The sequence below is a fragment of the Schistocerca cancellata genome, chromosome 1 (genome assembly GCF_023864275.1).
Source record: "Schistocerca cancellata isolate TAMUIC-IGC-003103 chromosome 1, iqSchCanc2.1, whole genome shotgun sequence".
Taxonomy (NCBI): Eukaryota; Metazoa; Arthropoda; class Insecta; order Orthoptera; family Acrididae; genus Schistocerca; species Schistocerca cancellata.
The window spans coordinates 1,168,604,224-1,168,748,402 of record NC_064626.1 but is presented as its reverse complement, the minus strand read 5'-3'; the positions used below and the strand labels follow the sequence as shown (position 1 = coordinate 1,168,748,402).

At 39.7% G+C, this 144,179-nt stretch overlaps 1 protein-coding gene across 1 annotated transcript; it reads right to left on the bottom strand.

Moving 5' to 3' along the window:
• Positions 1 to 37,445: 37,445 nt before the first annotated feature.
• Positions 37,446 to 117,864, bottom strand: LOC126093887 (core histone macro-H2A.1-like). The gene is made up of 8 exons (XM_049908755.1): positions 117,586 to 117,864; positions 115,539 to 115,645; positions 105,748 to 105,982; positions 105,329 to 105,441; positions 90,351 to 90,482; positions 89,688 to 89,736; positions 88,754 to 88,928; positions 37,446 to 48,316 (listed from the first exon to the last, which is right to left on the bottom strand). The coding sequence occupies exons 1-8, from the start codon at positions 117,755 to 117,757 to the stop codon at positions 48,154 to 48,156; spliced, it is 1,146 nt and encodes a 381-aa protein (XP_049764712.1). The 5' UTR covers positions 117,758 to 117,864; the 3' UTR covers positions 37,446 to 48,153.
• Between the last annotated feature and the right edge of the window lie 26,315 nt (positions 117,865 to 144,179).

Genomic DNA, 144,179 nt, shown 5'->3' with positions numbered 1-144,179 from the left:
GAAAGTGCTAACTTAGACAAAGTAGTAGACAATCAATCGCGTAAATCAGCTGATAAAAGATTACAATACATCAGGAATAAACCCAACATTTGAAATAACAATTTTGTGTTGGTAAAAGAAGAACATCATAGTTCTAATCTTAAAAAGGATATGCCAGAAATTTTTTCTGAAATATGCAGGATGATTTAAGGTCATGGACAGTCCACACCCAAAAGCATACTATTTAATTGACCCACATTCTGGTCAGGAGAAAGGTGTGTGTGTGTGTGTGTGTGTGTGTGTGTAGTCACATCATAAATTAGGTGGGGAGAGAGGACAAATAACCAAGTACGGTACTGAATAATATTTGGTGTGACTATAAAAATAGGATGACAAATAGGAAGATATGGTACAGAAAATGGATTGATAGAAGAGAGCAGTAGAAACAGTAATCTTTTGAATTGGTACTCTAGCTACAGACATGGAAGTCAAAGGGAACCTCAAAGTAATATGGGAGAGAATAGATGGAAAAGTAATGGGAGACATAAATATATCTGAAATATGTAGTGTATTCTCTAATTATGAATGATGAATAAAAGGCAAATAGGTAGACCTAAGGAAGGCTGACCTAGCAGGGGCACCAAGAAAGGGATTGACCTGTATCTTAGTAGAACTGGAATTAATATGGGGCACTGCCACACTGAAGGAAATAGAAATATTTTACTGTACTAAGCCGCAGAAGTGGTCTTTTGTGGAAATGAGGATAAGTTTTGTTAAATGGATAATCCATAGATTATCCTTAAAATTGGTTATAAATAACAAGAGGATTTTCCCAATGGGTTATAGTAAAGAGGTGAAAGGATTTGAGTGCAGTGGTGGAGACAATTTACAAATCCACATTACTGCACACAAAGGCTTTGCAATACAAATCCATAATCTTGGAAAGTGGAATATTAAAGAAGTTAAGTTCTCTAAAAAGAGAAGACCTAGATGGCAATATAATGGAAACTCATAAAGTTCGTAATCAGTATGATAATGAAAGGTGAGCTACCTATGTAAAGATGGTTAATATTGCATTACCTATTTAAAGACGAATAATATTTTGATGTCTAAGTATATCAGAATAAATGTCTCACAAGTATCCTGTAGATAGATAGTAAAATTGTCTTAAATCAAAAACAAAAATGATTAATTGGCTACGAGGTCAAGAGGATCACAAATTAAAAGGAACTTAAGAACAACATTAATGACAAGTAATATATTTGTATTTCTATGCAAATTCCCCAGATACTTCTGGTGACCTAGAAAAGCTAGCCATAGTATTAAAGAAAGTAATAAGATATGAGAAATAATATTACAAGTATGAAGAAAATGAATGAATCCTGCTAAACAGGAACAAAGTAGTTAAGTAATTAAGTGAACATAGTCATGAGTGACAATTATAAAAAGTTATGCTGGAGAGATTATGTAAGAGTAGGATGATGATAACAATAGAATTGTTAATAAAAATGTATATGTAACTAGAAACTTAAGCACAAGATCTCTTGCCTGAGTGGCGGGATATGTAGTGTTTCGGGATATTTGTAAACATCCCAACACACCATTGGAAAGCTCTCGACAAGAGATGCTCATGAGTAAGTTGAACAAGCATGAATGTAGTGGGAAAGGGAAACTGTGTTTTCCTTTCTTGTATGCGGTGAATGTGGAGCAGTGGTGGAGCCGGTGAGAAGGGGACTAGTAAAAATGGTATTATAACCATTGGTCGTCCAGGAATCATTTATGCTGTGGTGCAGCAAGTACTGAACCAGAGAGCCATGGAGTAAACGACGCAACAAGGGTGTAATGAACAAGTGAATAGTGATAGTTGTTTAGCTGTGTTTTTTTTCTCTCAGATCCTACAGTATGCATGTACAGCTGTTTTGAATGTACCCAAGAGAGTGGTATTACCGTAGCAATTGTTAGTTGTGTTGTTAAAAGTAATAGTGAAAATGTGGGCAAAATATACCCTTGTTTGTGGGAAATGTGGTTACTTATTTAATAGCGCGGTAGAGAGAACTTGCGGAAGCATTCCAGGAATCTTCACCGCAGTTGGATCGACAGGGAGGTGGCACGGAAGAATCCAGACCACCAAAAAACTACTCTGAGAAGAGAATATAAGGGTAGTACTACTTTCATCTGGAGGTGTATTGAGGTTGGCAAAATACTGCCCTGTTATATTGGCCAGGGATGCAACTTCTCGCTAGTGCTGGTGCAAGACCCACCACAAATCTTACAAAATAAACAACAACAGGAAAAGAAGGAAAAAATACACCCCACTGGGTACTGGGTGTCTGCATGGCAAACAGTTCTTCTATATCCCCTCAGCTCATTTAATGGGGGACCATTCATATACAGGGTGGAGAAAATCTTAACCCTGGATAGCTGATACCAGTAGGAACCAAAATTACTAATGTTGGGAAGGTCGACAACACACCATTTTTAAACTACGGAAACTTGGCGTCACACGTTTAGATTGTCCACAGGATTGCCCTGCTGCCAGGTGCTCTGGCCAATGCATGAGCTTGAATGCTTTGCCTGCTGGAGATTGTGATGTATCCACTTGGTGGTAGCGCACCAGCCTTCCACTCTGGGAGCAATTCGCCAGGGTCCCGACACATCCGCTGTAGTTACATGATAAGACACATCGGGAACAAACCTGTCAACAGGTGTTAGTTCACATACAGAAAGTCTTTTACAAATTGTGCTCGAACTGGTGACCCTCTGACATGACACAAGCTTGTTAACGTCGAGCGGTGCTTTGCCGAACTCTTTCAAAGATTCCTGATGTGATTGGTGGCATGTTGAATGTGATCCATTACTTCCTCTTCCTTTTTAGGTGGTTCACATCTGGTCTGCTGATCACGGGGGGACATGTCCTACGAGCACGTCTGCCAATTACCCGGCCGTCAACACCCCTGCGGGTTCGGGGGTAAGAATAGGCCCGCGATATTCCTGCCTGTCGTAAGAGGCGACTAAAAGGAGTCTCAAACTTTTCAGCCATATTTGATGGTCCCCTGTTGGGTTTGACCTCCATGTCTCAAATTTTTCCGAAGAGCAAGCCGATTGGGGAAGGGCGCCTTACTTGGTGCATTGTGTCCATCTTCCGATCAGATCTTTCGCCAGCTTCTTTGTCGTTACATTGCAGTCCTACCCGCTCTCCATCTCTTGGGCATGGATATGTTCCTGCGTGCACTTTCCACCTTGCGCTGTGCAGTGCCACTTTCTGCGCTGACGGCGACCATGGACCACATTCACCTAACATCCAGCACGGTAGCCAGTCCGTTGTGTTGGGGCCGCCATGTACCCTGTTGGTTGTAGCCCCCTGACAACACAGGGATCGCTCTACTGATGCCTGCGCCGTTAACTTCCCACGTATGCCAAGGAGTAGATGCCCATCTCCCTGGGGCATCAGGACTCCCGGCAATGGCCATCCTGCCAGGTGGCTATTGCTGCGTCTGGGTGGCGCACGTGGGGAGGGCCCTTGGTCAGAGTAGGTGGCATCAGGGCGGATGACTCACAATGAAGCGTGGTACATCATCTCTCGCTGGCGGCCAGCCGCCAGCAGTCTCTAAGCGTTCTTGGGCTCAATTTAATGCTCAGAAGTATGATCCGAAAACGTTCCCCTCCCTGGCCACGCCGTGGGAGGAGCGTAAGTCTCAGGATGGAGGTCACAGTTATTCGCCCCAATTCTTAGTTTGCACGAGAGCTGATGGGGAGTCTTTTCTATCCACAAAGCCTCAGTTTTTCATCGAGCATTTAGAGGACAAGTTTGGGGAGGTGGAGGGCTTGTCCAAAATGCGCTCTGGGTCAGTACTGATACAAACGGCATCTTCCGCCCAGTCACACAGGTTACTTGCTTGTGACAAGTTGGGGGATGTTAACGTTACCATTACACCACGTAAGAGTTTAAATATGGTCCAGGGTGTTATTTTCCATAGGGACCTCCTTTTGCAGTCTGATGACGAGCTGCGCACCAACTTAGAGCGTAGAGGTGTTCATTTCGTCCGGCGTGTTCATCGGGGTCCGAGGGACAATCAAGTTGCTACTGGTGCCTTCATCTTGAACTTCGAGGGTAATACATTACCGGAGAAGGTCAAGGTGATGGTCTACCGTTGTGACATCAAGCCCTATATCCCTCCCCTGATGCGGTGCTTTAAGTGCTGGAAGTTCGGTCATATGTCGTCTCGCTGCAGTTCCAGCCTCACATGTCGAGATTGCGGACGCCCATCACATCTCAGTACTGCATGTGCCCCGCCTCCCATCTGTGTCAACTGCGGAGAGCATCATTCACCTTGCTCGCCAGACTGCAAAGTCTTTCAGAAAGAGCAAAAAATCATGGAATATAAGACCCTGGACCGACTGACCTATACTGAGGCCAAAAGGACATATGACAGACTCCATCCCGTGAGAATGACGTCTTCTTACACAGCTGCTACAACCACTGTGCTAGCCCCATCAGTTTCGAGAATTCCAGCCAGCTCGATGAGCAGTACAACTCCTCCTGCGCCCTTGCCTGTGAGGGGTTCTACCCAACCGGTTGCTCCTGCACTACCCACCTCAGGAGCAACATCCTCCCACCCATTGGGGACGTTCGTCCCCGCTTCTCAGCCGGAGAAGCGTCTACCTTCTTCGGCTGCTCTCACCCGTAAGGGTTCCCTTGGGACCCTCCCTTCCCAGGCTTCCACCAGCGGGAAGGATGACGCCTGACACTGGCATAAGTCCCCACCAGCGGCTGGCCGTAGGGCTTCGCGATCCTCCTCCATCCCGGAGACTGATTCGGTGAAGCTTTCCCAGCCGGTGAAACCCAAGGTTCAGCATGAGAAGTCCAGGCGCAAAACCTCTAAGGCCAAAGTCCTTGCGGTGGCACTGACCGCACTGCACCCTTCGAGCTCTGCGTCTGAGGATGAGGTCGAGATTCTGGCGTCCGCTGAGGATCTTGATCTCGCTGGTCCCTCAGACACCATGGATGTCACTCGCACGGGTACTGCATCGGTGGCAGTGAGTGAACAAGCGGCGTAAATTGCCTTCCCTGTCCCTTCACGCCTTTCTCAGCCATGGACAACACCATCCTCCAGTGGAACTGCAGCGGTTTCTTCCACCATCTAGCTGAGCTCCGCCAACTTATCAGCCTTCATCCTTTCCTCTGCAGGAAACTTGGTTTCCAGCAATGTGAACCCCCACCCTCCGTAGCTATCGGGGTTATTATAAGAACCGAGCAGCTTATGAAAGGGTGTCTGGTGGCGTCTGCATCTATGTCCTTAACTCTCTTCACAGTGAGTCTGTCCCTCTACAAACAGCTTTAGAGGCTGTCGCTGTTAGGGTGTGGACGCCGCAGGCTATTACCGTCTGCAGTCTTTACCTTCCACCAGATGGTGATGTCGCGCTGCATGTCCTGGCTGCACTGATAGCCCAATTGCCGCCACCTTTCTTGTTACTGGGCGATTTCAATGCCCACAACCCTCTATGGGGTGGGACTGTCTCCGATGACCGCAGTCGTGCCATGGAGCATTTGTTGGCTCAGCTCGACCTTAGCCTCTTGAACACCGGTGCTCCCACACATTTCAGTGTGGCCCATGGCTCATTCTCGGCCATCGATCTCTCTCTTTGCAGCCCCGGACTTGTCCCATCCCTCCACTGGAGAGTGCATCCTGACCTGTGTGGTAGTGACCATTTTCCCATCTATTTGTCACTGCTCCAGTGTCATTCTTCTGGGTGCCTGCCCCGCTGAGCTCTCAACAGGGCTGACTGGCTGGTTCTTACTTCCGCTGCAACCATTGAGTCTCCCCCACAGGGTGACATTGACGAGTTGGTCCATGTCTTAACCACGTCAATCATTTTGGCAGCCGAGGCTGCCATCCCCCGCTCTTCTGGACTCCCTCGGAGGAAGGCTGTACCCTTGTGGTCGCAGGAGATTGCTGAGGCTATTCGCGACTGTAGGCGGGCTCTCCAGCATCATAGGCGGCACCTGTCTCTAGAGACCCTCATTGCCTTTAAGGGGCTTCGTGCCTTGGCCCGTCGTCTTATTGCACGGCATAAGCAGGAGTGCTGGGAGAGGTATGTCTCATCCTTGGGCTCCCGTGTCTCCCCCTCGCTCGTGTGGTCCCGGATCCAGCGGATTTATGGATACCAGACCCCTATGGGTGTCCCTGGGATCTCCTTGGATGGCACTGTCTGCACGGACACTGCCGCCATTGCTGAACACCTTGCCGCGCACTTTGCTAAGAGCTCTGCGACTGCAACTTACCCCCCCGCCTTTCACTCTCTAAAGGAGCGAGCCGAGCAGACGCCGTTATCATTCCACCCGCGTCGTTCTGAAAAATACAATGCTCCTTTCAGCGAGAGGGAATTCCTCGCTGCCCTCGCCGATTGCCCTGATACAGCACCAGGACCAGACTGCATCCACGCGCAGATGCTGAAGCATCTCTCCACGGACTGCCGGAGACACATCCTCACCATCTTTAACCGCATTTGGAGCGAAGGCGTGTTTCCGTCGCAATGGCGAGAGGGTGTTATTGTCCCCATCTTGAAGCCCGCTGCGGACCCACTGGCGGTGAACAGCTATCATCCCATTACCCTCACCAACGTTTTGTGCAAATTGCTCGAACGTATGGTGGGGCGGCGTTTGTGTTGGGTCCTTGAGTCGCGCGGTCTTCTCGCTTCATCCCAGGGTGGCTTCCGTCGGGGCCGATCTGCTGTGGACAATTTGGTGCGGCTGGAATCTGCTATCCGTACGGCCTTTGCCTGACGTCAGCATCTCGTTGCTGTATTTTTTGATCTACAGAAGGCGTATGAAACCACATGGAGGCATCACATCCTTGCTACGTTGCATGAGTGGGGTCTTTATGGTCGGCTCCCGGCTTTTCTTCAAACCTTTTTATTGCGCCGCTCTTTCCGGGTGCAAGTCGGTGCCGCCTCTAGTTCATCTTATACACAGGAAAACGGGGCCCCGCAGGGCTCGGTGTTGAGCGTCTCCTTATTTCTAGTGGCCATTAATGGTCTGGCTGCAGCCGTGGGGTCGTCGGTGTCTCCTTCTTTGTATGCTGACGACTTCTGCATCTCCTTTAGCTCCACGACTACGGGAGTCACCGAACGCAGGCTACAAGTAGCCGTTCGCAAGGCAGCATCATGGGCTCTGACTCATGGTTTTCAGTTCTCTGCAGCCAAGACTCGAGTTATGCACTTCTGCAGGCGTCGGACGGTCCACCCTCATCCTGAACTTTACCCCGACGGCCACCTGCTTGAACTGGTGGACACTTGCCGCTTCTTAGGGCTCATCTTTGATGCCCGGCTCACATGGGTTCCTCATATTACCCAGCTGAAGCGAAAGTGCTGGCGGCACCTCAACGCCCTCCACTGCCTGAGCCACATGTCTCGGGGTGCAGATCGCTGCACGCTGTTGCGATTGTACAGAGCCCTTGTGCAGTCCAGGCTTGATTATGGGAGCCTGGCCTATGGGTCTGCATCGCCCTCAGTGTTGACGTTGTTAGACCCCATACACCACTGAGGGGTTCGGCTTGCAACTGGCGCTTTTCGTATGAGCCCCGTGGATAGTCTACTGGTAGAGGCCGGGGTTCCCCCACTGTGGATTCGCCGCCATCGACTGCTCGCCGACTATGCTGTCCACGTGCATTGCTCGCCGGGCCATCCCAATCGTCGCCTGCTTTTCCCTGCCATGGTCCTCCATCTGCCCGAACAGCGACCTCGGTCTGGGCTTTCCATAGCTGTCTGCGTCCAGTCCCTGCTGTCAGAACTGGAGTCATTCCCTCTTCTGCCTCCCTTCCGGGTCCGTGCACCTACACCTCCCTGGTGTTTGCCCCGGCTGTCCATCCGTCTGGACTTGGCACAGGGACCCAAGGACTCGGTTCCGCCTGTGGCCCTCCGTCGCTGTTTTCTTGCGCTCCTTGCCTCATTTTCGGGCTGTGAGACTGTCTACACTGATGGTTCTCTGGTTGATGGTCGTACTGCCTACGCTTTTGCTCACGCTGCCCATGTTGAACAGCGCTCCTTGCCGGCTGGCTGCAGTATTTTTACTGCAGAGCTGGTGGCCATATTGCGCGCTCTTGAGCATATGCGTTCCTGCTCAGGTACGTCCATCGTCATCTGCAGTGACTCCCTGAGCAGCCTCCAGGCCATCGACCGCTGCTATACCTCTTCTCCTCTGGTCTCCTCTATTCAGGAGTCTCTTTCCGCCATTACCTGCTCTGGTCGTTCGGTGGTCTTTGTTTGGAAACCAGGTCACGTTGGCATCCCGGGGAACAAACGTGTCGACAGGCTGGCCAAAGGGGCGATCGACGCCCCAGCTTTGGAGATCGGCCTCCTGGCTCATGATCAGCAGTTGGTGTTGCGCCGTAAGGTGCTTGGGATGTGGGCTGATGAGTGGCGTGGCCTGACATCCCCGAATAAACTGCGGGCTGTTAAGGGGACGACCGATGTGTGGCGGTCCTCCCTGCGGGCTTCTTGCAGGGACTCTGTCGTCCTGTGTCGGCTCCGCATCGGCCGTACCTACCTGGCGCACAGCCATCTTTTGCGGCAGGAGGATCCCCCCCTGTGTCGGTGTGGGTCCCGGCTGACGGTCGCCCACATTTTGTTGGAGTGTCCCCGACTGCGCACCCTCCGGCAGTCTTTTAATCTCCTGGGCACTTTGCCTTTGGTTTTATGTGACAATGCCTCCATGGCTGACGACGTTTTAAATTTTATCCGTGGTAGTCCTTTTTATGGTTCCATTTAGGGAGGTCCTGCACCTTTCCCTTTCTGTGTCTCTTGTCCTCGACTCTTTCATATTTGGTTGCAGATTTTAATGTGTAGTCGGATGGTTGACTCTTTCCCTTTTTTTTCTCGTGGTCAGTCAACCAGTCTCCGGCCATCTTCTTTTCTTCTGTCTGGTGTTCATCTGTCCTCTTCTTGCCTGTAGTGTTCGTTGCCGCATTTGTGTTCTTTCAGTGCCTGGGGGGGGGGTGTCTCCTTCCCCTTGGGGTTTTACCTGCTCCACAAATTTACGTCTCGCCTGTTTTTTTGGAATGACCTTCGCTGTTTAGTCCCCCCTTAAACATCCCAACAACAACCACCACCACCACCCGGCCGTCGAAAAGTTCATTTAAATACCTGTGCACAGCATGACTGTTATTTGCGGGTGCTCCATCATGCTGGAACCATATACATAGCTGCAAAAAGTGAAGGTAATTTGCCCCAGTAAGTCGAGGAGGTAGACAGCCTGGCCAATCAGATGGTCACCCACAATGCCTGCCCAAATGTTAAGCGAAAATCATTCCTGGTGTCCATGAACATATGTGATGCAAGGATTTCTCCTTGCCCAGTAACGAATGTTGTGATTGTTGTAAAGGCCATCCCCATGGAAGGTGCACTCATTGGTAAACAACACAATGGCAGGGAAGCCGGGATCTCATGAAACATGTCACAGAAACCACCAGCAAAACCCTAGGCTGCACTCATAGTCCGCCACAGGATTTAGGTCTTGGACAGGGTGAAAACTAAATGGATGCTGACCGTCATCGCTCAAAACCTCATAGACTAATTGATGAGTGACCCCAATGTCGTGTCCAACCGCTCGAGTACTTGTTGTAGGTGCTTCCTCGAAGCACTTGAGAACAGTCTCTTCAAATGCAGCATCCTGTCGTGTTCAAGGTCTTCCAGCATCACCAAGATATCGCACTAATGAGCCTGTTTCACCAAGTTGCCAGTGAATTGCTGTAAATGTTTGCTGGTGTGGGTGGCGTCTTGCTGAGTACCGTTCCTCATACAACCGTCGAGCTACATGTGCATTACTGTCAGCTAGTCCATAAACAAAAACCATATCTTGTTGTTCATCAAATGAATACTGTGCCTCCATGCTTACTGTATGACTAAATTGCAGGTGATGCGTGTGTGCTCTGAAGCGAAGCTTGTGTGTGAATGCCTCCAACATGAGGTGGAGACAAACAGAAGACCTATTCGATACGCATGCATATCATGTTGGTGCAGTTACGGGGTGAGGGACGTTTATATGTGTGAACTGACAACCATAGCACTGTCTGTCAACCGATGAACAGCAACAGGGGATCCCACGGCCAACCGGAGCGCGTAGGGTCAAGTTTCCGTAGTTTAAAAATGGTTCATTGTTGACATACCCAACATTAGTAATTTAGGTTCCTACTGGCATCAGCTATCTAGGGTTAAAATTTCATGACACAGTTTTTTTCCTCCCTGTATATGTAGGAATGTGCAGTGGACACATTTTAGTTGGTAAACATCATATGTGGTTTCGCATTATGATCCACCTTTGATATAGTACGACTTACCAGTGGTGGACCTGGTGTAGGTGGTAATGCTTGGGAGCTGGGAGCAACTGCAGAGATAATATCCTTGGGTAGGGATAATGGTCTGGGAATGTCATATGGTTTGGGAAGGATGTATTGTTCTAGTCAGTACTTCACAAATATGAGATTCGTACTGACTTACTGACAGTTTTCACATTATCTCCAGTGCAATTCTTCCGTAGCCTGAAAGTAATGTTTTTGATGAAAATTTGATGTTACAGATTCTGGACACCAAATAAAACCATCTTGTAATTCTCACATCTGAGACCAATTTCTTTAATCTCAATCTAAGTGTTGTCGGTTCCTGCTGTCTTGTTTTAGTTCAGAACATTCAGTGCTCAATCTCTGCCCATATTAAATGGATTACCTATTTTTTCCATATCACTCTCATACTCTGCCACCATGCTGTAGAACAGTTCTTGTACATATACTCCTACCATGTTCCCTTTTGCCTGCACTTAACTGAGGCTTTTGCTTCACACATAAACCTTTCTATTTTGCCAAAATTTCCATTCATCTCCCTGTATGCAGCATTACTTTTGTTTGTATGACAAGATCTACAAAATTTCTCTCTCTCTGTCATATATTCTGATTTGGTTTCAATGTAAATCTGTTTACTTCATTTGTTAGTGCCCTGTATTCTTCACTTCATATCTTATCCAATGTATTCTCGTGTTCTGTTCTTTCATTACTATTTTAAGAACATTACCAGGCTTTGCTGTGTCCATAGTGGCAATTACAGCCCTAATTCTGGTTCCTCTATTATAGTGCTTATGTTTTCAACTGCACCAGCTGCAACACTTATTTACTTTAATGGCCATTGCTTCAGCTGTGGAGTCTCTGTTCCCATTATTCATATGAAATGGATAGAACAGGCAGCAACTCTCGCCATGCCACATATCTCATAATAAAATCCTCCTCCTTGTAATCCCACTGGAAGTACGGATGGATCAGTCGAAATTATTATGCTCATGTCTGGCAGGATTGCTACATATGCCATGGAAGGATACATCTGCCAATGCCATGTCACATGGCCACCTCTAAATATGTTGTGAATCACCACAGCTTCACTTGTCACAACCAGCCAATGTTTACAGAGCCACTGTGGTGTACCTGTAGATGATAACCCAGCCCTACATGGTTTTTTCCTGGACTGCTATGTGAACTTTATTGTTATCTACCATGTGTCCGCCACTGGTAGCTGAGTGGTCAGCATGACAGAATGTCAACCCTCAGGGCCCGGGTTCGATTCCCGGCTGGGTTGGAGATTTTCTCCGCTCAGGGACTGGGTGTTGTGTTGTCCTAATCATCATCATCATTTCATCCTCATCGACGCATGAGTCACTGAAGTGGTGTCAAATCGAAAGACGTGCACCCGGCAAACAGTCTACCAGGCGGGAGGCCCTAGTCACACAACATTTATTTCTACCTACCATAGATGTTTGGCTAGCACACTTACTTGTCTGCTCAATGTGGTACTGTCTTCACTCAAAGTTCAACTGAAAGTTGTGTTTTCAGTGAACAAACTGATGACATGTGGGTGGATCATATTCAAGTGCCTCCTGGTTGAACCTACAAACAGCGTTCTCCTGCACTAATGTGTGAGTTAAAAAAAAACTTTCAAAGTACAGTATTGGCTAAGAGCATCCACTTACAGAAGTTTGCCATTTTGTTTATTTCCAGAAGAGTCAGGAACTATTATTTTCTGTGACTTATTTATACATAATTTGTGCTTAGTAAAATCTATGTTCTTGAAGAAGCAGAATTGCATGACTTCTCATGGAGATGTCTACTTCCAGTGAAGTATGCAACCTGATTGAAAGCAAGGAGTGTTAAAGAACACCTGATTGCACATGATTTGCACAATACATTAAGAATGGCAAATGTTGTAACATAAATAACACATGGAAATGGACGTTGCGAAAGTAGATGTGCATAAAGGAGAAGATTAGTGTGTCTGCAATTTATAAAACGTAATGAACTTGCTATACCGGAGATACGAGAAGATTCTAGTTACATTACATCATGGTCAGGCAAACATTCCAAATTCAGATATTGGATTGTAAGGGGTACCCAGGGACAGATACAGACTCCTATCACAATTTAGTAGTGATGAAGAATAGGGTGAAGTTTAACACACTAGTCAGGAAGAATAAAAGCACAACAAAGTCCGATATGTAAGTGCTAAGGAATGAAGAGATATGGTTGAAGTTCTCTGAAGCTATAGATACTGTGATAATGAATAGCTCAGTAGGCAGTCCAGTTGAAGAGGGATGGACATCTGTAAAAATGGCAATCAAGAAGTTGGAATGAAAAACACAGATAGAAGGAACATAGCTGTGAAGAAAACCTGGGAAACAGAAGAAAAGATTAGATTGGATTTACTTTCATTCCAATTGATCCGTAGTGAGGAGGTCCTCCAGGATGTAGAACATGTCAGAAAAACAATAATACATGACAAATATTAACAACTGAAACAAATAAGCTAATGTACCTTCCACAGGTCCCAAGTGGAATGATTGTCATTTTTTTATTGAACACTGTATGAAAGAATCATTTTACACACACACACACACACACACACACACACACACACACAAATCAGTTGGTTCCGTTGAGAAATTCATCAATGGAGTAGAAGGAGTTGGCTACCAATAAATTCTTTAGGCTTCTCTTAAACTGAATTTCATTGGTTGTTAAGCTTTTTGTGGCTGCTGGCAAGTTATTGAAAATGTGTGTTTCGAATGCACACCTTTTTGTACAAGAGTAAGTGATTTTAAATCCTTGTGAAGATTATTCTTATTTCTAGTATTGATTCCATGAATTGAGCTGTTGGTTTGAAAAAGTGATATATTTTTAATGACAAATTTCATTACGGAATAAATATATTGGGAAGCAGTAGTTAGTATCCCTAGTTCCCTAAACAGGCTTCTGCAGGATGTTATGAGTTGCACCACATATAAATCTTATTGCACTTTTTTGTGCTTGGCAAACTTTACCTTGGCTTAATGAATTACCCCAAAAAATAATCCAATATGACATTATGGAATGAAAGTAAGCATAGTATGCCAGCTTTTTTTATTTTTATATCCCATATGTCCTCCCCAGAACCATGGACCTTGCCATTGGTGGGGAGGCTTGCGTGCCTCAGCGATACAGATAGCCGTACCGTAGGTGCAACCAAAACGGTGGGTTATCTGTTGAGAGGCCAGACAAACATATGGTTCCTGAAGAGGGGCAGCAGCCTTTTCAGTAGTTGCAGGGGCAATAGTCTGGATGATTGACTGATCTGGCCTTGTAACACTAACCAAAACGGCCTTTCTGTGCTGGTACTGCGAACGGCAGAAAGCAAGGGGAAACTACAGCCGTAATTTTTCCCGAGGGCATGCAGCTTTACTGTATGGTTAAATAATGATGGGGAGGTAAAATAGTCCCCCATTCAGATCTCCGGGCAGGGACTACTCAAGAGGACGTCGTTATCAGGAGAAAAAAAACCTGGCGTTCTATGGATCGGAGCATGGAATGTCAGATCCCTTAATCGAGCAGGTAGGTTAGAAAATTTAAAAAGGGAAATGGATAGGTTAAAGTTAGATATAGTGGGAATTAGTGAACTTCGGTGGCAGGAGGAACAAGACTTTTGGTCAGGCGAATACAGGGCTATAAATACAAAATCAAATAGGGGTAATGCAGGAGTTGGTTTAATAATGAATAAAAAAATAGGAGTGCAGGTAAGCTACTACAAACAGCATAGTGAATGCATTATTGTGGCCAAGATAGACATGAAGCCTATGCCTACTACAGTAGTACAAGTTTATATGCCAACTAGCTCTGCAGATGACGAAGAAATAGAAGAAATGTATGACGAGATAAAAGAAATTATTTAGATAGTGAAGGGAGATGAAAATTTAATAGTCATGGGTGATTGGAATTCGGTAGTAGGAAAAGGGAGAGAAGGAAACGTAGTAGGTGAATGTGGATTGGGGCTAAGAAATGAAAGAGGAAGCCGCCTGATAGAATTTTGCACAGAGCACAACTTAATCATAGCTAAAACTTGGTTCAAGAATCATAAAAGAAGGTTGTATACATGGAAAAAGCCTGGAGACACTGACAGATTTCAGATGGATTATATAATGGTAAGACAGAGATTTAGGAACCAGGTTTTAAATTGTAAGACATTTCCAGGGGCAGATGTGGACTCTGACCACAATCTATTGGTTATGAACTGTAGATTAAAACTGAAGAAGCTGCAAAAAGGTGGGAATTAAGGAGATGGGACCTGGATAAACTGACTAAACCAGAGGTGATACAGAGTTTCAGGGAGAGCATAAGGGAACAATTGACAGGAATGGGGAAAGAAATACAGTAGAGGAAGAATGGGTAGCTCTGAGGGATGAAGTAGTGAAGGCAACAGAGGATCTAGTAGGTAAAAAGACGAGGGCTAGTAGAAATCCTTGGGTAACAGAAGAAATATTGAATTTCATTGATGAAAGGAGAAAATATAAAAATGCAGTAAATGAAGCAGGCAAAAAGTAATACAAACGTCTCAAAAATGAGATTGACAGGAAGTGCAAAATGGCTAAGCAGGGATGGCTAGAGGACAAATGTAAGGATGCAGAGGCTTATCTCACTAGGGGTATGATAGATACTGCCTACAGGAAAATTAAAGAGACCTTTGGAGAAAAGAGAACCACTTGTATGAATATCAAGAGCTCAGATGGAAACCCAGTTCTAAGCAAAGAAGGGAAAGCAGAAAGGTGGAAGGAGTATACAGGGTGTTACAAAAAGGTACGGCCAAACTTTCAGGAAACATTCCTCACACAAAAATAAAGAAAAGATGTTATGTGGACATGTGTCCGGAAACGCTTAATTTCCATGTTAGAGCTCATTTTAGTTTCGTCAGTATGTACTGTACTTCCTCGATTCACCGCCATGATTTCATACGGGATACTCTACCTGTGCTGCTAGAACATGTGCCTTTACAAGTACGACACAACATGTGGTTCATGCACGATGGAGCTCCTGCACATTTCAGTCGAAGTGTTCGTATGCTTATCAACAACAGATTCGGTGACTGATGGCTTGGTAGAGGTGGACCAATTCCATGGCCTCCATGCTCTTCTGACCTCAACCCTCTTGACTTTCATTTATGGGGGCATTTGAAAGCTCTTGTCTACGCAACCCTGGTACCAAATGTAGAGACTCTTCGTGCTCATATTGTGGACGGCTGTGATATAATACGCCATTCTCCAGGGCTGCATGAGCGCATCAGGGATTTCATGCGACAGAGGGTGGATGCACATATCCTCGCTAAAGGAGGGCATTTTGAACATTTCCTGTAACGAAGTGTTTGAAGTCACGCTGGTACGTTTTGTTGCTGTGTGTTTCCATTCCACAATTAATGTGATTTGAAGAGAAGTAATAAAATGAGCTCTAGCATGGAAAGTAAGCGTTTCCGGACACATGTCGACATAACATATTTTCTTTCTTTGTGTGTGAGGAATGTTTCCTGAAAGTTTGGCCGTACCTTTTTGTAACACCCTGTATAGAGGGTCTATACAAGGGCAGTGTACTTGAGGACAATATTATGGAAATGGAAGAGGATGTAGATGAAGAGGAAATGGGAGATACAATACTGCGTGAAGAGTTTGACAGAGCACTGAAAGACCTGAGTCGAAACAAGGCCCCGGGAGTAGACAACATTCCATTAGAACTACTGACGGCCTTGGGAGAGCCAGTCCTGACAAAACTCTACCATATGGTGAGCAAGGTGTATGAGACAGGCGAAATACCCTCAGACTTCAAGAAGAATATAATAATTCCAATCCCAAAGAAAGCAGGTGCTGACAGATGTGAAAATTACTGAACAATCAGTTTAATAAGTCACAGCTGCAAAATACTAGTGCGAATTCTTTACAGACGAATGGAAAAACTGGTAGAAGCCGACCTCGTGGAAGATCAGTTTGGATTCTGTATAAATATTGGAACATGTGAGGCAATACTGACCTTACGACTTACCTTAGAAGCTAGATTAAGGAAAGGCAAATCTACGTTTCTAGCATTTGTAGACTTAGAGAAAGCTTTTGACACTGTTGACTGCAATACTCTCTTTCAAATTCTGAAGGTGGCAGGGGTAAAATACAGGGAGCGAAAGGCTATTTACAATTTGTACAGAAACCAGATGGCAGTTATAAGAGTCGAGGGGCATGAAAGGGAAGCAGTGGTTGGGAAGGGAGTGAGACGGGGTTGTAGCCTATCCCCGATGTTATTAAATTTGTATATTGAGCACGCAGTGAAGGAAACAAAAGAAAAATTCGGAGTAGGTATTAAAATCCATGGAGAAGAAATAAAAACTTTGAGGTTCGCCGATGACATTGTAGTTCTGTCAGAGACAGCAAAGGACTTGGAAGAGCAGTTGAACAGAATAGACAGTGTCATGAAAGGAGGGTATAAGATGAACATCATGGAATGTAGTCGAATTAAGTCGGGTGATGCTGAGGGAATTAGATTAGGAAATGAGACACTTAAAGTATAAAGGAGTTTTGCTATTTGGGGAGCAAAATAACTGATGATGGTCGAAGTAGAGAGGATATCAAATGTAGACTGGCAATGGCAAGGAAATCGTTTCTGAAGAAGAGAAATTTGTTAACATCGAGTATAGATGTGTCGTTTCTGAAAGTATTTATATGGAGCGTAGCCATGTGTGGAAGTGAAACATGGACGATAACTAGTTTGGACAAGAAGAGAATAGAAGTTTTTGAAATGTGGTGCTACAGAAGAATGCTGAAGATTAGTTGGGTAGATCACATAACTAATGAGGAGGTACTGAATACAATTGGGGAGAAGAGGAGTTTGTGGCACAACTTGACTAGAAGAAGGGATCGGTTAGAAGGACATGTTCTGAGGCATCAAGGGATCACCAATTTAGTATTGGAGGGCAGCGTGGAGGGTAAAAATCATAGAGGGAGACCAAGAGATGAATACACTAAACAGATTCAGAAGGATGTAGGTTGCAGTAGGTACTGGGAGATGAAGAAGCTTGCACAGGATAGAGTAGCATGAAGAGCTGCATCAAACCAGTCTCAGGACTGAAGACCACAACAAGAACATCCCCCTATGTCTGACATAATTCGCACTGCAAATAGAGATTTGTTAAGACGCTTCAGCAGTTCCATGGTGTGCTCCTCCCAGTTGAATTTATTATCAAGCTGTAATCCCAAGAATTTAACACTGTCCACTTCTTCTACCTGCTTGTCATCGTATGTTAGGCATATACTCATGGGAAACCCCTTACAAGTTCTGAACTGCACATAGTGTGTTTTTCCAAAGTATAGTGACATGTTTGTATCACTGGCAAACAAAACAAACTTGGCATCTGGAAATGTTACTGATGAAAGGTCATTGATATACACAAGAAGAAGTAAGGGCCCTAAGATGGGACCTTGTGGGACCCCACATGTAATTAGTTCCCAGTTGGATAATGCCTGATATCTTAATACATGTCTCTTTCCTAATAACACCCTTTGTTTCCTGCCAGAGATGTAATATTTGAGCCATTTTGCAGCTTTTCCCGTTGCACCATAATATTCTAATTCACTTAAAAGGATATTGTGATTTGCACAGTCAAATGCCTTTGACAGATCACAAAATATACCAGTTGCCTGCAATTTTCTGTCTAATGATTTAAGTACATTTTCACTGTAAGTGTACATAGCCTTCTCAGTATCAGAACCCTTCAGAAATCCGAACTGTGACTTTGACAGTATGTTATTTGTGATAAGATGGTTATAAAGCTGATTGTACATTACCTTTTCTAAAATTTTTGAGAATGCTGGCGAAAGTGAAATTGTATGTAAATTTGATGCTATTTCTTTATCTCCCTTCTTAAACAGTGGCTTAACTTCAGCATATTTCAACCATTCAAGAAATAGTTCACTGATAAACAAGTGGTTACACAGATAGCTTAATATGTTACTTAACTGAGAATCACATTCTTTAATTAACTTTGTTGATATTTCATCATACCTACTAGATGTTTTTGATTTTAAATATTTTATGATGGACATTACTTCTGCTGGTGTAGCGAGGGAGTTACTTGGAAGTTACTTGAAATTCTGGTCTGAGGTATTCCATAGCAGCATCTACATAACCTGACATCATCATCTTTTCAATAACAGCTATAAAATGTTTGTTAAAATGTTCTGCAACACTATACACATCTGTCAACAATGTATCATTTACTCTTAATGCTATTTGTCCCTCTTCATTTCTGGTTCTACCGGTCTCATCCTTCACTATATCTTGTCTTTATTTTGTTATCTGATTATGACTATCTTTTCCTTGTAATATATTTGCTTTGATGTCCATATTACAGTCTTTAGTATTTTGCAGTATTTCTTGTAATGTGCTAAGCATCAGCATCAGAACCGTTTCGGATTGACAGATACAGTTTTCTTTTTGTTTTACAAGATAGCTCTATTCCTTGAGTAATCCATGACTTCTTTGTAGACTTTGCTCTAACCATGATTAGTTTTGGGGGGGAAAACAGTGTTCAGATAAGGTAAGCACTTTATGGGCAAAAGTGTTATTTTTTCATTCATGTCATGAGCATTGTAAACATCACTCCAGTGAAAGTCTCTAAGGAGTGCCCTAAAATAATCAAATTTGGCTTATTGATTTTGCTCTTGAGCTCAGATTTAACAGATTTTATATTCTGTTCAGTATTAACATTTAACAGAAGGAACTGTATGTCATGGTCTGAGAGACCATTGACTATTGGTTTTGTAATATAATTCTGTTCATTGGACTTTTCTATGAAGATATTATCAATGGCTTTTTGCGAGCAATTGGCTACCCTAGTGGGGAACTTTACAGTGGAAATTAAGTTGAATGATAGTGTTACTAACTCAAATAAGTTCTTATTGGGAGAGTCTTTAAGGAAATCTGCACTGAAGTCACCAGCAACCACTATTTCTTTGTTTGTGGTTGGTAAATTGGCCAGTACAGCTTCAAGGTGGTTTATGAACAGATTAAAGTTACCTGCAGATGCTTGATATACACTTAATATTATGAAGGATTTTTTGTTAAATTCTACTTCTGTTGCACATGCTTCCATATGGTGTTCTAGGCAAAATTTATGAATGTCTATGTTCTTAAATTTATGACAGTTCCTGATGAATGTGGCAACTCCTCCGTTCTCCATTTCTGCTCTACAAAAGTGAGATGCTAACCTAAATCCTGTAACACTTAAAAGTTTTATACCAGTGGTCACATGATGTTCAGAGAGGCAGATTATGTCAGTTGTTTTTGAGGACTCTAATTCATCTAGGTAGATAATTAATTCATTAATTTTATTTCTCAGTCCTCAAATATTTTGATGCAATAAAGGTAGCTGACATTTCACATTGACTGAGTTAACATTGGGTAGAGTTGAAATTTCTGCTGATTGTTGAAAATGCTTAACCAATAGCTGTTTATGCTGATGTAATAAGCTAGAATTAATCCTAACCTCTCTTAAAACTTGGTTTCTTTCTTTCCTCCCTACCCTAAAAAAGGGTCTTTTCTGAACCCTATAACCACTGGTATTTTATCACTCATGACAGTGCCTCCCCCTTTCCTGTTATTTTCCCAGCCAGTTTACCCCTATTTTCCCAGCCAGTTTACCCTTCCCTTTCCTGTTGAGGTGAATGCTATGCCTAGTATAATCCTACCTATTGACAGAATCAACAGGAACCACACCAATGTGTGAACCTGCACCTGACATAAGCAGCTGTTCCAACTCCAAATTAACTCTCTTGACAGATGAGTTCAAATTAGGCCCGTCATGGTGCTTGGGAACAGATACAAACTCAACACTAGTATGTTTCGATGCTGATGCAATCTTTGGGGGTTGGGTTGGGTTGTTTGGGGGAAGAGACTAAACAGCAAGGTCATCAGTCCTATTGGATTAGGGAAGGATGGGGAAGGAAGTCGGCCGTGCCCTTGCAAAGGAACCATCCCGGCATTTGCCTGGAGCTATTTAGGGAAATCACAGGAAACGTAAACCAGGATGGCCGGACGCGGGATTGAACCTTCGTCCTACCGAATGTGAGTCCAGTGTGCTAACCACTGCGCCACTTCGCTCGGTGCAATCTTTGCCAGGTCACACTCTACAGGGTGTTACAAAAAGGTATGGCCAAACTTTCAGGAAACATTCCTCACACACAAAGAAAGAAAATATGTTATGTGGACATGTGTCCAGAAACGCTTACTTTCCATGTTAGAGCTCATTTTATTACTTCTCTTCAAATCACATTAATTATGGAATGGAAACATTCAGCAACAGAACGTACCAGCATGACTCCAAACACTTTGTTACAGGAAATGTTCAAAATGTCCTCCGTTAGCGAGGATACATGCATCCACCCTCCGTCGCATGGAATCCCTGATGCAGCCCTGGAGAATGGCGTATTGTATCACAGCCGTCCACAATACGAGCACCAAGAGTCTCTGCATTTGGTACCGGGGCTGCATAGACAAGAGCTTTCAAATGCCTCCATAAATGAAAGTCAAGAGGGTTGAGGTCAGAAGAGCGTGGAGACCATGGAATTGGTCCGCCTCTACCAATCCATCGATCACCGAATCTGTTGTTGAGAAGCGTACGAACACTTTGACTGAAATGTGCAGGAGCTCCATCGTGCATGAACCACATGTTGTGTTGTACTTGTAAAGGCACATGTTCTAGCAGCACAGGTAGAGTATCCCGTATGAAATCATGATAATGTGCTCCATTGAGCGTAGGTGGACGACGAAACAAAAATGAGCTCTAACATGGAAATTAAGCGTTTCCAGACACATGTCCACATAACATCTTTTCTTTATTTGTGTGTGAGGAATGTTTCCTGAAAGTTTGGCCATACCTTTTTGTAACACCCTGTATACTGTACCTAGGATCTCTGTCAATACTATTACCTGGCCCACCCACTATAACCACGGTGTCTTCCTTAGTGAAATCTTTACAAAGTGATCCTATATCCTCTGTCACCTGCTCCAGGCAGCAGTATGTTTAAAAAAATTGGTGACCTGGTATTCTGATCCTAGTTCCTGCAAAAGTTGGCCAATACCTCTTCCATGGGAACTACCTAACAACAACACTTTCTCTTTACTGATTTCCCTATATTATTACTTTTCAATTTGCTGCTGAAAGTTTGTTGTGCCCTGTCTATACCTGCAACTGCTTGAGGCTCACCAGCTTCTAGCTGAAGCAACAGGTCAAATCTATTTTCCACATTCACCACGAAGTTGTCAGACAAAGTTCTAGGCCTGTTCCTCCTGTTGCCTGTTGCCACTTCCCTACTTAACCTGTCAAGATCTCCCCTTGCCTTGTCTAACTCAGCCTGAAGGGTGGCAATTTTCCCATCCTGTTCTAGTATATTCCTATCTCTACTACATATCCTACAAAACCACTGATGAGTCTCCTTTACTTCCCCTATTCCCACGCCACTACAGTCACCCACATGGAAAAAACTAGAGCACCCATCACACCAAAGTCCCGACCTAACAATTTTATGGCAAGTCAAGCACTCTTCACTGATGATAAATGTAATAGTTTATTAAGAATAAGTCAGTTAAATTACAGATAAACATGAAAATATGATTCCACAAATTTGGCCTACATGCAACTGTATGTAAATAAAAACAACAGTTCACTCGATTGACGAAAGAAGGAAGTACAAAAATGTTAACAGAAATTCAAGAATACAGAATTACAAGTCACTTAGGAATGAAATAAATATGGAGATTAAGGAAGCTACATGAAAAATGTGAAGAAATCGAAAAAGAAATGATTGTTGGAAGGTCCGACTCAGCATACAGAAAAGTCAAAACAACCTTCAGTGAAATTTAAAGCAAAGGCAGAAAAATTGAGCAGTTACACGAGCATCGAGGGTCGACGGAGCTCATCTAGCAGTGTCTGTCCACCACTCCGGAGTCTGAAAATGACTCTTTCATAGAGTCGAAACCGGTCACTCACTCCAATAAAAAATATTTTAACAAGACTGCAATCAAGGCAGTTTTAAATTTTAATTTTAAAATTGAGTGCAATGGGAATTCCACGGTTAAATGCAGAGAAGGTGAGTGGATAGGTGGAAAGAGTATATTAAAGACCTCTATGAGGGGAAGAACTTCTTTGATGATGTGATGGATGAAGAAACAGGAGTTGACAGGGAAGAGACAAAGCATCCAGAATTAGAATTTGAAAGAGCTTTTGATGTCTTAAGATCAAGTGAAGAGAGACACGAAGGTCATGGACTACCACAGTAGTGCAAGTTTGTATGCCAGCTAGTTCTGCAGATGATGAAGAGATTGAAGAAATGTATGATGAACTAAAAGAAATTATTCAGTTAGTTAAGGGAGACGAAAATTTAATAGTCATTGGGGACTGGAATTCGATAATAGGAAAAGGAAGAAAAGGAAATGTAGTAGTTGAATATGGACTGGGGCAAGGAATGAAACTGGAAGCCACTTGGTAGAATTTTGCACAGAGCATAACTTACTCATCGCAAACATTTGGCTTACAAATTGTGAAAGAAAGTTGTATATGTGGAAGGGACTTGAAGACACCGGAAGGTTTCAGATTGATTATATAATGGTAAAACAGAGATTTAGGAACCAGGTTTTAAATTGTAAGACATGCCCACGGCAGATGTGGACTCTGATCACAATTTATTGGTTGTGAATTGTAGATTAAAACTCAAGACACTACAAAAAGGTAGGAATTTAACGAGATGGGACCAGGAAAAATTGAAAGAACTAGAGGTTGTTGAGAGTTTCAGAGGGAGCATTAGGGAACGATTGACAAGAATAGAGGAAAGGAATACAGTAGAAGAGGAATAGGTAGCTTTGAGAGATTAAATAGTAAAGGCAGCAGAGGATCAAGTAGCTAAAAAAATGAGGGCTAGTAGAAATCCTCAGGTAACACAAGAGATGTTGAATTTAATTGGTGAAAGGAGAAAATATAAAACTGTAATAAAGGAAGCAAGTGAAAAGGAATACAAACATCTCAAAAATGAGTTCAATAGGAAGTGCATTATGGAAAAGTGGGACTGGCTAGAGGACAAATGTAAGGATGTAGAAGCATATATCACTAGGGATAAGACAGATACTGCCTACAGGAAAATTAAAGAGACCTTTGGAGAAAAGAGAAACTCTTTTATGAATATCAAGAGATCAGATGGAAACCAGCCCTAAGCAAAGAACGGAAAGCATAAAGGTGGAAGGAGTATATAGAAGGCCTATACAAGGGTGATGTACTCGAAGGCAATATTATGGAAATGGAAGAGGACGTAAATGAGATGGGAGATATGATACTGTGTGAAGAATTTGACAGAGAACTGAAAGACCCAAGTCAAAACAAGACCATTGAAACAAGACCCTAGCAGTAGACAACATTCCGTTAGAACTGCTGATGGCCTTGGGAGGGTCAGCCATGCCAAAACTCTTCCATATGGTGAGCAAGATGTATGAGACAGGTAAAATACTCTCAGACTTCAAGAATAATATAATAATTCCAGTTCCAAGGAAAGCAGGTGCTGACAGATGTGAAAATTACAAAATTATCTGTTTAATAAGTCATGGTTGCACAATACTAACACGAATTCTTTACAGACAAATGGAAAAACTGGTAAAAGCCGACCTCAGGGAAGATCAGTTTGGATTCCATAGAAATGTTGGAGCATGTGAGACAATACTTAGCCTACGGCCTATCTTAGAACATAGGTTAAGGAAAGGGAAACCTACGTTCCTAGCATTTGTAGACTTAGAGAAAGCTTTTGACAATCCTGACTAAAATTCTTTCAAATTCTGAAGGTGGCAGGGGTAAAATACAGGAGGGCGAAAGGCTACTTAAAATTAGTATAGAAACCAGACGGCAGTTATAAGAGTCGAGGGGCACAAAAGGGAAGCAGTGATTGAGAAGGGAATGAGACAGGATTGTAGCCTATCCCGAATGTTATTTGATCCGTGTATAGAGCAAGCAGTGAAGGAAACAAAAGCAAAATTTGGCAAAGGAACTAATTCACGGAGAAGAAATAAAAATCTTGACATCTGCTGATGACATTGTAATTCTGTCAGAGACAGCAAAGGACGTGAAGGAACAATTGAATGGAATGAACACTGTCTTGAAAGGAAAATATAAGATGAACTTTACCCACCCTTTCTACAAATTTACATGTACATCTACATGGATACTCTGCAAATCACATTCGAGTGCCTGGCAGAGGGTTCATCAACCACCTTCACAATTCTCTATTATTCCAATTTCGTATAGCGCGTGGAAAGAATGAACACCAATATCTTTCTGTACGAGCTCTGACTTCCCTTATTTTATCGTGGTGATCATTCCTCCCTATGTAGCTCGGTGTCAACAAAATATTTTCGCATTCGGAGAAGAAGATTGGTGATTGGAATACCGTGAGAAGATTCGATCACCACGAAAAACACCTTTCTTTTAATGATTTCCAGCCCCCATCCCGTATCATTTCTGTGACACTCTCTCCCATATTTCGCGATAATACAAAAAATGCTGCATTTCTTTGAACATTTTCGATGTACTCCATCAGTCCTACCTGGTAAGGATCCCACACTGCGCAGCAGTATTCTAAAAGAGGACGGACAAGCGTAGTGTAGGCAGTCTCCTTAGTAGGTCTGTTACATTTTCTAAGTGTCCTGCCAATAAAACGCAGCCTTTGATTAGCCTTTCCCACAACATTTTCTATGTGTCCTTTCCAATTTATGTTGTTCGTAATTCCAATTTATGTTGTTCGTAATTGTAATACCTAGGTATTTAGTTAAATTTACTGATTTTAGATTAGACTGATTTATTGTGTAACCGAAGTTTAACGAATTCCTTTTAGCACTCATCTGGATGACCTCACACTTCTCGTTATTTAGGGTCAATTGCCGCTTTTCACACCATTCAGATATCTTTTCTAAATCGTTTTGCAGTTTGTTTTGATCTTCTGATGATTTTATTAGTCGATAAATGACAGCGCCATCTGCAAACAACCAAAAACGGCTGCTTAGATTGTCTCCAAAATCGTTTATATAGTTAAGGAACAGAAAAGGGCCTATAACACTACCTTGGGGAACACCTGAAATCACTTCTGTTTTACTCGATGACTTTCCGTCAATTACTATGAACTGTGACCTCTCTGACAGGAAATCGTAAATCCAGTCACATAACTGAGACGATATTCCATAAGCATGCAATTTCACTACGAGCTGCTTGTGTGGTACAGTGTCAAAAGCCTTCCCGAAATCCAGAAATACGGAATTGATCTGAAATACCTTGTCAATAGCATTCAACAAGTCATGTGAATAAAGAGCTAGTTGTGTTTCACAGGAATGATGCTTTCTAAACCCATGTTGACTGTGTGTCAATAGACCGTTTTCTTTGAGGTAATTCATAATTTTCGAACACAATATATGTTCTAGAATCCTGCAACATATCAACGTTAACGATATGGACCTGTAATTTAGTGGATTACTCCTACCATCTTTCTTGAGTAGTGTTTTCGCAACCGTTTACTATTCGCGTGGGCTCCTGAACTAACTGCTCGAAATAATTTTCAGAGAATGCGTTTAGCACAATTTCGGATGATATTTTATGCATACCTCCGGAATTAAACATGTATTTTCATGAACATATCGAGGGTAAATTAAAGTCACCACCAAGTATTATCATATGAGTCGGGTATAGGTTTTAAATCAAACTCAAGTTTTCTTTGAACATTTCAGCAACTGTATCATTTGAATTGAGAGGTGGTAAAAGGATCCAATTATTATTTTATTCTGGTTGCCAACAATGACCTCTGCTGATACTAATTAACAGGAAGTTTCTACTTCAATTTGGTGACAAGATAAACTACTTCTGACAGCAACAAACATACCACCACCAACCTTGTTTAGCCTATCCTTTTGGAACACCGTTAGGTTCTTCGCAAAAATTTCAGCTGAGCTTATATCCAGCTTTAGTGCCTATACCAATTTGAGCATCAGTGCTTTCTATTAGCGCTTGGAGCTCTGATACTTTCCCAACACAGCTTCGACAATTTACAACTGTTATACCAATGGTTCCTGTATCTACGTTCTTCCTATGTTCAGCCTGCACCCTTTTTCACACACAGCCCCTGCTACCCGTGTAGCCACCTCCTGCGTCTAGTGGACAGCGGAACCCGAAACCCAACCACCCTTTGGCGCAAGTCGAGAAATCTGCAGCCTACACGGTCACAGAACAGTCTGAACCTCTGATTCAGACCCTCCACTCGGCTCTGTACCAGAGGTCCGCAATCAGTGCTGTCGACTATGCTGCAAATGATCAGCTCTGCTTTCATCTTGCAAGCAAGACTGGCAGCCTTTACCACTTCTGTTAGCCGCTCGAAACCAGAGAGAATCTCTTCTGATCCAAAGTGACACACATCACTGGTACTGACGTGAGCAACCACCTGCAGTTGGCTGCACCCTGTGCTCCTCATGACATCCGGGAGGACCCTTTCCACATCTGGAATGACTCCACCCAGTTTTCTTACCCTTCTTGTCAGCCAAGTCCCTAAGGGGCCCCATAACGCACCTAACATTGGAGCTCCCAACTACCAGTAATCCCACCCTCTGCGATTGCCTGGATCGTGCAGGCCGAGTGGCTTCCTCTGAAACAGGACAGGCAACAGCATCTGGCTCAGCGACAGTGTCAACCACAAACAGCACCTGGAACCTGTTTGTCACACAAAGCCGGGGAGGCCTTACATGTGGCCACCTGAGAAGTCTTTCGCCACCTGCTTCGCCCCGGGGTGACCTCCCACTCTACCACAGGTGAAGGGTTAGCCTTAGCGCAAGCAGTAATTGGGTTGGCCACTGATGAGGACTGATCACAGGACTCTTGACGTGCTGGATGTCCTTTGGATCCCCATGGCCGGCCCACAAAAGTGGCGCCGATCCACTGCAGCCTCAAGCTGTGTAACCGAGGCCATCACAGCCTGAAGCTGAGAGTGAAGTGTCACCAACTCGGCTCGCATCCGCACACAACAGTCGCAGTCCCTGTCCATACTAAAGACCGTGGAAAACTAAACTATGCAGATAAACAGACTATCGGCACATGCTGCGCAACTCTACTCTAGACCCTGATGGAAATGCAACTGTGTCTAGTAATACACAGATATTCTCAAACCTAACTACCAAAGCACTCAGGTGAAACTAAATAATTTGCCCCTGATTGGGAACTTGTACTATATCACAAAATCGGTTTACTTTCTGATGCAGATGAAAACGCGACAACTGTGGCTATTGGCTATTAAATTTACATGCAGAAACTCAAGAAACTACACTATTAAAGCACACAGATGATACAATAAAATTAGCTCCTGTTTAGGAACTCGTAAATGACACAATTTCGGTTACTTCCCTGTTGCTGCGCCTGTCTCGGTCAGCTAAGGCTGCCTGGCTGATCTTGATATCTATATTCAAGGACTGAGAAGTTCTGTTAGCTACAAGTACCCGTGTTTGTTATAAAGCTCTTTTTTCACCTTGAATCAACAAAAGCAAAACGAGGATAAGGGATCACCAATTTAGTACTGGAGTGCAGAATATGAACTGAGAGTAAATCAAAGAAAGACAAGAGAATGGGATGTAGAAGAAATGGGAATACCAAGAAACATTAGAATTGGGGATGATGAAGGAGACGAAGTTTAAGAATTGCTACCTAGGCAACAAAATAACCCATGATGGATGGAGGAAGGATGAAATAGAAAGCACACTACCACTGGTAAAAATGGCATTCCTGACCAATAGAAGTGTACTAGATTGAAACATAGACCTTAATTTGTGGAATGATCCTGATGCCCAAGCAATTTGGCCCTCCTCCTAGCTTTTTCAATTTAAACTGCCCTTTGAGTTTGTTTTTGAAGCTTTCCTTCTGGTCCTCCGTTTTGGCGATGTGATTTCTGCCTTTAACCATTTCCAGGTACACAAAAACTTGCCATCCAGCAGCAGCTCCTCCTGGTGTGAAATGCAAGCTATGTCCTTTTTATCCCCCATGGAAAGATTTATCTGAACATCCCATTAGCTCATTATGGTCCAGGTCAAGATAGAGTTTGCAAAACAAGGTATGCATCAAAGCAATATTATCACTCATTATTAGAGCAGATTACCAGGAAACCAGTATACTGTTCTGCTTAACACACCACAGAAAACGTATTCTCCAGAACATACTTTGAGTGTGTACTTGGCATATTTCTTGACTGGAATACACTCTTTGAGATTCTGAAGTTATCAGGGATAAAACACGGGGGGATGGGGGGGGGGGGGGGGGGGCGGAGTGAAGGATTAACTACAAATTGTACAGAAAAATGTCTGCAGTTGGAATAAAATATGGAGGCAGCAGTTTAGAATTAATTAATTAAATCTAGGTTTATCCGTAGATTCTATCATGAAGAAATGATAAATTATACTGCTAAATGCTATTCATGCTTATTGCATCTGAATTTAATCCCTATCTCCTGTCTTATGATATAGCTAGCTGCTATTTATCTGCTATTAGTAGCTTAATGTTTTCTTGATTACATTGGTATTTTTCAAAGAAAATATTTCTGTAAATACTGAATCTTTCTTATAGCAAATTACTTCTTGTAATACAGCTTTATCACAAACACAGGTACTTGTAGCTAACAGAACTTCTCAGTCCTTGAATCCAAATATTAAAATAATTTGTAGAAAGAGTGGACAATGAGATTTTTAAATTTTCTTTTGAATTGGAAGGAATTCCAAATTTCTCACTTTAAGTCAATTGGAGTTTGTTGAACATCTTACCACCAATGTGTAACATAGTTGGATAGACAAAAAAATCTACTCACAACACGGTAGCATGAGAACACACATATAACGGTATTGAAATTTGCAAGCTTTCAGAGCCAGTGGCTCCTTCTGGCAGAAGAGTTGAAAGGGAAGGAAGATGGATGAAGAGAAAGAGCTTCACCTTCAACCCTCCTGCCAGAAGACTGCAAATTTCAATACCTCTAAATATGGGTTCTTATGCTACCACTTCATGAGTAAGATTTTTATGTATCCAATTAAATTATATTTTCAAAAATAGGTTATTTCTAAAGATATATGTACTACCTGAGTGTATAATTTCATTCTGAACTATGCACATCTACATTATTTGTTGCGTCTTGTGTTGTGACAGTGTAGATACAGTTAAGCTGAAACTGATTTTTATCATCAACAGCAAATGAGTTTCATTTAATCTGCACATAGAGCAGGCAGTAAAGAAAACCAATGAGAAACTTGGAAAAGAAATTAAAGATAAGGGAGAAGAAATAAAAACTTTTAGGTTTGTGAAATGCATTGTAATTATATCAGAGATGGCAAAGAACTTGGAAGATAGCTGAACCAAATCAGCAGTGTCTTGAAATGAAGTTTTAATGTCAACGTATACAAAATGAAAACAAAGGTAATTTAATGCAGTTGAATTAGGTGATGCTGAGTGAATTGTGTTAGAAAATGAAACATTAAAAGTAATAGAAGAGTTCCACTATTTAGGTTGATGGCAACTGAAGTAATGGGATATAAATTTCAGACTGATTACAGTGAGGAAACTTTCCCTGAAATAGAGGAATATGCTGACAGCTATCTATCTAACTGCAAATCAAAGTCCCTACTGCCGTTTGGTGAAAAAAATACAAGCTTACTGAGTATCATACCAGATTTGTGACTGGCTTCAGGATTTCCTTGCACATAGAACTCAACACGCCACTGTTAATGGAACAGAATCAACAGATGTAAAGGTAATTTCTGGGTTACGGTTAGGGAGTGTTATAGGACAATTACTGTTTACAATGTACATAAATGATATAACAGAAAGTGTCAGAAGCTCTTTAAGACTGTTCAGAGATGATGTGGTTTTCTATAAGAAAATAGCAATGTCAGACTACAGTATAGATTTGCAAAATGACCTACAGAGGATTAATAAATGGTGCAGGGATTGGCAGTTGACTCTGAACATAAATAAATATTACATATTGCACATAAAGTGAAAAGAAATCGACTGCTCTACAACTACACTACAGAAGACAAATTTCTTGAAACAGTATATACTGTAAAATATCTAAGAGCAACTTAACCTTAACTGCAATGGCCACATAAAACACTTAGTAGGAAAATCAAATGCCAAGAATCTTCAGGAAATGTAACTCATCCATGAAAGAAATGGCTTACAAAGCACTTGTTCGAATAATTCTTGGGTATTGTTCATCAGTTTGAGACACCAGCTACAACAGAGAGAAGACGTAGAGAAGATCCAATGAGGAGCTGCGAGTTTCGTCATTTAGTCGGCACGAGAGCATTGCAGAGATGCTCAACAAACTCCAATGGAAGATGCTACAAGACAAGCATTGGGCATCACAGAGAGATTCACTATTGAACTTTTGACACAGCACTTCCCGGGAAGAGTCCGACAACATATTATTTCATCCCACACACATCTTGTGAAATGACCACAACCACAATGAGAACATTAGAGAAATTATAGCAAATACAGAGGCTTACTGACAGTCAGTCTTCCCATGCTCCATTCACAGATGAAACAGGGAAGGTGGGATCAATTAGTAGTACCAGAAGTATACTCTGCCACACACTGTCAGGTGACTTGTGTAGTAATGGTATAGATAGTTTCTGTCTGTAGGTTTGGCTAATCTCAGGATTTACTGTAGGGATTTTGATTCAGTTTTTACTAATAGATAAAACAATTCATAAGGAAGATTAGTGGGCACAGGAGACAGGTGTAAGGTCACCCAACTGCAGTGCAAAGTGCGACATATTAAAACTGGTAAGAACAGATTTGTTGGTATGTATTTAATGTTTGAAGTGAGTATAGGGAAATGCTGGAAACAGTAACACAGAAAATGTAGCTTGTGCCGAACTGGCACTGGAGTTGGGCAGTTGATGAGAAATTTTAGCTTGTGTAGAACTTCGTTGCAGTTGGAAAGGACATGCTGTAGCAGCACAGCAGCTGCGTGGGTCGGATGGCAAAGTAACTTGCAGCTCCCATTGTTCCCATGAGACGTTACTCCGAATGCCAATTAAATGTGCAACAGATAACATATGTGCCTCCTGAGAACTTTCCTGGTGTGCAGTGCTTAAATTGTTTAAGTTATATGGAAGTAATGAAATTCAGTTACCTAATGTTGTTCTCTGAATTTTTGTTATAACTCTAATGCAGTGGCGCGTAAACAAAATTACTGCTTTGCCAGACAAGTCATCTGGTTGTAGATGCTTAGTGCTACCTGTGTGAAGTCAGGGTGGCTCTCTAGTCTAGTATAAATTTAAGTGAGAGGAAATTTCTTCTCAAACAATTTATCTAGACTGTAGCGTTATAAGGAATTAAATCAGGGATGATGAACAGTACAGGCAAGAAGAGAACAGAAGCTTTTGTAATGTAATACCATAGAATAATACTGAAGATAACTAATGAAGAGAGACAGGGGCTTGACTACAGTATACTGTTCCACGTATATGTCAATTGCAGGAGCTACGCAGAGATGAAGAGACTTTCAACAGGTAGACCAGCATGGAGAGCTGAATCAAAAGGGTCTTTGGACCAAGAACTACAATAACAAGAAGTATGATTCACTATAAAACATAGTACCACGAACTATTACACCTGAGACTGTGATTTCTTTAGGCAGAGTGGTGAAATATATATATATTCGGTCAAATTCTACTTCCGATTTGATTTTTATTGGTCCCAGAAATCCTTTCGTGTGTTCTTGCAAATGGATATGTAACAAATCACAAGAATAATTTGTATAAATGTAATTAACTCATAATACGATAAAACGTCAGTTACATCTGTAGAAAGAACTAAATCAGCTATAAACTTATGAAAGATAATTCAATATTAACTTTATTTAGATCAATATTCATAAATTCCTCAATTATATAGAAGCAGTTTTTCTGAAGTAAAATGTTTACTTTTGCTCTTAATCGTTCTCTATTTGATTTCAAGCTTTAAGGTAACTTTTTGTACAGAACAGCTCTAATGTGCCTTACAATGCTGTGTCCTTATATGGTAGTTGACTAACTATAGATATGTAATTGGAATGATGAATCTGGCAATTTTTTTTAAATGTGTGAATTTTCGTGTAAAACACTCTTCTTCATGAACATAAATTCAAGGGAGTGGCAGGATACTGTGTTCCAGTGTATCGACAAGTGCCAGCACGCAGACGGAGATTGCAGGAGCAAAAACGGCGGTGAGAGGACGTCAACCAGTAGCCCGCTGACAAGGACCACACCGTGACAGGAGCGCCCTCTAGCTGAAGAGAATATAAGCACTGCTCCTGCCAGCCTCAGCCGAACAGTATTAGACGCGGCCTAGCAGAGAGCAATACGATAGCAGTGACGTGTGATCCATACCAATTGCTTAGATGGACCTCGCATACAGCAAAGGACTCTTGATTGTTTGCAACACCATTGTAAATTCAGAGTTAAATATCTGCCATCTGCGTTACTGAAATAAAACTATTAAAGTTATTTGCTCGAATTGTACAGCATTCCGAGAATGCAGCATCCTTTAGGCAACCTATGAGCGATGAGGAGACAGGACCCAAACATACTGAGCTCCAGAAATGGATCTTTGTGGCAGAGGAGAGAGAAACTCTTCTTATTATTCTGACTAATCCCTGCTGCATAACAAATATCTACCTGTGCAAGACACCTCAGAATGCAATGCAATGTGAGTACTTAGTGTACAAGGGAAATCTATGTGGAGTTTAGTGTTTCAATGTCACAGACTTTACTCAGGACTCAGTCTGTTTACAAACTTTTTTTGATGTTTGTCCCACCACAGAGAGTCATCTATACAAACTCCCAAGGATTCCATGACTACTTCTTGGTTTATACACACATTTCAAATTTGACATCATCTATCCTTGATGAAACTGTTGGTGATTGGCGAAAATTTATATACACAGCTTTGTCCTTATTCAGCAAGTTTGTTTGTTTAATCAATTTACCTACTTGGTGTCTGTATCAGAGAGCATGTCATGGAATTTATTAGCACAGTGATTTGAGTATATTGGTATCATCAGCAAACATTACTGTTAGACCTTTCTGAGAGACACTGATAACTATAATAACCAGAAGCAGAACCTTGAGGAATGCCCTGTCTTACTACTTGCTCCAATGGCTGTATGCTTCCAACATATTTTGAAGTGATTAAAACTCATTGTACTCTGTCTGAGAGATATGATCTAATCCAGTCATTGCATTTTCTCCTAATTCCATACTGTAGCAGTTTCTTTATGAGTAATTCTCAGTTGATGAGACTGAAGACCTTTGTGAGGTCAAGGAATACTTCTGCTGTATGCTTCTCATCATTGTGTGCATTATAAATGTCATTTAGAAATCAATATAGGGCACTGTTTATTGATCTCCCTTTTCTAAAGCCAAACTGATGAGTGCTCTAGAAATAGTTGTTTCCAGAGACTTGATAACACGATCATACACTGATTTGTCAAGAACCTGGGATATTCTTGATAGGACCAAGATAGGTCCGTAGTTATTAACTTCACTCTTTTCATCTCTTTTAAAGGGAGGAACCAGTTCCACTACTTCAAAAATTTTAGGGAATTGGCCCAACAGTAAGGAGAAATTTATTACGTCTGACAAGGGAACATGCTGGAGATTTGTTTGAAAAGGTAATACAATATGCAATCAAAATCACATGAGTAAGAGTTTGAACGATGTGAACTGAGTTGGCCATCGATGAGATCTGTCCACCAGCCAGCACCCACAAGAATAACATATACCCTTTACCATGACACTCTGTGCAGGTTATTACTACTAATACTATAAAATCAGAGTGGGGATTGTAAAAACTACCAATGTAAAATGATATTGCCAAAAATGTTAGGGGTTATCTGCCATAGGGAATGTAAAGTTGTTTTGAGTATAACAATACTTTACGAGGGGCGTTTGAAAAGTCCGTGCAAAAATAAAAACTACTTACGCGTTTGGGGTAAACCTTTTTTATTTTTTGACATTTTTTTTTTTTTTTGGACTTATACACTTCGTCCAGTGCTGTTCTAATTTGTTGATCCCTTCAAAATAATAGGAATTGTCCAGCTCTGCAAAATAGCTATTAGTTGCTGCAATCACCTCCTCGTTTGAATAAAATATTTCTCCCGCCAGCCATTTCTTCAGACTGGGGAACAAATAGTAGTCAGAGGGAGCCAAGTCTGGAAAATGAGTCTGAATCCTATTTCCATTAATTTTGCGACCACAACTGCTGAGGTGTGTGGGGCTGGTGCACTGTCGTGATGGAAAAGGACTTTTTTGCTGTCCAATCGCCGGCGTTTTTCTTGCAATCTGTTTTCAAATGGTCCAATAATGATGAATAATATGCACCTGTAATAGTTTTACCCTTTTCCAAATAGTTGATGAGGATTATCCCTTGCGAATCCCAAAAGACCGTTGCCATAACCTTTCTGGCCGACGGACTGGTCTTTGTTTTTTTGGTGCACATTCTCTCTTGGTAACACATTGTTTAGATTGTTGTTTGGTCTCAGGAGTATAGTAATGTATCCTGCGGATTCTTCCTTAACAGCTGCAAACCATCCTTGCAACACTTCACACGATTCCGGTTTAGGTCAAGCATCAGCAATTGTGGAACCCATCTTGTGGATAGCTTTCTCACGTCCAAATGTTTATGCAAAATATTATGTACCCGTTCATTCGAGATGCTCACAGCACTAGCAATCTCACGCACCTTAACTCTTCCGTCATCCACCACCATATCATGGATTTTATCAATGATTTCTGGAGTCGTAACCTCCACAGGGCGTCCAGAATGTTCAGCATCACTTGTGCCCACATGGCCACTCCGAAAATTTTGAAACCACTTATAAACTGTTCTAATCGAAGGTGTAGAGTCACTGTAATGTTTATCAAGCTTCTCTTTAGTCTACTGAGGCATTTTGCCATTTATAAAGTAATGTTTAATCACCACACGAAGTTCTTCTTCGTCCATTTTTTGACTATCGCTTCACTTTCTTGATTCACACGAACGCCAAACAAAATAAATAGACCCATATGGCTGAAACTTGGTGTATGTTCTTTTCAAAGATGCTGCTAACTAAACATGACACAGATACCATCTCTCGGACTTTGCACGGACTTTTCAAATGCCCCTCATATATGCAATGGGTATGCAAACAGCTTGTATTAATGTTCAGTACAGTGCCAGCTAAAGTGTGTTGCACCTGTCGGCAATGCAGCATGTCATCTTTGCGATGAGTAGCAGTCTGTCCTTTTCATAACATTGTTAGAATTTTTAATAATATTGTTCTGAGAACTGAATGTGCATTACCATTTCTTCATGAAAATATTACAAAGAATAGTCAGTGTGGCAGTTGAAAAAAATCAGGGCAGTCCAAAGTACATTTTGTGATGCAATATGAAAAGAAATGGTCAATAAATGTATGAACAACAATAATTTAAAATTATGATGAAGATAACAAGGCAAAAATTGTAACACCAGAGTGCTTACACAATTTTGGGCCTAAGTAGTAGGAGGTGAGTCCCTCAGCTGCTCAATCATTTGCCCTGGCCGTTTCTTCACAATCCTCGGAGTGGCTGGTTCATTTTGATTCCTTTTACAGTAATTTCTTTCTTTCTCTCTCTCTCTCTTTTTAGCAAGCTGGTGTGTGAAACTTTTCATATATTTTTGATTTCGTTTTCACATCTAATTTTAAATATTTTAATCACACTTGTCTTGATTTATAAATGCATGGTCAAAAATAGCTGTACATGCAGTCAGGTGATCTACACGAAATAACCATCAAAGCCACCACGTGTGCAAAGTAGATAGTAGAGTTTATCTGATTTATAAATTTTTTATGTGGGGAACATTGACATTAAATATCAGGGTACCCAAATGCACAGTGCTAATAATATACTGAAACACATGCAACTAACTTGTTACAGCAGAACACCCTACACACACAAATAACACGGTAATTTGCAAGTGACTTTTATATGTTTATCACAATACACCGACTAGCAAACCAACCATACACTTGATAAATTAAAATAAAATGAGAGAGAGAAAAAGAGGCCAGTCTCAGCCCACAACCAGCATGGCAAATTTGAATTAGAATTTAAGATGGATGCATTGTATATTGTTATCAAATATCTTTTTACAAATTTAGTCTAGGAAACAAATAGCTCTCATCTTCCTGGGAGTCAGAGCCTCTGAGAGGAAAAACCTTCGTACAAATGTTTTATTGAAACTATGAATTTAATGGTGTCTTCTCCCACCAATTTTGTTACATGGATTAAGTGTAACTTCTATTTAAAATTATTGTTTACAATCAAAACATGACTAAAATCTAAGTAATTCTGTTTACACATAAGTGCAATTGTCAGAAATTAAAGAGGTCATTTCATAATAAAAGTCATGTGTCACCCATTTTGGTACTTCCTGTGTTATAGAGAATGCCAATGATGCCATAGAAAAACTTTTTATATCTCTGTGTTCCAAGGCAGAGCCAAAGAAGGAAACCATTAATGCAATGGAAAACCCAGTATGGAATAATGACAGTATTATAAAAAGGATAGATTGCTACTCATCGTGTAGTGGAGATGTTGAACTGCTGACAGCCACGACAAAAAGACTGCTAAACAAGTGAGTTTTCAGCCAAAAGGCCTTCTTCTAAAGTAGACAACACACACACACATTCACGCAAGCGCAACTCACACACATGACTACTGTTTCTGACTGCCGAGGCCACAGTGTGTGAATGTGTGTGTGGTGTTACTTTAAAAGAAGGCCTTTGCCAGAAAGATAACTTGTTTTAGTAATCTGCAACTCAACGTCTCCACTATATGGTGAGTAGCAATCTATCCTTGTCATAATATTGTCAAAACCATGAATGCATAATTCATAAATACCTGTTGATTACAGTTATGAGTAAAAGGAAAAATGGTATGAGTATTATAAATAGCTTCTTCCTATTCACAATACAAGATGACAGCCATGGAAGACGTGTTTTACTCTGAAAAACATGGGCAAAAATTAGAGAACATAGATACAGTTGAAACTTGTATATTTCAGTATGACACGAACACATGTAGCATCCAGAACAACATTCAAGGAGCTATGTCTTTTCATCACAATGGATTTTTTTTTTGCACAGTGTAGAGTTTTGCTATGTTCACACTGCAAAATCTGAAAACAATTTACAAAAAGTTTACAATACCATTTTTGTAACACAGTGAGGCAAATTGCATTATAACAGCTACTGACCGAAGAAAATACAGAATAAACTGACAAAACAGTTGATGGATTATTACACAATTAAAAACAATAGATTAAGGGAAATCTCTTGGAAGAAACAGCTGTATTTAAAATTTTTATGATATGGTTGCATTAATAAAATTATGTCCTCAAAACACTACTTATTCAGCCAGTCACACTAAAATATATAACGCGACATTACTATAGCTGATATTTGTGTATCTTCCACAAATAGTCTGTTGAACACCAAACACAGAGACAAAATTCACGCTTTACAGAAGCACAGCACAAGCAACATACAGTACATGACTAGTTGACATCTACTTTGAAGTCTGTAAAACTCATTGTTCAAATTTCACATTTTACCACGATTTTTTGTCTTATTTTCCCACATTAAAACTGAACTGAAATTTTACAAATACTAAAATAGCACGAACCATAAACTTGAAAATAACAATACTCATGAAAGCATGTTGTAGCAAATTCAGATAGTTACATCTACCACTATCCCGGAAAACCTTGTATCAATTGAAATCACTTTCCTAGAAGAAAAAGAATTATTGATTATTGTTTGTTAACATAGTTATTAACAAAAATGACCAAAATTCTCATATTAGTGGTCACTTTAGTAATATCGTGACTACTCTCTTGGTTGATCTGTCCAGCTATGAAACTGACTCAACATGAAAAAAGAAAGAAAGATGTATCTTGCTTTCAGAATAAAAGTCTAGTTGATATGTAGTATTGACCATAGTATCTATATGAAAATACTGACGTAAGTAATGAAAGAGTTTTGCCTTTACTACTATTTGCACCAAAACTCGTGGTGAATCAATGGCAGTGTTTGTGTTTCTGAACTATTTGCCAATTCTGAAGTATTAAAGCTTCTTGACTAAACAGCAATTATAGTCTTCATCAGGGATTTCATTTTTACTGCCACAGCATACAGTCAGTTCTGAATCCTGGATATAATTATTCATGTGGGTGCATAAAACATATCTGACACACACACACACACACACACACACACACAGAGAGAGAGAGAGAGAGAGAGAGAGAGAGAGAGAGAGAGAGAGAGAGTGGGGAGGGGGAAGAAACAGACAACTATCATGTGCAAATAGGTGCTCCATGTCTTAACTCCTCCTTCACTGAAATTGTTACCAAGTAAAGACAGAGACGGCAGAGTGGATATTATTTGCATAAAAAATTACTATTAGGCATTGATAGACGTGAGATCACTCAGGAAAACCAATTCTTTATCTGAAATACAAAGCAGTCCTATCACAAGTCAGGAGCAACAACATTATGTGATATGGGCAGTGATAATGGGGATCTCTTATTGGGGCACCCCATGACAAGCTTGTCAGTGCTATTGCATTGTGTTTGCCTTCAACGTAAACATTTTAGTACAAAGAGAATGTGAAAATGTATGATATTTGGAATGAAACTAAGGGAGGGGATTTAACTTCATATTGTCCAAAAGTACAACAAAAAAGAAGGAATATGAATATCAAGCTTTAACTTCCCATCTATGATGACATCATTAGAAACAGAACATAAGCTTACATTTCGGAAGAAAACTGGCTGTGTCCTTTTCAGATGAATCATCCTGACACTTGCCTTAAACCATTTAGGAAAACAATAGAAAAGCTAAATCTGGATAACTGGACAAGAATCTTACACCCTCCCAAATATGAGTCCAGGATCTTCACCAGGACTTCACTTCACCAAGCTTGCTGTAGAGCAATCATAGGTATCTGTTACCTCTGTTAGATCAGGAAGACAAGTGATATTTATAGTTTCTGAAAATCCAATGAAATTTAGAAATAATCATAAATGGATGAACTACTTTGCAAAGAATAATGCTTTCAGTTGATTATATTTTCTGGTTTATGTAATATGAAAAAAAAAATTTTTTTTTTATTATCTTGGAATGACAACTCATTTCCTAACATTGAATAATTTAATAATTCATTGTATACACAAATGCAGTAACTGATACAAAATTATACTTATCTAGCTGACAGAAAAACACTGTATCACAAGTGATACTCAAGAGTGCTACAGGTACCAGCTGTTGGTTTACAATTATAACACCTGAACAGATTTAGAATTAATTTTCTGGACTGGCAATGCAACACTAAATACATGCAGCTTCACTTCCTTGTATCTAAAGAGAAAATATTTACAAAGTAACTGTGATGAGAACTGAATACAACAACAGAGAACGAATACAAGAAGTGGTATAATGAAGTAACTTTTGGGTTTGTATGTGTCTGTTTTCAAACGAAATAACAAAATAGCTGAATGAAGGATGAAACCAATGAGAAGTATGAATGATGTGGTCAGTAAAAATAGAGGAATCATAAGAAACAAAAAGCGATACAGAGATAAGGTAGACATTTGAAAAAATGATGGTTGATCGGAAATATACACTTTCTCTCTCTCTCTCTCTCTCTCTCTCACCCCCCCCCCCCCCCTCCACCCCACGCCCCCTCTGGCCTTTCCTTCTCAGTATTTCTTAATTTCAGATTTCCTTTGATTCCACATGCATTATGTGATGCAGTTGTTTATTGTTTATAAGCATTCTCCTCCACTTCAGCAGTGCCTTGTGAACTGTAGCTGATTCTCTTCCTGAGTTTCTTTCTTGCACTGCAACTACAAGCAAGAATTATAGATATCTGTTGCTCTCAGACAACAGCAGCACATACAATATTGTAGTGCCTGTGTTATTCAGAATTATGTTACAATGTTCCACCAGACATGGATACACGTGTGTGTGAGTATTAGCAGAGTCTCCAATTTAATTCTTGTGTAGGTAAAGATTCAATTACTAGGAAATCCAACACTTACTCTTTCCTGCATTGTGCTCATCACTCACTCCATCTCCTGTCGCTGTAATGATGCGTCCATGTAGTTAAATTTTTTCCAAATTTGGCAGCTCTTGACTCTGATTCACATGTGTGCTGTCTTTAAATTTTCATGCCATTTCACTCTGATGCAGCATTTGTGAGCATTGTTCCAATAATGAGAATATAACATCATAATGCTGTGAAGTTAAAGGATGAGTAAGAACCGTGTTATTTGTTCCTTACTTTGAAAAATGCTGTTGTGTATTTACCAGACAGTATGGACAGACACTGACTACATTACACATTAAATGAAAGTAGCATTCCAGGAATTACTTAGCTGGATTTGCAAAACATATTTTCTTGAAAATTGTGGTCATAAAATAGAAGGATACAATATGCTGTGATCTGACCTGATATATTGGATGTTAGCGCCTGGCTCCCATTTTACATAAATCAAGGGTTGCAGAACACTTTCAAAATCAGAAACTAACATGTTCATTGATGACAAAAATCGTCAGCTACATTTATTTTACAGCCTACAGTCATAATTTATTCAGATGGAGCAGTACAGAAAATTATTTTTAAATTTAACACATGGCCTCAGGAAAAAAAAGGGCAAAGCATTAGCAAGGATTTTGATTACTTTATTATCATTTAATTCCATAACTTCCCTCCCCCACACATCAAATATTTTTTTATTATTCAGAGTAACATCTATTTATCCCACTTCCCCTTCCTTTATCTAGCACCTTTTCTAGAGTACAACTAATTCTTTATTTTCTTTACTCACTCTCTCCTCCAGCTAAGAAGGCCAATTTTATTCCCACACTGCAAAACTTTACTATCTTTATCAAGATACTAGTAACATTGCATCCACTTACATTGAAATATTATTTACAGACAGTATGCAGTTATTTTTACATTATCGCCGCACTGATTACAATTCCCTCAGCAATGATAAAATAGTGTTTTTACAAGAATAATTATTTAACTGTATTTTTACAGTCATGGTTGTCCTCCAAAGCAGAATCAAAAATTTAATAATTACAGTACTAAATAAATTCATAAAAGCATAATCCAATGATAATGTCAGACATTTCCTCATGAAGGCAATGTAATGAACTCAGCTGAAGTAATGATGAAGATTAAAAAGAAGAAAGAAATTAACACAAGGTTCATAGCTACTGCCTAAAATCAAATGTATATAATCAAACACTTAACAATACACCACTCGTTCCTTGGAATAGTACCTCCTTATGCTGGCAGTCATTTAAAAGATTCTCAGGAAATGAAGGTTATCCAAATCACTGATAGCAAATATTCATATAAAAAACTGAAAAATTGTAATAATAGTAGCACCTAAGCCACTAAAAAGCCAGAACTCTGAATAATGCAAAAACATTTAGCACTAATAAAAGCCAGTTACATTTTGTTACTCAATTGTTTATGAGTGATATGAATTATCTCAATTATATGGTTCACTGTATGCGAAGGCAATAAGCTACAAAAGCAGAACATATTAATTCAAAAGCAATTTCAATGTCTGGTAACAGTTATGCAGTATTTCCTAGTTCATTTCCAACGATTCATTATAAAAACCTTTCCAATATTTTGCAGCAAACGAGGTTTTTTTTTTTAGTCTCTGTCTATTAATTATTCATTTGCTTTATACGGTTGCATGTCCAGCTATAAAACTAAGAATTTATTTGTGTCTGAGTGTGAAATATGAGCACACACTATGGCTACGCATGCTTATGTTGAGTGAGTAAACTCATACTGCTTACAAATTGTTGATGTTTTACTTTACCATAAACATTAATGCTGGAAAAGTGTACCACAGAATAAAAGGTTTACAAAACTTTGTTATTACAAGAAAACTGATTACAAAAACATCTACTGTTTGTTCACAACATCCTGTTCTAGATCGGCTGAAACCAGCAGAATTTGGTTGACTTCAGGATACAAGTGTTTTGTGTCTGGTTGCTGTCAACATTGGTGATCTAACAATACAGTACCTGTGTGTACTGTTGCTGTTACAAAGTGATTGTCATGCTGTGCCATCGAAACTAGTGAATATACATGCAGTGCTGGTGCTGCTTGATAAAAGCAGAGCTTATTCCCCCGGCACTATCTCTCCTGCTCGGCTGCCAACGTGCTGTGGAGCTGGTGTGCAGAGCTTGCTCCATTGTCTTCCACAACCCCTGAGAATTTGTTCAGCATGTTGAGAACAAACTACACCACTACAATGTAGATGCATCATTAAACAGTCAAAACATAAGAAAGTTACACTTTACAATACATCACTAAAAAGACAATTGTGGCATCCTATCTAATACAAGTTATGTTTCTATGGAATTTTTATGATGTATATTTCATTGATCTCAATTCTTATGTACATAAAGAAGAAGGCAAATGTATTTGCATCAAATCATAGATCTCATGTATGCCTGCACAAGTTACTGTAGAGCTACATTACACACTAAAGATCAGCAGCTTTTTTTCTAGCTTAATTCAACACATAAAGAAAGATCCAGGTTACATAAAATCTGAACATCTCAACAGTCTTATAAAAATTTAAAGCATTTTTAACACACAAAAATCATAAAATTAAAATTAACTAGTGTTTAAATGACCAGTAAATTTGTCACTTATGGCAGACAAAGATACATTCTCTCATAGAATGGCAGCAATGATAAAAAAAAAAGAATAAGCACTAAATAGCTCTGTGGCTCACTAATCAAGTAGAATGTAATAAAATCTTTCAAAATATGACTAGCTTATTCGACTTACATGAAACTGAACACCAAACAACAATAGAAGTCATATGGTAAGAGAAAGAGGCGCGTATTTACTGAGTTTAATTGTATGCACAAGTCAGCACTAAAACTAGTGACAGAATTACTTAAAATCATTTTGTACACTAAATACCTCACTGTCAAAGTGCAACATAACAACAAATGCGATGCAAAAGAAATGTCATTTCAATGGACCAACAGTAGAATAATGACAAGAGAAGGGTTGAAAGATGCCAGACCAGAGGAAGTTTCAAAGATAATGACAAGTGCATTTTTTAGAACTATGTAACCCAACATTCTTTGCCAAACAAGGGCTAAATCAACATCAGGAATGAAAGACAAGACAGAGAAACACACCACAGTTAAAGAGTTACAAACAGTTCACAAAACAATTTGGTAGATGCCAATATGTATGCCTGGTGACAGAACAACTAAGTTCAGCAAGATTTTAGTAGCTGAGTCAGTGTACGAGTTATCTTAAACTAAAGATGCAACAAAACACATGGAACAAACTATAGAAACTCCAGGCTAGAATATCAACAATGTAAGGAACAGATACATTGCTACTTACCATTAAGATGACACGTTAAATTGCAGACAAGCACAATTAAAACACTTACACATTAGTTTTCGGTCACAGCCTTCATTAGAAAAAGAAAGAGAAACATACACCATTCAATCACACAAGCAACCACACCTCATGCACATATGACCACAGACTCCAGCAGCTCGAACCGGAATGCCTTTCTGATCCAAGCTGCCTGAGGTTGGCGGTTGTGTGTGCATGAGGTGTGCTCGCTTGTGTGAATGAATGGCGTGGTGTTTCTTTTATATATATATGATGAAGGCTCTGGCTGAAAGATCTTGTGTAAGTGTCTTTTAATTGTGCCTCTCTGCAACTTAACATGTTTTATCTTTACAGTAAGTAGCAATCTATCTTTTCCTTACACTGATAAAATACATGTATGATATTTATACTGGACAATACATTTTTGCATTTCTCTAAGCAGCAAGTGAAGCTAATTATTTTACAGATTCAGATATGAGAAATGTATATAGCAATTTGTTGAATAATGGACAGTCCAGGTGAACATTTTGTGGAGGGAAATACTGATGAGATTTAAAGCACTTTTATTCAAAAATTGTATTATCCAACATAACAACAAATCTTATTACAGTGCATTGGGTGGTCACAACAGTGAAAAGAAATTTAATGCCACTTTCATTTCTGATTTCACTACCACAATCATAAGGCAAGCAGCCAGTTCACTTCACTGTATTAAACTTCTTTCAAAATGCAAGTACACAACATTCTTACACGTATTTACATCTTTGCTATACTAAGCTCACAATCGTTTATTATTCCCACTCCCATACATCAGTGAGTGGGTGGAGGAGGGAGGTGGAAAAATATATAGAGTGGGCTTTTCTCTGTGGGGTCATGGGGCGAGGGGGAGGGGCACGCCAAACAAAAATTTGTCAGTCTAAAGTGATATTGAGGACAACAGCTGACTTTTCTTCTCCATTCAAACATGGTTTTCAATGAATAACAAATACAAAGCAAGAGCAAAGGAAATTTTTTACATTATTTTTGGCTGCAGAATATAAGAATTATACTTATTAACAGATCGAAAATCTTTTAATCCAATTCTTTAAAAGGTCTGCATTATCAACAATGCTGTTTTTAATGCGAGGGGTGGGACTGTACCAATTGTCACATAAGTTGTGGATGAAGTTGTTAGTAGAAGACTAATATGGTTTGTGTAATTGCCAAAGTTGACTTCGTGACTGCTCACTGAAACTTGCAATGGCATGCGTTGAAGATAAGTGTATTTCTCTTCGTTGTACAGCCAGTAACATTATAATAAGGCCTTCAAAGTGTTCTTAATTCCACCATATTTCTATAACTGGAATAGTCTTATGAAGCTACTCTCCCATTTTATTAAACTAAACTCCAGTGATATTTTTCTATGAGATCAGTGCTGTTTACTAAAAAACTCTGTGGAATTAAAACCACTTTTTCTTGGCACCTAATTTTTTTCTTCTGATTTTACGTATTTACCTTTGTAGACAAGAAATTTTAACATTTTTTGACAAACTACTTCCATTATAGAGAATAGATAAATATGAATAATTGATTTACTCTATCAGGAGCAGTTAATTTCAATATTAAATTAATAATCAATTTATTACAAGAATTGGGAATCCAGTGACAGTCTCATTCTTAAGGATACACTGGACCCGTATGCGTCACTTTCACTTGCCAGATTTTGCATTCCTAAAAAGACCAAAGAGTATCAGAGTTTAAAATTGACATTATCTTCATGAGTTTGTATGACATATGTTTATAACATAAGCAAACAACTATGTATTACGTATTGACACTGTCAACTCCCTCAATGGTGCAAAATTTAATGAAATGTATACACCAAATATAGAATTCCATTTCAATACTAGCAAAATAGGCAATGCTAATAGTGCACTACAGAAAAAAAGTTGCTATGATGCTTGAATTTACTCGCAGATTACTGAAACACAGTTCTAAAATATTTATTAAATATATTCATTTTTTCTTTGTATGTCTTAAAATTTTACTAACTAGATACATGCAGCTTTGCAACAGATAAAACTGTATACTGGACTAACACTCAAACCTGTACTATTAGTTTTCACTGTCAAGTTATCTAAAGATATGCCATGCACACAGAGTAAGGAGTGTCTTTTGCAAATTACACTAAGTTGTTGAGAGTAACAGTGAACAATAAATATCTGGATTTAAGCTCACTCAAATTTATATTTATTACAAAGATGCATTTTGAAGCACACTCCAGTACAGAGTGCATAAAAAAAAGAATGCTTTGAAAATAAGAACAAATATACAAGTAACAAATAGAGAACACAATAACACAGTCCATGTCAACCCAAAACAAATACAGATTACCATTCCTTGGGACCTGTAAGTGTCTTAAAGGTACTTGACATGAAACCAGATATAGAACATAAAATGAACAAGAGTATATATAAATTAATCTCTATGAGACACTGGCTTTTCTTTTGATATTTTGGATATGACTTGCACAAGTGGGAAAAGTTACTGGATGAGGTTCTCAACAGAACAAAATAATCACAAGAACCATAAGCTAATGAGCCCTACAGTCAAAAAATAAAATAATGGATTGCAAACTTTTATAACAAACAACTCACTCTTAAAGTAGAAAAAAAAACTACATGAAAAATAATTTGAACACTTAATTCACGTGTGTGTGTGTGTGTGTGTGTGTGTGTGTGTGTAAGTGTATGTGAGTAGGGAGGGGGGGGGGTAATTATCAATCATGACTTACTGATAGCAAATTACATCGTGTGTCTATAGTGGTAAAGTGGGGATAGAAACTGTCTCATAGGTTCTACAAATGAATGGAATATACTATGAGCACTCAAAAATAAATACATTAATGGTTGTTAATTGCTTTAAGGCTTCAATTTTGAACTGAAAATAATTTTCAAATTTAACGGAAATAGTTCTTTTCTGTAGCTCGCCATTCTTTCTTGTGCAATTAATCATCCTTTCTTCCCGTTTAATCAAATTATAAGGATGGAAAAAACTAAAAACCTGAAGACTAGGGATTGTAAAATTTATCAATGACATAAATTGATTTCAAGTGGTCATGCATGGAACTGTTTGGAATAGCTGTCTCCTCTTCAATGATTTCAGGAATGCAAGGACTTCCAAGTTACCCTAAAATTGCGTAACACACAAACTAAATGCAGTAACTTCAATTATACTGTAACAAAACAATAAAATTTATTACACCTAATAACGAGATACTATGCAATAGCCATAGTGCTAACTATGACTTTTTATATTAATCTTGATAAATTTTGTAATCCGAACTTCACATTTATAGACAAAATATAAAACAAACACCTCATTGTTCTGAAAATTTTGTACACTTTTATATTAAAAAATCTGTTCGCATAAAACAGAAGTAATAAATTACTCTCAAAAAGTTGTCACCCAGAATACAAATACTTCACATATTTTGCCATTATGAAATTACTCTGTATAAGAATACTGAGAAGTCCAGAATTATATGACATGCTGATTAGCATGTATTATTTTTTTTTCTTTTACAAATGGATGACTTGTCAAAAACAGTTGCTATAACAATGCAAACTGTGCTACCACTAAAAATGCTATAACACAAAAAATCTGGCTAAACAAAATCTGCAAAATACAAATACAAAATTCATAATATCCTGTAGTGTGTTTATTGCCTGTACCTAAAAGTAAGGCACTTCAACACAATTGCAGTTTTACACATGTTTTAAAATCTTTGCTTATACATAATGTTTAGATAAGTGTCCATTCTATATGGTACCTGTTACTATAAAATACATTCATACAGATTTGCAACATGTTGAGAACACATATGGTTTTATTTTCGCACTATTTCATTACATCCTGTCACCTCAATTTTACTTCCTATGATTCACAACATTTAAAACTCTTTAACCCTGAGTGCCTGTAACTGTGGCAATGAATAAGATACCAAAATCAGGCAATTAGTATACCAGAAGCCACAGATTGTGCATACAGGATAACAATACTCACCTTTTTGTTCCACAAGCACTCTTCAAGCACGCAATTCTACAATAACCAACTTTCATTATAAAGTGTCCACTTCACATCCTGCTTTAGTCCACAGCATACATGTTTTAACATTCATTTACAAACACTTCAGGTAGTAAAAATAAGAATTAAACCTTTTTGGTTTCCATTAACCAAGAAGACTGTATGTGAGGATCTCTGTGTCCACCACACTAAGTATGTTGTAGCATGCCAGGAAAGACTTCTATGAATCAAGTTTTGCTAATTCAGCTGCATAAATGCCAATGCTTTCCATGTCAAGTAGAACAAAGTAGATTTGCTTCAATGATGAAGACATCACATTTACAAAGTAGTTGCTGATAGCTTTCAAGATGGTCTGCGCTGCCAACTGTTTGGGAAAGCCAGCTCTGCAATTAAAATAATACACAATTATAGTGATATATTTCCAAAAGAAAGGATGATGATGATTAAGTTCAATCTCATGCTATAAAAATGTTTGGTAAAACAGATGAATGGCTCTCAGAGACATAGAGATACTGCAACATTGGATTTAGATGCAGTCATTCCTGATTATCTAGTCCTATGCAATTCAAAAGTAAACATTCCTTCTTATTTCTGTTAACTAGTTTGTCACCTATTTTTCATAATTCATTGTGATTTTTACCTATAAAGTTTTAACTCAGTTCCTTTGTTTTGTGCATGTAGTACAATGAGGAGTCAAATGAAACATTTATTTAGAAAGGCATATTGATTTTCAACATAGTCTATTTCACATTCAATGAAAGTAGTTCAGTAGTTACAATAAGTGAATTTACACACACACACACACACACACACACACACACACACACACACACACACAGTTTTCACAGGAACTCTTATACTGCATGGTTTATATTTACAGCAGAACAGGTCATCATGATTTCAGCGGTCCTGATTCAAACTTTAGACATCACTGATGTTTGTAACATTACAGAAGGGAGCATAAGCGCCACACTCAGAAATGTTGGTATAACATGAAAGGCATTTGAGAGACCTTGCTCACATGAGTGGACGAGCGATGTCAGAGGTTTTGCCAAAACTAGTCGCTGGACCAGGCAACTATGAAATGGCAGGTGGGAAGGATCTGTGTTATGGTGGTATTATTCCACAGTAACCAGTAGACAAATGCTATCGCAAGCTTCCGGCTACATTGTGGGCACACAAAGCATGCATTCAAGTAATAACATAATGCTGGTAATCATTTACACCACATTTCATCTGCATAGCTAAAAAGATGCATCTCTGACAAATGAGTACAGCAATATAAGCCACTTAATTATACCACAAAAACTACATAAAAGTTACAGGGTATCTAATCAGACAGACAGTAGCTAATAAGTAATTATAATCAACAGCTGCTAAACACATGAAGCTACAGAGCCATGTGATATCTTAATTTGAATACTATGTACAGTAAAACTTCATTTATACATTTTTCACTTATACTCTCTCTTATACTTTTTTTTCCGTGTCATGGCGAAATATCCACAGTGTGCACAACTCATGATGCAGTGTTTCAGTGTGGATTGGTAAGGCCGATATTAAACTATAATAAAATTTGATAGTGTAATAAGGAACTTTGTCAAAGTTAGACATTAGTCAAATTTTCTTTGCTCAAATCTAGCACCTCACCTTAGATTTGATCAAAAGAATTGTTCGTCTTATGTTTATTGCATGGAGAAATCAACTGCTTGGAGCGCTAGCATCGCTGCAGCTGTCTGACACACAATGTTGATCAATATGACACCCAAATTTACATGGTGCGTCGCATATATAACGAAATTGATAGAAATATTTGATGCAGATGAAGCGCTGTGTAACTTATGACATCCCAAATACAAAAACAGAATAAAAAGTGAGAGCTATAAAAAAATTGCTGATGCTATTAGCAGTGAAGGATGGCCAGGATATACCCCCCAGAATATAAAGGAGAAAATCTACAATTTCTGTGGAAATAAAAAATTTTCTTGACTGCAGTACTTATTAAATTTATTTGCCTTCATATATTCCTCCTTCAGTGTTTTATAAATAGCTTCAGACATTTCTGGTATTATTTTCATCAATGTGCATTACATTTTGTTCTTTTGCAGGTACTGGGCTACTGGATGTTCCTTCAAAGCACATTTATTCTACCTTCATAAAGGCCATTCCACAGTCTAGCCAATTGTACATGCAACATCACAGGTTTTATGGCAAAACCTACAACTTGAACATATGCCTATGCCTTCTGCAGGCAAATGGGAGCAAGTAACACACAGTTTTTATGCACTGTGGAACCTGCCCAACTGTGTCAATACTGTTGATGGTAACATGTAAGAATAAAGGCAACACAACATTCAGGATGTGCCTTTGTGAACTACCAAGGTTTTTTTTTTTTGCAGTTGTGTTGTTAGGCCTTGCAGATGCAGATGGGTTATCTGTAACAGTGGACATAGATGCATAGAGACGCAACAGTGATGGACAAGCTTTTCAGAAAAGTAATTTAGTCGAGCTTTGCAACAAGGACACTTACCATCAGAGCCAACTCCATTAGTGGGTGAGACATAAAAGGTTCCTTTTTATTTCCTGGCAGCTGAGGCATTCCCTCTTTGCACAAATGTAATGAAACTTTCCTCATGGAATCAGCTGACAAATGAGTGAAGAATATTTAACAATAGATTGCCACAGGAGGGGGAGCAAAACTCAATGGAAAGTGCATTAGGTACATTAATGTCTACATTCAGAGCTTTAAATATGCCACTGCATTGCAATTCTTCCAAAGTTGATTTTATAATTCCAGCTATGTGTCTGTTACACAATGTTATCCAAAACTACGATGGAACATTTTCAAGATCTCACTGTGGCAATAGCCTAATATGATACCAGGTGAGAAGTGAAATACAATCACATTTGACGACTCCACTATACAGGGTGACTCACTTAAAACTTGCACTGCATATATTGTGGAAATGGAAAGTGTTATTGATGTGCAGTTTTTACAGAATGGATTAGAAGGCAGGGACTCATATTGTTAGCCACAAAACAGATGTAATAATACTTAAAAAGTGTTTTTTTGTGCAAGCATACACTTTTTAAAATGTAACACTGCTGATTGACAGTAACAGACTAAAAGCAGGGTAAATTAGAATGTCAGTAGTGTCTGTTGAAGGATCCTACTGCAAGTCATTTATGAGATACCACATTTTGAAAAGTTTCCACACTGACACTTGTTTATGCCGTTCAACCTGCACAGTTGGTAGGAATGATGTTATGTTTGCTTAGAGTGTGCTTGTGTGTTCCTTGAGTGCACTGCAACTTGCTAGTCATTTAGTGTGTAACAATCGAAGCAGAAGGTTGTGAGCGGACAACAGGATTTAACAGTGTAGAAAAAGCCGACATGCTCATGGTGTATGGAGAATGTAGGAAGAATGCAGTTCGTTCTTATACAGTGTATCAGGCAAGATTTCAACAGATGTCAACTATTTTGGTAATTATTTATCAACTTCTTCAACTAGTTATGTGAAAGTGGTAGTGTAGCATCTAGACAACGTAACAGAAGGAAACAAATGTCACCACAAGAGGGGGAAATTAATGTTCTTGCTGCTGCTGCTGCAGCTGATCCGCATGTTAGCTCCCGCATAATGGCACGAGGAAGTGGTGAGTCAGGCAAGAGTCCTATGTATTCTCCATCGACATAAATTCCATCTGCATCACATCTCTCTCCATCAAAAACTGTATGGAAACGATTATGAGAATTGTGTTAACTTCTGTATATGGGTGTTAAAACAGGATACTCCAGATGTATCACGTACCTTGTTTACTGATGAAGCTAAGTAAACCGCAGAAATGTGCACTACTTGGTCTGTTGACAATCCCCATTGGCTTCATCAGCCATGTTAGCATCCATGGAGTGTAAACATATGGTGTGTGATAGTGAACCATCAGCTCATAGGCCCATTCTTCATAGATTGAGCACTGAATGTGTACAAGTATTACAGCCTCCTAACAGACCACCTTCCACAGATGCTAGAAGATGTTCCTCTCCAGACTAGGAGGAACCTGTGGTACCGACATTATGGCTGTCCAGCCCATAGTGCAGAAAGTATTATGGCACTTCTTCATGAATTGTTTCCAAATCATTAGATTGGTACAGAGGACCTGTACCTTGGCTGGCCCATTCTGGATCTGATGCCTATAGACTTTCTCTGTGGGAAAAACTGAAAGACGCTGTCTACAGGAACTGACCAACTATGGCCGATGATATGCAATTATGTATTACTGCTGACTCCTCAAACATATCAGCTGAAACGCTCAGGTGCAGCAGTTGTTCCATAACCAGAATGTAAGCTCGTATTGCTGTTGCCGGTGGTAATTTTGAACACAACATATGATGTTCAGTTGTCTCATTAATGGTCAGAATCCACATAACTAGTTTATGCACTTGTGTTATTCTTTAGTGTGTGCTACCACAGGTATTGTAAGTAGTGGAGCAATGGGGCTTCAAGCACCAGCGACTTCACAGCCTATCTCTGACGTCACAACGACGTAATGATGACGTCACAATGACGTAATGATGACGTCATAATGATGTAATTATGACATCACATTCACAACCTATCTATGACGTCATAATGATGTAACTATGACGTCATAATGACGTAATGATGAATTACGTCATAATGATAGTGTAATATTTTTATGAAGTTATGATGACATACTTGGAGGACTTTTGCCAACAGCGTTGACCTTATTTCCACATTTTTTTATACTGACCTTACATAATATGATTTCTTTAGCTCACTGCGACATCATTTTTTTATGAAGTCATGATATACTTGGTGGACTTTTGCCAACAGCATTGACCTTATTTCCACATGTTTTGATACTGACCTTACATAATATGTCGTCTTTAGCTCACTGCAATATTGTTGACAGTGCCACAACCTACATAGCTATATTTTGTTAAGTCATGGTGATGTACTTGATGGCACTGACCTTACGTAATATTCACACACACACACACACACACACACACACACACACACACACACACACACACACTGAAGTGACATTGAATTTTTTCATATATATTCTGCATGTATAAAGAACAGCAGACATGTGTAAATGACATCACTTTTCTCTAATTACACAACTCAATATGACACAACGTGCCATTGCTAATGAGCTCCATCGTAGTGCTCGAAAAGTGTATCCTAGGCGGACAGTTATTACCAAAGGACTTGATGACTTGCATCAAGCTGATTTAGTGGAAATGAGTGCATATTCTAAATACAATTCAGGTTACAAGTATATACTAACACTGATTGATGTGTACTCGAAATATGCTTGGGCAGTTGCTTTAAAGACCAAGTCTGGAGATGAAGTTACTAAAGCTATTAAGAAATTGTACAAACACAGTGAGAGAGTACCTGCATTTTTACAAACAGATTTTGGGAAAGAGTTCTATAATTCAAAATTTAAAATGTTAATGATGCGACTTAACATCCATCATTATTCTACTTATTCCAATCTGAAGGCTTCAGTTGTTGAACGTTTCAACAGAACATTAAAAGGACTAATGTTTAAAGAATTTACAGCTACAGGCTCTTACAGGTGGATTAACATTCTACCACATTTAATTGATAAATATAATAGAACAAAGCATTCCACAATTAAGATGCGACCTTGCGATGTTAATGATAATCACCTTTTATCCACAGTATATAATAAAATACGTACCATAGACAAATCAAAGCAGAAATTTAAAGTAGGAGAGTTCGTAAGAATCAGTAAAAACAAAGCCATTTTTGATAAAGGATACACACCAAATTGGTCTACAGAAATATTTAAGATAATTGGAGTCCAAGAAACAAATCCTAGGACATACACTCTGCAAGATTTTTAACTAAATAATATTGCTGGTGCGTTTTATGGTCATGAATTACAAAAAACAAAATACCTCAATACTTATCTAGTAGAGAAAGTATTGTACAGGAAAGGAAATAAAGCATTTGTGAAATGGTTAGGCTTTGATAGAAAACATAACAGTTGGATTACAGTAACATAACATGTAATTTTATTATATAAAATTACAGTTTTTTTAAAGAATTACATAAAATTACAGTTATGTTTTAAAGATATACCAAACGAACAACTGCTTCTTCAAGTTCCTAATAGTTATACCACAGATGCACACCATCAAACAACACATCAGGAATTTTAAAGCATTTACAAAAAAGGTCTGAATACTAGGAAATGAAAATAAGCTTCACAGTTTTCACAGGAATCACAATTGTCTAACAGTTCACACTTGCCTGTTTTAGTATGGGTCCATTACACTCTTTACACCACACTGTTTGGCATCATTTTTTAAGTAGTACTCTTTGTACCACTTCACCAGCAGATTTGTGTTCAATTTCGCAGTTACTGGTTGGTACCTGCCAATGCCATTCAGCATACGTAGAGCATGTAGTGAAGGGCAGCCTTTCTCCTCCGCATTAGTTATTAGGCAGTCAGGTAAGAACTCTCTTACCCATTTCACTTTTTCAGTACCTATAACAAGTACAGTGCAGTTTGTTGGTACCACTGATTTGATGGAGTTTAATGCACTATCCAGTGAGACTCCAACTGAATTAATGTTGTAGTGGTGATGGTTCTCTGCCAACCATTTTGCTGATTCGATATCAAGTTCGTAATACGGTGTTGTACATTGAAGAATGTAACTTCCGGAGGCAAACACTGTTCCATCATCGCACAGCATTTGGAATGCTAAGTCCTTAGGAACAAATTCATTCGCACATGTCTTGAAGCCTTGACAGTCGAAGATTACAGTATACATCTTGATAGAAGTTTACACACACACACCAGAATGGTGAAGAGTGAACTGACTAATATGCTTCACAAATTTGTGGTATAAATACCATTTTAGTTTGGTTGAGGAGATAATTTACAGATAAATAAATATAACGCCTTTAGTTCATTGCAATGTAGTAAATAGCTTCCACTTTATTCCCTCCTCCAAGGGCTGGATATATAATAAAGAGCTGAGTATTTTTAAGCAGTGTGTTGACCCTATTGTCATTAGCTCATTGCAATGTCGTAAATAGCTTCTTCTTTATTCCCTCCTCCAAGGGCTGGCTATATAATAAAGAGATGAGTATTTTTAAGCAGCTTGTTGACCCTATTGTCAACCTTTTGCATACGCTAAACATTTCGTTAGGCAACAGACTGATACCACTTATCGATTAATTATGAGTTGCTGGTTGGAACTAAGACCACCAGCTCGCTGACCTATGAATAACGTTTTCAAAGTGCGTTTCTCCATGGATTTAACAAATCATTACTTTTATTGACCTATGTAGATAACCCTATGCTTGTGGTAAACATTTCGTTAGCCAAGAGACCAGTATTGCATATCGTTTATTTAGCAGATACTGGGTGTAATTAAGACTACTAGCTCGCTGACCTATGGATAACCCTTTGCATGTGGTAAAATTTCATCAGCCAGCAGGCTGACGTCACAGTTCAAGATGCTGACCTGATGGATAATCTGTAAACATTTCGTCAGCCAACTGGTTGGTATCACATCGATTAATTAGCATGCTTTCTGTTATAATTAAGACTGCTAGATTGTTGACCTATGGATAACCCTCTGCACGGGGCACAAATTTCATCAGCCTGCAGGCGGATGTCACATTTCAGCACGTTGACCTGATGGATAACCTTTTAGTTTTGTAGAAGCTGCAAAGCATTAAATCTTCTAACCTTCTGGATAACCTTTTAAGTCAAAAAAGTGGAACTTTAGAGATATCCTGGTGGAGTGTGTATATAAGCTCATTCACAGATCAGAGAAGTTAGAGTTCTACAAGTCAATAGCTGTGTTATTGATCTTGCTGCAAAGACCTACCAAAATGTACGTATATGTTATTGCTTTAAGCATAGTTAAGCATTAACATAAAGATGAAATAGTTTATATTATATCTTAAGATAGGAATCCTTCATTGCAGAACCTTAATGCTCTTGGCAGTGGGGCTAGCATACAGAAGGCTACAACGAGGTTGTCAACATTACCTATAAATGAGAAGTTCATAATACTACGAGCAAAAAGGGTTACTACACCCTTTGGACCAGCGGTGCTTGTGGAATTAGAAAGCACAAAAGTCTTTCTTCCTACTCGGTTTTCTAAGATGAGCAATGAAGATTTGGAGTACCTCAACAGTGGAAAAGTTCATTTAACATATACTGGAAGAGTTGAGGAAAATAATATGGACACAGTTAGTTTTTGTGTAGACTAAGAAGAGTGTTTATAGTGTGTTTTATAGTGTGTTTTGTAGAGTGTTTTATAGTGTGACTAATTACTTTGCGTTTAGAAAGAAGAAAAATGTCTTTAGAATTTAATAAAATATGTGGACATGGGAATGTGAAGGTTGTAGATGTTAACACTTTTGTGGATGATGGGTGTGATAGAAAACTTAAAGATGAGGATACACTCAACTTCAGATTTAGATTACACAGTGTCAGTAACAATTTCTTAGAATATAAAAGGCTTCTGGAAGAAGTAATTTTGAAAGAAATAAATGACAAGTTCTGTAAAGGTGAGCATTACTTAGCTTATCTGAGATACAGCAAACTCCAGTGTACTTATGAGACTGAACTTTTCGTATTCAATCCAAAAGAACTTGGAGTACACTACTTCAAAGAATTGTTATATATATTACAGACATCTTCGATATCAGATTCTGTGTTCTGTAGATATGACCAATGTGAAGCAGAGTATCATTTGAAAACAGATTTCTCAAACAGAGAACTCAAGTGTGTATATTCAAATTGTAAGCAATTACTTCTCAGTACAGATAGACTGTACAAACTGTGGGGACATGGCTACTAGTGCTCTACCGCAAAAGCGAAGAAGTGAGGAAGCAGATGTAGAATTAGAATGGACTGATAGACAATCAGCATTCCGAAAACGTATTTGTACTGGTGAAATATATAATCACAACATTCAAGACCCTCGACTTTTTTTGGAAAGGTGTTTTCCATTGTTTAAAACAAATGTTGAAACAAAACATCAGGCTTTGAAAATCAATTGTTCTCTTTTGTGCATATTCCTCTCACCAATATCTGCTGAGGAAAAGGAAATTTATATTTCGTCTAAAAATAAAGAGTTTTTTATTTCTGATGATATATATGCATGGTACACAGAACATGTTGTGGAGGCAATCATGAAAAAATTTGATTCATTTCAAGAGAGAGATTCAGGTTTAGCATTAAAGGAAATTGTAAAGCTTTGTGTAAATCTTAATGTAAATAAAGGCTTTCGAGTTGGGAGGAATCATGAATTGCCTGATGTAATTAGAGACAAGAGAGCGGTAGTTAGCATACATAGTAGTGATAATTAATGTTTTAAATGGGCAGTGTTATGTGCTTTGTATCCAGTGAAACAGAATAAGTATAAGTTGTCTAATTATAAAAAATTTGAAAATGAACTTAATTTTACTGGAATTCCATTTCCAATGGAGTTTAAATATCTTACTCAATTCGAGAGGCAGAATCCAGGTATATCAGTTAATGTCTATGGAATTCAGTATGATAATGGTGATTGGATGGTTGCAAGGAAAAATATTACTCAAAATAAAGAGTTTAATTTTGTACCTATACATATAAGCAAACAAAGATATAATAGGCATGCAAATTTATTAGTACTTCAAACTGCTTTTTCTAATATTTATCACTTCTACTGCATAACCAATCTATCTCGTTTGATGAGATCTTCACTAACAAGCCATAAACAATCGATTCACTTCTGTGAAAGATGTTTGTGTTACTTTTATACAGAGGATAAACTGAAGGTGCATTTGGCAGATTGTATTAAATTTCAGCCTGTGAGAACAGTAATGCCAAGTAAAGAAACTAAAACTATACAATTTCAAAACTACTGCAATAAGGAAAAGGTACCATTTGTTATTTATGGTGATATGGAATGTATGTTACAACCTCTCACAACATGTTCTCAAAGTAGTGAGAGATCTCATTCAGAACCTGTACATGTTCATGTTCCATACAGTGTTGCAATGTATGTACATTGTACTCATGATGAAAAATATTCCAATTTTTACTTGTATAGGGGGTTAGATTGTATGAAGTGGTTTACTGATAATCTAAATGCAATTTCGGATAATATATTACAGTACTTTAAGAATAAAAAGCAATTACAGATGAATGATCAGGACAAAGAATTCTTTGAAAACGCTAAAACATGCCATATATGTAAAAAACACTTCCTTACAACTGATGTAAGAGTCAAGGATCATTGTCACTTTACTGGAAAATTTCGTGGAGCAGCACATCAATCTTGTAATCTAAATTATAAGCCTAGTGTGATAGTACCAATAATATTCCATAACTTAACTAACTATGATGCTCACTTTCTTATAAAAGATTTATGTGAATGCAAGGTATCTGATGAGGAGAAGGAAATTTCAAAAAAGAATGAAAGCCGTGTCACCTTAATACCTACAAATACTGAAAAATACAAGTCATTTACAAAATATGTGAAAAAAGTAATAGGTGATAGATCATTTGGCTTCATTAAATACCGATTTATAGACTCTCTAAATTTTTTAGCTTGTTCATTAGAAAAATGTGTCTCATATATGGATATCTAATTCTACATCTGCTTCCTCACTTCTTCGCTTTTGCGGTAGAGCACTAGTAGCCATGTCCCCACAGTTTGTACAGTCTATCTGTACTGAGAAGTAATTGCTTACAATTTGAATATACACACTTGATTTCTCTGTTTGAGAAATCTGTTTTCAAATGATACTCTGCTTCACATTGGTCATATCTACAGAACACAGAATCTGATATCGAAGATGTCTGTAATATATATAACAATTCTTTGAAGTAGTGTACTCCAAGTTCTTTTGGATTGAATACGAAAAGTTCAGTCTCATAAGTACACTGGAGTTTGCTGTATCTCAGATAAGCTAAGTAATGCTCACCTTTACAGAACTTGTCATTTATTTCTTTCAAAATTACTTCTTCCAGAAGCCTTTTATATTCTAAGAAATTGTTACTGACACTGTGTAATCTAAATCTGAAGTTGAGTGTATCCTCATCTTTAAGTTTTCTATCACACCCATCATCCACAAAAGTGTTAACATCTACAACCTTCACATTCCCATGTCCACATATTTTATTAAATTCTAAAGACATTTTTCTTCTTTCTAAACGCAAAGTAATTAGTCACACTATAAAACACTCTACAAAACACACTATAAAACACACTATAAACACTCTTCTTAGTCTACACAAAAACTAACTGTGTCCATATTATTTTCCTCAACTCTTCCAGTATATGTTAAATGAACTTTTCCACTGTTGAGGTACTCCAAATCTTCATTGCTCATCTTAGAAAACCGAGTAGGAAGAAAGACTTTTGTGCTTTCTAATTCCACAAGCACCGCTGGTCCAAAGGGTGTAGTAACCCTTTTTGCTCGTAGTATTATGAACTTCTCATTTATAGGTAATGTTGACAACCTCGTTGTAGCCTTCTGTATGCTAGCCCCACTGCCAAGAGCATTAAGGTTCTGCAATGAAGGATTCCTATCTTAAGATATAATATAAACTATTTCATCTTTATGTTAATGCTTAACTATGCTTAAAGCAATAACATATATGTACATTTTGGTAGGTCTTTGCAGCAAGATCAATAACACAGCTATTGACTTGTAGAACTCTAACTTCTCTGATCTGTGAATGAGCTTATATACACACTCCACCAGGATATCTCTAAAGTTCCACTTTTTTGACTTAAAAGGTTATCCAGAAGGTTAGAAGATTTAATGCTTTGCAGCTTCTACAAAACTAAAAGGTTATCCATCAGGTCAACGTGCTGAAATGTGACATCCGCCTGCAGGCTGATGAAATTTGTGCCCCGTGCAGAGGGTTATCCATAGGTCAACAATCTAGCAGTCTTAATTATAACAGAAAGCATGCTAATTAATCGATGTGATACCAACCAGTTGGCTGACGAAATGTTTACAGATTATCCATCAGGTCAGCATCTTGAACTGTGACGTCAGCCTGCTGGCTAACGAAATGTTTACCACAAGCATAGGGTTATCTACATAGGTCAATAAAAGTAATGATTTGTTAAATCCATGGAGAAACGCACTTTGAAAACGTTATTCATAGGTCAGCGAGCTGGTGGTCTTAGTTCCAACCAGCAACTCATAATTAATCGATAAGTGGTATCAGTCTGTTGCCTAACGAAATGTTTAGCGTATGCAAAAGGTTGACAATAGGGTCAACAAGCTGCTTAAAAATACTCATCTCTTTATTATATAGCCAGCCCTTGGAGGAGGGAATAAAGAAGAAGCTATTTATGACATTGCAATGAGCTAATGACAATAGGGTCAACACACTGCTTAAAAATACTCAGCTCTTTATTATATATCCAGCCCTTGGAGGAGGGAATAAAGTGGAAGCTATTTACGACACTGCAATGAACTAAAGGCGTTATATTTATTTATCTGTAAATTATCTCCTCAACCAAACTAAAATGGTATTTATACCACAAATTTGTGAAGCATATTAGTCAGTTCACTCTTCACCATTCTGGTGTGTGTGTGTAAACTTCTATCAAGATGTATACTGTAATCTTCGACTGTCAAGGCTTCAAGACATGTGCGAATGAATTTGTTCCTAAGGACTTAGCATTCCAAATGCTGTGCGATGAGGGAACAGTGTTTGCCTCCGGAAGTTACATTCTTCAATGTACAACACCGTATTACGAACTTGATATCGAATCAGCAAAATGGTTGGCAGAGAACCATCACCACTACAACATTAATTCAGTTGGAGTCTCACTGGATAGTGCATTAAACTCCATCAAATCAGTGGTACCAACAAACTGCACTGTACTTGTTATAGGTACTGAAAAAGTGAAATGGGTAAGAGAGTTCTTACCTGACTGCCTAATAACTAATGCGGAGGAGAAAGGCTGCCCTTCACTACATGCTCTACGTATGCTGAATGGCATTGGCAGGTACCAACCAGTAACTGCGAAATTGAACACAAATCTGCTGGTGAAGTGGTACAAAGAGTACTACTTAAAAAATGATGCCAAACAGTGTGGTGTAAAGAGTGTAATGGACCCATACTAAAACAGGCAAGTGTGAACTGTTAGACAATTGTGATTCCTGTGAAAACTGTGAAGCTTATTTTCATTTCCTAGTATTCAGACCTTTTTTGTAAATGCTTTAAAATTCCTGATGTGTTGTTTGATGGTGTGCATCTGTGGTATAACTATTAGGAACTTGAAGAAGCAGTTGTTCGTTTGGTATATCTTTAAAACATAACTGTAATTTTATGTAATTCTTTAAAAAAACTGTAATTTTATATAATAAAATTACATGTTATGTTACTGTAATCCAACTGTTATGTTTTCTATCAAAGCCTAACCATTTCACAAATGCTTTATTTCCTTTCCTGTACAATACTTTCTCTACTAGATAAGTATTGAGGTATTTTGTTTTTTGTAATTCATGACCATAAAACGCACCAGCAATATTATTTAGTTAAAAATCTTGCAGAGTGTATGTCCTAGGATTTGTTTCTTGGACTCCAATTATCTTAAATATTTCTGTAGACCAATTTGGTGTGTATCCTTTATCAAAAATGGCTTTGTTTTTACTGATTCTTACGAACTCTCCTACTTTAAATTTCTGCTTTGATTTGTCTATGGTACGTATTTTATTATATACTGTGGATAAAAGGTGATTATCATTAACATCGCAAGGTCGCTTCTTAATTGTGGAATGCTTTGTTCTATTATATTTATCAATTAAATGTGGTAGAATGTTAATCCACCTGTAAGAGCCTGTAGCTGTAAATTCTTTAAACATTAGTCCTTTTAATGTTCTGTTGAAACGTTCAACAACTGAAGCCTTCAGATTGGAATAAGTAGAATAATGATGGATGTTAAGTCGCATCATTAACATTTTAAATTTTGAATTATAGAACTCTTTCCCAAAATCTGTTTGTAAAAATGCAGGTACTCTCTCACTGTGTTTGTACAATTTCTTAATAGCTTTAGTAACTTCATCTCCAGACTTGGTCTTTAAAGCAACTGCCCAAGCATATTTCGAGTACACATCAATCAGTGTTAGTATATACTTGTAACCTGAATTGTATTTAGAATATGCACTCATTTCCACTAAATCAGCTTGATGCAAGTCATCAAGTCCTTTGGTAATAACTGTCCGCCTAGGATACACTTTTCGAGCACTACGATGGAGCTCATTAGCAATGGCACGTTGTGTCATATTGAGTTGTGTAATTAGAGAAAAGTGATGTCATTTACACATGTCTGCTGTTCTTTATACATGCAGAATATATATGAAAAAATTCAATGTCACTTCAGTGTGTGTGTGTGTGTGTGTGTGTGTGAATATTACGTAAGGTCAGTGCCATCAAGTACATCACCATGACTTAACAAAATATAGCTATGTAGGTTGTGGCACTGTCAACAATATTGCAGTGAGCTAAAGACGACATATTATGTAAGGTCAGTATCAAAACATGTGGAAATAAGGTCAATGCTGTTGGCAAAAGTCCACCAAGTATATCATGACTTCATAAAAAAATGATGTCGCAGTGAGCTAAAGACATCATATTATGTAAGGTCAGTATAAAAAAATGTGGAAATAAGGTCAACGCTGTTGGCAAAAGTCCTCCAAGTATGTCATCATAACTTCATAAAAATATTACACTATCATTATGACGTAATTCATCATTACGTCGTCATGACGTCATAGTTACGTCATTATGACGTCATAGATAGGTTGTGAATGTGATGTCATAATTACATCATTATGACGTCATCATTACGTCATTGTGACGTCATCATTACGTCGTTGTGACGTCAGAGATAGGCTGTGACGTCGCTGGTGCTTGAAGCCCCATTGCTCCACTAGAAAGATGAACTTGCTAATTTTGCATTATATTCATCTGTTTGTATTAACAGTTCAGAGAAAATATCTTGCAATTTGTATGAACCAGTTGGAATGACAAACTTCTGGAATATATCATTACGTTTAGAAAAATAGAAATTGCAATTCTGTGGAGTAACATTAGGTATCGAATTGTACGAAAAATAGTTCAGAAGCGCTATTTCATAGACACCATTTGATACATCCAATGCTGGATTAAATTTTGTTACCAGCACTGATTTTTTTCCGCTAACAGTTAATGTCTTACCTTGTCCAATATCCATTGTGAGAATGCATATGTATGTACACTTGTAGCTCCTTTTATTCTTTACAAAGAAATTTCAAACACAGGTGACCACAATTGTAACTATTAATTGCTTGAAAGGTATTGTAATTATATTTAAAAGTGCAATGATTCAAATATTTTAAGATTTCACAAGGTGTTGGTAGATTACCAAAGCTATCAAAGTAGTAGACAGTATCATTCTTCTTTTTGTATGCAACCCAGTGTGATCCAGGCTCTTTTGAAGTGTTAAAGTTCACAATTGCACTTTCAAATTTTTTTGCTGTTTTAGGTAATGTGTCTCTCATGAAAACACCTCGGAAATTAGGTATTTTCAACTTTTTTGCATAGAATCTCAAATCGATATTTGTAAGAGGTCGATCCGGTAAGATCAACTGAATTTTTTTTTTTTAGTTCCTTTATTTAGATAAAGTCCCATACCATTCTTTTTGTATGGGGTTAAATAAAGGCCTTTACCCTTTTGCAAAGCTATAGCTTCAATCTTTCTATTATGTTGTTGCATCTCTGCCAACTGCTTACGGGCACTTTTTGCATCATTAACTGCTTTAGCTATACCAGAGGCTCCACCTGCAAGACTTCCAATAGCAGAAAGAGCTGCAAAAATTGGAATAAGAGGTAAAGCACCACCTGTTTTTGGAATAGGTATAAAACGAGTCTTATTCTTTTGTAAATTTTCAACTCCTGTTTTTCGAACACTGTCTATCGCTATTTTATGAGCAATCTTAGCTGTACTAAGAAGATTCCCATTCTTCTTTAATCCCTTCATAGCTCTACCTACCTTTGTAATAACCTTCTTCAATGTGTCTTTCTTCCTCCTTGAAGAATTTTTTGCACCCATCCCCAATTTAACTTTTGCTTTCATTGTTCCTGCAACTCCTAATGCCGCCAGTTTCTCACCAAGCTTTGCAGATTTTGCTTTAACACGTTCCCAAGCTTTCTTTGCTAACATTTCATCAGCTTTATGTCTTTGTGAAAGATTATCTGGAAATGTGGCGTATGCTATGTCATGCTCTTTACATGCATCATCTAGTGGATTGATACCGCGATCACCACGTTGTAATCTCTTCTGTAGTTTGGTACCTGGACCACAATAATTGTATCCTGGTAGGTGCAATTCTATAGGGAGTTTGTTAATAGCTGTGTTTAAAATACCTCTGCCAACCTTCCTCTGAGCGTGTCTAGCCATTAAATGATTAGGTTGGTAGGAAAAATCTACTTTTATATACATTACACCAAGCATCTGTAACACTTTTAACCAACATGCGCTTGAAGAAACATGTACTCCAACTACCAGTTACAAATATTTCATTTGATAATGCAGATGGTAAGAGGAAGAAACATGGTGATTTGTTACCAGATACTGTGCGATGCATTATTTGCGGTCCCTCAAATTGTGGAAAAACTAACATTGTAGTGAATCTTCTGATTCATGAAAATGGTCTAAAATTTCAGAATCTTTATATATATTCAAAATCGTTGCATCAAGCGAAGTATAAATTTCTCACAAACATATTATCTGAGCTTGAAGGGATCAAATTCTTTACATTTTCAAACAATGAAGATGTTATTTTACCTGATAAAGCCTTACCATCTTCAGTTTTTATTTTTGATGATGTTATATGCGACAAACAGGACAACTTAAGGGCTTATTTTTGCATGGGGCGACATTATGATATTGACTGCCTTTACCTATGTCAGACATACAGCCGGATCCCAAAGCAACTGATTAGAGATAATGCTAACATGATTATACTATCCAAACAAGATGAGTGTAATTTAAGGCATGTATACAATGATCATGTTAATACAGATATGGATTATGCTCAGTTTCTAAACTTGTGTAAACAAGTTTGGGATAGTGAACCACACAGTTTCTTAGTTATCAGCAAAGATGATAAAATTCACAATGGACGTTATCGCAAGAAGTTTGATGAGTACTTTTGCATTTAAGAAGACTTCGCATTACTTTTATTTTAGTTTGCACAATGCAGTCCTCTGGAAACGTTCAGCTTGTTCTCTCTGAACCACAAGCAGTGAATGATGTAGCTACAAAGCAATATGTTGACAATTTCTTAGCTTCAATCAGTAAAGGGATTCCACAGCTAAAATCATTTTTCAGTATACTACATCTTTCACATGATGCAGTCAACTTTGGAAACAAACGTGTTTCAGGTTTGCGAGATCCACTGGAGAACAGTGATGCATCTACCAAAAAGTATGTTGATAGTTCCATAACTAGTCTTAGAAGGTTTGTTGACAATATAGTTACCTGGAACAAACTTAATGTTGTTTTAAGTGCATTAGATGTCTTAAGTGATTCTATCAGACTTAACTCGAAACGCATTAGCAACCTTTCTTCTCCTAAGGAAAATAATGATGCTAGCACAAAGAAATATGTGGATGATTCATTTATACAGCTTAAGAAGCAGTTTGAGCAAAAAATGGACTTGAAAAACAAGAGCTTCTTAGAGTCAGATGATAGAACCAATATCATACGACTTAAAGGTAAACGACTAAGTGGGGTCATAGATCCATTAATATCAAATGATGTGGCTACAAAGGGTTATGTGGATGGAAAATATAATCAGTTAGAAGTAAAAATCAGACCACTTGTCGATTCCTATAAGATTCCTCAGAATGATTTACTACTGAATAATTTATCAGTCAGGGAAGGTGTTCTTGATATAAACAATATGAGAATTGAAAATGTTTTGGATCCAGTTAATATGTATGATGCTGTTAATAAGAAATATGTTGAAAATATAGTAAAAAAAATCGATCATAAAGTAACATCTATGTTAGAAAATGAGAATAATATTCGAGTTAAAATGTCACAGCCTAATATAAATATGTTAGATCTCTTTGATGTAACAAATCGAGTGTTTGATATACGACATAAGCGTCTTGTAAATTTGCGAGAACCAATAATAGAAACTGATGCAGCTAACAAAGCATATGTAGATAAAACACTCTCTAAAGTAAGTCAGAAATTCATTTTACGCATAGATAGCATACCTTCCACAAATCCTAATTCTACACAATATTTGTTACATAATGGGAAGTATGAATATGATATTCCTTATACAGGAACTATGAAACTACGCTCAGCATCACCTGATTTGGAAGTGATTACATTTGTACACAATGGCAAGGAAACTGAGCTTGCGTTAAATGTACCTTTAAGTGTAAAGGAAGGAGATAAATTCAGTTTTAAACAACCACACCCATTTCAATTGGGAAATTATGGTCTTCATGTGGAATTTGAGTATGAGGTAATATAAATATGCTGTAATTTGACTATATTTCTCAGATGAGACGTAACCTCAGTACCTGTTTCAATCATTATCTAGTGCCAACCATACAAATAACTTGAAATGCTTCAACAGGCTGTAAACCGCAATATAAAATTGAAAAGGCAAATTATGTCTGCTAGAAGAAATATACGTAAAAAAATTTTATCCCTTAAGGAAAAAGAGATTAAAAGAAAAAAACAATTGGAGGAAGAATTGAAGCCAGTTTCTGATCCTCTGAGAGAACTTGTTTCTATTAGTAAAAGAGAAAAACTTTCATATCCTACATTTACATCATCTCATTATAAAGAGGAAGTGAAACCAGAAAATCTTATTTCACCTGATGTTATATCATCCGATCAAGAGGAAAAAGTGGAAGATGATGTGGAACCAGGTATTCTCACTCCACCTGATGAGACATTAGTATCATCAATATTAAGGCAAATTCCTCCTAAAGAACGTGAATGGTTTAGGTACTAACTTATGACTCTTGTTTTTGATAAGCTTTGTTTTTATCACATGAAACTATGTTATACTTTTAGTTAGGGCTGAATCTTACAAAATCGCTCAAGTGATAGCTATTACAAAGTTCAGTTTTGTTCTCTGCCTGTCATTGTGGTGCTGCATTTGATCCATGCAACAGGTAGCTATCAGAAGAGCTATTCGAATAGGTGTCACTGACAAGGGGAGGACAACCTAGGGCACGCTGTCCCAGAAGTTTGTATTTAACTTAAAATACCTATTCTGAACTTAAGTTTTTCTTGTGCCACCATTGCTTTTATATCTGGAAGCAAACTTTGGAGAAATGTCATATCTGCATCAAGTTAATCTACTTTGTCATGTTTTTGTTTTAATAAATTTTGCATTTCCTGAAAACAGTTACAAGCACTTTCACTGGGCTTGTATGTTTACTTGCACTATCCTCCTCTTGTTATCATTGAATTTAATAACTAAAGACACCTCAAGAAATGTATAAGAAGTATTTGCTTGGAGAGTGGGAGAAGGTCCAGATGAGGAAGAACAAGAAACATCAAACAACCGATCATGATCTTCTATATCACCTAAAAAGCTCTCATCTATTTCATCCCCTCTTGACTTTCTCAATGATAAGGTTGCACTCTGAAGGTTGTCATCTTAAAAAGTAGTTCAAGAATTGAAGAACGGTGCCAATTAATACTCCAGAACCTGATGGAACCACTGCTGCCTTTTTATATATCAAAAATAGAAAATCCAGGATGAAATGAACAATATTATGAAAAGGATATTTGCTACTCACCAAATAGCAGAGATGTTAAGTCACAGATAGTCACAACAAAAAGACTGTCAGAAAATAAGCTTTCGGCCAACAAGTCCTTCATTGGAGGTAGAAAAACACACACACACACACACACACACACACACACACACACACACACACGAACGCAGTCTCTGGCAGATGAGGCCACACTGTCGTTAAAGCCAGAGACTGCAGTCATGTATGTATGACTTGTGTGTGTGTTTTCTACCTCCACTGAAGGACTTGTTGGCTGAAAGCTTATTTTCTGATTGTCTTTTTATTGTGGCTGTCTGTGACTCAGTACCTTTTTTTAATCGGTGTACTGCCCTCTTATATTTTTTGGTCTCTCTTTACAGTGCTACACTAGAAAGAAAAAAGCCAATTTTTTGTCTAGTGAGTGGTCTGCATTAAAAGGTAAGGATTGCCTAAACAATGTTGAAACCAACATTTTTGTTGAAAGTGAGTTAGAATTGGAATGGATTTGTATCAAACGCTCTGAATCTTTTGGTGAAATGGGTTTTGTCTGAAGTTATTTATAGTACCACTGGTGAACCATGTAATTCTTTGTTGCAGCAAACAACAAGCGGGCACAAAAGTGCCGGAATAAAGTAAGGAAACAAACTTAACATTTGTGGGTGGTAGGACAATACATGCAAGGCATTCAGGGATAGTGGATGCCCTAACACATCAAGGAGAAATGGTCCTGTTCCTCGAAAATTGCCTCCTCATGGTGTGAGTGGAACAAAGTTGTACCTGCAACTCATAATGAAAAAAATTGTTTCTCATGATTTGTGTGGAAAGAAAGTTGTAGCTATTTGTTGGATATTTGCACAGTTCTAATGTAATAGTGTAACTAGTTGAAACTGAACCGTTTTGATCACAATCACTATTTTTTTACATGATTTTCATTTGAATGTAAGCCTAAATATCACAGATTTTATGAGAGATGTTCAAAGTATTAAGACACTTTTCCAAAATTTGATCATCCATACATATTTCACTGGTATAGACCAGAAACTCCTCATTAGAGGGCATAGTTTCCTACTATGTGATAGGGATTTTGCCCTTACAGAGAAGAACAAATGACCTTTACAAATATCAAAAAGAATCATCCAGTTTTAAAAAAATCATAACTATTATGTTATCTGAGATATGTGGGTGAACAACTACTGTTGGAAAGAGCAAAACTCTTGAGTTTTACATGATTCCCACTAGGTAGCAGCAGTGTGCGCCCACTTCAGTTCTAGTAAAAATGGTATCGGGACAACGGAAAGCATTTTGTGTTCTATGTTTTGCGCAGTATGGGTCAGTAATAACTGTTCAATGTGACTTTCATACTAGGTATGGTGTGGATCATCCTAGAGGACAGAACATTAGATGATGGCATAAACAATTAAGAGAAACAGGTTTTGTGTAATGGCAAATTGTCAGGTCATCCCCAAGTGTCTGATACAGATGTCGAATGCATCCACCATAATTTCACAAGGAGTCCACAGAAATCCATTTGCTGTGCAGCTCGACAGTGCAACATGCCCCCGATGTCCATCTGGCGTGTGTTGCATCAATGTTTACACATGACGCCATACAAAGTTTAGCTACTGCAAACTCTTTGTGAAGGTGACAAACAACAAAGTGTGAAGTTCTGTAATTTCCTTCTTAGCATAATGGAGGATGACAGTTTGCTTCCGAGCTTAGTGTTTAGTGACAAGCAAACACTCCATTTAAATGGAAAGGTGAACCGTCATAATGTGAGAATATGGGGTACAGAACAACCACTTGAAGGAGTACAACATGAGGGGCTTTTTAAAATTTAATGTGTTTTGTGCAGTTTCGTGGAGAAAGGTATACAGTCCATTTTTCTTTGCTGGGAACACTGATACAGGAAGCACATATCTCAATATGCTTGAGAACTTTCTTTTCCCACAGTTGGAGACTGATTTGGACAACTTGATTTACCAACAGGATGGGGCACTGCCACACTAGCACTTGGAAGTGCAGGAATTTTTAAACCAACGGATTACTGAATGATGGATCGGTCACACTGGATAAAATGATTCAGCCTTACATTACTGGTCTCCAAGGTCACAGGACCTGACTGTATGTGATTATTTCTTGTGGGGGTTTATAAAAGATTCTGTATATGTGCCTCCATTACCAACAACAATGAATGAACTGAGACAGAACAGCAGCTTTGAAAGCTGTAACTGAAGACATGCTCACTGCATAGTGGGAACATTTTGAATACCGCATGGACATTTGCCGTGCATCTCAAGGAGGGCATATTGAACACCTATGAAAAGGTATGAAAAAAACTTTTTGAATTTCCTGTTCATCAAAAAGCAAACCTCGTACAATATGTTTATTAGTTTCAGAAATACAGACGTGCCAAATGAATTATTCATTTTGATACACCCTGTATATCACCCAGATGACTGAATTCAAGTTACTGCAATGCCAAGGACACTGGACTCTTTGTAATATTGAACCAGAAGTTTTCAGGGATCTTAGTGCACTAGACCACAGTTTTTACAGGGGCTCATTCAGAATAACTAAGTATGGCTACTACAATTTTCATCTGATGACCCTAAACTAAGGGGAAGAAAAAGTTGCAATATTCTGCAATCACTGGTTTGTCAAAGCATTGCAAAGGAGCCAACAGGATACTGGGAAAATAAATCTGCTGCCGGATAACATTTCAGTTTTCCCTATCTTGTCTGATAATCTTTTATCAGTAAAAAGTGAAAAAAAGATGCCTTATTTGACTTGTGGCAGAATCTCTCAACTGAAAAATGTAATGTCTATGTGCAATTAACAAGCGAATAGTGAATTTACATGTCTGTCAAATAGAAATTGTAAAGCTGACTCAAAAAGTTTAGTGTAGTGCCACAGAAATGGTGTTAATTCTTTCTTTTTTATGCTGTTGCAGATCTGTAACGTAATAAACATTGTGTGTTTTGCTCTGTGTTGTTGCACTTTCTCAGAATACACTTTCTGTTTCTGCAGTACATAACACAGAAAAACCAGTGTGTTCCAGCAGCCCAATGTTGTAATTGGGCAGATACAATGTTGTTCATCCAAGAAAATTAAAAAAAAGGTGTAACAATTGTCACAAAAATGTGCAGGATAGCTTTTCACCACATACTGTAAGCTCCAATAGATAAGCATAAAACAGCTTCTTTTTGTTTTCCTATAAAATTTCCTTTTTTATGGTTACAAAAGTGTTTAGGTGAATGATTCGTTTGTGCAACACCATGTACAATATTATTAATGATGAGATCTATTGGCTAACTTAATATTTAGTCCACTAGTGACATTCTGCCATGCTTTGTCTTGCACACTGCAACTGCAATAGTCCTCACGATTATGATCATGCAATTGAAAATACTTTTGTACTAAATTGTAAATCATTTTGCATTTTGACACTTCAAATTAATGACTTGAATGTCTATGTCACATGTTGCTTCCATGCACAACTAATAGCTACAGAAAGACATGGCGGAGAGCACAAAGCGCAGTGTCTTCACCAAGTCACTTCTGTGTGCATTGCCTCATTTGTTAACATGGACATGGCTTAAAACAGTGCCCTGCCAGACACCTGCATTACACCATTTTTGTGTGAAATGGGCCTAAGGGGCATTCAAAAGCATCAGATGTTGAGTGATCACTGAAAAGGACACAGATGTTGCGAGCTCATGTGAGACAGCATTATCAGCACTTGACTGAGTTTGAAAGACGCCTCATTGTGAGTTTCCATTTAGCAGGTTGGTTGAACCATGCAATATCCGTATCTATGGTGCATTTGGATGTGACAGTGGCCTGATTTTGGACTCATGACAATGTGATGGTAAGCATATTGTCTTCATGGTTCTGGTCAACCACACCTGACCATCACAAGAGAGGGTCAATGTACAGTGCACCAAGCACATTGTAACTGTTTCATATCTGCCATCCAAAAATAAGTAATGGATTCCTTGCAACATTCTGAGTCACCTTTTGCCGCTTGTTAGACACTAGCAGCAGCCAAACTAGAAAATTACTGTCCCACTGATAAATTTAATATTTAGCTGAATAATTACATGCATTCTACATGAAAAGCCGACATGTCAAAATAGAATAAAATAAACTGTACAAAGCAAAATACATTATGGAAAACACAAATAACAAAAAAATGCTATTGATAACTGCAAAATTAAAACATACAAAACAGTTACACAGCAAGAAATAACATAGTCAATGGAAACCACATTCAAAACAACTAACAGCAGAAATTTATCAGCATATTCAAGCCAGATAGAAGAATATTTAGGACATGTATAAATAAACAATATGAAGTAAATAGGCAATAGAGATTAGCTTCAAATGAAACAATATACAAGAAAATAGAACAGATAATGAGCATCACCAGGAAGAAACCCATCTCATTCTTTGAACATCTGATAAGAAAAACAGGAAACAGAATTACTACAAGAATAATAGAAAAATTGTGGAATAGTGACATTAAACGGATTACAAAAATTAAGGAAGATTATTACAGCAGATGACCTGAGTATGTGTGTGAAAGAGAGGGCAGGGAGGGGTGGGGGGTGGGGGAGATAAAGATAGCTGAAAGGATGTAGAAATATTAGGCAGGCAGAAGAGCAAAAAACCCTTTACATAATAACAAACTGTAACAATCCTTTGTATCACCATTGTATTATTGAACTGTATCTTGGAATATTATTGAATTATTATTTAACTGAATTAATGAATAACAAAAACTCATAATTTTGTGTGTAAACCTTCATACAAATGACTAGTGAGATCTAATGAAGGCCATAAAATACATTAACAAATTAAAAACTGTAGATGTTCACAAGTGAACTGAAAGCAGTTTGGCAATGAAGTCCTTTTCAATCAGAATGACATATAAGAGATACATAAATGTTACTATAGCCTGTGCCAGGTAGGGAGGTGTCCCAATGTTCAGCTGTTCTGCACATCACCCTCCATTAACTATTAGCAGCCGACATGATTCATTCTCTCCCCAAGCAGCTAGCTACGAGATACCGCTAGACAGTGAGAATATCTCCTATATTTTGCTCTGTTGCTATACTTTAAGACAATGCAGTTTCATTCAAAGAGCAACCGCATCACTCATTCAGATGTCAATGTTATTTTCTCTTAACACTACAGCTGAGAACCTGTATCTCTAAATATGTTAGTGTGATTTCCAAATAAACATCTCACACGACTGCAATACAATGAGGTAGTTCACAAGAAGTGATGGTGTTTAAAAAATGTTTTAAAACATGAGCTTGAAAGTGGGCTCCTATAGTTGACTTTAGTATATGAACAGGTGAGACACTGTCGCTTCACTACATGATTGGTGCAAATACTTCACAAGCCAAGGGTGGCTTGGTAATAGTTGGGAACAGGACCCCATGAAACAAACTTGCCATGTGAGTCAATCTACGGGATGCAGAGAGTCCGAATCCACAGACATGAGCACGAGAAGAACTCAAGTGTGCACCATGCATTGATGGCTAACAGCTAAGCACTCGGCACAACGCATGGCACGATACACTAGGTGAGGTCTGTGATGGATGAACTCATTGGCAAACCCGGCCTACTGCCTCTCGCAGGTAAACAATTCTGTCAACAAGTCTGCCCATACAACATGTTGTGTGCACCCTCCATGGCAGGTTTCTGCACTATCTCACTACACTGTCCATGCCACCTCAGTCTCCTTAGTGATGTCTGCTGGCGGGGATACTAAATCCCCCTGAAAAAGACTACGTAAGGCCAGAAACGACCACGACCAGACTTGGTGCCAGACCTGTGGACCAACGACCAACCACCAAAGGAGGAGGCAACACTAAAGCTGATTCAGACAGAAGAGCATGGAGTACGGAGGCCACAGCAACGGGGCGAGGGGGGGGGGGGGGCTGCCTGTGGCAGTGGATTTGATGCCATCTCCATTGGTGAGGAAGGAAGGAGGTGGAGGGTGGATCAGAATCCATGGGATCCACATCAACAGGTGCAGGTGTGGGCTTCACTGAGAGCTGTTACTGCAGGTGATGGGAGAACAGTGGTGTGCAGAGAGGAGGCAGCAACAGAGAAGCATGCCACTGCAAGTGGAGCCCCTCACTCAGAACAACATCATGACCAAATCTGCAGCCTGGTCGACCAGCAGATCATATCCATGGCACTGCCCAAACAGCGCATGCTGCTTGCATGGTGGGTCAGTTGCTTCCTACCAGCATTGACTAGAACAACTGCTGATGTTTGTGGCATCCTCAAAAACCCAGCTGCCATTCCTGCCACGAGCCAAAGGATCGGACCCAGATGGAAGCCCTGGGAGGAAAATGTGGCAGTCCATGGTGCTCTGTAACGTGCGATTCAGGGTGCACCAGATCCAGGACACTTCATAGCTGATGCCCATGCAAACGTTTGTTCCACTGGGCTGCATCCACAAAGTTCAATGGTGTCGCCCAGTATGTAGCCAGAAAGATCATCATGGAAAGCAGCAGACACAGACTTCTTCATTTGTGTCTTAAATATATGGGCAAAGCGCAGCAACTCCCAAGTTAGAAGCCGGATGAAACAGAGCAGTAGTCACATGCAGGACACCACTGTGGTCGCGGAAGTCCTCAAACTTCTGTGACACAAATTGTCAACCATTGTCGGGTACCAGGGCCCTGAAGACTCCCTCGACTATGTACATGAAACCAGGCACTGCACCGACCATTAACAACCAAATGCTGTCCAATAGGGGTGACAAAATCTCTGTGTATCTTGTCCCACGGGAGCTTGTGGATCACCCAAAGAGAGAACCGGTGCTGCACTGCAGCCTGGCTTTGCGCACAAGCTCCACAAGAACGCATCATATGTTTGATGTCATGATTGATTGCCACCCAAGTACAGACTACGTCACTCCTATGCGTTCATATGAGTCATACCCTAGTGCAACACTTGCAGCAACTGGAGTATGCAAGGATGCAATGCTACGGAATTGACCACAAGGCAGCATTGCTCCTCCATGCTCTGCTCCAGAGCACAAACATTGCTTGAGAGACTGAAAAGCCTGGTGACAATCTGCAATATGGACAAACTTAATGCCCTTCTGGCAAAGCCAGTTAAGAGGCTGGCAGATACGCGTGGTCTGGGGAATGAACTGAGCATAATATAAAATCTTACCCAAAAAAGACTGGAGCTCCTTCACATTATTGGGAGGTTGACAATGGTCTTGATATGCTCATCCATGGGGGCAAGGTCATCTTTACTAAGCACATGACTCAAAGAATGCACTTTTTGGGGAGAAAAAACTGCACTTATACAGCCTGCAATGAAGACCATTCTACAGGGGACATTGGAAAATCGAGTGAAGGTTTTGTAAATGGTCATTCCGAGTAGGGCCCATGACCCACATGTCATCAAGGTAAATGATGCAACAGGGGACATCCTGTATCAACTGCTCAAAATACCATTCAAAAAATCCTGGCACAGATGAGATTCAAATTGCAAAATGATTAAACTGGGAAAGCCCGAAGTGGGTGTTGGGGACCAGGAAAGTCCGAGAAACCATGTCCAATGGCAACTGCAGGTAAATATTGTGCACATCAATGTGGGAAAAAATTGGCCCCTGACAACTTTGCCAACAACTCTGCCTGTCATAGAGTTGGATATGAATCTGTGATACATTACCCATAGATCATATATTTGAAGCTTCAGTAAAGGCGCATGGTGCCATCAGACTTCTGAATCAACACCAAAGGGGTGGCCCACTGACTTGACAAAAATAGGAGAAATGACACCCTGATCCTGCCAATGTTGCAACTCAGCCTTCACCTTGTTGTGAATGGTGAAGGGGATGGGGTGGAGATGACAAAATTTGGGTACCATTGACAGCTTAAGAGAAACATGTGCCTCGAAATTATCTAGTTGGCAGAAGGTATTCTCAAAGAGCAAACATTAGAATCATGCTAAAGTCCAAATCATGAAGAGGAATGGTTTGAGAAACTACATGCACTTTTCAATGATCTAGAAGCCAAAAACAGAAAATGTGTCAACCTCAAACATATTTTGCACCAGTGATGACTTGACCACTAACAAGGTAAGTTGCCTTTCCACCTTCTTATACCACGCAGAGACGGAGACGCCCCCACCACGGAATTCACAGTTTACTATAAGACACAACCTGATGGAGCGACCTTTGCAGCACTGAGCACCCAAAAAGCCTGGTCGTATCTAAGTTCATTAGGCTGACCGTCACTCCACACGTCTACCTGAAGTTCAACTGGCTGCCCGTCCACTACCAATGTCAGCAAAATATGCCTAACACGTGTGGGGCGTTAGGTGGAGCCCCAGAGTCCAGTGAAAGCAACAGCAGAAACACTTGGCAGGAGGCAAGGTCATCTGGGGTATCCTGTGGGAAACCGGGTGCTGTTTAACATTCACACCCAATTGAGCCACCTGCTAATTATCAGAAAGGAAATCCCTTGCCAATGCCATAAGCTCATGCAATTCCAAAATTTGGTCAATGTTGGCTGAAGAAGGGTTGGATAAGGTCAATGCCCTAGTATACACCTCGAATCACGAGCTAACCTGACAATCATGTTCTGAATTAGCAAGTCTGCATAAGAGGTAGCACACTTCAGACACTGAAAATGACACTTGTGTGAGAGGCCCTGCAAATCAACAAACCAGGCTGCACACGACTGCCCAGGCCACTTGAGGTGATGGTTAAACTGCAACTGTGCCATCACCACGTGGGTGTAATACCCAAAATACTGCATAAGCAACCAACAAAGGGGAGCCTCTCAGGCTCAATGGAAGGCTTCAAATTTTGGCGAACTTCATATAAACCTATGCGGCTGGATGACAACAAGAGAGCCTTATCAACTGGATTTGATGATACACCTTACTTGGTAATATAGCAAGACCTGGAACAGGTCTGTCAACTCAACAAAACCAACAAACAGCATTGAGGATCGAACCCAGCAACAGTGTTGGGGTTGGCGGGAGTGGAGTGGAGTGTGGAGTGGAATACAGAACAGCAGGCATCTGAAACTTCTGGCCACCCACCAGAGCAAGACGAGGGTGCAAAGCAAGTCCGCAATTTGGGTTATGAGCACCTGCACCTGTTCCTGTTACTGCTGCTGCTCCTCTTGTTGGTGCAACTGTTCCTCACAGAATAGCAGAAATGCTGAGTCCATGGTGGCCCAAGTGGATATTAGGAAATGGGGAAAGAAATTACAGAGGCATTACACATATAAGAGGGCCTTCATCGCTGCTTTAGTATCTAAACAGGTGTGACAACACTGCTCAATACACAGTTGGTGCAGCTATTCAGGGGCTGATGGTGGCTTGATAACTGTAGGGAACAGAACTCTGTGAGAGGAAAACGAACTTGTGTGTGAACTGATCTATGGGAAGCAGAAAGTCCGAACACACATAGAGAGAGCAATGGAAGAATTCAGTATGAGGCTAGTGCAGGCGGTTGACAGCTAATGGCTAAGACCTTGGTACAACACATGGCACAATAGGCTTGGTGAGGTCCACAGTGGACGAACTCCGAGTCAGCTCTGGACCGCCTGGCCTGGCCCACAGGCAAACACTTCTGCCACGGGGTCTGGTTCATACAACGTGTCACATGTGCCATGGCATGTTTCCACACTACCCCGTTGTGCTGTTCACACCAGCTCATCTGCCTCCACCATGATATGCACACAGGTAGACCCAGTCTTCAAGAAGGGTCGTCGAGCAGATGCGCAAAACTATAGACCTATATCTCTGACGTCGATCTGTTGTAGAATTTTAGAACATGTTTTTTGCTCGAGTATCATGTCGTTTTTGGAAACCCAGAATCTACTATGTAGGAATCAACATGGATTCCGGAAACAGCGATCGTGTGAGACCCAACTCGCTTTATTTGTTCATGAGACCCAGAAAATATTAGATACAGGCTCCCAGGTAGATGCTATTTTTCTTGACTTCCGGAAGGCGTTCGATACAGTTCCGCACTGTCGCCTGATAAACAAAGTAAGAGCCTACGGAATATCAGACAAGCTGTGTGGCTGGATTGAAGAGTTTTTAGCAAACAGAACACAGCATGTTGTTATCAATGGAGAGACGTCTACAGACGTTAAAGTAACCTCTGGCTTGCCACAGGGGAGTGTTATGGGACCATTGCTTTTCACAATATATATAAATGACCTAGTAGATAGTGTCGGAAGTTCCATGCGGCTTTTCGCGGATGATGCTGTAGTATACAGAGAAGTTGCAGCATTAGAAAATTGTAGCGAAATGCAGGAAGATCTGCAGCGGATAGGCACTTGGTGCAGGGAGTGGCAACTGACCCTTAACATAGACAACTGTAATGTATTGCGAATACATAGAAAGAAGGATCCTTTATTGTATGATTATATCATAGCAGAACAAAAACTGGTAGCAGTTACTTCTGTAAAATATCTGCGAGTATGCGTGCGGAACGATTTGAAGTGGAATGATCGTATAAAATTAATTGTTGGTAAGGCGGGTACCAGGTTGAGTTTCACAGGGACAGTCCTTAGAAAATATAGTCCACCAACAAAGGAGGTGGCTTACAAAACACTCGTTCGACCTATACTTGAGTATTGCTCATCAGTGAGGGATCCGTACCAGATCGGGTTGACGGAGGAGATAGAGAAGATCCAAAGAAGAGCGGCGCGTTTCGTCACAGGGTTATTTGGTAACCGTGATAGTGTTATGGAGATGTTTACCAAACTCATGTGGCAGACTCTGCAAGAGAGGCGCTCTGCATCGCAGTGTAGCTTGCTCGCCAGGTTTCGAGAGGGTGCGTTTCTGGATGAGGTATCGAATATATTGCTTCCCCCTACTTATACCTCCCGAGGAGATCACGAATGTAAAATTAGAGAGATTAGAGTGCGCACGGAGGCTTTCAGACAGTTGTTCTTCCCGCGAATCATACGCGACTGGAACAGGAAAGGGAGGTAATGACAGTGGCACGTAAAGTGCCCTCCGCCACACACCGTTGGGTGCTTGCGGAGTATAAATGTAGATGTAGATGTAGTTGATATCTGCTGCTGGGTATCCTAAAGTTGACATTTTGAAGACCCAAGACCGCAAGGCAGAAGAATGTGTTGGCAAGAGAACTATACAGAGAATAGTTTTAAAGTGTCAAGAGGAGTAGAAATGTCAGGAAAAGATGTTTCTTGTCACCTAGGAAATAAGGAAATTGCAAGATACCTATAACACAAATTAATAATTGTGCAAGAATGAGTTAAGGTTCTCCATTTCCAAAACGTATATATGGTAAATATCTGAAGTCACAAAAACTGGTCACAATGGTGTCAAAGGAGTTTTAAAAGACATGGTTCTTAGTAAGTTAAAAGTAATGATGGACGAAAGTTTTTATTGGAAAAAAGTGACATAGCTGCAGCACGAGTCACATTTTGAGAAAGATGCATAAAATAAGAGAAGGTGGCAGTTCAACACTGTATTACTTTGATGAAACAAGGATGAATCAAAATAATTCCAGGAAAAGCGTCTGAACAATGAATGGTGGTACTGGCAGTTTCTCAGTTTCCATAAGAAAAAGTTCTCGCATGATTATTATGCATGCTGACTCTTCTTCTGGTCTTGCTCCTGAGAGAAAACTTGTATTTAGATGTACGAAGTGGTTTCCCATACAGTTCTTGCCATACCATGCTCTGAAGTTGGTCACTGTAATGGACAGTGAAAGTTATCATTATGCTGTTAAAGAGACAACATCAAGTACAAACAACAGGAAAGTGAATATTGTGCTCCAACTTAAAAATAAAAATATTCCACGCTGTATACACCTTGACTAATATCGAACTCCTGAAGCTTTTTAATTTATACAAGTCACTTGATAAATCATACAACTTCACTTTGTAGCACATGAATGGGGTCACACAATTTTGCATTCACCCTAATACCACAGTCAGTATCATCAATGGAATTAATTTGGGCATAGGATACAGGTTATGTGGCAGAAAAGAACAAAACATTCTAGGTAACGCACTTGTGCATGAAGCAATAGACAACAATTCCCCTTCAGTATGGGCAACCTGTGAGTGGCACACTAAAAAACTTTAGGAAGAAGGCTTTGAGAGTGAGGCGAAGATAAATACAAGCATTGCACTTATCTACATAAATTGGCTATCATATAGTTCGGACGCTTACTTGGACAGCAGTGACGAAGGTATTATGATGAAGAGTTTGAGAGAAAGTAAGATAGTTCTTGGTTTTAAAGACTCATGGTTCAAAAAAAAGTTTTTGTTTGGCAACATATCAATTGCATAAATAGTATATGAGAACTTCCTAGCCTTTGCTGACTGGGAATTTGTACCCTAAGAAGTATGCATTCACTTGTTGTGAGTGACATAATCATAAGTTTCAACATGTCATCCAAGGAGAAGCAGTTAGGTTGGTGTGAAATTTAAGCCTTTCCCAGCATATAGTACACTCCAGTAACTCATGCGAATGCAGTTGGATAAATTCACCAAAAACTCCAAATTTCCACACGTAGACCCATCATTTTCGAGACACAAATCGGAAAACGTCTTAAAATGACAGAAAAGGTTATCTGTTGAGATGTAGGTGACTTTTGACATTATTGGGCATCACTCCCTTGAGTTATATCTATCACGAGGCTTTATTTCAACAAAAATTGAAATTTTGAACAGAGAATCCATCCCTTGACTTTGAAATATTGTTTCTTTCCTCTGTGACTGAAATAAAGAAACCACTAAGTAGCCCTACAAACTGCTTGGAGCACTAGAAGTCACACTGTTTAACAACCATACAGGCATTTACTATGAAAACTTTGAAACATACATTTTGTGTCAAAAAATTTGGACACACTTCCAGTTGTCACAGAACATTTCTTTCCTATTCTACAAGTTTCAATTTCTGGGTGAAAGTTATGTTATATTTCTTAATCAAGTGGCATCAGAATTATCACTCTCACTATTCAACCCAGTTAGTGGCAAGGAAGTAACTTCAGCATAGTTGTGGATTCCATATTCCTTGCCATTCGTGCTCTATACAATAATGACAGGTTTTATTACCAACATGATGACACCCGGCCACACTATCATAGGGATTTATGAGCATACCTGGAACAAAATTTGCCAGGCCAATGAATAAGATGCACGAGGCAAATGAAGATTCATCCATGCTCTCCAGACCTTATGCAGTTCAATTTCTTCTTATGGGGCACAGTAAAGGTGAGGCGTACAAATGGAAACCATATAATGTGGACACACTTTGGAATGAGACTGAAACGGTGTGTGCAGAAATCCCGCTGGATACTTTCACATGATGTACGAAATCAATGCTGACTTGTACTCAGAAATTTAGTGATGCTGAATGTCACCATTTTGGACATTAACTAAAGAAAGTACATTTACTTTTCAAACTGAACTTTACTATTTTCATTTTCAGAAATTTAACATTGTAGATAAATGTTCAATGACACTTAAAAGTGTGGGTACTATTTTTTTTTTACATACTATCTATATAACTGATATGAACACAGATGGTTTACTTAGCTCTTCTTGCCAGGAAAAGGTTTAAACAAGTTCATGGACCACAACATAACAATCACTATCAAGCAGTATAAGGAAATATTTGAATATGTGAATTCTTCTCCTCATGACAATTCATAGTTGCAAACTGCCAATCTTGTTGCTGACATGTTAACTACGAAGAAATCAGAAGTCATTAAATGGTCTGCAGATTTGTCACAACATGACCTCCATCTCTCCAGATTGATAAAGACCAGATTCTATTGCAGTGAGATCCTAACAGATACAGTTAGTGAATGGTCTCTATCTTTGCAGACAGAATTATTTGTGTGCATGAAAAGTGACATATATCCCTTCTGGGCCAAGAACAATTGCCTCTAAAAAAAGGTTTATGTGTAATGATCTTAAATAAACACTGCTCTGAATATTTGTTTTTACGTCATTTTCAATTGCTTTCTATAAATTGCCAGATGACTCCCAGGAGTTTCACCTGACAGATTAGATTAGTACTTGTTCCGCAGATCATGAATATGATACTTCATAATGATATAGAACGTGCCAGGTTAATAAAAGGTGTCTATACAAGATATTACATTACACAAAATATTACATGACCTTTTTTTTGCGGTTGGGGAAATTACCCACTTACTATATCAAAAAATTCATCTAATGAGTAGAAGCAGTTGCCATTAAGAAATTCTTTTAATTTCCTTTTAAAGGCTATATGGCTATCTGTCAGACTTTTGATGCTATTAGGTAAGTGACCAAAGACTTTTGTGGCAGCATAATTTACCCCCTTCTGAGCCAAAGTTAGAGTTAATCTTGAGTAGTGAAGATCATCCTTTCTCCTCATTTTTGTGATCACCGCACATACGGAGACAAGAGCTCTTGTGAAAGATACGTAATTTAGGTTGTAATTAATTGTAGTTGAACACTTTTAACTAATTAAATACATTCTTTAGTGTACTCTTCAAGCTCACCATCATTAAAAGTTTTTCTCTTATTTGCATAGTGTTCTAGTAATCGCAAAAAGTTCGTTTGTTTGCTTACTGCTGCTTAGGCCAAATTTCTCGAGTGTGCATATTTAGCTTTATACCGCAATTGGAAGTGCATTTGCTGTAGTTTAACTGATTAAATACATTCATTAGGGTGCTGTTCAAGATCACCATTAAAGGTTTATCTTTTATTTGCGTATTGTTCCAGTAATCACGAAAAGTTCATTTTGTTTACATTTTGCGGCTTTGCCTTACTTTCCGAGTGTGCATACTTAGCATTATACCGCAATCTTAAGTGCATTTGGTATAGATTAACTAATTAAATATGATCATTAGTGTGCTCTTCAAGCTTGCCATTAAAGGTTTTTCTCTTATTTACGTATTCTTCCACTTATCGCAAAAAGTTCGTTTTGGTTACATTCGGCTGTTTAGGCCTAAATTTTGATCGTGCATATTTAGTGTTATAACACAAATTTAAGTGCATTTGGTAATAGTTTACTTACATATTAGTTTCTAAAACATATTTAGTGTCCTTTTGCATCTGTATTTAATATATTATCGTTAGCACTTAGTAAATCTTTTAACTAATTTCCAAACAACCGTGGATACTAAGTGTGTGAGTTGCAGTAGGAAAGTTAGTTCAGGGGTTTTGTGCAGCTGTTGTGACAGGTGGTTTCATTGGGGAAATTGTAGCGGCATGTGAATTGGGGAAGCAAACGAGACTCTTCCATTCTTTTGCAGGGTTTGCTCAAGAGATAGGATTATACCTGAACAGGAGGGGAAAATTAGAGCCCTTCAGGCTGATTTGGACAGAGCGAGGGAGGAACTGAAGAGGTTAAGGGGGGAGGAGGGCAAACAGCGGTGGGAAGTGGTAGCTGGGAACAGGGGCCACAAAAAGAGGACAGTGTCTGACAGTTTCCCAATTGGCACAACCAATAGATCCGCCTTGCTACAACAGTTAAGTAAGGAAGAGGCTCCAGTAGAAGTAGATGTAGTTAAGATGCAACAGAATCTCACTAGGAAACCAACTGTTTCAAAAAAAGTAGAAGGTAAGAGGGAAGTTCTGTTACTAGGTAGCAGCCATGGAAGAGGTGTGGGCCAGATTTTGCAGGAAAAATTAGGTGACAGGTACCAGGTCACAAACTTTTTCAAGCCAAGTGCAAGTCTTAGCCAGGTGGTAGAGGATATAGGTTCCTTGTGCAAGGGATTCACAAAGCAGGATCATGCGATGATAGTGGGTGGAGTGGGAAACAGTATTGATCGGGATCAGGGCTACAGTATTGAGCGTGACCTGGTGAAAATAGCCTCGGCAACAACCCATACCAGTGTTGGGCTGGTGCCTGCCTTTGTGCGGCATGATCAGCCCCAGTTGAACCGCTCTGTCAGGAGGGTAAATATGGAGTTGGATCAGTTGCGTAGGGCCGCCACTCTGCCAGACATTGGATTGGTTCCTGTCGAGGCTATTGATAGGGGGGATTTCACAAGGCATGGTCTACATCTCAATAGGAAAGGGAAGGGTAAACTGGCAGGGTTGTTAGCGAAATCCGTAAGGGGGGACACTAGTACTCAGGGATGTACCTCTTTTTTTAGACTAATATCAGTGTCCAATGAGAAGTTCAGGCAGGCAGGTGCTAATGAGGTCCAAAACTCCCAAAAATCTCACAACAGGAAAGTAAATAATAATGTTACCATATTTAACCAAAATATTGGTTGATTAAAGAAAAAAGTAGTTTCTCACAAAAGTAAAGTAAAAAATAATGTTACCATTTTTCACCAAAATATTCTGGGATTGAAGAATAAAGTAGATGAGCTCCTGATTTGTTTAGATGACATTGAATCTGATAGTGTAATAGATATACTATGCCTGTCTGAGCATCAATTGTGTCTGATATGGAAAAGGTAAATATCAGTGGTTATAAACTAGCTGCACATATGAGTAGAGAGAATAAGGTGGGAGGAGGAGTTGCCATGTATGTCAAAAGTTATCACTGTATAGAAAGCTTAGATACAAAAAAGTTTTGTCTAGAGCAACATATAGAAGCATGTGCTTGTCAACTTAAACTGAAGGAGGGCTCTTTTATAATTGTAACAGTATATAGGTCCCCTTCAGGAAACTTTCATTTATTCCTGGAAAACTTGGATGCCTTGTTGTGCCCCTGACAGGGGAAAGCAAATTATTATTTGTGGGGACTTCAATGTTGATTCACTGAAAGAGTGTAATAGGAAGAATGACCTGGAAGTCTTGCTCGGCTCTTTCAATTTGTCATCTGTCATTAATTTTCCTATTCGGGTAGTAAAGGACAGCAGCACATTCATAGATAACACTTTTATAGACCAAGATAGATTTTAAAACATAAATTCTTGTCCTGTTGAGAATGGGCTTTCTGATCATGATGCTCAGCTAGTTACAATATATGACATAGCTCCATTCAGTATTTCAAAACTACCCTCCAAAGTTGTGCGTTCAATTAATGACTCAACAATTAGAAATTTCAGAGAAAATCTTCAGCAGTTAGACTGGGACGAGGTGTACAAGGAACTCGATGCTAATTTAAAATATAACTTATTTCATGATACACTTGCAAGAGAATTTGAAAACTGTTTCCCCAAGAAAGTAGTTAAATCTAATTATAAGAAACCATGCAAAAAACCTTGGCTTACTAAAGGAATAAAAATATCTTGTAACCACAAAAGAGAACTGTATCTAACAACAAGAAAGAGTAATGACCCAGAAACAGCCAAATATTATAAAAACTACTGTCCTACATTAAGAAAGGTTATTGAAAAGTCCAGAAGCATGTGCATCATGTCTGATATTAATACCTCTGATAACAAAATCAAAACAATTTGGAATATTATTACAAGGGAGACAGGACAACCAAGAGTACAGGATGATGGTATCACCATCAAAGTGATGGAAACCTGATAAACAACAAGCCAGAAGTCGAAAACATTTTGAATAATCATTTTTTAAACGTTGTAGAGAAAATAGGATCTAAATGTTCATTAGAAGAAGCAAGGCACTTAATGGAAGAGGCCTTACCTACGCCATTTGATACAATTGAAATTCCACCCACCTCTCCTTCTGAAATTAGGAAGATAATAAACTCTCTCAAGAATAAAAGCTCACATGGAATTGATGGCATTTCCAGCAAAATAATAAAAGCTTGTTCCCAAGAAATAGGTGGGATTCTTAGCCAAATATGTAATAGCTCTCTGAAGCAGGGCATTTTCCCAGATAGACTGAAGTATGCCATTGTTAAACCACTGCATAAAAAAGGGGATACGACTGATATCAACAACTACCGCCCAGTCTCTCTTTTGACTGCCTTATCCAAAATTCTTGAAAAAGTAATGTATTGTAGAGTAGCTTCACACCTTTGTAAAAATAAAGTTTTAACAAAATGTCAGTTTGGTTTCCAGAAGGGTTTCTCAATGGAAAATACTATATATACTTTCACTAATGAAATATTAAATGCTCTGAGTAACCAGAAGTCACCCGTTGGGATTTTTTGTGATCTATCAAAGGCTTTTGATTGTGTAAATCATGGAATACTTCTAGATAAGCTCAAGTACTGTGGTATGAATGGGACAGTGCTCAAATGGTTTAAATCATACCTAACTGGAAGAGTGCAGAAAGTTGAAATAAACAGTTCACATAATATGCAAAAAACTGGTGATTTCTCAAACTGGGGAACAATCAAGAATGGGGTGCCGAAAGGTTCGGTCTTGGGTCCTCTGCTGTTCTTAATATATATATTAATGACTTGCCATTCTATATTCACGAAGATGCAAAGCTGGTACTTTTTGCCGATGATACAAGTATAGCTATCACACCCAACAGACAAGAATTAACTGGTGAAATTGTAAACGATGTTTTTCAGAAAATCATTAAGTGGGTCTCTGCAAATGGGCTCTCATTAAACTTTGACAAAACACAGCATATACAGTTCCACACAGTAAATGGAATGACACCATTAATAGACTTCGATCAAAAATCGGTAGCTAAGGTAGAATATTCAAAATTTCTAGGTGTATGCATTGATGAGGGGTTGAACTGGAAAAAACACACTGAGGATCTGCTGAAACGTTTGAGTTCAGCTACTTATGCTATTAGAGTCATTGCAAATTTTGGAAATATACATCTGAGTAAATTAGCTTACCACACCTATTTTCATTCTCTGCTTTCGTATGGTATCATATTCTGGGGTAACTCATCATTGAGTAAAAAGAGTATTCATTGCACAAAAACGTAACAATATCTTGTCGTTTTCCAACCTGAAGAATATTGTATCTATTCAAATATTGATAAATAAGTCTAGTTATCTATTTCTTATAGGGGAGATAGCATCCTTTTCTACGATGGTAAACATGCATGAATTCTGTTATTGGCCTCCTCTTAATGTCATGGCTATCTTTACTAATGAGAAAAATGCACCCAGACTGAGCATTAATATAAAGGTTTTAGTCTTTGCCATAGTCTGTTATAGTTTTCATTCTCTTTGCACACATTATAGAGTGATATATTTTACAGCCTTTTTATATAGCACACATCCAGTTTGGCTGGTGTGTTGTAGACCTCTTGGTCTATCTCCTTCTTGTTCCAATCTCTGATATTACTCAGCTCCTGACATGGTCCTGTGGAAGGTAGCCAGTGTTGTAATCTGATGCTCTCTATGAAATAAGCTTTTTTTCATGAACTCATGCGTAAATTGAGATGGTGCTGTTTTCCCACTCCTAGCATCCATTTCATGAATGTTGTCTTGATTTTTTTCTGTGTCATTAATATTGTTGATTTTAAGTTTTTCCCGTATGTTATGACTGGTGTCCTTGCCATTTTAAGTATGTCATCAATGTGATTGTTGATAAATTGGTTATGTTTGGGATACTGTATGAGGTTTTGATGGCAACTATGGTATTTGAAGGGACTGAATGATCACCTTTGCTTAAGATTCCTTACTTAAAGTGTTTGCACAGGGTGGGCAAGAAGTCCCTGAACCATTGTACCCCTGTTCAGTATGTTATTATGTAGGCTGGTAGGCGTGTTACTTTTTATCAATTGTTGGAATTCATGTTTACATGTTTTTGCAGTCGCAGTTGAGTTTTAATTTGTAGCCATGGCAGATGTGAGTAGTCATAGTTACATTATTGAGGTAAAAATCAAACAATGGAAATGTGTATGTGTCTGTCGTCTATTTTTGGCGAAGGCCTTACTGGCCAAAAGCTTATTTGTGACAGTCATTTCGTTACTTTATTGAGGAGTGCTTAGTGGCAAGCGCATGGATGCATAATTGATGACACACAGGGCAGACAATGAGGAAGATTATGGAAGCATTCCAGGAAAGATTTAATAAGATTCCACTGTGAAAGGCAACAGTTCTGTATTCGTAAAGATGTGCTTTTGCTTTTGGCAGGGTTAAAAACACACCACAGAATGGAAGGAGGAAGACATGAGAAGAAACATGTGCTGGAATCTCTGCTTCAGTTGAACAATCTCCTATGACGCTGACATGTAAACATGTTTTAGAACTCTGTATATTGAGAACAACAATGCGAGATCATATGAAAAAGACCTTAATGTTGACCATTTTTGACTGACATTCATAAACGAATTATCGGATAAAGACCAGAATGAGCATATTTTAGCTATTAACTCAATTTCCAAATACAGCAAGCAGTGCCAAGGTTATGTTTTCAGAGGAATGTGCCATTTATCGCAGTTGACTTGCAAGAAATTTTGTCTTTTGGGCCAAAGAGAATCCTTATTATGCAGTCAAGTTAGGAAAGAACATGCCTCATGCAATGATATGTCCAGCAATGATAGCACATCTGCTTGGACCATACTTCTTTGAAGGGGCTGTGAATGGTGCAAATAATTTACACATGTTACAAACACGGTTAATATCTAAGCTTGAGGAAAGGGGCCTCGCAGAAGGCATATGGTTGCAGCATGACGGAGTGCCTCCTCACTACAATGTTGCAGTGCATGAGTTCTTAAATGAACACTTTTCTAGGATGGTAGGTAGGTCATGGTTAATCAGAAACATCAACACCCTTGAAATTGATGTACAAGAATTCCTGAACATGCCTCATCTGACAACTCATTATGTGGAGTCATTCAGGTGCAAGTCATTATGCTACAAATTAAGAACAGCACAGTACTGTTGAGGATGAATCGCACACCATACCACAGGATGTGCTCAAAAATATGCCAAGAAGAACATGGAAGCATATGCAAATGTATTTACAGCATGATGGGGAACACACCGATATACTGGACACTTAATATGTAAGTAAGTACTTGCACTAAAACAAATCAAATCAATTAGCATTTGATACTAGGGGGTACGGGGACTTCTAATCAACCCTGTATATGGTGTGTAGTAAGAATTAGGATCTAAAGATGAATTTTAAAAGTGTCTAAATATCTGACCTGCCACTTCCAATTGCTGGTATTGCAATTGACTTCAGGTTTTTCTGATCAGCTAATGTAAGGCAGTTCTTAACAGTCTTCTCCAACTTTTCAGTCGAGTCCACCTCATTCCATGCTGGACCGTTTACATGAATTACCCATTTTGCAGGAAAATTGTGCCCAGCACAAATGGCAGCTGAAAATAATTCAGATAGAGCACAATTCAACAACATGAAAACTAAAGTTGATGAATAATTTACAAACTTGAGGGCTGTTTGTTATCTGACAAACTACTTGTTTGCAAAAAGATAACATTCAGGTAATATGCAAATTGTGGTGTTTAAAAAATAATGCACACAAAAAAGATTTACAAGTATTACATGTGCAGACAGCTACAAAATACACACTCTTAAAATAAGTAGGTTATTTGCTAAAACTGGAGCAACTGGAGCAGGCTGTCGGAAACTGGAATGTAAAAGTAATACCTTGGATAACACTCTAGCTTCTGATAATTTTGAAAGTATTCATCAGCAGTAGGTAGAGTATAGAAAACAAATAAGTAAGTTATGCAGCTGATGGGGATGCGGCTTTCTGACTCAATCATTCTACTGATTTTGGGCTTTGAGTAACTCACATTTCACACACACACACACACACACACACACACACACACACACACACACACCCTTATAACCAATTTCACATGTTATCCTTCTTCTTCATATATGAATTTTTGATTCAAATGTATATTTTAATTTTTGCATCTGTCTGTTCCATTCCAGTTGTTCCTGCTTTGATAAATGATAAAGACACATGTGTCTCACCTATAGCTAATATTCAATTTTATTTTTATTTACATTGCTACTATACTCCTTGTTTAGCCAGTCAAATAAGAATTATCTTTAATGTTTCAGCCAGATATTGCTTGATTTTATGAAAATTCAAGGGTGCTTACCATTTGTTGAATCCAAGCTTCCTTGGTTTGAGCGCAACTCATGGATTTCCTGAAAAGCGAATAATTATCGTTATAATGACAGTGATAGAATACACATCATTATAAAAATCTAACTTGTGAAAATACTTGCTTAAATTACAATCTATAGCTTACAAATACAAGGGCTTCGCATATCTAGGGAGGCTTGTTTTCGCTCTGCTCAAACTTTTGACCAGTAATGTACGAGCAAATATCCTATTTTGGATATGCTATCCAACAGAGTAATAGTACTTTTTCTTTTCTCTTTTGCGCAATCATGTAAGTACCAGTGTCTTGAACAGTTGCCTCTTTTATGGTGCATAGCTTGTCTCCATCATCACTTAAAGGATATTTAGAATTTTTCCACCACTATACCTCATATCCTCTCTTCAGTCTCAAACACACGTGTGCACGTGCACGCCCACACCCACCCACCCACACACACACACACACACACACACACACACACACACACACACACACACACACAAAACTCTGCATTTTCTTTTCTCCAAACCCTCCAAATTCTTCTCTTTTCACACTAAGTATTTTCTTTGATCTTCTTGAACTATTTTCTGTTCCATAACACAATACAGCACAAATCAAGATCTCATGAAGGATATTTATTTGTATATAATTTCATACCTGCATGAATTCTTTGCCTCCTTTTTTTTCTAGTGCTTGCCCAACTTCACCCATCATTGCTATAGCAGAATTGGTAGGATGCACCAAAGCATCTGAAGAAATATTTGTTATGTCACCCTGTACAACAGTAAGCTGCAAAGAAAGAAGTCACAGTTTAGTAAAGCACTCTATAAAGGTAGAACTACATGAAAAGTTGTGTCCCAATTAATCCCTGATAACATCTGCACCTCAACAATATTTTCCAATGAAAATTTCAGTAAACTCTGAATACTGGGATATGGCAACAGAAGAATGGTGGGAGGACAGTGCTTAGTGGTTGGAAATTGGTGAAATTATGGACACACATTCCAAAAACTAAAATATTTAACAATTTCAAAAGCCAACAAAGGAATAATTTACAGTGAATACGGTATAAACCTACACAACCAGATGCAATAATTTAAGATGTTCTGGAATTTCTGTCCCATTACTTACAACCAACAAGCTATATAAAAGGATATCACTGTCTTAAAAAATATTTCCAGTCTCTCACTAGTGAAAATAACACTAACATGGTTAGTCTTGGACAATAAATCACTATGTAAATTTTTCAAAAATTACCCATGTGAAATGTAGGTACATATGATTAACAGTTTATACTGTAGAACTACATGCATTTGAAGCTTCATAGGAAATTTATGTATGTATGTTCAACATCTCCTCCTAAAATAATGGATTGATTTCAATCAAACTTGGTGTACTTATTACTTGCTGTCTGGAAAGAAGCACTGTGGGGGTAGGAGTCACCTATCTCTCAAAGGGGTGTGGTTGAAAATGAAGCGTAATGCACCGTGTGAAAATACCCAGAATATACTCATCCAGTACTTGAGTATGAGAACACTTAACGACTTGCAACAAACTTTGCACGAAATTTTGAAGCTTTACGAAATCTTTTTTTCGCTCACACCCCCCCTCAAAATAATGAAAGGAAGAACATTTATCACTTTCCCTGCAGCATCAAGCATGACATTTCAATTTATTACTTGTTTACTCCTAACTCCACTCACAACACCTTTTAAGACAGTATCCACACATACCTTTAAATGTGTCTGCAAAATTACATCATTGTACAACATACAGCTTAGGATATATGAAACTTCGTAAACGCTGATATGCATGAAAAAACTAGCTGCTCTTAAGATGGAGTACAAATTACCCAGTCTATACTCAACCACTGTTTGATAGTGACAGCACTTGGTGACTTCCAACAAAATTTAAACATAATTTCAAATGTTTTCTAAATTGTTTCTGGCTTACATCCAAAACATCAAATATTCAAAACATTACTCATTTGTAAATAACTCAGAAGTTTGAAGCTGATCCTTTAAAGAACTGTGGGCTTACTGTTTTCTTAGTATCTGGAAAGAAGCACTGTGGGGTTAAAAACCACCTACATCCCACAGGGCTTGGAAAGAAAAGGGGGCGACACTGAAGTAAAATTGAGAACACCTGGGGTAATTTCAACTACTTCTGTTAGATATATGACTTAAAGATTGTATAAAAATACTGTGGGATAAGATTCCTCACTATCATCTTGTGAGACTGTGGATGAGAAGTGGAGACCTAAAAAAGTTTGAAAAAAAAACCAGTTACTATTTCATTTTCTGTATTTAGGTGATTTGGAACACTTTTAAAAGTTTTACGTGCAATTTATCTCTTATTTGTGCTGTTCATTGTGTCAGCAGTTTGTGAGAATGAGCAAAGCAAAGGCCAGTAATTTTGTCAATGTGTCTTGGGAACAAGATCAATCCTCATGGCTGAGTACTGCAATTAACACAGTCTCTGGAACCGTATGGTGCAAAACAGCAAAGAATTAGGCATATACATGTGCAATATATGTCACATACCTATATGTTCGACATCTCCTCCTAAACTCTTGTATTAATTCCAACCTCATTTGGTACATGCCGGGGTAGGGTGGGAGGGTGGAGATGGACAGGGAGACAGTGGGGCAAAGCAATGAACAAAGAAAGTGGGATGAGGAGATGGAAGAGAGGAGATAGACAGAGGGAGGAGGGGGGAGGGAGGAAGTGATGAAGAGAGAGGGGGAGGGATGAAAAAAAAAGAGACTGCTACTCACTACATACAGGAGGCATTGTGTGCATACGCGCGCGCTCACACACACACACACACACAAATGGTCATTGTATCTGGCCTTTGTGGCCAGACTGCAGACTGGATCTGCGTCTGATGTGAGCAGCAATCCTGGGCGGTTGGTGGGGAGCAGAAAGAAGGGGGAGGGGAGGGGGTAGGAGGGAAGGGGTGGGACAAGGTGTTGTGCTGCCTCTAGAGCATGGAGGAACCTGGTGGGGCCAGGATAGTGGGAATGCTGTGCTGGGGTGGTGGTGGCAGCAACAGGTAGCAAAAAAGGGAGATGGAGAGGAGAGAAATAGAGAAGGGGGGGATAGACTAATGGATGGTGGACTGGAGGTGCATTTAGTGCTGGACTGGGAGCAGGGAATGGGATAGGGAGGTGGAGGACTGGGACTAGCGAGAGCTGAGGCCAGAAGGGTTACAAGAACGAAGAATATGTTATAGGGAGAGTTTCCACTGGCACAATACAGAAAAGCTGGTGTTGATAAAAAGGATCCAGATGGCACAGGCTGTGAAGCAGTCACAGAAGTGAAGGACGCCTTGTTGGGCAGCATGTTCAGCAAGGCAATTCTCATGCTCACATAGAAAGCAGCGGAGTGGTTGCAACTTAGTTTGTAGATCACATGGCTGCTTCCACAGGTAGTTCTGCCTTGGTGAGATAGGTGATTATAATGACATGACTGGAGTATGTGGTGGTGGTGGTGGTGGTGGTGGGGGCAGCGGCGGCGGCAGATACATAGAACAGCTCTTGTGTCTATGTCTATTGCAGGGATATGAGTCATGGGGGGAAGGGGTTGGGAGGAGTGATAGAGTAATGACAGACAAGGATACTGTGTAGGTTTGGAGGACAGTTGAATAACACTGTGGGAGGTGTCAGGAGGGTAGGGGTAAGATATTCCTCATTTCAGGACAGGGGCGAGAAGTTTTGAAGCCCTGGTGGAGGATGTGATTCATTTGCTCCGGTACTGGGTGGTACTGTGACACGAGGGCAGTGCTCCTTTGCGGCCGGACGATGGGAATGTGAGAGGTGGTAGGTCACTGTAGAGACAAGACACAGGAGATCTGTTTCTGAGCAAGACTGGGAGGTTAATGTCAGTTTGTGAAGGCAACAGTGAGACCCTTGGCATACTTGGAGAGGGACTGCTTGTCATTACAGATGCAATGACCACAGGTGGCTAGGCTGTATGGCAGGGACTTCTTGGTATGGATTGGTGGGGCAGCTATTGGGATGGACGAATTGTTGGTTGTTGCTAGGTTTGATTTGGACAGAGGTACTGATATAGCCATCATTGAGCTGGTCAATGTCGAGGATGGTGACTTGTTGGTTTGAGGAGGATCAAGTGAAGCGAATGGGGGAGAAGGTGTTGAGGGTTTACAGGAATGTGGATTGGATGTCCTCACCCTTGGTACAGATCACACAGATGTCATCAATGAATCTGAACCAGATGAGGGGTTTGTGATTCTGGACAATTAGGAAGGGTTCCTCTAAAAAGTCCATGAATAAGTTGGCATAGGATGGTGCCACGCAAGTGCCCATTTCCGTACCAAAGATTTGTTTGTAGGTGATGCCTTCAAAGCAGAATTAATTGTGGGTGAGGACATAGTTGGTCTTGGTGACCAGGAAAGAGGTTGTGGGTTTGGAGCCAGTCAGGCATTCGAAAAGGTAGTGTTCCATAGTAGGCAGGCCATGGGCATTGCAGATGTTAGTGTACAGGGAAGTGGCAACCGTTCCAGGTGATAAAGAAATAGAAACTGTGGTGATTCAGTGGAGAAAATAGTTGGGTTGAGTTGTTTGGGGGAGGAGACCCGACAGCGAGGTCATTGGTCTCATTGGATTAGGGAAGGATGGGGAAGGAAGTCGGCCGTGTCCTTTCAAAGAAATCATCCTGGCATTTGCCTGGAGCGATTTAGGGAAATCGCAGAAAACCTGAATCAGGATGGCCGAACGTGGGATTGAACCGTCGTCCTCCCAAATGCGAGTCCAGTGGAGGAAATAGTTTTTTTTATTTTTATTTTATTTATTTTTTAAATAGGAGGGTAGGCTTCAGATAATAGGCTCAAGGTGTTGGTCCATAACAGCAGATGGGTTTGTGGAGTTTAGAAAGCATTTAGAAGGTCACACTGCGGGCAGGGGTAGTAGAGAGATAGACTCAAGGCAAAGGTTCTGGGATGGGCCTAGAATTTGAGGAGGGGCTGGAGATCATGCTGGATTTCTGGGATAGGTTCACTGTGGCAAGGTGTGTAGGTGGACAAATCTGACAGCTCGAAAAGTCCCTCCACCAGATGATCCCTGCAATTCAGAACCACAGTGGTGATGCCCTTGTTGGCATGTAGGATTATAAGGTGGAATCAGTTTTTAGGTGGTGGATTGTAGTTCTTTCTGTAGATGTAAGGTTGGCTTTCCTGTTGAGGAAAGAAGATAATATACGAGAAGTAAGGCTAATATGAATGCATATAGCTAGTCGTCTTTCCTTGCTCTATATGCGAGCGGAACAAGAAAGGCAATGACAAGCAGTGGTATGGGTTACCCTCTGCCACACACCATACAGTGGACTGCGGAGTAGATGCAGCTACGGAGGCTCTTGTAAACCCTAGCTTGGCTAAGCTCTTAAACCTCGTATTCAAATGAAATTACAGAGCCAGAAACATTTGGCTAAACTGGCAGGTGAGGACTTGACTTATTTCATATGCCTTGTAAACTAGAAATTTCATTTTACGACAAAATCTCAGAGCTTCTCTGAAGCTAAATGTTACACTGTACCCGCCTAAGACAGCTTCACCCCCAACCCTGAACTAATCCCAAAATATTCCCATGTCACCTATCCTGATTGGAGTTTGTTATTATCTTTCTTGTCACTTGCTGATATGCCTGGTCATAAGCGACTTTCCAATTTAATCCCTGAATAGTAACAGTTCCTTCCAACTTCTTCCTTTCTTTTGTCAAGTGAAGACATCTCTTGTCCAAACAAGCATTTGTATCAGTATCTGCTATGTCTATCACAGATACAAGATTCCACATGTTTAGGCTTGTCATTACACAAAAGAATATGAAAAGTTTACGTGATTCTTTCAGTAAATTTCTGATCAGGAGTTGTAAAAATACTTATTCTGATATATTAGAACATAATGAAACAATATCAAAACTGCTTATAATATCTTATTCTCAGCATCCAAAATCCTTAGGCCACTGGACAAAATAAAAAAAATTATCACACTGCTGCTCGTTAATAGACAGTGCATGGATACCAAATATGTACCTATTGCAGAGATCATAGCCCTAAAATTAATCTCTTCAGTGCCAAATACGATTTGATTGCAATGTGAAATTCCCACGCAAAGTGCCAGCCCATGACTCAATAGCAAGAACAGTCCTCTTTTCCAAATAGAAGATAAATGTGAATACAAAGTAAGTTTCAAAAAACTGGCCTGTTATAGCTTCAATTGTTACATTTAGAAGGCACAATGACATTGTGAAACAACAAATTTCACTTTAACATGAACAATTCTGATGGTACTATAAAAAATATTTACTGCGGGAAAGTTTGCCAGTTTTATAAAATTCTAAATGTCCAGACTTTATGACAAATCATGTTTACTATTCACGTGACAAACGTGCACCAGTTAAGTGATGAAGACAGAATTATAACTTGGAACACATTTGGAGAATAAGGGATTTCAATATAGGAAAGTACTGTATTCCAGATAGGTTGCAACATATGTATGACAGGCTGAATAAGTTTTTAAAAAGGTTCAAATAACATGCAGGTATTATGGAGATACTGCGGGAACTCAGTGGGAATCATTGGAGGAAAGGTGACATTCTTTTCAAGAAGCACTACTGAGAAAACTTAGAAAACGGGCATTTGAGGCTGACTGCAGAACGATTCTACTGCAGCCAACGTACATTTCACGTAAGGACCTTGAAGATAAAATTAGAGAGATTAGGGCTTGTATGTAGACATACAGATAGCCATTTTTCCATTGCTCTATACGGGAGTGGAATAGGAAAGGATATGACTCATAGTGCTACAGGATAATCTCCACCATACACCATATGGTGGCTAGTGGAGTATAGATATGTTCATTTCTGTGGTTTGGGATGTTTAGAGGGAAACAAACTCAGAATATGGATGTCCAGTGATAACATTTATCACAATATGGCACACACACTCATAACTATTTGTTACTTTTAGTGAAAATACAATTAAAATATTTCAAATACATGCAGTGTGTACTTAAATTTGTATTTATATGTAATTATAAGTTTCAAGCATAAACACAGTGTGTCTCAAAATGAAGTGAAGAAAGAAGTGTTACTTGTTCCCTATAAAAATTTCCCAATGAAACATCTAGGAATGTACGTATTTTAATAATGTGTACTTCACTTACTATAGTAGAAAGCACTGTCTACAAATTAGAAATAAAGTTCTTACAGTTAATAGCTCAGATTTTCCATCATAAGATTCATAAAGCTCTACCATAAAATGTAAAATAGCATGGATGTTTTCATCTGACGCATTGAAAAATGCATGATTTTAAACATCGATCACAACAGGGCATAAGGTAAACTGTCTTATGAGTGCTACATAGGTCATAACACTAGACAGAAGAGGTGATGGTGCTCTCATTTTCTGTAATACTTTATTATTTACAGCTCAGTTACACAGAACTATCACTGTTCTAGTACGTTCCGCCGTGGAAGTCGAACACGCGGCAGAACAAATGGAGGTGGTCAGCTCATAGAGGGCTCCGCCTCTGCGGCAGCTATTCCACGCAGCGGCTCTCGCGCAGCGAGGGCGCCACCGCTAAGCCATGTGCAGACAGCGGCCAATAGCCGCTCCCTCTGGTTTCGTATATAGGGACCCGCTCTGCCCTAGTCCAGCCAGTCTGGTACTCGCTCTGGATTTCGTTTCTGTCTCGGCAGTACTGCGTTCTGGTCGTTGCTCGTTGTTGACATTTGCCTGGCTCTGGTTCCAAGTGGATTTACGTTTGGTGTTGTGGTTTCCAGAAGCCTCCGTTGTTTATCTCTTCCTTGTTGTGTCGCTCATAGTTGATCGTGGTTGGTTGTAGTCAGTTGTCGTTGGACTGTCGTCCGACTCGTCCTGTGTTAGTTGGTGGTGCGTGCTCCACCGCCGGTGGCTTCCCCGCCTGGCGGCTCCGATCCGCAGCCCAAGGCGTTCCCGCTGTTGGTTGTAGTTACTACACAACTGTTCCTCCAATTGAGGACAGTTTCACTGTCAGAACTAACATATGTTGCAGACAATGGCATTTTCAGAGTAGCCAGTCAAGTTAGTGAAGATATTACTTGAATCCTGGTTACTGATTTGCTTCCACTAACCCAAGAAATCTCTGATTTCAATTTTTATGTTATTGCATGACCAGACTTAAATAAATGTTCTATGTATGGCTTGTTAAGTGACCTTTCATCATTGCAGAAATAAAAAGAGTTATAAGACATTGCAGGCTGGGAGACCCCAAGGAGTTTCTGCCTATGCACACAATGGCCTTTTTCTACACAGTGAGTGAGACTGGTGTCTCTAAGAGTAGCTGCCTAGTGTGTAACAGAGCAAGGTGGGAGTACTCTACATGTTTTATACCACTCCTGATATTAATATTTATCTCTAAATCTCATTTTGTTACTAGCACATCTGTGAAAATATTGTAGAAAGGATAATTCTACTTGGTAGCAGAGACGGTGAGTCACAGATAGGCACAACAAAAAGACTAAACAACTAAGCTTTTGGCCAAAAAGGTCTTCATTCGAATTAGACAATACAAACACACACACACTCATGCAAATGGAGCTCACACACACGACCATCAGAAGTCTGGCCTCAGCAGCCAGAGACTGTTGTCGTGTGTGAGTTGTATTTGAATGAGTGTGTGTGTGTGTTTGTTTGTGTGTGTGTGTGTGTGTTTGAAGCTCTGTTTGGCCATTAGCTTGCTTGTTTGATAGTCTTTCAGTTGTACTCATCTGCAATTCGGCATCTCTGCTATTCATGATTAGCAACTATCCATTTCATAATACTGACATCTATGACAGTTACATAAAATTCTAATTTGTTATTTATACTTTATTTCATTAAACCTTCTTATTTGATGAACAGTTTAATGATAATATAGTATTTAGTTCACCAGGAAATATTTTTTCTAAAGAAATATCCATGATACACAATTCATACAAAATGCATGGAGGGAAATTGTCAATGAACAAATAGCTGTTTGTTTCTAAATTACTTTAGTTCATTAGAAAGCTATCATTCTCCTCTTCTACAAAGATGCTTTACTTTTTCCCAACACTTCCTATTCAAAAAGTTACTTGTATTCAAAAATTTTGTGTTCCAAATGGTACAATCTTAAACAGTGACTAATTTCAAAATTCTGTAATGCAGTTCTGAAGCCTGGATTTTTGTGATTCCAAAAATGCTTACTTTCACTAGATCAACTTGTAAGTTTGTTATATGCAAAATAAGGAAAAGGCAACCACTCACCTGTAGCAGACATGTGTATGGAGCACAGAAATAAGTAACAGGAAACAGTATTCACACCAGCCAAGAGAGTGTGTGTTTGAGTGTCTGTGTGGTTGTGTGTGTGAATGAGTGAACTTCAACTAGAGAATGGGAAAGAACTCAAAAGATAGTGCAAATTCTGTTTCCTGTTACATGTTCCTATGCCTCACATCTCAGACCAATATGGAACACTAGTTGCCTCTCCCCTATTTTATATATTGCTTCATCCAGGAATATCTACATCTATACTCTGCAAACCACTGTGAAGTGTATGGCAGAGGGAATGTCCCACTGTACCAGCCATTAGGGCTCTTTCCTGTTTTATTCACATATGAAACATGGAAAAATGACTGTTTAAATGCCTCTGTGCATGCTGTAATTAATCTAATATTATACACTTGTTCCCTATGGGAGCAATATGTTTGTAGTTGTAGTATATTCCTATAGTCCTCATTTAAAACTGGTTCTTTGAAACTTCGTTAGTAGATGTTCTTGGGATAGCTTACGTCTACCATCTAGAGTCTGCCAGTTCAATTTCTTCAGTGTCTTTGTGACATTCTCCCATGGGTCAAATGAACCTGTACCTATTTGTGCTGTCCCCCTCAGTATACATTCAATATCATCTGTTAGTCTTTCTTGGTGTAGGTTCTACACAGTTGGGCAACATTCTAGAATGGGCCACATAAGTGATTTGTAATCTATCTCATTTGTACATTGGTTGCACTTACCCAGTATTCTATCAATCAACTGAAGTCTACCACCTGCTTTACCCACAAAGAGCCTGTATGAACATTCCATTTCATATCCCTATAAAGTGCTACACCCAGGTAGTTGTACGAGTCAGTCGATTCCAAATGTACTAATTATTATTATAGTATAGGATACAAGTTTTTTTCATTTTGTGAAGTTCTCAATTTTACATTTCTGAACATTTAAAGCAAGTTGCCAATCTTTGCACTACATTGAAATCTTATCAAGATCTGACTGCATATTTGTGCAACTTCTTTCAGAGATTACTTCATTATAGATAACTGCATCATCTGCAAAAAGTCTGAAACTACTATTAATATTGTCCACAAGGTCATTAATGTGCAACACGGACAGCAAGGGTCCCAACGCACTCCCTGGGGCACACCTGATGTTATCCGTTATTGTTATTTGGTCAATTATTCAGTTCGGAAAATTTTACGTTTTAGAAACTTTTTGGTAGATTTTGGGAATACCCGCATAAGTAGAAAACATTTTCATAAAATTTACCTATAATTTTGCCTTTTATCTGACCTATACAGCTGATAGTTAACCAGACTTGATCTTTTGCTTTTTGTAATTTTGTGTCCTGTAGTTAAGTTATTTTTTTAGGTTTATATTTAAAATGTAATACTGAATTTTGATTTTTAATCTTAGGCATGTCTACAAGTAGGCATAAAGGTAAATCTGGTCAGTCGCTACATCGCATCCATGATGTCTACAACAAGTAGCAACTGTTTAGTTACTGTGTGAAACATTCTATACTGAGCCATCAATTAGGTTACCCTGGAACCGAATACTGAAATTACTGTGTTAATCAGCCACCAGACCACTGTGTAATATAGGGTCTATGAACATAACTGTTCACCTGGTTCATATGCTTAAACTATTGCTTGTGACAAAGCTCATCATCAGGTTATAAAATAAACACAAAAAAATCGAGAATGAATGACTGTAGTGTGGTACACATTATTTGACACTTTCACAACAGAAGATCATCATCATCATGTGACAATATCACAACTGAACGCAAAATACCAGGTGAGTGTAGTTAAAAGTGACCATAATGTATATGTATGGGTGTGTGTGTGTGTGTGTGTGTGTGTTTGTTTTTGTATCATGTGGTGTCATGTTTGTGTCATAGATGATGAGAGGAGAGGGTAAAGCTCAGTGCCGGCACATATCTTATTTCTCTCAAACGGCATCTAGGAGACTACCATGCTCAATTTACGCATTTGACAGATAAATCGTCATCGGTATTGCTACATGTCCCAACTTCAAAAGACACTATAGAGAGGTTTGGAATTTAATTCTGGGCACTGGTGCGAGTCTGGTGATTAGGAACTTTGCAATATTGCAATGGTAGAGGGATGGTATTTACCATATCTCCCACCCCTGGCCAGGTGAATAATTTCACCACTAGGTGTCCAACCGGCTATCACCAAGATGAGCCAACCGCACAGAGGTGTTCAGTTACAGAGGATGATTTCATCACTACAAGATGATGATGTTGATGTGGATTGTGTGGTATCCACAGCTTTATGTGGATATATGCCCAACAAAGATTCTGTAATGACACCTGGAAACCATCAAGATACTACATGCAAGAGAGTGCCAATACAGCAATGTTACATATGTGACAGGGGGGATTATGTATGAAATACAAGGATGAGTCTGAAGTTGAAGACAGAATTGCATAATACTCCATACTGTGCTAGAAAGGGTTAATGCCTGAGGACCTTGGTAGACTCCATGCTTTTAGATAACTGATCTGGAGTGAAGTTCCAAAACAGAATATATTTTGGTACTTTATCTTTGTGCAGTGTTATGAAAGTCAATTAAACAGATAATGTACAAAAAATATACAATGCTGTTAACAGGAAATAAGAGTGCAAAACTGTTTTTATTGTTAAAATATTGTTTTCTTCCCAATGAAAAGCTCTCAGATATCCAGCCGCGTGGGGTCATTCAATTTTCACTGTTAATTTACTTCTTGTAATGTATGTCCCTAACATCAAGAGTGCCTCTTCTGTCTTTTTTAACTGACACATTCTCTGTATCTTTTCCTCCGTTTCCGAAAAAGAACTTCAAGTTTGAAAACTTGTATTATTCCTCACGTTAGTCTGTTTTGGTTAAGAAAGATTCATAACAATGGTGTAAATTTGTTAGAAGCTCATACTGAATTGTAATAATCAAACAATGGAAAATCCAGAATGGAATGTAACAATACGAGAGAAGGAAGGTTGCTACTCACCATATAGAAGAGATGCTGAGCCGCGATAGGAACAATAAAAAGTTCACACAGGCATAGCTTTCGGCCATTAAGGCCTTTGTCAGCAGTAGACACACACACACACACACACACACACACACACACACACAAGCGCAACTTGCACACACATCTGCAGTCTCAGAGAGCTGAAACTACACTGCGATCAGCAGCACCAGTGCATGATGGGAGTGGTGACTGGGTAGGGGTAAGGAGGAGGCTGGGGCGGGGAGGGGGAGGGATAGTATGGTGGGAGTGGCGGACAGTGAAGTGTTGCAGTTTAGACGGAGGGTAGGAGAGAAGGTGCGAAGGAGGAAGGGGGTAAGTAGCGTAAAGGAGAGAAATAAAAATAAAATAAATGAAAAGACTCAACGAAGGTTGAGGCCAAGAGGGTTACGGGAACATAGGATGTATTGCAGGGAAAGTTCCCACCTGCGCAATTCAGAAAAGCTGGTGTTGCTGGGAAGGATCCATATAGCACAGGCTGTGAAGCAGTCATTGAGATGAGGGGTATCACGTTTGGCAGCGTGTTGAGCTACAGGGTTGTCCACTTGTTTTTTGGCCACAGTTTGTCGGTGGCCGTTCATGCGGACATGGTTGTCATGCATACATAGAATGCAGCACAGTGGTTGCAGCTTAGCTTGTAGATCACATGACTTTGATGTGATAGGTTATGTTAGTGACCAGACTGGAGTAGGTGGTGGTTGGAGGACGTATGGGACAGGTCTTGCATCTAGCTCTATTACAGGGGTATGAGCCATGAGGTAAGGGATTGGGAGCAGGGGTTGTGTAAGGACAACGAGTATATTGTGTAGGTTCAGTGGACGGTGGAATACCATGGTAGGAGGGGTGGGAAGGATAGTGGGTAGGACATTTCTCATTTCAGGGCACGACGAGAAGTACTCGAAACCCTGGCGGCGAATGTAATTCAGTTGCTCCAGTCCTGGATGGTACTGAGTTATGAGGGGAATGCTCCTCTGTGGCCAGACTGTGAGACTTTGGGAGGTGGTGGGAGACTGGAAAGATAAGGCACGGGAGATTTGTTTTTGTACAAGGATGGGAGGATAATTACGGTCAGTGAAGGCTTCAGTGAGACCCTCGGTATAATTAGAGAGGGAATGCTTGTCACTGCAGATGCGACGACCATGGGTGGCTAGGCTGTACGGAAGGGACTTCTTGGTATGAAACGGGTGGCAGCTGTCGAAGTGGAGGTATTGCTGATATGGAAGGAGGTACTGATGTAGCCATCTCTGAGGCGGAGGTCAATATCTAGGAAGGTGGTTTGTTGCGTTGAGTAGGGCCAGGTAAAGCAAATGGGGGAGAACTTGTTGAGGTTAAGAAGGAATGGGAATAAGGTGCCCTCACCTTTAATCCAGATAGCAAAGATGTCATCGATGAATCTGAACCAGGTGAGGGGTTTAGGATTCTGGATTTTTAGGAAGGATTTCTCTAGATGGCCCATGAATAGGTTAGCATAGGATGGTGCCACGCAGGTCCCCATAGCCGTACTGCGGATTTGTTTGTAGGTAATGCCTTCAAAGGAGAAGTAATTGTGGGTGAGGTTATAGTTGGTCATGGAGACTAGGAAGGAGTTTGTTGGTTTGGAATCCATAGGGCGTCTGGAAAGGTAGTGTTCGATAGCAGTAAGGCCGTGGGCATTAGGAATGTTAGTGTACAGGGAGGTAGCATCAGCAGTGACGAGCAGAGCACGGCACCGTGTGGTAAAGGGAGAGGAACTGTGGAGAGTCGGTTGAGGAAATGGTTGGTATCTTTTATATAGGAGGATAGGTTCCAGGTAATAGGCTGAAGATGTTGGTCTACGAAAGCAGAGATTCTCTCAATGGGGGCACAGTAACCAGCCCAGGACGCCCCATTTCTCTCCTTACCGCTACTTACCCCCTCCCCCCTCCTCTCAATGGGGGCACAGTAACCGGCCCAGGACGCCCCATTTCTCTCATTTCCACTACTTACCCCCTCTGCGCCTTCTCTCCTACCCTCCGACTAAACTGCAACACTTCACTGTCCGCCACTCCCACCATACTATCCCTCCCCCTCCCCGCCCCAGCCTCCTCCTTACCCCTACCCAGTCGCCACTCCCATCATGCACTGGTGCTGCTGATCGCAGTGTAGTTTCAGCTCTCTGAGACTGCAAATGTGTGTGCAAGTTGCACTTGCAGGAGTGTGTGTGTGTGTGTGTGTGTGTGTGTGTGTGTGTGTGTACTGCTGACAAAGGCCTTAATGGCTGAAAGCTATGCTTGTGTAAACTTTTTATTGTGCCTATCCGGCTTAGCATCTCCGCTATATGGTGAGTAACAACTTTCCTTCTCTCGTATTGTTTAATTGTAATATTGAAAGTCATTTTTTGGTGTTTTTATAATTTATATATTCTCTTCAAAGAAACAATAGCGCGCAACTGACTCAGTGTCTATTTGCTGTACAAATGCAAAAATGCACACAGCCACGGCACTCTGTTACCGCCTTTTACTTATCTCTAGGTGTTGGAAAAGATTTTTGTGTCAAAGCTCCAGTTTCAAAAGACATCTTTTCACAAAGAAATAAATTGTTGCTAACTTGAGGCTAGTGTATGAAAATGGACATTTATTTTTGGATGATAGACAGCAGCCAGCCACTGCACCTATCATTGATAGTCTACAGGTCTACATTTTGATAAAGTCTTCTGGCATTGCAGCCTCCTTAAAGACAATAGAATTGTCCATAAAAAACCTCCTGGAGCTTTCAACACTCCAATTAAGCAGTATTTCTTTCTTTTGCAGCAATGCAAAATTTAGACGTTGTTTGACATATGCAATATGCTTTCAGCTTAATTTTCTTAGTAGAGAATTAAAATTCAGTTATCCTCGCAGTAATAGCAGATCCTATGAGTCAAGTATGCCAACTGACTATAAAATCAGGAAAGTTATCCTTTGAAAGAATTACTGTGGTGGTAGCATGAACTGTTGTACAACAATATAGCTAATGCATTCAAATGACTTATAGACAGTAGCGTTGTCTTAATATATTCTGCTCAAACATTTCAGTTTGTAAACAAAATGCATTATTGTTTTTTTCAGGCTTAAATCACACAAACTGGTTTCGTCTTCTTAGGAAGTCATTATCAGGTGATTTCAATATGTTACATAGCAATTCATCAAAGTATGACTATGTTACTAAGTAATGTATTCAAATCATCTGGTGATGACTTCTCAGAAGTTAAAACTGACTATGGCATATTTTATATGACCAAAGGTTGGAAAAAGTAAGCATAAATAATATGAGTTTAGCAAGGAATAATGATACACAATTTCAAATCCAATCCTTACCTTTTGCCCAAGGAAGAGTTTCTTTTCAGACAACGTTGTAACACTAGCACTTGCTGGTGTGACTACAGTAATGTTGGAATCTTTGCCTTTGCCTTTCCCTTTACCAGTCTTACCTATGTCAGAAAGATAACATTATACATGTGACTGGATAATGCATTTTGTAAATATGCAATAAATGAAATGAAGGTGAAAGATGTACAAAGCTAGATTTTTTTTCAAATTAATTTTTAGAACTTATGATGCAGATCTTAAGTTGCATCATTGCTATAATAGCCTTTTAATTTCATTAAAAGTATAATTACACAAGTTTTTCAAGAAATGTCTTTGCCACAGGATGAAGATAATTGTTTTGATTGAGTAAAACAAGTGGCAGAACAAGCCTGTGAATATTTCACATGAAAATCATTCCCAGAACATACCAGATGTTGGACTTAAAGGCTGTTTCTTAGCACGGACCCCGCTTGAAGCACCAAGTGCAGCCGGTGAAGGTTTCTTGTGATGTGACATAGGTTTTGTGGCGATTGGTTTTTTATATGGCACAGTCAGTGGCATGTTGTTGCTCATTACAAATTTGCCACCTTTCTTTTTGGCCAACAGCTCAGGATGAATCTTTGGAAGCACTCCTCCTGATGCTATTGTTACATTTTTCAGCAACTGCACAAAAAATGTGTTCAAACCACGAACATGGAGATTAGTATAAAACATCCAGAACTAAGAGAAAATGCACAATCACAGTAAAACAAAAATAATTTACTCAATTTTGTATGAAATGGCACTAGAACACAAATTATAAATAACTGTAACATTTTATCGCAGAAATTTTCAGGGGTGTGGTAACGGGAACATACTGTTGTTTAAATCATAAAATTACCAATTTACTACAAGTGTCTTAGCTGATTTGTACCCTACATCAAGAAAGAAAAGATGTTGCAGATAAGGCTTTCTCTTCATTTGATAAACAACACTCAGCTGTAAAGCTTTGTAGCCGTGCTAACACAGAAAAAGTTTCACTATAAATAAACTTTCCACTGAGGAACCTCAAATTATATATGACACAGACATAGTGAAGTTTGATGAGATTTTTCTTCCATATTTGAGACAGATATGCTGCGATCATTGTAGCCCTGTTGTACACCTGAACTTCTTATTGTACAGCAGAACTTCTCATGGAGACACAGGAAATACATTTAACTTAGTGCTTTGGAAATTTTTGAACCTCAATATATCTTTTGATACAAAGAAACCATTTTTTCTACGCAACTAGGCTCTCAAAGCACAAGTTATTTGTGTGCATATTGTAAGTTTGGAAGCATTCTTGCTGTCTCAGTTTTTTTGACAGCCCTTAATTCTTTACACCTTTAGCATTAAATCCAAAGAAACAAGCTTCACAAAGATCACATTTGAATATTTTGAACCATTTCGGATCCAGCATTCTTACAGACTTAAAGTCTTGGAGAAACCATGAAGAACAGAAGTAAAAAAAAAAAAAAAAAAAAAAAAAAAAAAAAAAAAAAAAAAAAAAAAAAAAAAAAAAAAAAATAATAATAATAACTTATCATCTACATGGCTTCAAGGCCTTCTTACCAAATAAACAATTTCATCAATGGAGTGAAATGAAATCTGTGTCTTATCAGACTAGTAATCAACTATCCAACTTGCATGACTGTTTTCACTGATGAGTGTGATGTGCATATGCACATCGATATTAAGATATGCTGTACAGTCAATCAAGAATAGGTGCCAGTCCCTTACTCCACCATTCTGTTCTCTGTTACCACATAACAAATGCCAAACCTGTAATTCAGGTATACTAATATTATGCTGTCTTCTCTAGCTGAACCACCATTTTAGCCTTTTCAGTGCTAACATATACTTTTTATATATGGCATATGCTACTTGCTAGAGTGAGGTATTAATCTTACAGCTTCATGGAACTGTCCATAATAACACAATAAATACTTCACTCATTTCCAGCCATATTCAAATGTCTTTGCTATGTGCTACAATATTACACCATGACGTGCTACAAATAACACATGGCAATACGGCAAAGTTTATTTGACCTGTTCATATATCATAACACACAGCACTCTAGTTTGCAAGACAGGGAAGTGACCCATATACAGATGTATCAACATGTCCAATTAAAGACTGTTGGTCTGATACACCACACAGTCTGGGTGGTCGTTTTGAAATGGTTTTCCATGTGTTTATGTAAATGCTGGGCCAGTCACCAATCTACCCTTCAGAAAATACAATACACAATTAGTTAAACCACGGTAACACAGAGAACAAAATTTAGACCTTCACAAACAGATGGCACACTTGACTTTTCTTCCTTAGGTTAGTTGATGTTGGTGACAAGAAGGGCATCTAGCTCAACTATTAAAATAAAATAAATTTTGAAAACTATGACAACAGTGGTTGCTGCATGGTGGAATAAGGTCTATGAAAGAGAAAAACAGCAAATTTTACAGACTGGTGTGGTGGGCATAACTTAGTAAACCACCAGCGTACATTACACTATACTATGAGGACTTTCTGTGGATGAATGTTCGTAAAATTATTCATCACACTGAAAATTCTTGTGTGCAGATATTTTTGATGACAGACTCATATTCCTTTGAAACTCATTAAGCTAGTGCTTTTGCACTGCGTATGAATGACCTACTTTTTTTTTATGTCAAGTTGAGTACAGCCACGACCTCATATCTACTCTTGGATAAATTAAAAAACACAAGTGTATATCTTTCAAGTTAAGTGTGAATTAAATTTAGCTGGCACCGAAAAAGAATTTCAGCATTTAAAGTTTTGTCATATTCATGAATTTTGGTTTACAATGATAAATCATGTGAACAATGCAAAAATTTGTGCTTCAAGTATTTAATGTGGGCTTAATTTGTCACACAGCATACACTCAACAATAGGTGTATTTTCCCCCCACCACCACATCCACAGAAAAAATAATTTATACACCCTCAAATAGAGGGAAACACACAAACTCAATACTGGGCAACTATGGAGGATATGCTCAACATGTTATACCATCCGGTCACAAATGAGGCACATTATCTTGTTACCAAAAAGTTCTCTTGCTCATCTCCCATGTGACGAAAGAACCATAATTACAGAATATCGAGGTAAGAATTTCCGGTGAAACTTTTTCAGTGCAAAATAGTGCCCTTGGGATATGACACCAAAAAGTTCAATTTTACATAGCCTTTACTGCACTGCAATATCTAGTGGTGATTATTTGACCATCATATACTCACTATACAAGTGTTTACCTTCCCATTAGGCTGAAATGTTAATTCTGAGGTGTCACTGATACCTTATACTGTGAGACTCAAAGTTGGTGTCACCACAGACACTACTAGATGCATAGCAACCAGGCGCCACAGCTATCCACAACTTGGCCAAGGGCACACCAGCAACGAAGCTTTGAAACCAACAACTATTTACATCCGGCCACAGAGCTCTATGCTCAGTCTGTGTTCGGTTGGGTTTCTTGTACCATGAAGCTACTCGAGTGTGTCAACAAGTATCAGTTTAAGTGGTGTCTGTGCAGTCTACACAGTATGTCTCTGCCTAAGTGTTATTTACTGTGCTAAGACAGTACCTTAATTGTAAGTTTGGATGCATTATTGCTGTCTCAAATTATTCTGACAATCCATACTTCCTTATGTCTTCAGTATAAAAGGTGACAATTTTGTTTAATAGCGAATTTATGCACATTGCTTTACCATCCCAACCAGGGACCACATCAACTACACAAGTTGAGTCTTTGTCTTCATCAAAAATAATTTGTTTAGAATTGTGTCGCCATTCTTTATTGTCTACTCTCTAGACATGCCACAACAAATCCCTCAATGAGGATGACAGAATAAAGAAAGTCTTTGAATTCCATGCTAACATTTTGTTTGTGAGCTTAACAATGTGCTAATTATACACTTGAATGAATTGTAACAAGCACATTAAGCTGATTGTAGGGAGGGCAAATGTCAGTTTTTTGGTAGAATTCCAGGAAAGTGTAGCTCATCCATAAAGGAGACTGGGTACAGAAGACCAGTGCAACCCACACTTGAGTACTGCTGGAGTGTTTGGGATAGAAATGCCCCATGAACTCAAATGGGTATCTCTGGAGAGAAGGCATCCTTTTTGAAAATTATTGTTGAGAACTGGGATTTGCAACACACTATAGGAGGCTCGAACACTTGTTTTTCCCTTGCTCCATTTGCGAGTGGGAACAGGTACAGAACAACTGGCAGTACAATGAGGTACCCCCGCCGTGCAATATATGGTGGCTTGCAAAAAGTGTATGTGGATGTAAATAGATTGTAGACTATACAGTTAGTAAAAACTGTAAATTATATGGATTCACCTGTTTGTGCTTTCTTGAAACCCTCCAGACAGGTGTAATTGAAAATGATAACTATTGGCTAGCCATGTGAATTTACTTAGGGCTGCAAGCAGAAGACAGTCTTCAACAATTATTGTACACACTCCATGTCATTCGTTACCCTTGACAGCACAATAACTAGTACTTTAAAAACATTATAAATGTGTTATGCCAATTATTGAACATTTGTGCCACTTGGGACACAAATCCAGATATCCTGTTTATTGTGAAAAGCTATCTTAACCGAATTAAATGTACAGAAATGAAATAATTGGATCAATGGTGGTCAGGATGCCTCAATGGTTTACACTGATATTATCCCGTGTAACTGCATCTTCACAGGTTTCATTCTCATAATGTATTAATTTTATTTCATTATACAGGTCATTTCAAAATGAATACAAAGGATTCAAGGTTCTGCAGCATTTATTAGATTCAACTTACCATTATAAATAATTCAGGAAATGAAAAAACAACTCAAAGAATTTTTCTTTTAAGTCTTCAAAGTGAGCACACATTGAGTTCATAGACAAGTTCTTCCCAAACCTTGATCAGTGAATCTGGAGTAATTATTGCGACAATGCTGTTTCTAAAGTCGCAGAGATAGCTGGTAGCAAAGGCACACACACATGATTCTTTATGACCTGCCAAAGGTAAAAATCATACGGCATCAGATTGTGTGTGAATGTAACGATTATGCAAAACAAGCTCTTTCGTCTGGCCTCTCATGGCTCATTCAGCGGGCAGGTAGAACATTATTTAACCAATCGCGTACTGAGTTATGCAAGTTAGGCGGTGCACTATATTATTGCCAAATAAAGTTCTGTGGTTCAACTTCTTCCAACTGAGGAAAGAGTCACAACACTAGTGCATCAAGATAAAAAACATCAGTTACAGTTCTTCCATGGAAAAGAAAGGCACATAAACTTTCTGCTAGGAAATGGCATGACAAACATTCAATTTTGGGGAATCTTATGGGGATTTGCTGATCTACAGAAGCGCACATTATGTGCGCTCAAATTTCCATTCAAGTGAAATGTCGATTCATCACCGAAGACCAGATCAGAAAGATATAGAAAATCTTCATCCTGCTGCAGAAACATTTCGTTTGCAAAGTTGGTACATGAACTGTACTCTGTAGACTCTAGAGTTTGTAAAAAGTGCAAATAATAAATATGTAGTTGTAAGCATCTCCTTTAAAGTCTTTCCACAGACGTCATTGGAACTGCTAATTCACTACTAGCTCTCCAAACTGATTTCTTGGGGCTACGCATGAAAGACTCTCACTCATTCAAAAAGCTCTTCACTCACTGTTACTCATTCCATACTCTTCCCTTTGCCTACAGGTATACAAAAAAACTGAGTTGCTCTCTCCTTTGAGTTTTATTTATAGCTGTTAAGTTGAATGTAATAAATAAAGGATTACATGCAAACTTAGTTAGTACCATGAATTGAGCTGTAATTCATATTTACTTGGAAAACATGGAATCTCACTGAGTGGTATATGTGCAGGCACACAAATAAATTTGTATCTTTGTACTCTCTTTTTAACCTCAAACTGAATTAGGGGAAACTAAAGTTTCAAGAGTGAAGCTGTCTTCTCTCTACTGCACACCATATCTGAGAGGAGAATGGAGAAAACAAAACGGATGGGGAAAGTGAAGAACACTGCAGTAACAGAAAGGGTAAGGGAACAAAGAACTCTCCTACATCTGATTAAGAAAAGGAAAGCAAACTGAATGGGGCATACACTGTATAGAAATGAAATTCCTACACTTAATATTGATATTACAGTAGAAGGACAGAATAAAACAGGAAAGAGACAAATAGAAATGCTAGCTGGAAGTGAAAAGAGGACGATACTAGACAGCAATGCAATTGGCCTGGAACAGGATCAGAGGGAGACACCTGTGGTATCAGGACAGAAATCTGCCATTAGGTGGGAATGATGATATCACATCTAATCACAGTAATACCTCAATGGTTTTTTTTAAACGCTTGGTAACTTTTTAAAAATTCTGAGTGGAATACAAACATTGGTACAAGAAAAGACAATCCCCAACTTTATGTAGGAAGAGTTGAGAAGTGGACAGTATGTCAATGAGGTGTGGAATATTGTAGCAAGGAATTCAAATTTGTGTTGTTCATCAGACATTACATGTATGGCACACAACAATTGCATTCCTTACTATTCTACCCGAAGCAGCAACCCAGCATTTTGCATGGCAGTGCCAGGAGAGAATGATAGACAGGAAGAGTTTTACACTATTCTGATACAGTATGGCATTTATGAGGAGCTGTGTGTTCTTTGATTATGTAACTGACATGGTTGCTAGGGATTTATCGCTCTGTGGTCTCAGAGAATTTGAAATTTAAATAAGACAGATGGGCGTTTCAGAGGAAATGAAGCTGCTGCTTACTAACAAGATGAATCACTGAATACCAAAGATATTGCAACTAGAGAAGACAGCTTCAATATTATGGCTTTTATTTCCCATCATTCAGAGTCATGGAAGAGGACCACAATTTGTGTGGTGCACTAGCCCCTGTCACAATTAACTATTGGTCACTGAAACAAATCAATAGAATTAAAAGCTCTTTAATTCTTTCTTGTTATGTTTCATCTTTCTGAAATGTGTCAACTTAGCTTCATGCCCAGAAAAACAATGAAAATGATCAATTATAGAAGCAAATAAGCACTCACAATTAACAATGCATTACATTAAATTTCAGGCTTCAATTTCCTTACAAATGTCTATGTATACTCACTAACAACACATCATCATCATCCCAAAACAGAACAATAGTTTCAATACTACTGTGTGCTTCTGCTCTATTTTTTATACATTCTTTCACACTAATTATTCAGTACTACACAGGATGGCAGCCTGCCTCTTCACACTTATTTCTACATAGAGTTAAATGTGTATGCATTACACAGAGGTTAAAAGTGTACAACAGCAAAATCTCAGGGTAAAGTTTCATAACAGCTACAAAAATAAATGATGTCTCATATTATGTTGACAGTGCACTATGGTAGCCACATTAGTTTAGTTATTTCCATATCCCATGGATCATTTGCATGATAAATTGTAAAGATGTGGAACGAGTAATCTTGTAGCCAATAAAGTGACAGTTCCTGACCACACTGCCCAGAGTCTTCTGACTGTGCTTAACAGATGTCTCATCTATGCTGTGTTTGTCTTTGCAAAAGAATGTTTCTGCTGTTTGTTTTCTGCTTCCTCTGTTTCAGATACAGTGTAATACACATCCTCTGAGGAGGAATATGGTGCTAGCATATTTTTGAAGGATACACACACTGCAGGTTTTTGTGTGTTCGTTCATTATTATTTTCAGCAGTGTTATATAACATGTTAGTATATTTTTAATTTTGTTTTGTTTAATACAGTTTCATGATTTAGCTACACCACTGATTTATTTATTATTCATATTGTAGTTTTTAACAGTGTTATGTTACATTTTTTTTACTTTTTCAATAGTGTTTTTATTTTCAAAATTTCTTGTTCACAATTTACTATTTGTGCATGTTGTCATTGCTTGGTAGACTACGCATTTGTGATTCCTCTCCCAATGACGTATAAAGCAAGATGACTACACCAATCTTAATGTACTGGACGCACATGTGGGAGGACTGGGGACCACTGTCTGAACGTCCTGACTTGTGTTTTTGATGGTTTCTCCAAGTTGCTAAAGTAAATGCTGAAATTGTTCTTTTGAGTAGACCTTGGCCAACTTTCTGCCCTGGCGTAACCTAATCCTATCATACTTTTCAATGTCAAACAATGGAAAATCCAAGATGAAGTAATGACAACATTATGAAAAGGATACAATGCTACTCATCATATAGTGGAGATGCTGAATCGCAGATAGCCACAACAAAAAGACTGCTAAACAAGTAAGCTTCCTGCCAAAAGGTCTTCTTTTTGTGTGAATGTGTTGTCTAATTTAGAAGGCGTTTTGGCTGAAAGCTTACTTGTTTAGCAGTCTTTTTGTTGTACCTGCCTGCAAGTCAACATCACCACTACCTTTTTTATGTTTCATGTATGTATATACTTGTATTATCCCAATACTGTATCTGAAATGTCTCATACTATTGTACTAAATGGTCTATGGATGAATAAATAAATAAGGATTGTTGTTTAGAGCGGTATACAAGAGGTCAGCATAAATTGCTTTCTAGAAACTCACATTCTCCCTACTTCCTCTCACTGGCTACTGAGAATCGCTTTTTGTTTATCACTGACATCAACAAAATATGTCACAGTAAATGCTGCCAACATTACTATGCACACTATATATACAGGGTGTTTATAAATGAATATCAGGTTTTTAACATTTTATAATATTTATTACATTAAACTGACAGTTATAAATGATATGTCAAATGAAAGAGCAACTCCAACAGTTTTACCAAGAATCTTATAAATGTGCAATGTGAGCACCATTTGTCACAGGGCACACAACAAATCTATAGCCGAGTTCTTCCCAAATGTTGATAAGTATGTCTTCAGTCATTGTAGCAACAGCTGCTTCAATCTGGTTTCTTAATTCAGGGAGGTCTGCTGGTGGCGGAGGCATGTACACATGATCCTTGATGAAGCCCCAAAGGAAAAAATCACATGGGGTTAGGTCGGGTGAACGTGGAGGCCATGCAAAGCAAGCCCTGTCATTGGGCCCCTTGCGGCCTATCCAGTACTTGGCTAGAGACTTGATGTGTGCTGTGTGACAAATGGTGCTCACACTGAACATTTATAAGGTTCTTGGTAAAACTGTTTGAGTTGCTCTTTCATCTGACATATCATTTATAGCTGTAAGTTTAATGTAATAACTATTATAAAGCATTAAAACCCCGATATTCATTTATAAACACTCTGTATAACGTTTAAGCAAGAAGCTTAGAAGAACATGATTCAACCAATCAGCTTTGGCCAGTGATACCTGTATAAGTTACTTTTACCAAGTCTTTGCCAGATAGGCAATTAAATATTGCAACACTCTTCTACCATGAATGAACAACAATATATGAAAATATTATCAAACAATAAGAATATCTCTCTCTAATAAACATTCAGTGTTGACAGGAAACGGAGCCCATACTCTGAATTTCATAAGAATGTAGCCTATACTTGGCATTATTCTACTTTGGGGGTGATCTAGATTGATATAAAACTAGAAGTAATAAATTTCAAAATGCCATAATCACTTTAGCACAGCTTTTAAGTGAGCAGGATAATGTATATTCAGTGCTCTGTGTATGATATTTTATATAATGATTGTTTTGCTTTTGACATGACAATATACTATGCCATACATGTTCTTGAAATGTCGGTTTATCATGTGACACAAATTATTGTACATATGAACAAGATTCTTTGAAGTGTAGTGCATAAGATTTGGAACTGGCAACATAGTCTGCCAAAACAGGTAACCTAAATAAATATTCTACTACAGAAATTCTGATGTTTTTTAGTTCTATTTTCATGTCAATGTCATTATTAGTACCTAATCATTACTTTTCGGTTAATGGGCAAGCTGCTGAAAGTTTCATCAATGCTGTCCTGTCTTCTGATGGAAGCAAATGCAGTACAGATATAAGATTACTCTGGATATTTACAATTTATAGGTGGTTCCCTACCAAACAGTGTGATATACTCAACTTTTAACACCCATGTCTTCATCACACATTGATACATAGCAATCAATTAGTACCGTCATTTTACGTACATGTAATAACCACAAAAATGTACATTTTTGTAAGTACATTAAGCTACAGCATTTATAATGTTTTACCAAGTGCAGCTCTTCATCATTAGCCACTGCAAGCAAAATGTGCCTTGGGGTGATTCGCCCCTTCCTGTTGTCTCTTGCAGCATTTCCAGCCAGCTCAAGGACCTCAGCTGAAATTTGATACAATAAATAATTAATAAGAAAAAAATTACTGACAGCCTCAACACACAGGTATTAAATATGATGGATGGTGTCAAACGAAAAATCACAATCATGGTGTATAAAAAGTAAGCACTTTCATCAATTTGATAAATTCCCCTTTACTGAAAGTAAAAATCATATGTCTTAATCTTATAGCCTACACTACAGTGCCTTTCTGTTGACACTTTTCATTGAAATTCAATTTCAGTATTAGCTTAGGCTTCAGTGACCAAATTAAGCTGCTCACTCTGCACCATGCTTTCTGAAATTTAAAGAATATGTTTATTCCAGACGTTCTCCAATAAATGCCCCCATCAAATCTTCCAAAAATACTGCAAGTATCATTCTCACTGAATTTAACCCTTAAGAAAATCCTCAAATTTGTTTTCCCTCGTCTTTTATTGACAATATACACTGATGAAATGTTTCATCAGCTGAGCAACTAGGGAGTTAAAACACTGGGCTCTCACTCACACTGTGTTCAAGACTCTGTCTTGGCATTTACCATTGCTCAAGTTTCACAAAATCAAGTCTAATGAACACAGGGATGTGCACATTACATGTTACGTTCTATAAGTGTAAGAGAAAGATTTCTTGTAAGGTTATTAGTTGTTACTTATCTGTGCATCTTACTTCCAACTTATTAATTTTGCTGCAAGGGAAAGGACGAGATGGGTGAGTGAAAGACACGGAGAAGGAAAAATATTTGCCTAAAGACTCGATTATAAACCTGCTTGATAATACGGGAAGTTTATGGTTCAGATCAGTTTCTTTACAAGTAGATTACCATTTATAAATGTAGTTAAATGTAATGCTTTATAATTAGTTCTTTCTTGGTGTTTTGTTGACTTCACCATGAAAGAGAACCTCCAGGAATGTAGACTAAATCATAATATCAAAGTAAGTGAAACTTTTTTTTTTTGTGTTGACGATGTTCGTCTTTAGTGTTTTATCCATCCTCATCAGCGGTAGCTGATGGTAACAAAATAATTAGCAACGAGTTGCGTTTTAGAAATTTCAGTTCTTTACCGGTATCAGGTACTTAGTGCCCCTCTTCAGAATATTATATCTATCGCATTTTGTAGTTTTCATATTAGATTACTAGCTATGTCGAATGTGCAAAAACTGTCGGCCGCAGTTGGTTCACAGCCCGAATGTTGCCGAAACATGGGAAAAGTCCGCAACAGCGACTCTGAAATGTCATTCTCATATCTGAAACACGATGCTGTTTAACTTCAAACGGTGACAACTAAATCATAAACCACAAATTAGAGATGCAAGAACCTCAACCGTTCCTCGCAGATATAATTTTATTATACCAAGCTACACGAAATCATCTATCGTGAGAGTTATACCACTATACTCTCTTGGTGTATGGTAATAGCCGCTGCCTAAAATGTAGACAGATAATCGGTAAGTTTCTAACTTTTGTGACATTTAGGGACGCCGTACAGAGGAAAATATAGTTTCCTTAGCGCTTACGCACTAATCGTTTGACTTAATTTCCGATTAAATCCCTATCATATTTATTTTTCATTTGCCGGAAGTTGGACGCCACAGTACCAAACACACCGGCACAATCATTGCGCACAAAATACTTTCCTTAATTCGTTCTTAGCAACTTTTCATTTTCAGTAAAGTTGTTTATATTCCAACCGCTAGTCGCTATATACACGGTTTGTTTCCACCGGCTCTCAGGGCGGAAGATATACAACTTCGCTACGACACATCGCACATGTAATGCACGAAACTTTTGAACATACTGTACTCCAACTCATTCAATTAAAATCAACATATTCTTTGTTTTAAAATTAAGTTTGGTAGCGTTTGACTCAATTCATAGTGGTCTGCAGCACTTTTTTGTTCCTCGATACCTAGAGAATGATATATATTTAAACGTTCGTCTTACCTGTGAGATACTCGATGACGGCTGCCATGTATACCGGAGAGCCGACTCCGATACGCAAGCGGTGTGTCCCCATCTTCAAGTACCGGTGCATTCGCCCTACTGGAAAAGTAACATTCGCTCTTTGCGACTTAGACATCGCCTTTTGGCGCTTCTTTCCTCCTCTAGCAGACATATTTCTTTGTGTCTGGAAACCAAATTTACACTGAAAACGCTAATGAAGCCAAGAATAATGTAAACACAACAATCCGGCACCTCTTGATAACTGGTTTACCCACAGATGTCGCCACCTTCGACAAGTTGCGATACATAGCACGAAGTTACAAAGACGACCAACAGATGTCGCAGCAACCGATCGCCCATAAGTCCCGACTAGTAATGCGATCTTTCGGTAGCGTGTAGTACTTATACAGTATTCGGCGCAACTTTAAAAACCCGCAAGTGATTCCACTGTGCCATTAAAATTCCGCGACAATGGATTCTGCGGCAGGGGGACGAAGGATGCTGCTAGACCAGTAATCCTGCTCTTGTAAATCATTTGTTGTAGATTCCTCATTCTAATTCTATTTGTTGTTCTATACGGGAGGATTGAGTTTGCTCTGCCGACCATCCTGATTTTGATTTTCCTAAATGATTTCAGGTAAATGCCGGGAATGATTGTAATATGTATTAATTATTTTAAAGAAGTAGTTAATGGAAGCAAAATGCAGAGAAAATGCGCACTGTTAGAACACAAGCAGCAATAGATGTATTTATACACTGTACCACAGACTGTCAGGATCTCTTAAGTGCTATGAATTCGTGAGGCTCAAGTTATTTAATGGGCCTCCTGAATCTGTACCAGATTTACCAGAACAAGGGCTGTAACGTCAATAACAAGCCTGTTTCTTTCTTTCTTTTTCTTTTTTTAAATTTTCACTTGTACCATGTGAGTGACATTATCTGTTGCTGTAATGGTGATATAATAATAATATGGCGCAGACGGTATCAATCATCCCGATATGGCAATTAAATATTTCTCCTTCTGTGATCACATACAAATGAGAAGAATAAATATTACTGATAATAAAATGATGCTTCCTTGTTTTCTACAGAAACAGCATAGGCCTATATATTTTTTATTCCGTTTTCCTGCTGGAAGTCCGTTTACGAAAGCTTTTATGATGAGTACTGTCAAGCTGATTTCATTTATCAAGTGTCTGCAAAAATAAAGTTATCACATGCACGCATTTAGATTCTCCTGAACTCCACGTGGAACTTCGTATAGTCATAGTGAAAAGGTCGCTTGCGCACGTCCTGTCTGGCAACTCAGATAAAGCTCTGCTATCTCTTTCCCAAGCGAATGTGCTCTCCTTTCTCCAAGCATTACCCCTGGACACTCTGAGTTAGGGGAACACTCGGTGTATTAGACGCAGGAGTTCATCTGTGTCACTGGCAGTATGAAAATATGCTATTACGGCAAAGATAATATTTCTTGGTCTGTCAGTGAAACACTGTGTTTCCTTAGGTAATAAAGTGCTCTTATTTTTCTACGTAGTCTTCTGTTAGACCAATGCATTTTGTTTTTCCCGCGAGAAGGATCCATTCGTAAATCGGAGGGTGTACAAAAACCAAGGACTCCCATAATCCTTTGAATGAACTCAAGAAGTTCTCCGGATACAAATTTCATCAGGGGTGTCAGATCTAATCAACTTGATTGGTGCTCCGGCAATGAAACCGCGAGATGTTGCTCTGCCTTGTACCGTCTCTATCTCCTTTAATAATCCTTCATAAAAAGAGATGTAGATTGAGGAGCGGTGCTCAAGACTGGTGAGAATGAAGTTTCATTAACCTCCTATGAATTTGCATTCCATTGCCACCTGTTGACCGATATTTGAACTTCCTAGGCACGCATAAAGTGTCGGTCGTCCAATGATTGAGGCTGAATGTGACTACTTAGCCTTTAGAATTGTATACATTTTTTTTCCTAAATGTTCAACGAAGTTCTGGCATTTTTTCCCTATTGAAAGAGTTTTCCATAATTTCAAAACTAGCTATAATTGTTAGTTAGCAGAATTACAGTTGCCACGACAAAGTTTCAAAAAGTCGTCCACGATAGTGGGCAAAGTGTCTATAGCCATCCTCACCTGTGGTTTCCTACGACAACCCTTGTTTTGTCTGTGTGTTGGTTCTAAGTATTTACTCTCATTTTTTTCAATAGGCTGTTATTAGTAATTACTTGGAATTATTTCAACAATGATTAGGTATTATAAAGAGGAAAACTCAGTGTGGAAGATATTTTAATAATTGTCGAAAATAGTGATATACCTAATATTGAAGAACTTGAAGATGGCTTCAAATGGCTCTAAGCACTATGGGACTTAACATCTGAGGTCATCAGTCCCCTAGACTTAGAAACTACTTAAACCTAACTAACCTAAGGAGGCAGGATTCGAACCTGCGACCGTAGCAGCAGCGCGGTTCCGAACTTGAAGATAATGACAATTTTTCTTCACTGGCTGAGAGCAACGAGGAACTTTCCCAGACGATGAATTACCTCGAAGTAGATTTAGATGAAGATAATCATGACAGGGAGCCAGATTTTGACGTGCTTACTAACAATCACATTTTGGAAGAACGTATTTCTGTCTCAAGTCTTCGAGAGAATGCTCTGTCGAACAAGTTTATTGCGTACTCGTGGATTAAAGTATGAAAACGAACTATAGAGAAGAGAGGCAGACCTTCAAATGAAGTAACGCCAGTATATGTGCCTGCAAAGCGTATAAATGAACTAAAACTCGTAGAGGATATCGGATATGATTCTTACCATGCTTTGATCAGCAGAAATCGGTATCTAGATGCAAAAATTTTGGATGCAAAGCGAAAACGCACATGCAGGGCATCAAATGCAAGCGCCATATTTGTACTGCAAGTGGGCACAACTGTTATCGCCAGTTGCGTGAAGATACAGTGTCACGAGCATCATTTCACTTTTGTAAAACGTTTTCTAATAAATTTTCGTAATTATTTTACAAATATATTATTTATACATTCCATCCCTAAAAAAGTAGATGTCACAATAACTTCAGATACTGAAAGTACAGAATAAACAAGTTATGGGTCAACAGAAGCGTCCGATCTTACCCGTCGGCTTTGACCCGTGACGTAAGCGTGTTGTGGTGTGTGACGTCATTACGGCGCGGAGTTTGATTTGCGATTGTGGCGTGTTTGTAGATGTCTTGTTTTTGTTTGTCGTGCTCTCTGGTGGTGTGTTCATGGTTTTCGTTTGTTTCGTTTGTTTCGTGTGGTGGGGTCAGTTTTCTGTTGCTCAGGTGTTGGATTTGAAGCGGAATTTCTATTAGTGAGTTAATGGTTAATTTAATGCTCATTGCTGTACGTCGGGTGAGTTTGTTATTGAGTGTATTTGGTTGTGGTTCGGTTGATCTGTAGCGTAGCCCTGAATACGAGGTTAGGTTGGGAGTTTTTTTTTGGAATGCGGCCGCGGCAGCGGCCGCCTATGATTCGAAAATATTGATTTGACACTAATGAACATGTTACGTAATATGAAGCAATTTGATGAACATATTGATCTGTAGCGTAGCCCACTTGAGGTTAGGTTGGGAGTTTTTTTTTGGAATGCGGCCGCGGCAGCGGCCGCCTATGATTCGAAAATATTGATTTGACACTAATGAAGCCTGTGGGGGGATGGGGGGGCACTGCAGACTCCCCCCACCGCATAACGACACATGATGATCAAATTTTGAAAAAAAATGAAAAATTTTTTCCGTACCTGCTAAACTGCATAAGTGCCGATGTATGTAGGTGTAAGGGAAGCTTTCGTTTCTTAGTTTTCTATTGGGGGATGTGATCGGTAGGTTCTGTTGAGCTATATAGGTTAAGGGAAGTGTCCGATTATGGATAGGAATGTGTTTTTTGGTATTTGGTCAGTTTTGTGATGTTGATTTATTTCGTTGTTTTGCGTGGTTTTGAATGGCGGTCGGTGGCTACATTTCTGTATATTTAGTTTCTCCGCACCCAAAAACCCCTAATTTCCCACGCTTGTCCCGTTACAGTCATTAGGCTTTTTGTGAAACTTGTGTATTTCAGTGTTTACAATACGTATGCGATGTTTTTATATCCGCCATATTGGAATTGTTTATAGTCGTTTCCGCGGTATTTGTGACGTCATGGGTCAAAGCCGACGGGTAAGATCGGACGCTTCTGTATTTCCGTTATATTTGTACTGCAAGTGGGCACAACTGTTATCGCCAGTTGCGTGAAGATACAGTGTCACGAGCATCATTTCACTTTTGTAAAACGTTTTCTAATAAATTTTCGTAATTATTTTACAAATAGCCTATATTATTTATACATTCCATCCCTAAAAAAGTAGATGTCACAATAACTTCAGATACTGAAAGTACAGAATAAACAAGTTAGAAAACTATGAAAAATTATACCTTTAAATCCTCTGTAATGGAAGATCTGTAACTTTGATTTGGATAGTCCAATTTTGGTTTCACCTACACCAAAAAGTTTGTAAAAATAAATTCTCTTGGGATACAAAATTCTCATCCCAGAGATGAAAAAGAATGACTGGAAGTATTAAGCTATCTTCCTCGGGAATTACTGCTCCTTAGGTGTCTTCCAATAAATCTCAGACTGGCACCTTTCTTTCCTGAAACTATTCTATCATGTCTGGTTTTGCCACATGGCCGCTTTTGCCTCTAATAATGTTACTTTAGTATTACAATTCGCTCTTTGCTATGCGGACGATAATATATTTAAATGTGATAAAATCCTTACCGACCATGTTCAGACTCCAGATAAATCTCTCATTCAAAACAAGCTAACATTGCGTTCAGGTAATTCACATTTTCACTCCTGGTAGAATGGAAGTACATGAATTTCAACTGAGCTGCTTCTACCGAAAATTAACTTCCAGAACCACTGAACAAAAACGAACTACACCATTATAGCAACCACAGAGTTTACAGTATACAAGAAGTCACAGATGTTAATTCACAAAGATTAAAAGCAAACATTTACGCCAGACAGCTAACTTGAATAAAACTATTAAAATTTACGTCCCATTATTAATAAAATAAAGAAAAAAGCTGCAAATATCCTGTAGGTAGAGCCGTAAAGCCTCAAGATGGCTAGCCTTCGTACGTTTCAATGTACCGTCCTAAAGGGGTCTCGGCGCATACTCCTATAGTCTGTTTAAAATTACTTGATAGTTGACACTCCACGTGTTGGAAGTGTCTTCCTCCAATCACAGCACTCTACGTCGTGCCTGAACTGTTCGCCATTGCCAAACTGCCACAACAAATGGTCAGTAAACTTCCAGTTCCTTGTGTGGCTTTTCTTGTGTTCGGATTCCTGGATCTGGCCTTTTTATTTTACATTTCATCACATATGATAAACACACTCAAACACACCCACACACCCACACACACACACACACACACACACACACACACACACACACACACACAAAACGATGGTAACGAAATACGCGCATTTCGTACACGCCACTAGCCAGAGATTGCTGGATACTTTGGCACAAGACATGAATCGGCTTGACGTATTCGATTATCGTCATAGAGATGGGCCTATAGTAGGTAAACTTCATAGTAAAGTGTTCAGATGGTTCGGAATGGCTCTGAGCACTATGGGTCTTAACATCTGAGGTCATCAGTCCCCTAGAACTTAGAACTACTTAAACCGAACTAACCTAAGGACATCACACAACACCCAGTCATCATGAGGCAGAGAAAATCCCTGACCCCGCCGGGAATCGAACCCGGGAACCCGGGCGTCGGAAGCGAGAACGCTACCGCACGGCCACGAGCTGCGGACTTTCTTCTAGGATAAAGCTCCTTTCTGCATTAGTATCTTGCATATTATTACTGAATTCAGTATCTCCCTGTAAGTATCCTTTATTCCTCACCACTCTAATAGACAGTTTCCAGGTATAATTATTACTGACTATAACTTCCTATAAAAGGGTCTTTTATCACCTGAGAGTGAGGTAAGGTTAAAACTAAGTTGTTCTGGTCAAAATCAATCCTTCCCTGATACTTTGTTAAGAAATCTGTACCTATTAATATCTCAACACCTAAAACGAGTACGATTAATCAAGGATGATCTATCATCACGTCACCTATACCAATGGGTTCCAGACTGAAGCGTCTAGTTAAGTGTAAAACCGAATTTTTGTGAAGGAAGAAAATGGCCGATGCAATTCGTTCTGTAGATATACAAACATAACATCAACATTTGAAGATCTGCCACAGCGCAATGGCATTGTCATAGCCTCGAGTGTATAGGGAATCTCAGCAAGTGCTATCCATTACGCCAGTTAATAGATAATCGACGCAGAGTGAAAGCAGACACTATAGAAGAATCTCCTATAATGCTATAGCTGTTTCATGTACACTATGTGTTCGAAAGTATCCGAACACCTGGCTGAAAATGACTTACAAGTTCGTGGCGCCCTCCATCGGTAATGCTGGGATTCAATATGGTGTTGGCCCCCACCCTTAGCCTTGGTGACAGCTTCCACTCTCGTAGGCGTACATTCAAACAGGTGCTGGAAGGTTTCTGCCGCACAGAGGAGAGGTATCGATGTTGGTCGGCGAGCCCTGGCACGAAGTCGGCGTTCCAAAACATCCCAAACGTGTTCTATAGGATTCAAGTCAGGACTATGTGCAGGCCAGTCCATTACAGATGTTAATTCATAAAGATTAAAAGCAAACATTTACGCCAGACAGCTAACTTGAATAAAACTATTAAAATTTACGTCCCATTATTAATAAAATAAAGAAAAAAGCTGCAAATATCCTGTAGGTAGAGCAGCATTGTATCCACTCCGCCACAGGCCGTGCATTATGAACAGGTGCTCGATAGTGTTGAACGATGCAGTCGCCATCCCCGAATTGCTCTTCAACAGTGGGAAGCAAGAAGGTGCTTAAAACATCAACATACGCCTGTGCTGTGTACCGTGATTCGTCACTCCATACAACGTTTTTCCACTATTCAATAGTCCAAATAGTCCAATGTTTACGCTCCTTATACCAAGCGAGGCGTCGTTTAGCATTTACCTGAGTTATGTGTGGCTTATGAGCAGCCGCTCAACCATGAAATCCAAGTTTTCTCACCTCCCACCTAACTGGCATAGTACTTACAGTGGATCCTCATGCAGTTTGGAATTCCTGTGTGATGGTCTGGATAGATGTCTGCTTATTACACATTACGACCCTCTTCAACTGTCGGCGGTCTCAGCCAGTCAACAGACGAGGTTGGCCTATACGCTTTTGTGCTGTACATGTTCCTTGACGTTTCCACTTCACTGTCACATCGCAAACTATGGACCTTTGGATGTTTAGGAGTGTGGAAATCTCGCGTACAGACAGACGTATGACACAAGTGACACCCAATCACCTGACACGTTCGAAGTCCGTGAGTTCTGCGGAGCGCCCTATATTGCTCTCACGATGTCTAATGACTACTGAAGGTGGCTGATACGGAATACCTGGCAATAGGTGGCAGCACAATGCACCTAATACGAAAAACGTATGTTTTTGGGGCGTACGGATACTTACACATACTGTAAGTGACACACTTACGAGTCGGCAACGCACGGGGGACAAACACATGGATCAAAGAAATTTCTTAAAAAAAGTGCTGTAGGCTCCGGGTTCGAATATCGCCAGATACAAATATTTTTTCTTTTTTAAATCTTTACCGAAATTATTCCGATTTTTGCTATTTTCAGTTAATTGGTTTCAATCTAACTTTTTATTATCAATCTTTTGTTGCATCATTTTCATCATTGTACTCACTTTTTTACTAGCTATTTTTCTTCCTATCAGTCATCTTTCTTTTGGAATCTGTCGCCTACAGCCTGTAAATGAGTTCGACTTTGGACTGCTCATCGGTGGGTATTGCGTCAGCCCCCGTAGCAAAACGGGGAAGTTAACAGTCCACTTTTAGCGCGAAAACTGAATTTTTTTCTGTCTTGAGTATTTTCGTACAGGTGAGCTTTAATCGCCATGAGCAAAGCGAGCGTCATCAATAGTTCTGTCGCAGTTTGGTGACCACCGTTTTCTCGGATACATTGCACAAGAGATTGCGGTTAAGTTGGAGCGTAAATTCAGGGCTACAAAACGCGTCGTCTGCCGCACTTCAGTCATTGGTCGTTTAAAATCAGCTATAGACCGAGCACCTCGCGTTCCCGCCAACCTGATGGCAGCACCTGCCAACACTGCTCCGCCTTACTTGAACAGGACTTGTGAAGTGGCCCGTCGTCATTAACCAAGCGGTAGGAGATGTGGCAACATTGCAGCGCTAAGTGACAGATGTCAGCTATCAAGTAATTTTAAACAAACTATAGATATTTAGGGATTTCCAGTGATGGATCGCAATCGTAACATCAAGAAATAACAGATGCTTCCGCATTTCTACGTGTAATACGTTACATTTGTGTATGTCGAGTCAACTGCCAGTCCCTGTACCATTTGGATCTTCCTGTGTTTCGTTACAGTTCTTCTGGCACTGGGACTTTCTTTAATACGAGGGTAGTTTGATAAGTCTGGTAAGAAATCAAGAAAAAACGTCTTTTTCTTAAACCGAGTAAGAAGAGGACTGAGACACTTTGGATGTGGTACAGCACAAGGACGTTAAAAATTAAGAGGACTGGAAAGACAAGAAAAGAAGAGGTTCTCTACAGAATTGACAACGACACTGATTACAAGAAAGGACCAGACGATGGGACAATTGTGGAATAAGTTGCACATCTTCATCCTGTACTCTGAGAATCAATGTGAAGTGCATGCCAGAGGGTATGTCCCACTGCGCCAATTGTTAGAGCTTTCCCCATTCCATTCACGTATGGAGCGCGGGAAAAATGATTGTATGAATGCCCCTGTGCTGTAACTAACCTAATCTTGTTAACCTCACGGTCCCTGTGGAAGCGATATGTAGGGGATTGTAGTATATTCCTGTCATTTAGAGCCTGTTCTTGAAACCTTGTTAATGGACTTTGTCGGGATAGTTTCGGTGTATCTTGAAGGGACTATCACTTCAGTCTTTTCAACATCTTAGTGACATGCTCCCATAGGTTAGCCGACTTGTGACCTTCCGTGATGTCCTCTGCATACGTTAAATATACAGAAGTACGGGTCCCAAACACTTGATCAGTATTCCAGAATAGGTCGCATGAGTGATTTGTAAGCAATGTCCTTGTGGACTGACTGCATTTTCCTAGTATTCCACCAATAACGGGTATACTACTCGCTTTACCCACGCCTGTACCTATGTGATCGTTCAATTTCATGGCGGTACTAAGTATTACACTCAGGTATTTGTATGAATTTACCGATTCCTATTGTGACTCAGTGATATTATATTCATAGTATAATATATTGTTGCATTTTGTAAAGTGCATATTGTTACATTTCTGAACAGCTGAAGCAAGTTGTCAATCTCTGCACCACTTTGAAATCTTATCAAGCACTAAGTTTACATGTAACGCATCTTTCGAAAGACGAAAACCGAATTTCAGAAACAGTTTGCTAGCCCATTTAAATGTGGCGTCTGGAAAATAGCTGATCCAGTTTCTGATTCAGTCAACACAGTTGTTATTTCTCTTCACTTAAATCTTGCAGGTGGACAGGTTCATGCTCAGTTTCATATTTCTGCTTCTCCTTCACTGCGCAGTAACTCAATATTAACCGAATGTTCTGAAAACAAGACGTGACTTGACAACCAAAGCACGTTTCAGAACCATTTGCGTTTACATGGAAGCGAACATAGATTGCAGAATTGGAAAATCAGCAACTAGAAGCGGATTTCCAGAATCGATTTTGAAGTGTTTACACGACCACCCGGAAGCGGTATTGGGAAATCGGTTTACGATATCCGGGGCAAAGGGGTGACTGAACATTTATGCAGCTTCTTTCAGACAGCACTTCGTTATAGATGACTGCACCATTTGCGAAAAGTCCGAAGTTACTATTAATATTGTCCGCAAGATTGTTAATATACAACATGCACCAATGGACCGGCCGGCCAGTTGGCCGAGCGGTTCTAGGCGCTTCAGTCTGGAACCGCGCGACCGCTACGGTCGCAGGTTCGAATCCTGCCTCGGGCATGGATGTGTGTGATGTCCTTAGGTTAGTTAGGTTTAAGTAGTTCTAAGTTCTAGGGGACTGATGACCTCAGATGTTAAGTCCCATAGTGCTCAGAGCCATTTGAACCACCAATGGACCGAAAACTTCTGTGATACTGAGGTGTACGAAAGGGCAAAAATCGTAAGGAGAGACAGAGATTAGAATATATCCAACAAACAAACGAGGACGTTGGGTGTAAGTGCTACTCTTTGAGATGAAGAGGTTGGCATCGAAACCGGCCAGAAGACTGGCTCAGAAAACGGAGTCTTACGGACAATTGTTCTTCATGCGCAGCGTACGCGATTGGAACAGAAATGTTCCGCACACCGAAGGGTGGGTGTAGATGAATCAACAGAGGAAACAGACTATGAGTCATATCGGGCCATGATTGTACGCCTTCGCAGCTTCTGGATTTGACCGGAGTTCCGTTCGGCTCAGATAGAATGGCTGGTATGATGAATGTACTGACTACAGGCGACACGTCACAATTTAATAGTCATTCTACATTCCAAGAGTTACTGGTGATAAGACCGTGCCTGGAAGGAGCGTAAACAGAGTCCTCGGTGCTGTGTGGATCGGTGATGAGTCACGACAAACAATGTGTCACTCTGATGAGTGTGCGCAAGTGTGTCTCGCCGATGCTGACGTTCGAAATGACGGACTCGGCTCCAGCCAATAGTTTTGGAGGATGGAAAAATGAGGGAAACACCTTAGATAATGGAGGATGTCCGGGAAGTAGGGACGGGTATTAAAATGCTTTAGAACGCACAAAATGTATTGAAAATGTTTTATTTATTTATTTTTGTGAACTCATTAAGTTACTTCTCCCATTTATGTATGAAAAACCATATTCTCCATATGGCCACCCTAAGTCTTGCGGCAACGAGCAGTGCGTTCATTGCTGCTCTCGAAGACGCGTTCACAAATGTCTGATGGGATGCCGTTAATAACCTTTCCAGGTTTGTCCTTCAGTGGGTGTATTGTTTGTGGTTTGTTCACGTATATGTTTCGTTTCAGAAATCCCCACAAAAAGTCACAAGGTATAAGATCGCATAATCTGGCTGGTCATTCCTGGTTGCCACGCAAAGAGATAACTTTTTGAGGAAACATTTCATTCAGCAGAGCGGTCGTTTCACGGGATGTGTGACATGCCGCACCATCTAGTTGAAACCAAAAATCGTCATTTTCATCAATAAAAGGGATAAACCAATCAGAAAACATGTTTCGATAACGGTCGCCGTTCGCAGTGACGACAGCTCCCTCACCATTTTCAATAAAGTACGAGCCGATCACTTCTCCTGCTCAGAACACACGCCGCACATCGTGTGTTGTGAGTGCATCTCATCTTCCACAGTCAGTCGTGGGTTTTCCTTACCTCAAATTCTGCAGTTCTGCTTACTGACGTACCCACTGAGGTGGAAGCGCGTCTTGTCTGAGAAAATTATTCTTTTTGTGAAGTTCTCGTTCTCTGCTTGTCGAGCCAAGACTTCATGACAGGGAGCCAGATTTTGACGTGCTTACTAACAATCACATTTTGGAAGAACATATTTCTGTCTCAAGTCTTCGAGAGAATGCTCTGTCGAACAAGTTCATTGCGTACTCGCGGATTAAGGTACGAAAACGGACTATAGAGAAGAGAGGCAGACCTTCAAATGAAGTAACGCCAGTATATGTGCCTGCAAAGCGTATAAATGAACTAAAACTCGTAGAGGATATCGGATATGATTCTTACCATGCTTTGATCAGCAGAAATCGGTATCTAGATGCAAAAATTTTGGATGCAAAGCGAAAACGCACATACAGTGCATCAAATGCAAGCACCATATTTGTACTGCAAGTGGGCACAATTGTTATCGCCAGTTTCGTGAAGATACAGTGTCACGGGCATCATTTCACTTTTGTAACAAGTTTGCTAGTAAATTTTCGTAATTATTTTACAAATATATTATTTATACATTCCAACTCTTGTGTAAGTTGAATCTTGTACACACGCATCTCAGGTCTTTTGAAAGGATTTCATGCAGCGAACTTGGTGATAAATTCAGTTTTTGAATTCTGAGGCTTACGGTCACCTTGTCGCTCACGAAAGCAATGTTTTCTTGTGTTCGAACAGAACGTGGTCGTTTTGTTTTCATAACGTTTGAAACAGAACCCGTGGTCTCAAACTTCCGGATCAGCTTCCGAACTGATGATTCGCTTGGAGCAGCATTACGTCCAAGTGTCACACGCAATTGACGAACGGTTGCCGTGGAACTTCCACTGTTTTTGTAATAACTTTTTATCACAAAATTGTTGCCGGCCGCGGTGGTCTCGCGGTTAAGGCGCTCAGTCCGGAACTGCGCGACTGCTACGGTCGCAGGTTCGAATCCTGCCTCTAGCATGGATGTGTGTGATGTCCTTAGGTTAGTTAGGTGTAAGTAGTTCTAAGTTCTAGGGGACTGATGACCACAGATGTTAAGTCCCATAGTGCTCAGAGCCATTTGAACCATTTTGAACCACAAAATTGTTAAGGCTTTTGTGGCCACTTGTTGACAAACTGCCTAATGGCTTCTGTATCGGCCGACGTTCATCTAATGATTTTACTGACGTTTGGCCAGCACGAGTAGCTGGCAACACGGAGAGACTTGGCAAGAACGGATCAGGAACTTTTGGAAATTTTCTATCAACTAAGTAGCAGAATTCATCGAGACGACTGGGACAAGATCGACAGCATCACTCACAGAAGCATGCAGAAGGCCGGCCGCTGTGGTCGAGCGGTTCTAGGCGCTTCAACACGGAGCCACGTGGCTGCTACGGTCGCAGGTTCGAATCCTGCCTCGGGCATGGATGTGTGTGGTGTCCTTAGGTTAGTTAGGTTTAAGTAGTTCTAAGTTCTAGGGGACTGATGACCTCAGAATTTAAGTCCCATAGTGCTCAGAGCAATTTGAACCATTTGAAGCATACAGAACGAACTCGAGCGCTGCACCGAGCGACAGAAGAAAAAGTTTGAAAGATGCCGGAAGCAACCTCACTGAACGTCAGTTGACAGAAGAGGAAGTGTCTGTTCTTCAAAAAGAAGGGAATTTCGCTATCATCCCGATAACTAAACCTATGGAGGACATCACTGCCAACACCGAAGCGGCCATTCGGCCCCTTCCTTGTGAAAGAGCAGAGGAAATACGGACTGAACCAGCCAGGATACTGCGCCGAGCAAAACCAACAGCTTGCAACCTGAAGAAAGAAGAGCTACAAGCCATTAAGAATCTCAACGCCGACATGAGTATATTGGTAGTGCCTACCGATAAGGGGAATGCGACCGTCCTAATGAAGACCGAAGATTATGAGCAAAAGATCCGAGACCTATTAGATCCGACGACGTACCGAAAACTAAGCGCAGATTCGACGCAGCGTATTACACGGAATACGAATCGGTTAATCAAGGCGTCTTCTCTGCCGGCGGACATACAGACCTGCCGAACACAGAAGCCCTACCACCTCGGCTGTATGGATTACCCAAGATCCATAAGAACAACGTTCCACTAAGACCGGTTGTTAGCGCTCCTGGCTCGCCGACGTATAAACTGGCAAAACACTTAGCCTCTCTGCTCCAGCCACACGTGGGGAAGACCAACATATACATAAAGAACTCAGGACATTTCACTGAGAAGCCGAAGAAACTGAAACTTGCACCAAACGATATCCTGGTCCTCTTCGACGTTGTTTCTCTGTTTACGAAAGTGCCACTCAGTGACGCTCTGGAGCACATCGGTTCCATTTTCCCGCAAGACATCACAAAGCTCTTCCATGCCTGTCTCACCACGAGCTATTTCACGTGGAATGGCGATTTCTACGAACACCTGGAAGGCGTCGCCATGGGTAGTCCTCTTAGCCCAGTGGTGGCCAACTTTTTCATGGAACAATTCGAAGCACAGGCACTGGAGTTGGAGACTTGCAAACCTAAGGTGTGGTACAGGAACGTCGATGATACTTTCGTTGTGTGGAGCCATGGTGAAGAACAGCTCGATGGCTTCCTAAGACACTTGAACAGCCTCCATGCCAACATAAAATTTAGCATGGAAGTAGAAAAGGACAAGAAACTGCCATTTCTAGATGTGCTGGTCACAAGGGATGGTGAAAACCTGGGACACAGCGTGTATCGAAAACCGACACACACGGACCGATACCTGCACAAACTATCAAACCACCACCCGAGCTAGAAAAGAGGCATGATTAATACGCTCGTAACGCGAGTAGGACGAATATGTGAGCCGCAGCACCTCAGACGTGAAATGCAACACCTGGAAAGTGTTCTGAGGAGCAATGGGTACTCCACAAGCTATATTAGAAGTATAACAGAGCCAACACTCGGCGAAGTAAGGAAGCAGAAAAAGAAATGTCGGGTACGGCCTTTCTGCCATACATTCCCAGAGTGACGGACAGAATCGGCCGTATATTGCGCAAACACGGCGTAAAGACGATTTTCAAACCGACAAGGAAGACCAAAGAGTGTCTTAGATCGGCAAAGGAGAAAAGGGACCCACATGCAATGTCGGGAGTATACCGTATACCATGCACATGCGGAAAAGTTTATGTCGGAATGACTGGACGATCAATCAACACCAGGATCAAAGAACACAAGCGACATTGCAGGTTGGGGCAGGTGGAGAAATCGGCCGTGGCAGAGCACGCACTGAGTGAGACCGACCACGTAATAAAATTCGCCGACACGGAAGTTCTGGGTGTAGAGAAGCACTATCACACGCGCTTGTTCAGAGAAGCTGTAGAAATAGAAAAACACTTGAGCAGTTTTAACAAGAAAGAGGAAAGCCTTAAGGTAAACAGATCCTGGCTTCCCGTACTGCAGCGAACGACCGTCGCAGGTAGCAAGAGGAGAACCGCACCGGAAATGACCGAGGAGAAGCCCTCGGACGTTGGCGCGCCAGGTACATATAGTCTGCGGCCGCGAGCTCTGGATATCCAGCTGAAATACACTGCCGAATAACTGGCACCACACAGGGAAGCCGTTCCGTACACTGCATGCAAACAAGCTCCACACATCCCCCACACAGTGAGATGATCTATGGCCGATCTCCCACTACTGTATAACGATCTTGATTGTTCCAGGAATGTAGCAGCTGCAGCAACTGGGACACATCGCCATCGCTTGTCACGGTAATGATGCATGATACCTATACTAACAAATCCAACCTTGCATGAACTATCGCAGCTAGTAAGCCACTACTGCTCTTACTACCCATCCCACTGTCGCAGAGGTTTTTTCCCCACGGCACGAGCCATGGCACTTTTTTCCCTCTGCGCTTCAAATCGCTACCCTCACTAGCGTTTCGTCCACTATCTATCACCTGATGGACCGTGTTAATGCGTAGTCTTACCCAGACGCACGGACAACATCACAGCCCAGCATCCTGTGATCCAATTACTAGATAACTAACATGTTTACGGAGGTGACAGTAGAACTTTTGGTTTGGTCACCACGTTGGTGCGGGCGTGGAGGTGCCCCATCTCCCGCTAAAAAAAGCTCGGCTCCAGTTCACCACCGGCAATGGAGGGTGAAGCTTTGACAATGCCAGCCACTCGTGCTGGCGAAACAGCAGTAAAATCATTAGATGAACGTCGGCTGAAGAACCCGATACAGAAGCCAATAGGAAGTTTCTCAACTTTTTATCACTTGGATACGTTGCTCAGTTGTCATCGGCTCCATGACGAAAGTAAACATCAAATAACAATGCTCCTCACACAGAAGCTCTCAGGCTACTAATGGGAAGCGTCGCAGATAACAAACGTGAAAAAACCACGGCTGGCAACTTTCACATGACAAAATGGCGAAAAATTTAAATTCGTCCTTACTTCCATGGCACCCGGTAACATAGTGAGAGACAACCAGTAACCCATTGAATCTTCAAAGAATGAACTCCCATGTGTAAAACATCTGCAAACGCCTGATTACTTCATAAATGTGTTATACTTAACACGTTAAGCAGGTAAGAGAGAAAAATTTTAGAGAGGGTTTGAAATCATGTTTAAAGTTTGTTAGGAGTCGCCAGGTGCTCTCATTATCAAACACTAGATGAATGCAGTCCGGAAAATTTTCACTCCGTTTTAAGCAAAGCTAGTTTTTCGCGCATCTCAACGTTTATGGCGTCGTGTCTCTCGAACTATGAGCCGACAATGATAAAACTGTGCAGGGACATTCAGTGGTATATATGGACACAGCTGCGAAATGTTTTGCGGATAGAGTTAGTAGCAAGGGAGTAATGTCTGATGCTGAAGTTGTATTGCATGAACAACGAAAATTTGGTAAGCGATAAACTCCTTTCTTTCACAATTTTGAGTGTGTGTGTGTTTGTGTGTGTGTGTGTGTGTGTGTGTGTGTGTGTGTGTGTGTGTGGAGGGGAGGAGGGGGCGAGCGAGAGAAAAAGTTCTGTAAAATTTCGAAATGGTGGGTGAAGCTCGTTGGAAGTCGCTAATTGTTGTTATTCTCAAATATCGGATGAATACTGTAGCAGATCGTGAAACATGACAGCTCCATTGTCGATCTGCACCAAAGAGGAAACGAGGGTAGTGATTCGGTTTCTGTTTGAGGAAGCAAATCATTCGTTGAATACAAGCGCAGTGTGGTGACAGCAGTTTATCGCGAAATACGATCTACGATTGGATAGAGGGCTTGAAACCGCGAAGAACTTCTCTATGTGATGAGGAAAGATGGGATAGGCCATCGATGTCAACAACTGAGGACAATTTGGAACTCTACATCTACATCTACATCTACATCCATACTCCGCAAGCCACCTGATGCTGTGTGGCGGAGGTTACCTTGAGTACCTCTATCGGTTCTCCCTTCTATTCCAGTCTCGTATTGTTCGTGACAAGAAGGATTGTCGGTATGCCTCTGTGTGGGCTCTAATCTCTCTGATTTTATACTCATGGTCTCTTCTCGAGATATACGTAGGAGGGAGCAATATACTGCTTGACTCCTCGGTGAAGGTATGTACTCGAAACTTCAACAAAAGCCCGTACCGAGCTACTGAGCGTCTCTCCTGCAGAGTCTTCCACTGGAGTTTATCTATCATCTCCGTAACGCTTTCGCGATTTCTAAATGATCCTGTAACGAAGCGCGCTGCTCTCCGTTGGATCTTCTCTATCTCTTCTATCAACCCTATCTGGAACGGATCCCACACTGCTGAGCAGTATTCAAGCAGTGGGCGAACAAGCGTACTGTAACCGACTTCCTTTGTTTTCGCATTGCATTTCCTTAGGATTCTTCCAATGAATCTCAGTCTGGCATCTGCTTTACCGACGATCAACTTTATATGATCATTCCATTTTAAATCACTCCCAATGCGTACTCCCAGGTAATTTATGGAATTAACTGCTTCCAGTTGCTGAATTGCTATATTGTAGCTAAATGATAGAGGATCTTTCTTTCTATGTATTCGCAGCACATTACACTTGTCTACATTGAGATTCAATTGCCATTCCCTGCACCACGCGTCAATTCGCTGCAGATCCTCCTGCATTTCAGTATAATTTTCCATTGTTACAACCTCTCGATACACCACAGCATCATTCGCAAGAAGCCTCAGTGAACTTCCGATGTCATCCACAAGGTCATTTATGTATATTGTGAATAGCAACCGTCCTACGACACTCCCCTGCGGCACACCAGAAATCACTTTTACTTCGGAAGACTTCTCCCATTGAGAATGACATGCTGCGTTCTGTTATCTAGGAACTCTTCAATCCAATCACACAATTGGTCTGATAGTCCATATGCTCTTACCTTGTTCATTAAACGACGGTGGGGAACTGTATCGAACGCCTTGCGGAAGTCAAGAAACACGGCATCTACCTGGGAACCCGTGTCTATGGCCCTCAGAGTCTCGTGGACGAATAGCGCGAGATGGGTTTCACACGATCGTCTTTTTCGAAACCCATTCTGATTCTTACAGAGTAGATTTCTAGTCTCCAGAAAAGTCATTATACTCGAACATAATACGTGTTCCAAAATTGATCGACGTTAGAGATATAGGTCTATAGTTCTGCACATCTGTTCGCCGTCCCTTCTTGAAAACGGGGATGACCTGTGCCCTTTTCCAATCCTTTGGAACGCTACGCTCTTCTAGAGACCTATGGTACACCGCTGCAAGAAGGGGGGCAGGTTCCTTCGCGTACTCTGTGTAAAATCGAACTGGTATCCCATCAGGTCCAGCGGCCTTTCCTCTTTTGAGCGATTTTAATTGTTTCTCTATCCCTCTGTCGTCTATTTCGATATCTACCATTTTGTCACCTCGCGACAATCTAGAGACGGAACTTCAGTGCAGTCTTCCTCTGTGAAACAGCTTTAGAAAAAGACATTTAGTATTTCGGCCTTTAGTCTGTCATCCTCTGTTTCAGTTCCATTTTGGTCACAGAGTGGACATTTTGTTTTGATCCACCTACCGCTTTGACATAAGACCAAAATTTCTTAGGATATTCTGCCAAGTCAGTACCTAGAACTTTACTTTCGAATTCATTGAACGCCTCTCGCATAGCCCTCCTCACACTACTTTTCGCTTCGCGTAATTTTTGTTTGTCTGCAAGGCTTTAGCTATGTTTATGTTTGCTGTGAAGTTCCCTTTGATTCCGCAGAAGTTTTCTAACTCGGTTTTTGTACCACGGTGACTCTTTTCCGTCTCTTACGATCTTGCTTGGCACATACTCATCTAACGCATATTGTACAATGGTTTCGAACTTTGTCCAGTGATCCTCAACACTATCTGTACTTGAGACAAAACTTTTGTGTTGAGCCGTCAGGTACTCTGAAATCTGATTTTTGTCACTTTTGCTAAACAGAAAAATCTTCCTACCTTTTTTAATATTTCTATTTACGGCTGAAATTATCGATGCAGTAACCGCTTTATGATCGCTGATACCCTGTTCTGCGTTAACTGTTTCAAATAGTTCTGATCTGTTTGTCACCAGAATGTCTAATATGTTATCGCCACGAGTCGGTTCTCTGTTTAACTGCTCAAGGTAGTTTTCAGATAAAGCACTTAAAATAATTTCACTGGATTCTTTGTCCCTGCCACCCGTTATGAACGTTTGAGTCTCCCAGTCTATATCCAGCAAATTAAAATCTCCACCCAGAACTATAACATGTGTAAGTAGCCTGTTTATGTTTTCTTTATGTAAGTAGGCTGTTTATGTTTTCTTATTGGCAACGTTACGTAGCGCTCTGTATGAAAATCACTGGCTGTACTGTGTGCAGTCTGTGGCTAGTTTGCATTGTTGTCTGCCATTGTAGTGTTGGGCAGCGGCAGCTGGATGTGAACAGCGCGTAGCGTTGCGCAGTTGGAGGTGAGCCGCCAGCAGTGGTGGATGTGGGGAGAGAGATGGCGGAGTTTTGAAATTTGTCATGAACTGCTATATATATTATGATTATTAAGGTAAATACATTGTTTGTTCTCTATTAAAATCTTTCATTTGCTAACGATGCCTATCAGTAGTTAGTGCCTTTAGAATCTTTTATTTAGCTGGCAGTAGTGGCGCTCGCTGTATTGCAGTAGTTTGAGTAACCAAGATTTTTGTGAGGTAAGTGATTTGTGAAAGGTACAGGTTAATGTTAATCAGGGCCATTCCTTTGTACGGATTTCTGAAAGTCAGATTGCGTTGTGCTAAAAATATTGTGTGTCAGTTTAAGCACAGTCTTGTATAAATTGTTCAAAGGGGACGTTTCATATGGCGACCCTGCCAGGATATCTCACTGGAATCTTCTGAGTTTTTCTTGTAGTTTGTGTAATTAGTGTAGCTTTTGTTTATTGCTAGCGCATAATTATAGAGAGAATTTCCTTTGTAGTTGTAGTTTTTCATTGTTGTACACTGTTTTGGCATGCATTTAGATTTGCACCAAGTATTTCGCAGCTGCGCTTGCAATTAACTAGATATTATTTTCAGTGCTATGTTAATGTATTCCCCTATTTTTGCTCTTCAAATTGTGTTTTTCTGTGTTGTTGTGTGAAATATTGTGACAATAATGGCGTGTGAAAAACGTAATACTAGGCTCCAAAGTAAAGTGAGAAATGACAGTGAAGATGAAAGTAGTGTGTTAGCGCCACCATGTAATGAATTAACTAATTTTCAACATAGTAATTTGGTAACTGTGCATAGGGAAATGGAGCAGGCGGCAAACAATGGCGTAGGCAGTGAAACAATTAGTGAACAGGGAAGCATTATCGATCGATCGCTCGGCAACAGCTCGCCTCAGGAATCCGAAATGATAGGACACAATTTTGCAAATACTGTAGATTCAGGTTTTGCGTCCTCACCGTTTTCTCAAATGAGTCAAGACACATTTTCTGCTTGTCAAAATGTTAATGTTGCCGGTGAAAATGCACTGCCAAAAAGCATAGAGAAACAGATTCCAGACACTAATACATTATTATTGCAATTAATGCAACAAATGGAACAAAATCAGAGACAAATGGGACAAAGGCTTCAAAAGTTAGACACAATGGAACAAAATCAGAGACAAACACAGCAAAAGCTTCAAAAGTTAGACACAATGGAACAAAATCAGAGACAAACACAGCAAAAGTTAGACACAATGGAACGAAATCTTCAAAAGTTAGACACAATGGAACAAAATCTTCAAAAGTTAGACACCACACTTGAACAAACACGTGAAGATTTAACCACTGAGTTACATAACATCGAATCGAAATGTCAAAAGGTCTGTAATAACGTAAAAACACAAATTTGTGAGCATTTCCAACCTATTTTTTCGCGTCATGAAAATGCATTACAGAATCACGAAGCAGCCATAAAAGAACTGCAAACTATTGTTCATGAAAATCATGAGACCTTGCAAGCTAAAATTGACTCAGTTGCATCTACCGATTCGGTTACACAACTTGCAAAAACTCAGGAAAACTTAAAGGACACAGTAGATACTCTGAAAATTGGTTCAGAAAGACACATGGAGGAAATTAGTTCATTATCAGAGAAAGTAGTTGAACTTTCGGATCAGCTAAATAATTTATCTGCGAAGGTAGATGATGATCTGAATGACACAAGACCTGTAGCCATCACTGACACAGAAGAGTATGAACAAATTAAGAAATTCAAACAAAATCAGAATCAAATTAATACGCAACACAAAAGAGAAATGCGGGAAGTACAAGATCAGTTGGCACAAGTAATACAAAAATTTCATATTTCAGAGGACACTCGTGCTCCAACACGGGAAGAGGGACATAGAAATACGGAACAGCCACAAAATAATAACACAGGGCATTTCGGAAGTTATGAAAGAAATTGGCAATGTGCACCGAATTTTGAGATCGAACCGCCGACACGACGTAACAATGACCGACATGCTACTCGCCGACACGATGATTTTGACTATAAGCTGTTCATTACTACACGTAAATTCAAAACGTTTAAGAATTCTGCCAACGACATTCATCCACAAGCGTGGCTCCATCAATTCTCTCATTGTTTTCCTCCCAACTGGTCATTGGAGCACAGGTTAGAATTTATGTGTGGCTACTTAGAGAATGAACCAGCTGTAAGAATGCGATTGGTCATTCACGATTGCCACAGTGAAGGAGAATTTTACCATGCCTTCCTCTCAGCATATTGGTCTCAAGCCACACAAGACCGAGTAAAACATGGCATCATAATGATGAAACATTTCGAACAATCTGAATTTTCCAGTCTTGTCAAATATTTTGAAGACATGTTGCACAAGAATGTAATGTCAAACCCATACAGGCTCTCAGAACTCATCCGCATCTGCTTAATCAAATTACCTGAACATTTATGGCATATTATTTTGGCAGGACGTTGCAAAGACGACATTGAAGCTTTTCAGGGACTCTTACAAGAATTAAAAATTGACACAGACAGTCGCGGGATGCGAAAACAGGAAAACAATCACTACAGGTCACATCCGTCACAATTCCGTGACTACAGAAACAATAAATGGCCATGACAAGCCTATTCTTACAACGTAAATCGTGACCAAAACAGACACCACCCGTATGACAACCACTGGCAGAGTAATAGTTACAGAGAGAGATCGCATTTCCGTAGTAATGAATATGATAGAGACAATCAGAGAAACAGACAATATGGGAACCAGAACTATTATTATCACGGGAGACAGAATAACTTCAGACGCAACGGTCCAGCGCGCAGTTACGATTCAGGGTGAAATTCTCCACCACTTAACCAACAAGAAAGAAACTACAGGAACTACCGACATGACGACAGACGATATGATCGTAACGACAGACCTGAACTGCATCAGAACTGGCAGAATTTAAACAGAGCAGCTCACTCTCGTCACGGTGAATTTGTAGAAGTTAGGTCTCCAAATCCCAATAACGACGCGCGCCAACAAAGGAACAGACAATGACACGCACCGCAGAGAAAAATAACATAGACGCTAACCTTGAGAAAAATTTTAGCACTCCTCACCGACGTATACCACAGATAATTGCGTTAAAGTTGAAACTCTGCGTACTAGGAAGAGTAAAGGTTTACACCACATTTCACATGTAAAACCGTTTATTGAAAGATAATCTGCTTTTTAACTTTGTCTTTGCCATAAAACGTTTCACTTCACGTTACTAGTATGCTTTAGAAACTGTTACCATGCAACAATGTTTAAAGTTAAATATCCAGTCAAGAACCAAGAGAACTTATTTAAACAGAAATTACGAATGCATTGTTATTGTGAACAGACGTCACAGTGTTATTGTGTGTGTGCATTCTTGCTTGTTAGTTGCACGATTACATAATGACTATAAGGCTCACATACTCAGAACATTTACCAGTACTGCTAATGAGATTTTAATGCAACATTTTGGTGTACTTGAAAATACATTCTGAATTAAAGTACTTTCTGGGAGATACCAGATGACACAGTGGTTAGTTAATGTGACATCTACACAATTATATCACGACGTTACTAATGTGTGACACAATTTACATTGTTGCTTTTGCGGAGTATCTGTTTTATATCTGCACGGTTTTTCTGAATTCTTCTGGAAAGTAAAACATGTTTTAGTAGTAACTTTTGTGGTACAGCTACAATGAGACAGCCTTTTCCGTAGGACAACAATACGTTACAGCGCAGTACTTTCTTCATCACGGCAATAAGCGTAATAACTAAGATATCTATACGCAAAGCATTTCACTTTTGTTTATCATGAGGTCAGTACATTGACTTCTGCAGAACTTAGCTGTTGGAGGACGATAACTACGACACTTCCACAGAGATTGTCTTACAGCAAGACGCACATTTAGCGCTACAGGACACGTATTTGAGTGATTAATTTTGTACTTAAAACATTTATTTTTAAAGATTTTTGAATTACAAAGAAAGTTTTCCGTGATACATTTCATTCCATTGCTGTAATCTGTAACACCTGAGGGTATAATTACATTAATCCTCAGGGGGGTACACGCTTACTTTGTGTACCATGTGTTTGGCAAGCACAAGGAGCCCTAGCTAATATGGTATTTGCTTATACAACTTTACACATCGGTACCATATTCCTCTAATACATAAATTACACAGCTATCTGGTCATTTAACTGAGAGATAAACTTTTTTACTACGGCAGTGACAGATGTTTACGTAATTACACCGTTGGATAACTTCACACTTACGAAATTGTATTTTGTCTGTACTGTGAGAACTGTTCATATTTTTTCGGACCCATTGTGATATTATGAGAGCTTTGAATGATATAATTGGTATGGGATCATGATTTTAAAGTACGTTTGAGGTAGATGACACTTTTGAAACGAGCAGAGAATTTTTTGTAGGTTTTAAAATATTCAGAAAACTACGACGTTTTTGAGATTTGACTGAGATGTTATGATGTTATTTTTACGACGACGATGTGTATTCTGCTGATGAGGTATGTTTATGATCAATAAGCTGATGCTATATGAGGAATTTGATTATGCTATGTAGTTATTATGATGAAATATTGAAGACGTGTTGATGAATATGAATATGTATATGTGTAATAAGGTAAGGAATAATGAGTAGTGTTTAGGGACTCTGGTTTGTGAAAAAGGTTGTTGGAAACCAAGAATCGTACTTTCAGAGTTATGAAATGTACACTCCTGGAAATTGAAATAAGAACACCGTGAATTCATTGTCCCAGGAAGGGGAAACTTTATTGACACATTCCTGGGGTCAGATACATCACATGATCACACTGACAGAACCACAGGCACATAGACACAGGCAACAGAGCATGCACAATGTCGGCACTAGTACCGTGTATATCCACCTTTCGCAGCAATGCAGGCTGCTATTCTCCCATGGAGACGATCGTAGAGATGCTGGATATAGTCCTGTGGAACGGCTTGCCATGCCATTTCCACCTGGCGCCTCAGTTGGACCAGCGTTCGTGCTGGACGTGGAGACCACGTGAGACGACGCTTCATTCAGTCCCAAACATGCTCAATGGGGGACAGATCCGGAGATCTTGCTGGCCAGGGTAGTTGACTTACACCTTCTAGAGCACGTTGGGTGGCACGGGATACATGCGGATGTGCATTGTCCTGTTAGAACAGCAAGTTCCCTTGCCGGTCTAGGAATGGTAGAACGATGGGTTCGATGATGGTTTGGATGTACCGTGCACTATTCAGTGTCCCCTCGACGATCACCAGTGGTGTACGGCCAGTGTAGGAGATCGCTCCCCACACCATGATGCCGGGTGTTGGCCCTGTGTGCCTCGGTCGTATGCAGTCCTGATTGTGGCGCTCACCTGCACGGCGCCAAACACGCATACGACCATCATTGGCACCAAGGCAGAAGCGACTCTTATCGCTGAAGACGACACGTCTCCATTCGTCCCTCCATTCACGCCTGTCGCGACACCACTGGAGGCGGGCTGCACGATGTTGGGGCGTGAGCGGAAGACGGCCTAACGGTGTGCGGGACCGTAGCCCAGCTTCATGGAGACGGTTGCGAATGGTCCTCGCCGATACCCCAGGAGCAACAGTGTCCCTAATTTGCTGGGAAGTGGCGGTGCGGTCCCCTACAGCACTGCGTAGGATCCTACGGTCTTGGCGTGCATCCGTGCGTCGCTGCGGTCCGGTCCCAGGTCGACGGGCACGTGCACCTTCCGCCGACCACTGGCGACAACATCGATGTACTGTGGAGACCTCACGCCCCACGTGTTGAGCAATTCGGCAGTACGTCCACCCGGCCTCCCGCATGCCCACTATACGCCCTCGCTCAAAGCCCGTCAACTGCACATACGGTTCACGTCCACGCTGTCGCGGCATGCTACCAGTGTTAAAGACTGCGATGGAGCTCCGTATGCCACGGCAAACTGGCTGACACTGACGGCGGCGGTGCAGAAATGCTGCGCAGCTAGCGCCTTTCGACGGCCAACACCGCGGTTCCTGGTGTGTCCGCTGTGCTGTGCATGTGATCATTGCTTGTACAGCCCTCTCGCAGTGTCCGGAGCAAGTATGGTGGGTCTGACACACCGGTGTCAATGTGTTCTTTTTTCCATTTCGAGGAGTGTATGTAAATGCGTGAATGTATTACAATGCTGACGAAAATTTTTTGGGCACTGTCATATCAATAGGATTTTGTTTCTACAGATTTGTAACCCAAATTCTTGACCTGTGAAATATTTTTATATGAGACTGTCACTGTAGCAAACAGGTGTCGTAAATATTTCAGTAAGAAAGGTAGGTGACCTTGACGTAATGCGTTTTGGGCGCCCAGCTGAGAGGTAGTCGTCTGACAAAAGAAAGCCATTAGGTGGAGGAAGAAAGGGGAGGCCATTGTTCTCGCTATTGACATTTTCTTGTTGAAAGCATACTGTGGAGCTCGTAATTTATGATATTTACTGAAATGCCTAATGAAATGACGAGAAATATTTTTATGTCTATACACCTGATTATGACTACTGCCTCTCTAGTTGAGAGATTTTTCTACTAACTTATGAAATGCCTCATAACTACTGAATGATGTTCTTATGCTTTACTTTGTACATAGTTGCTTATTTCATTTGATATCTGGTTTCCAGCTGTCTTGCAGCATTGGTTTAAAATAAAATTAAATGCATTTGCTAATGTGAACACTTTCTGTCAACAGATCTATTAAATAATTATTTTATGACCCACATTCTTCGAAAAAGGAGCTCTTGGAATGGAAAGAACAATAGGAAGGGACTGATAACAATAACTGCATATATAATTTTCTTTTCAAGTACTTGGTAATTTTTGTAGAATTAGTTTTTGTGGTGCACCACTTTAATTACATAGATATTAAGATGTGAATATACATTTCCCTTATCTGCATTGTTGTTTTTACTGTAATATTTTTTCTGCTTGAGCTATGTCATGTTTAGGTTTAAGTTACTGCTGTTTGCCAGGCATAGTGTTACTGAATTTCACTTTGTGTTACTCTTCTAAGCTAGTT

What these genes read in the sequence shown, in the direction of transcription:
- LOC126093887 (XM_049908755.1), bottom strand. Translation starts at nt 117,757, where the DNA reads ATGTCTGCTAGAGGAGGAAAGAAGCGCCAAAAGGCGATGTCTAAGTCG. An exon ending in GCCTTTAAGTCCAACATCTG is followed by an intron (nt 105,442 to 105,747) that starts GTATGTTCTGGG and finishes TTTCTGACATAG; the next exon opens with GTAAGACTGGTAAAGGGAAA. An exon ending in CCAGCAATTGGAAGTGGCAG is followed by an intron (nt 48,317 to 88,753) that starts GTCAGATATTTA and finishes TTTTAATTGCAG; the next exon opens with AGCTGGCTTTCCCAAACAGT.